Source organism: Prionailurus bengalensis, chromosome D1 (assembly GCF_016509475.1).
Source record: "Prionailurus bengalensis isolate Pbe53 chromosome D1, Fcat_Pben_1.1_paternal_pri, whole genome shotgun sequence".
NCBI classification, from domain to species: Eukaryota; Metazoa; Chordata; class Mammalia; order Carnivora; family Felidae; genus Prionailurus; species Prionailurus bengalensis.
In genome coordinates, this window is record NC_057346.1 from 16,444,463 (window position 1) to 16,567,787 (window position 123,325).

At 52.9% G+C, this 123,325-nt stretch overlaps 8 protein-coding genes across 17 annotated transcripts; 5 read left to right on the forward strand and 3 right to left on the reverse strand.

The window, feature by feature from the left end:
* Positions 1-5,937: 5,937 nt before the first annotated feature.
* CXCR5 (C-X-C motif chemokine receptor 5) lies at positions 5,938-17,245 on the forward strand. Its single transcript, XM_043579547.1, has 2 exons — positions 5,938-6,145; positions 14,479-17,245. The coding sequence occupies exons 1-2, from the start codon at positions 6,089-6,091 to the stop codon at positions 15,544-15,546; spliced, it is 1,125 nt and encodes a 374-aa protein (XP_043435482.1). The 5' UTR covers positions 5,938-6,088; the 3' UTR covers positions 15,547-17,245.
* On the reverse strand, positions 17,118-45,698 carry BCL9L (BCL9 like). Of its 6 annotated transcripts, XM_043579541.1 has the most exons (10): positions 44,885-45,680; positions 38,400-38,457; positions 29,781-29,882; positions 28,134-28,519; positions 27,306-27,425; positions 24,279-24,489; positions 24,032-24,116; positions 21,662-23,948; positions 20,923-21,204; positions 17,118-20,486 (listed from the first exon to the last, which is right to left on the reverse strand). In XM_043579541.1, the coding sequence occupies exons 3-10, from the start codon at positions 29,804-29,806 to the stop codon at positions 19,393-19,395; spliced, it is 4,491 nt and encodes a 1,496-aa protein (XP_043435476.1). In that variant the 5' UTR covers positions 29,807-29,882; positions 38,400-38,457; positions 44,885-45,680; the 3' UTR covers positions 17,118-19,392. The 6 variants fall into 6 exon arrangements, with proteins under 6 accessions (XP_043435476.1, XP_043435481.1, XP_043435477.1 ...); XM_043579546.1 differs by lacking the exon at positions 20,923-21,204 and having other exon boundaries at positions 44,885-45,698; XM_043579542.1 differs by lacking the exon at positions 38,400-38,457.
* A 21,384-nt stretch (positions 45,699-67,082) lies between these two features.
* UPK2 (uroplakin 2) lies at positions 67,083-70,448 on the forward strand. The gene is made up of 6 exons (XM_043579549.1): positions 67,083-67,251; positions 67,517-68,332; positions 68,779-68,910; positions 69,099-69,237; positions 69,499-69,569; positions 69,939-70,448. The coding sequence occupies exons 2-6, from the start codon at positions 68,257-68,259 to the stop codon at positions 70,073-70,075; spliced, it is 555 nt and encodes a 184-aa protein (XP_043435484.1). The 5' UTR covers positions 67,083-67,251; positions 67,517-68,256; the 3' UTR covers positions 70,076-70,448.
* A 6,795-nt stretch (positions 70,449-77,243) lies between these two features.
* Positions 77,244-89,278, forward strand: FOXR1 (forkhead box R1). The gene is made up of 6 exons (XM_043581215.1): positions 77,244-77,445; positions 86,310-86,384; positions 86,485-86,741; positions 86,992-87,218; positions 88,561-88,799; positions 89,250-89,278. The coding sequence occupies exons 1-6, from the start codon at positions 77,385-77,387 to the stop codon at positions 89,276-89,278; spliced, it is 888 nt and encodes a 295-aa protein (XP_043437150.1). The 5' UTR covers positions 77,244-77,384.
* A 5,712-nt stretch (positions 89,279-94,990) lies between these two features.
* Positions 94,991-101,851, forward strand: CENATAC (centrosomal AT-AC splicing factor). 3 transcript variants are annotated; one of them, XM_043579553.1, is made up of 12 exons: positions 94,992-95,181; positions 95,287-95,450; positions 95,860-95,958; positions 98,084-98,215; positions 98,342-98,408; positions 98,484-98,546; positions 98,887-98,951; positions 99,101-99,206; positions 100,156-100,186; positions 101,253-101,342; positions 101,417-101,549; positions 101,636-101,851. In XM_043579553.1, exons 1-12 carry the CDS (start codon positions 95,062-95,064, stop codon positions 101,706-101,708), a joined length of 1,143 nt encoding a protein of 380 aa, XP_043435488.1. In that variant the 5' UTR covers positions 94,992-95,061; the 3' UTR covers positions 101,709-101,851. The 3 variants fall into 3 exon arrangements, with proteins under 3 accessions (XP_043435489.1, XP_043435488.1, XP_043435490.1); XM_043579554.1 differs by lacking the exon at positions 98,084-98,215 and having other exon boundaries at positions 94,991-95,181; XM_043579555.1 differs by lacking the exons at positions 100,156-100,186; positions 101,417-101,549; positions 101,636-101,851.
* RPS25 (ribosomal protein S25) lies at positions 101,838-104,482 on the reverse strand. The gene is made up of 5 exons (XM_043579558.1): positions 104,197-104,482; positions 103,868-103,963; positions 102,873-103,056; positions 101,960-102,058; positions 101,838-101,867 (listed from the first exon to the last, which is right to left on the reverse strand). Exons 1-4 carry the CDS (start codon positions 104,197-104,199, stop codon positions 101,964-101,966), a joined length of 378 nt encoding a protein of 125 aa, XP_043435493.1. The 5' UTR covers positions 104,200-104,482; the 3' UTR covers positions 101,838-101,867; positions 101,960-101,963.
* Positions 104,483-104,625: 143 nt separating this feature from the next.
* Positions 104,626-107,670, forward strand: TRAPPC4 (trafficking protein particle complex subunit 4). Its single transcript, XM_043579556.1, has 5 exons — positions 104,626-104,858; positions 105,022-105,196; positions 106,199-106,302; positions 106,918-107,044; positions 107,326-107,670. Exons 1-5 carry the CDS (start codon positions 104,684-104,686, stop codon positions 107,402-107,404), a joined length of 660 nt encoding a protein of 219 aa, XP_043435491.1. The 5' UTR covers positions 104,626-104,683; the 3' UTR covers positions 107,405-107,670.
* On the reverse strand, positions 106,246-115,077 carry SLC37A4 (solute carrier family 37 member 4). 3 transcript variants are annotated; one of them, XM_043579552.1, is made up of 10 exons: positions 114,981-115,077; positions 113,431-113,773; positions 112,336-112,568; positions 111,780-112,023; positions 111,108-111,266; positions 110,779-110,864; positions 110,141-110,254; positions 109,858-109,923; positions 109,382-109,520; positions 106,246-106,358 (listed from the first exon to the last, which is right to left on the reverse strand). In XM_043579552.1, the coding sequence occupies exons 2-10, from the start codon at positions 113,576-113,578 to the stop codon at positions 106,273-106,275; spliced, it is 1,275 nt and encodes a 424-aa protein (XP_043435487.1). In that variant the 5' UTR covers positions 113,579-113,773; positions 114,981-115,077; the 3' UTR covers positions 106,246-106,272. The 3 variants fall into 3 exon arrangements, with proteins under 3 accessions (XP_043435487.1, XP_043435485.1, XP_043435486.1); XM_043579550.1 differs by lacking the exon at positions 106,246-106,358 and adding an exon at positions 108,527-109,259 and having other exon boundaries at positions 114,981-115,075; XM_043579551.1 differs by lacking the exons at positions 106,246-106,358; positions 109,858-109,923 and adding an exon at positions 108,527-109,259 and having other exon boundaries at positions 114,981-115,074.
* Between the last annotated feature and the right edge of the window lie 8,248 nt (positions 115,078-123,325).

Here is a 123,325-nt window from a genome sequence, read left to right on the forward strand (position 1 = left end):
CGTTCATGCTCTGTGTCTCTCTGTCCCAAAAATAAATAAAAAAAGTTGAAAAAAAAAATTTAAAAAAGAAAGAAACAGAAAAAGAAACGAGGGTGCTACATACACCTACAAGGAATAAGTATTATTTGTGAAACGTGTGTGCTAGGTACTTCTGCCAGCCAGGTTGTGAGGTAAAAGGTATTTCTTACCGGGGGCCGTGGTCAAAGTGACTGGGTCACGCGGCACGCTGCAGGTTACCTGGCGGAGCGTAAGCACCACCAGTTGGAGCAGAGGCTGAGACCAAGCAGAGAGGCGCCAGAGGTGGGGGCCAGGCGGGCAGCGTGATCTAAATCTCAGTAGTGCCATTTTGGACCCCGGGGAGGTCGGGTGCTCCAGGGGAAGCCAGCTGTGGGTTGTGGTGCCAGCTATGTGAGGGCGTGAGGTGTTAGCCGTTGTTCTAGAGAGGCCTCAGCTGTGGCAGCATCTGTGTGAAGAGGCTGAGAGCGGTGGAGGGGCGGGTTGGGAGCCCCAGGCTGGGACACCGGCTGTGTCGGGGCAAGCCATCCCGTGTGCCAACCCTGTGTAGACTAGGAAGCGGTTCTCAAAGCGTGTTCCCGGGTTGGTGACCCAGCCTCACCCGGACACTTGTTAGAACTGAGACTTCTCAGGTCCCACCCCTGACCTCTAGAAGTAGAACTCTGGCGGGGGGGGGGGGGGGGGGGGGGGCAGCAATCTGTGATTAACAAACCCTCCAGGTGATTCTGAGGCATAACATTCGAGAACTCTTTTCCCGGGGGTGCCGTTTGGCATTCTCTGCTGCGTCTGAGAACAGCGATGCAGGGTCTGGTCCAAAAGCAGCCTTGTCGGAAACCAGAAGTGCTGGGCCTCCAATGTGGGGCTTGTGATATAAAACCCAGGGTTGTTTCCACAGTTTCTGTGGCACATTCCCGTGCTGCACTTAGGTGGGTGGGAACGGTGGGTTTACCCATCTTACTCGGTCACCTTCCGCACCGCTAGCCTCGGCCCGCACTGGGTTCGTGGATACGGTACATTCATATTTACGGCTCTGCAAATGTTCTCAAGTTGCACGTGTATGTGACAGTGCAAACCTGCATAGGTGTATCTGTTCTGCCTTCTCCGTCCGACAAAGTCCTCCCAGGGCAGAGGCTGAATCCCGCCACCCTTGATCTTCACATTTCCCCTCTGGTAGGGGTTCAGCTCATAGTACACAAACACCTGACCAAGCACCTGACTCACTCTCTAACCCTGGCCACACAGCCCACCCGTAGGCCGAGGTTCCCAAGCACACTCATGGCCCCTGTAACCTTGAGATAACCTTGATGTGCCTACCAGCACCTGCAACCCATTTCCTCCCCGCAGGACACCTACCTGTTACCTAATGAGAGAGGAGCTATGCGTGGGTGCCGCCACTGAGAATCTTTACCACCCCACTTCCTGTGTTGATTTGTATTGTGCTTTTGGGTCCCTGGTGCCTGAGTGAGCTGTTAACACTCACAACTACTTCCTACTAGTGCCTGAAGTTCAATTTCCACGTGTGTGATAATGTGACAAAAATACCTTAACACCTTATGAGTCTTCAGAGGATGGAAGGAAATAATGTGTGTGAATTTAGCACAGCTCGTGGCACATAGAAAGTACCTGACGAACAGCCCATAAAGGGTGTAGGCAGAGTTTTCTCCTCGAAGAGCCAGATGAGTGCCTACCTATCCTTTGCAAAACAATCTCTGAGAGAAGGTTGTGTGGCCTGGGGAGAGATCCTCCGGTCTGGGGTCCGCAGGGTTGCTTCCGACCCTCACTCCGCCAATTACTCTCCCTGTAATCATTCATGAGCGAGGACCCGAGCCTCTGTTTCTTCGCCCCCCACCCCTGTCCCGAAATATGGTCAGGGATGATGCCAATACCTTCCACACAAGGTGTTTTGAGGATTAAATAGGATTAAATGCGAAATGAAGTGAAATATGAAGTGAAATGAAATGTCAAAATTGCAGAGCTTTGTACAACGGTAAATGCTAGGCAAATGTCATTGTTGTTCTCTTTTGGTGCCTAGAGAGATGCCCAGTGCTCCCCCAAGGTCCACTCACTGGTCGGGGGTGGGGGATGAGGGGGGCGGGGACCTGGGGAGCTCTGTTCTGAACAGCTGGGAAAAACTCGTAGAAAGAAGACAACAAGACCTCTGTCCAGATCAGAGAAGACAGCGTCTCAGGAAAAAAACCCCAACCCATTCCCTGCACCCCACCCTCTGCAGAACAGCTTAATTTTTCTGTGGAATGTGGGAAATGAACTCTAAGACAAGTGATTGTATCTGGTGTCTGAAATAAACAGAAATGTAACCTAACCCACGAACTGTGAAGTCAAATAGCGGAGAAAGACTCACCTGAGCTAACCACAGCGGTCATTTTGATGAGAAGCCTGGAAAATAATTCAGCCTTGGGTAGGCTGCCCAGGGCGTGGGGCTTGGGAGACTACATAATAGAAATACAAGCACGTTGCACGTTGAAATAAAATTTGGGCTGCATGATCTGGAAGCTTTCCTCCTACCCCCACCCAGCCATCTGATTATTACACACTGGTGGAAACCGTGCTGTCCCATCTTTAAAGTCAAGAGATCACTGGGGCGCCCGGGGGGGCTCAGTGTGTTGAGCGTCCGACTTCGGCTCAGGTCACGATCTCGCGGTCCCTGAGTTTGAGCCTCACGTCGGGCTCTGGGCTGACGGCTCGGAGCCTGGAGCCTGCTTCCGATTCTGTGTCTCCCTCTCTCTCTGCCCCTCCCCCGTTCATGCTCTGTCTCTCTCTGTCTCAAAAATAAATAAATGTTAAAAAAAAAAAAATTAAAAAAATAAATAAAGTCAAGGGATCACAGCCTAGGCATTGCCTTCTCTATTTTGGGGGGTGGGGGGTGGGGTGCTAGTCTGACTTGATGGGTTGGAAGGTCATAAGACCATCTTTTCGACCAGAGGCCGTTACTCTCTGAACCTTCTAAGGCAATGTTAGAATTCATGGTCGAGAGGTATGTATCCATTTAGGGCAAACTGAGTTGACCATCAAAGGCCAGTGGCCGGGACAAGTGGGCTCTGGGGACCTGCAGTATGTCCCAGCATCTGGAGAGACAGGAAGGAACATCTGAATGGGTCCACGGTGCAAGAAGCATCAGGAAGTCAAAGGACTAGAAGGGAGTTTGGGGGACAGTCATGGTTCCCTCTGTCCATGAAACCCAGGTCAGCCATTGAGAAGCTAGTAGATACCTCTCTGCCCCACACCATCATGGCTAGAACTACTACCATAGCTTGCTGCTGCACTTAAGAAGCAGTCCTGAGCCTCCTCACAAACTCGTCTTCTGGGCCTGCAGTGCATCATGGGAAATGGGCAACTATAGGAAGAATAGGAGAGCAGAAGGCCCCAAGAGCAATTCCTATCTTTCCCCAGGCACACTCTGACCTCGTGCCTCCTCCTGCTGTCCTTCATCATCATCATCACTACCATGACCACACCCCCACGTATTTTTTCATGCAGTCCTCATTATCTCCCATGCCCCCTAGCCATGCACCCTCCCCTCTAGTCACATCAGGTCTTTAGTCTATCCAAACCTTCAATGTCCGGCTCAGGTCCCACTTCTTCCACGAAGCCTTCCCTGGCCTTAGGGAACAATGGGCCTCTAATGCAGGAAGCAGAGCTCCGTGTTTGACGTTGTCCTGCCCATATTTTCCATCGGGACTCGGAGAGACCGAAGAACGGCATGCTTACCTATGTTGTTAACACATCATCAGATGACCGAATCAGGATTTGAAAAGTTGCCCTTCACAGGCCGAGATGATGCAGGAGAACCACCAAAATGAAGTTTGTTAGGCACGTTGGCAAGGGGAGCGGGAGCCTATAGGAAAGCCCATTTTAATCATGGTTATATACGTACGGAGTCTCGAACAAAGAAACTCTTACCTTTGTATGTTTTGTCCTAGACAGATAATATGTGGACCGACAACCAGAAATCACCCAGAGGCTGATGAGGGACTCAGAAATCACGTCCTCTGAAGAATGACTGGAGACACGCAGAATGTGTATTTTGAAGAGGAGAAGACTAATGCGGATGTGGGATCCGTCTTCAGAAGGTGCTTATTAGACAATCAGGACGAAGGCAGTGCCAGGACCTCCGGGATGAGTTACAGGGAGATACACTTTGACTCAGCATGAGGAACATGCTTGCGATGATTAAATCACCCTGCCTTAAAACACCCATCTCTTGAGAAGAACAAGTTTCTCACCCTTAGTGATGTTTGTCCAATACCGGGTGACCGTGTGATAAAGATGTAGCGACAAGAATCTTGCATTTGCTGGGGGCAAGGGAGGGGGAATGAGAAGGGACTGGCTTATCTTCCAAATTTCCTTCTGGTTCCCATATGATTCTGTATGCTGTATTCCCTCCTGATCAATGTCCTTAGAAGTGGCAAAAACTAAGTTAAATGTTATCAGTGGTTTGGAGGGGCAGAGATGTTGGGGCGTGGGGCTGGAAGAACGGGGAGCGCTTAGCAAGCATGGAACACAGGAAACATTGGGGCAGCTTCCTTCTGAGCATTTCAGGACTGGAAATACAGAAGAGGAACTCCCACCCCCTTGTCCTCGGGTTCTTCCTCCTTGAAAGCAGTTGCCGAAGGCGGTGAGCGAATGAAGAGGGAAAGACAGGCCCCAACAGCGTAAACAGAAGCCTGGGTTCCTCAAGTTGTTGAAATCCAAGAAAGCTGTGTCTGTTGGGGGTGCAGCGGGGGTTATAAACGAGGCGAATAGGAGAGAAAGAGGGGGGATGAATATGGAGGAAAAGGTGAAGGAAGGCACTAGAAACGGTGGAGTCCCAGCAAATGGTAATCTGGCTGGAAAGGAAGCTGATGACAAGAGCAAAGAAGTGGCATGTCATGTGTGGGTACCCCTGTGCGCACAGTCACTGTTTTCACGACATTGTGGCCCAAGAGAGGAAATGCCCCGCTCCTGGAAGAAAGGGCCCAGAGATGAGGTGTGGAGAGGAAATTGATCTGTGCCTACAAAGGGGCTTCTTGAAGGAAGGGGTCCTCGGACAGGACAGAGTTGAGGGAAACGAGAGGGTCACATGAGCCTGTGAGAGTGGCAGCCTGGTGTATACAGAAAACTCTGAATGTGCCGTGAGGACACCTGGGTTCGGGTCCCCGCTCTGCCACTGGTTAGTTGTGGGTCCTGGCGATGTTCCTCTCCCATTCTGAGCCTCAGGACCCTCCTGTGTAAAACTCTGCTCCAGCTGGGTAGTGGCTGCTGTTAATAATTAGGTGCCAACCAAGTTAATGTGTAGCCGGAACATCATTCTTTTGAGTCAGAAGACGACTCGGTGCCTGTTTATGTTTTTGTGCTGGTAATTCGGGTGACTTTATTTTTGTCTTCCACTAATGTTTTAATGATGTTCCCTTTGAAAGTTTCTAACGTTTCTCTCCAGGACTTGAGCTGGAAAGGGAAGAGGTTTTGCCCTTGACCAGGCAAAAGGATAGCAGCAAGTCGGATGACCAAGCGTCCCCATTGGCCTGGGAGTGAGGGGTTTCCCAGGACAAGGGACTTTCGGTTGGTGGCAAACCGGATGATTGGTCACCCTAGTGGCGAGAGAGGTGAAGGCTTGGAGGTGACTTGGAGAGGAGGTCCTGGAAGGGCTCTCCTCCTGTTCCCTTTCTATGTGGAGTTTCCCTCATCGCCCCACTGACTGGTGTGGTGGTTTTCATTATAAGGTACAACTCCCTTATTGGGAGGTACAGGGAGGAGAGGCGAGGGGCAGCCTTCGTATCTGTCACAAGCCCCATTGAGACAACTATTGCCAGGAAAGAAGCCGAAATGCTTGACTAGCACTGATGCTATGGGGATTTTCCCTTTTTCTTCAAAAAAAAAAAAGACCCAGTGGAAAAAAAAAAAAAAAAAGCGATGAGTTGTGAGGCAGACAGCGAGCGGGTCCTACGCGGCCCCAGGAGACAGTGCGCAACTCATTTGCTTAAATTTGCAGCTGACGGCTGCCACCTCTCTATAGGCACCAGGCAGAGAGCCTCTCAACATCAGACAGTGACCAGTCTGGTGACATACGGCTACAAGCATGAACTACCCCTTAACCCTGGACATGGACCTTATCAACTACAACCTGGAGGACATGGTGAGTAGAGACAGATGGTCACCCAGACCCCACTTGGAATTCTCAATTTCCTGTGCCCAGGGCTCAGGGAAGAGGGGACAGCTGTGGAGTCCCCTCCCGCTGTGGATCAGCAGAATCTAGACAGGCCCAATGGCACCTGCCTTTGAAGACTGTGTTTCCCCATTCCAAGGAGGAAGCAGATAAGTAGAGTTGTTGCTTTAAATAGACATCCTTTAGAGGGGATCAGAACTTTGGGTTCCAGTCCTGCATCCTCCCGGGCTTGCTATGTGACCTGGAACAAGTCACTTTGCCTCTCCATTCTTCAGAAGAAGGTCCTCCTCTTATCTTTTAGGGCTGGAATAAGGGTCTAGATGGGAAAGCACTTCGGAAGTGTTCTTACTGTCAGGAACCTGGTGCTGTTCCAGGGTATTTATTCATCACTTGCTATATATGATTGTATCATCCGGGCACTACATTCTGTGTTGAATGGAGAATCTGGAGCTCCTGTGTGTCGGCAGGAGAGGGCTCTTTATGAGGATCTTTGGGGAACTTCTTTCCTCCTTTCCTCCCATGGCCAATGGCACTTCTAGGGAAAGGACTTCCCTTTGTGCTACACTCTGGGCTGGATCAGAAAAGATCCAGATCCTTTCTCCCGACGCCCACTTGCTTTCCTGACCCTAAACTCACCCTGAAATGTTCTCCCACACCCTTCGGTTCCACCGGCTGGAATCCATGCCGGAACTCTACCAGCCCGGTTCCCAGCCGTGCTTGGAAAAGCCCGCCCACTTGCGCAGATCCCAGAGCTAGGAAGCCGCCGAGAATGTGAGGGGAAGAGCTACTTACCCCAAGTCTGGTCCCTCAGACCCAATCAGATAAAAGCAGAGCCAGAACCATCAGTCTAATCCGACCTGCCGCCTAGCCGGTGGGACCCAATACAAAATGAAAACGCGGGGCCCCTTGTTCAAAAATTATTAAGAATTTCAAGATAGCGATCGCAGAGCACTAAACCGAGCGTGGAGCTCTTGTAAGTACAGGGCCCGGCGTGACGGCACAGGCCACACGTCCATAAAGTTGGCCCCGAGAGAAATGACAGACTCTGGGCAGTACCCTCAACCGGGCTAAAACCCCACCGCCCTGACAAAGTGCCAACCTCCCACCCTGGCCCCCAGTCTTGGCCCCTGGCCTCACCCGAGTAGGTTAGTGGATGTTTTCCTCTGCCTACAGCTTTGAGCTGACCACGAACCCTGACCCAGTTGGACGCATAGTAACCAACCCAAGATCTGGCCACTCCTGGCTTCTGAGAAACCGCAAGAGTTTCCCCTAACTGCATGCGCCACTCCACTGCATGAGCTACTAGAGACAGGTGGTGGCAGAGGGCAGGGGACAACAGGGCGTGTCCCATATATTAAAGACCACCAGCAGCCCAGGGAGAGAGACCCGACTACTTGTTGCGAACTGAGGGCCCTTGGCCACAGCCAGGTGTTGGTCATCCTGTCTTCCCTTCCGCCTCTTGAATTCTGAGATCAACTCCAGCCACTTGAAATGTCCATTTTTAAAAGAGGAGCAGCCAATCCCCACGAGTGGCGGACCCACACAAAAACTCCAGATGGCTGACTAAGCACAAGGAGCCAGGTCCCTGGGGTGGGTGTACCAGGGACCGATCCTGCTAGGAAGGCAGACCTAGGCAGACCCAGAAAAGTCTCTGTCCACAGGAACCCTGATTTTGACAGCCCCGGGGCCTGGGCTGGGGGACCTACAGGGGCTGGGCATAAACCTCACCTCCAGCCCCACCACACCAGCCAGGAGGGGAAGCTGCTAAAAAGCAGGACGAATCTGGTCCAACCCCAGGACCTGGACTCCCCTATCCTCTCCTCAGTGATGGTCCCCCCAAAACATTTCACTGTGGGCAGAGCATCACAGGCTACAAAGCCTGTCCACGTGTATCACCTCATTTCATCAAGGTGTAAGGAAGAGGAACCAAAACCAGCCCAGGCTGTCTCGGGCCATGCGTTGGGAGAGGGGAGGATCCCCCACCCCAAATAGGTCAAAAGTCCCAGAAGAATCCCAGTGGAGAGGGCCCCAACTGGAGGTGATTTGAGGAATCAGAGATGAGGGAGGTCCAGCCTGGGGAGGGTTCAGTGTTGGGGCGAATCTGGGCTCAGACATACAGACCGCAGTCTCCACCGGGAACTCTTGTCTTCCTTAAGGACACAGATCCCACCCCTCTGACAGAACGGCATAAAAGCGGCCACGGATTAGGCCCTGAGAATCAGGAGACAAGAACGAATAGTCTTTCAGGAATGACCGGACAAAATGTTTCAAGTGGGTGCTGACCCACGAGATGGTTGCTGTACAAAACCTAGGGTACACATCTACCTGTCCCTCAGACTGGGTGACTGTCCCCAAAGTGTAAATTGACTTTGGGGTGCCACATGGGGACCCTCCCCCAAAACCTAAAGATTCCGCGCAAAGATAGAAGTAGCTTTGGAGCACCTGCATGGCTCAGTTGCTTAAGCGTCTGACTCTTGGTTTCAGCTTAGGCCATGATCTCGTGGTTCGTGGGTTCGAGCCCCGTGTCGGGCTCTGCACTGACAGCTGGGAGCCTGCTTGGTACTCTCTCCCTCTTTCTCTCTGTCTCTCCCTGCCCCTCTCCCTCTCTGCCCCCACTCGTGCTCTCTCTCTCTCTCTCTCAATCAATCAATAAACATTAAAAAAAACCCAAAAACATAGAAGTAGCTTAAAGTCTCCCCCCAGAACCACATCCGGGGCAGTACCATGTTCCTAATGGCCAAAACCCTGGGTACAGAGGAAAGAGGAGCCTGGCAGCTTCACTTCTGAAGGGGGGGAGGGGGGAGGGGGAGGGGGGCAAACCAGGCCCCACATCTCTTCTTCCTTCAAGTGGCAAGCCAGAGTCTCAGATGGTCTTTTGGGAGTGTGGACCCTCAAAAGGAAGAATGGGATCAGGGACACAGACCCCCCTTCGCACCCTTAGCCCGATCTCAATCCTCAAGCCACTGAAGGCTGGAAGGACAGATGCCCGGCTGACCCCATTCACAGCTCTTGCCTCTTGGTTGGGAATATCCAGACAAGGGCACAAAAGGAGACAGAACCTGTGGGTGCTGCCTAAGGCCAGAGCAATGACCTGCGTCTCTGTGCAGACGCATCCTGCGGCCAGTATGACTCAGGCCCCTGGGTCCCGAGGTTCTGCCCAGATGAGCCACGGCACTCAGCAGGCCGGCGCTCTCTGGGGGGCTGAACGCCAAGGCTAGTCTGGCCACAGGACAGACAGCTAGAGAAGCGAAGCTCCCCCACATGTGCCGAGCTACCTGAAGATCGTGCTCATCCTTGGGCAGAGCACGACAGCCCGAGAATCCGAGCATCTGGGAGCTGTGAGTGAGGGGCACTCGAGGGCAGAGCCCAGTCTCCCGTCCAGGGCTGGAATCCCTTCCCAAATACTTGAGCTCATTCTTCCTCCTCCCAGGGGACCCCAACCCACCGTGGGAGAGTTCTGTCTGTGAGAAGCTCCTTTCTCCTTTGACTGAAACACCCAGCCCCCAGCCTCTGCCCATCCCTCCCCATCTGCCCTCGAGAACCTCAAACAGGGAGCCCGTCCCGCCCTCTTGCCTATGGTGGTTCTTCCAGTCCTTGAAGAAGGCATCTGTCCTGGGCTCGGGTCTTCTTCTCCCAAGACTCTGCACCCCGGTACCAGAAAACTTCCTCCCAGGGTGGGGATTTCCAGACCCCTCAGCAAACCGGTCACCCTTGTCCAGACCAAACAAACTGCGATGGTGTCAGCTGCCCACCTACAGGTTTCTGTTCACCTAAGTAAGGTGACGGGAGCCTTTCTGGCAGCCGCGTCACCCTGTTGACTCATCTTAAGCTAGCAACCAGCAGACTCTCGGGCCTTTTTCTTCATCAACTGTCGGTAAGCCAGGTCTTCCCTGACTTGTCCCCCGACGGTTGAAATCTTAAACCCGAGTCTAGGTCTCTATATTTTTTCCCCTGTCAATTCCATCTGGTCAGCTTGGGCCTCTAGTTCCAGGCTGTGGAGGACGCTGCATTGCCTGGAAGGGTCCCCCAGCCGTGTCAGCTGAGACAGGGTGGAGAGTGTCAAAGGGGGGTGAGGGTCCGGGACAGACTCCGGAGGAATGCCCCGGTTAGCCCCTGCCCCACCAGCTCACACAGTCTAATCAGCAAATGTTTGCTAATCCTCACGCTGGCCAGTGCAGCGCCCCGATGCACCTGCTCCCCTCCTCCCCCCCTGCCCATCCTCTCTTCTCCTCAACACCAGAACACAGAATGTTCTAACTCCTCTCGCCCTGTCCCCGGTGCTCAGAGCAATTTCTACCTGGATTCCTGGCTCACTGCTCAGCTTTATCCTGCTCATCAGGTCTCCTTGCCTTCTCTGGGGCATGAGCCCCCGGCCTCTGTGCAGGTTCTCTGCTGGGTACCTGCCTAGGCCACATGCCCTCGTGGCCTGGCCTGGGCACGTGGCTGTGTCTCTACACGGTGCGCGCTGCTGTCAGAGTATGTGTGTGCCTGAGGGCCCCGGGTTCCTGCAGCTTTTGATGTCAAAGAATGAGTAAGCGCTAGGCCAGATTGCCTGCACTGAGCTCCCTCAGGGTGTGAGCCTTGGAGGGTTCCCTTCTGCACCCCACTCCCCAACGTATTTAGGATTCGACGTATTTAGGATTAGGTTCCTCATCTTCCCACCGGGCCAGAGTCAACCTTGCCTCACTACCTCTCTCCATGGTTCGGGGAGGGGTGGGGTGACTGATCCCCTAGGTATGGGAAGTGGCTTTCACATGTGCCACTTCTGAGCCCCCAAAATGTCTGTTTGACACCTCCTGCTGCAATGTACTAACAACTCCCAGCACCCCTCAAACCGGCTTCCTCCCATGTTGTTGCCCTCCCTGCCCGAGCACTTTTCCAAACAAATACCTCTTGGCAAGAAGGAAAAGATAGCTCCCCTCAACCCTCTTTGAAACCCAGCTTCTCAGGAGATGGGAGTTCTAGGGTCCTGGGGGCACCTCCCACTGCACGGATGTTAAATGGGCAATAAACCAATCAGCCTGGATGCTTTAGAGGGTAAGGATTTGAGTGGTTCTCATAAAGGGCCTCCGGGGTCAGGTAGGCGGGCTGTACCTACACAGGCCAGACGTTGCCCAAGGGGCAGTGGGCCGCCAGGCTCCCCCCCAAAGGTAGGCGGAGTCCAGCCCCACTGACTGCCCCAGGCCCCATATCTCTTCGCCCCCTGGTCTGAATTGCTTTGCTCACCACTCACCTCACTGTTTCCCCCGTGTACCTCCTGGTCAATTCCAATAGGAGTCAACGAGCATACTGGAAATAGCTCCCGGTATGGGGACAGAACCCAAGATGGGCTCTAGGCTCTCAAGGGTATTGGGAGGAGGCAGGAACCGAGGAAGGGTGAACAGAAGTGTTTGAGTGTCTGCAGAGGCACAGAGAGGGACTTGCCTCAAACTTTGGAATACAAGGGCCCCCGGCCCTCTCTGAGAAACTGCTCTCAGCGGTAGTAACGACACAGAGAGGGGCGCCTGGGTGGCTCAGTCAGCTAAGCGTCCGACTCTTGATTTGGCTCAGGTCACGATCTCACAGTTAGCGGGATCGTGGGATGGAGCCCTAGGTCAGGCTCTGTGCTGACAGTGCAGAGCCTGCTTGGGATTCTCTCTCTCTCTCTCTCTCTGTTCCTCCCCCTGCTCTCTCTCTCAAAGTAAATAAAGATGAAAAAAACTTGGTTAAAAAGACGCAGAGAATGTAAGAAGAGAATCTAGTTCCAAGCTAGGAAGGAGGGAGGTAGGAAGGTGGGGCTGAGTGGGACCTTGGAGGAAACGTAGGCATTAATGAGACAGGCAGTCGGGGGGAGAAAGAATTGTTCTGTAAAAGGTAGAGTTGGAGCAAAGTCTTGGAGACGGGAATGATGAACCTGGAGGACAGGGCGCCTAAGGCGATAAAGTAGAAGGCGAGGCTTGAGAAGTTGGAGGAATATACATTTTGTAGACACGTCAAGCCCCCGTAGGGGAGTTCAGACGTCACCCTGCGAGCCCATGGTTTTCAAATGAAAGTAGAGCTGGTTTTTGTTTTTTTTTTTTTAATTAAATGAGAGCTCCTGTGTGAACCACACGAGACAAGAGTGGAGAAGTTTGGTTCGAAGCGAAGGAGAGGAGCTGAGCCTCCCCCTCCCCCCCTCCCCCCCCCCCCCCCCCCGCCCCCAGCCCCAGGAAGCCCTGCAAGGACAGTCCCTGGATAGGATCACGCTGTGTGGAGTGCCCTGCAATCGGATCTGAAATGTGGCCGTGTGTGTCAAACCTCTTTCCCTAAGAGAACATGCAGTTAATCTCATTTCTTTTTGAGAACTACATCGTATTCTGTTGTGTGAATGCACGGAGAGCTGGCTTACGCCAATCTCCTGTTGAGTAAGTGCATCACAAACATGACTTCTTATAATTGGCTTTGCTATTAAATGTGAAACCGGGCGAGGGGGGTAAAGGTGAAAAGCAAACCACTGCTTACAGGTAACCGGGGACCAACGAAGGACTTTAAGCAGGACACTGACGGGATCTGCAGGTTGGAAAATTCCTCCTGTGTTTGGCGGATGGACAAGGGTGGAGAAGTTGCTGGCATGGGGCCATGGAGGCGGTAGGGTGAACAAGGGCTGGACTGAGGCTGTGGCAGAGGGATGCTGGGGTGGGGGGAGGCAGAGGGCTCTGCCATCACACCGATGTATCCCCCACCCCTTTCCCCCAGACCCACTTGCCCCGGGGACCAGAAGGAAAGACACAGGTTGGGGACCTGGGTCTGCCCACTGAGAGCGAATGTGTGACCCACAACTGGGGCCCCTGGGTGGCAGCGTAACCATCTCCTGCCTTGTGCAAGACCCTCACTCTCCTGGAAGAAGGGCAGTGTGAGACCATCTAGAGCTTCTGTGCAGAGTATCCTGTCCCATCCTCTGCCTCCCCGGGGCTCATCATTTATAGAAGTGTCTTTTTCAACCCACATAAGTTGGTTATAATTGGTTTGAAACCATGGGGAGGGGGCTGGTGGGAGGGGTGGAGAACAGGGCTGGGAAGTGAGGAGGAGCAGGTGCAGGGGGACAGCTGCGAGTGAAAGGTATGAAAACAGACACCGTGTCTTCCTTTGCGGTTAGCTGGGTAAACAACCTGAGCGCTGGTGGGGTGGGGTAAGGGGGGAGGAGGAGGGGGGGAGGAGGAGGAGGAGGTGAGGGGAGGAGGAAGGGGAGGAGGAGGAGGAGGAGCTTCCAGAGACAAAGTGGGCGGCGCATCACCCTCTCTTGGAACAGCAACACCCCTTCCTCTCTTCTGAAGCCAAGAAGGAAGCAGAGGAGGGAGCTCCCGAGTGATGGGCAGGAGCAGGGAGGGAAGCCCAGGCAGGGCTGCGTAGTGGTGGAAAAATCGGCTCTGGAGGGAGATCAGCGTGGGTTCAAACACACCTGACCTTTGTAAGATAGGAAAATCACAGGGACGCCTGGGTGGCTCAGTCGGTTAGGCGTCTGACTTCGGCTCAGGTCATGATCTCACAGCGAGTTCGAGCCCCGTGTCAGGCTCTGTGCTGTCAGCTCAGGAGCTCAGGAGACTGGAGCCTGCTTCCGATTCTGTCTCCCTCTCTCTCTGCCCCTCCCCTGCTCGCTCTCCGTCTGTCTCTCTCTCTCTCTCTCTCTCAAAAATAAACAAACAGTAAAAAAAAAAAAAAAAAAAGACAGGAATAGCACATACCTGAGCTTGTTATGCGGAGTGAACAAAGCAGGAGGCTAGCGCTACAATTTCAGCTACAGTGAAGACATTCAGGAACAGGGAGACACATCAAGAGGAAGCCCGTAGGCCACACCAGCAGCTGCCCCCTCAGCAGGATCTTAGGTTTTAGCGCCCACTGCTCTGTTGGGAATTGGAGCAGACGGCCCCTTGCCCCAACCAGACCCATTTCCAAAACTGAAGTTCCAATTCCACGCCGTGAGCCGGCGGCCTTCCCTACCCGAGGACACGTAAACTCAAAGCACCTAACAGGTGCACAGCCCTTTAGAGTCCGTGAAGCCTCTCCCTACCAAATGCACCACGCATCTCCTTCCATCTTCGTCACCACCCCGCGAGGAATCAGTCCCGTTTACAGTCGAAACCTGCAGCTGGAAAGGGCAAAGCGATTTGTTCGTGGACACACAGGGGGAGGTGGGGATTTGGTCGGTGGGATGTATCGGGAGCCCAGGGACAAAGGCAGCGTGGGGGTGGGGAGGACAGGAGAAATCTACAGGGGACTCGGGGTCCCCCTGTGAGGGGGAAGATGGGTCCTCAGTTCCCAGCCCTGCTGTCTCCTTGCCCTTGCAGTACAAGGAACTAGGCAACTACAGCGACAGCACGGAGAGCCCCGCGGTGGAGAATCACCTCTGCTCCACAGCGGAGGGGCCCCTCCTGTCCTCCTTCAAGGCCGTGTTCATGCCCGTGGCCTACGGCCTCATCTTCCTCCTGGGGATGATGGGCAACATCCTGGTGCTGGTGATCCTGGAACGCCACCGGCAAACCCGCAGCTCCACCGAGACCTTCCTGTTCCACCTGGCCGTGGCCGACCTCCTCCTGGTCTTCATCCTGCCTTTTGCCGTGATCGAGGGCTCCGTGGGCTGGCTCCTGGGCACTTTCCTCTGCAAAACTGTGATCGCCCTGCACAAGATCAACTTCTACTGCAGCAGCCTGCTCCTGGCCTGCATCGCCGTGGACCGCTACCTGGCCATCGTCCACGCCGTCCACGCCTACCGCCACCGCCGCCTCCTCTCCATCCACATCACCTGTGCCACCATCTGGCTGGCGGGCATCTTCTTCGCCTTGCCGGAAATCCTCTTCGCCAAAGTGAGCCGCCTCCATCGCAACGACTCTCTGCCGCGCTGTACCTTCTCTCAGGAGAACCGAGCTGAAACCAACGCCTGGTTCACCTCCCGCTTCCTCTACCACCTCGGGGGCTTCCTACTGCCCATGCTGGTGATGGCCTGGTGCTACGTAGGAGTGGTGCACCGGCTGTGCCAGGCCCAGCGGCGCCCGCAGAGGCAGAAGGCGGTCAGGGTGGCCATCCTGGTGACGAGTGTCTTCTTTCTCTGTTGGTCGCCCTACCACGTCGTCATCTTCCTGGACACCCTGGCGAGGCTGAAGACCGTGAGCAACAGCTGTGAGCTGAACGGCTACCTCTCCGTGGCCATCACCATGAGCGAGTTCCTGGGCGTGGCCCACTGCTGTCTCAATCCCATGCTCTACACGTTCGCGGGCGTCAAGTTCCGTAGTGACCTGTCGCGCCTCCTGACCAAGCTGGGCTGTGCCGGCCCCGCCTCCCTCTGCCAGTTCTTCCCTACCTGGCGCAAGAGCAGTCTCTCTGAGTCAGAGAATGCCACCTCCCTCACCACCTTCTAGGTCCCGGCCCCCTTCGTTTCTGCTTTCCTTGGGGGATGCGGTGTTACTGGAGCCCCTTCCACGGGACCTGGGATCCTAAGAGCTCGCCGTGGCCTGGCTGTGTCCTCACATGGGGCAGCTGGATGAACCAACCCCTCTCTCCAGGACATCCCTGCCATCGCTTCTTCCAGCCCCAGGGCTGGGCTGCAGGCCGGGGAGGGGAGGCAGCCCAAAGGCAAGAGCAGAGGATACCTGTGCCCGGCTGTATCCCCCGGGGCTGAGATGACCCCCCCACACACACACACACCTTGTTTCATCTTAACCATTGGAAGCTCAAGAAACAACTTTTACTTCTGCCCTGGCCCATTGCGGAAGTCAGTCCCCTCCCAGAATGCACTCCGTCAGCTCAGGGACCACCCACCTGCACCACTACCCACCTCTCCTCTCGCCCCACCTGCCGAAAGAAGCTAGAGGCTGAGCACCGGGGGATGGATGGAGGTCAAGGCCGAGGAAAGGCCAGCTGGCAAAAGAACGCGGCCTTAATGTCTCAGTCACTAACAAACACAGACGTTCTGCCGGGCCTCCAGCCCTGCAGCATCTTGACCAGGCAGGAAACTCAGACTGACCCAATCCCGGAAGCTGCTCCTGGCCCTGACCAAAATGGCCCCGGGCCAGCCCCGCGTCACTGGGCCCTGGGAGGTCTGCAGACTGAGGGCAGACTCCAGGCGCCCTCAGAGACCAGCCAGCCAGTGTCCTACAGAAGAAAGAAGGCCCAGCCAGCAGAGAGAAGCCACTGACAGGAAAGATTCTCCTTCCTTAGCCCCAAGGAGGCGCAAGTAAAAACCAAGGCCTGCTGTCTTCTCTGCCCAGCGTAAAGAGGGCCAGGGGCAGTAGGGTCCGGGGTCCCGGCGGGTCTGGACACTGATAAGGAAGGAGGCAGTTCGTTCCTTCCCGCCCCCCCTCTCTGCAAGCTACACAGCAAAGGGGTCGCAATCGCACGGAGGGAGCACTTCGCCGAGAGTCAGAACGGAGATGGAGACCCGGCCCCCAGAGAAGGACGACAGACTGAAAGGGGCTTCTGGGGGTCATCACATCCAGCGCCCTGCCTGCAGGCCAAACCCAGAGCTTGCCTGTCTCTCTGGGCCTCAGCAAGAGCCACGAGGCATCCCCTTCGTCTAGGCAGGGTGAAAAGCAGGCCTGGGCAGGGAAGTCCCCGAGCCTCAGGAAGCCAAGCCCTGCCCCTGAGAGGATACTACTCAGATGGAACCAGAGGATGCTGCTCCGTGCCTGCCTGCCCAGAGAGGGCTCTCCCTCCCTCCTCCGCAGCCTCTGGGCTCGCCAGGGCGGGATGTCCGGGACCCCAGCACTTGCTGAGGGCACCTCTGGGTTGCCCGGTCCCGCTCAAGGCAGCTGGCCAAGTTCCCCGGGAGGCCCCCATGGTGGAATTCAGAGCTTGTGACCCCAGGAGGGAGGGCTGTATCTTCACCGTAGGACCCTGGGAAAGCCCCCGGAGCCCCGCTTTTTCTCTCCCAGCATCCAACAGTAAGCTGGGCAGTCGAGTAGCCAGACACAGAAGCAAAAAGGCAAGAGGATGGATTTTAATTTTCTCTTTTTAATAAAAAGGCACCTATAAAACAGGTCAATACAGTACAGGCAGCACAGAGACCCCCGGAACAAGCCTAAAAATTGTTTCAAAATAAAAACCGAGAAGATGTCTTCACATATTGTATTTATATATTTATATTTATATATATATATTTATATAATGGTACAAAATGGCTGGGGGTATGGCCATGGATGGAGGGAAGTAGGCTGGCCTGTGGAGTTCACCTTGGAAAGCTAGTCTGGTGGCGGAGATGGGAGAAGAGAATGAGGAGGGCATTAGGCCCTTTGCGGTCTGACCCCTCTCTCCTCTGGGCAGGAAACACTTAGAGTCAGTTTGGGGAGTCTTGGGTCAGGGTGGGGGGGGGGTGGTTCATGGGTACAAGGCCCAGGTTGAGGCAGGGTGGGCAAAGCGCCTGGCAGGATGGAAGCTAGGTGGCCCCCAAACACAGATGTCGGGGCCCTGGCCCTGGGCCCCCGGGAAGGTGCTGGGGGAGGCAGGGGCCTGCAGCCAGCCGGCCCCAGAGGAAGCGCTTGACCTGGCTGACGGTGGACTGAGGACAGCACCAGACTGGGAAAAGTGGGGCGAATTCCCTTTGTATCACAGCTGCCAATGCTAGACCAGACCCTGCAGATCAGGAAGGCTGGGGATGGGGCCACGGCAGAAGACCCCTGGTCTAGAAATGGCCCTCGGCCCCGGAGGCGGGCCACAGAAGGCCAGGGAACTGCCCTGCCACCTCACAAGGCAGGAAAGGAAGTGAGAAAAGGAGAAGTGTTTTACTCCTGGGGCCAAGGGGGCAAAACACTGAGTCTGTATGGCTTCAGCTCTGACCAGAGGCAGGTGGGGAGTTTTGGGAACGAGCAGGGGACTGAGGGGGAGGCAGTGGCTGCGCCTGGGCGGGCACAGAGCCCTGAGCCCGGGGCAGGGGGACCTTGCCGGTGAGAAGGCAGGCAGAGAGGAGGCGACAGGAGGCCCCCTGCTTTTCCAACACTTTCTCTAATCCATGCTCAAAGGACGGAGGCTGGAGAGAGACAGATCTCCTCAGCCAAACCCTTTTCCTTCCGCCTTTGGTGATAGGAAGTAGGTGGCCGTTCCTGGAAGAGACGGGGCCTGGGGGTCACCTGGCCCAGGGCTACCGCAGCAGGCACAGGACCACGCGGACCACCGTGCCACCACCCCCTGGCTCCACTCAAGGGGGCCACACAGCCTCCACCTCTCCCTCCTTTCCTTCATCCCACACTGGGGAGGGAGGACTTCAAGTTCTGGCCAAGGTGTAGCAGCAGGGGATACCAGCCATCCATAGCTGGGAAGCCAGGGCCCCGCGTCGCCTGTGGCGGGGCGAACACACACGCCCGTGCACACAGTCTCCTGAATCATTCAGCAACAGACAGACTGCCGCTCTGGGAGGCCTCAGCCCGGATGGGGCTCTCCAGGAGGAAGCCTCGGTGGTCTGACCTCAGTGTAGGTGCCGGGCTATCTTTCATTTCACCGTTTGGGGAAGGGACCGGAATGGTATCCTTACAGACCCAGAGACAATGCAAACACTGGGTACCTGTGTCAGACTGCATGGTCCTGAGTCCAGGAGAATGGAAGGGACAAGAATTTGAAGAGGGAGGGAAGGGTTTTCTTTTATCCTTTTTTCTTTTTTGTGACTTCTATCAAAACACAGAAATACAGCACACACACAAACCGGCACAAAAGCGCAGCGCTCTATTTACAGCTGCGGCTGGCACCTGCCCACCTGGCCAGCCGCCTGCAGGGAGGGGTGGGAGAGGGGGTCAGCCACATCAGCAGGGAGAGGAAATGAGGCAGGAAGAGACAGAAGGAAAAACAGGTGGGAGCAGAGAAACCAAGAGGAGAGAGAAGCTCGCGGCAGAAAGGAAAGGGACAGAGTGGGGAGACCTCCTCCTCCCCCTCTCCCCCCACGGACGCGACACAGGACTCCGAAAGCACAGCTGCAGAGGGTGGGTGCAGAGAAAGAGGGAAGGGAGAGGCTCCATAGGACTGGGGAGGAACGGGCGAGGGGCAGTCCCGGTGGTGGCCGAAATGGAACCCCAATCCAAAACCCCCCACCCCGCTCTGTCACTTCCCCTTAAGCTGCCAGCACATCTGGTTTCCACAAAATGCCACGCCCCACACAAGCCCCTCCCACCCCCTCCACCCCACCCCTTGACCCAGGCCATCCCAACACTGGAGGGGAAGGAACTTTCTTAAGGTTATCATATTTGCAGTATCGCCCCAGCTCCGGCCCCGCACGGGGACTGCTAGAAGGGCAGGTTGGCCATGCTGCCCGGCGCCGGGAGGTAGCCCATCTGGCTGTCCAGAGACACGCTGCGCTGCCGCAGGGGATGGGACACCATGAGGTTCTGCTGGGGCGGGGGGCCCATGAGGGAGCCCTGTGGGGACAGCATGTGGGGGGGCTGGCTGTAGACCTCGCCCCCCACGCCCCGTTGCTTCATCAGCATGAAATTCTGCTGGGTCATGAGGCCTTGCGGAGGCGACATGACCCCCTGGTGCAGGCCGTGGGGCACCATGCCCTGCTGTGGGGGCACACCTGTCCTGCCCAGCAAGGACATCTGTCCGGGGTGGCACATGGACATGTTGAGCCCCCGCTGGACGCCCTGCTGGCCCGGGAGGTTGGGGGGCCGTGAGGGGGTCTGCTCCGCCATCATGTTCTGCAGGTTCATGAGATGCAGATTGGGGGGCTGGGCCTTGGGGGGCTGGTTCTCGCTCTTGGGGAAGTACTGGAGGGTGCTGCTTGGCTTCTCAGAGGGGATGATCCTCGACAAGTCGAACTCAGGGATCCCCGTCGGGGTGGGCCGGATCACCTCGCTCAGCTCGGGGTCGTTCAGCACTGATGCCACCCCGGGGAGCACGCCCGGCGGGTAGGCGTCGCCCATGCGCCCAGCCATGCCTTTGCCCATCAGGTGCTGCTGAGGGGGCATGGGGCCGGGCGGCTGGCTAGGCAGGTCCTCTGGGGGCAGGGGCATGCCTGAAGGGTAATGCTGCTGCAGGCCAGGCCCCCCACCCCCACCCCCACTGGGGGCCATGGCACCGTGGGGCTGCTGCAGCCGAGGAGGGAAGGGCATCATCTGGGAGGAGCTGGGCACAGGGCCGCAGGGGGCATTCAGGGAGTCTGGGCCCCCTGGAGGCAGCATCATCGAGTTTTGAGGGGGCCCTCCTGTCCCCTGCGCATTGGGGTGCAATGGAATGTTGGACCCCAGAGGGGTAGGGGAGGGCAACATGGTAGGTGGGGGTTCGTGGGACAGGGGCTGCTGGCCTGGCAGGTTCATGCCCATGGGGCTCTGGGCAGCAGCCGAGTTCAGGTGCATCTGGTTGGGCTGGTTATTGCTGATCCCTGTGGGGAGAGAGAAAAGAGGGTCAGAAGCTGTGTGCACCCAGCTGTGAGAGGGTGCAGAACTCAGTCCTTCCCCACTCCCCAGCCAGGCTCATGCCAGGAGGGGTAAGGGGCCTCCACCGTGGGCCTGTCCTGGCTGCAAGGGCATGGACTTGAGGCATTCAAGTTAGAAGCCAAGAGACCCAAGTTCTGGCCCAGTTTGCCATGGGGTCATCATTGGATGTTGGAAAGACCACTGGAGTACTCTGGGCTTCGTTTCGCTAAATTGACGACAAGCGGGAACTTGACCCGGGACGTCACACCCCCATACCCAGGGCCCACTGGAAGCACACGAAAGCCAGCATAACCACAGGGGTGACTGCTGGCCATGGCATCTCTTCCCGTGCCCGGTGCCCACACCAGCTCTCCTCCTTGCGGCCCCCTTCCCGCCTCGCACCTGGCCCAGAGCCCTGCGGCGGTGGCGGAGGGGGGAGCAGGGGCCGGTCGGGCAGCAGCTCGTCGTCAGAGGTGGCGATAGTCTTGATGGCATTGTGGTAGAGCGGGGTAGAGCTGGGCATGGCGTACTTGGACATCTGGGACATCATCAGTGACAGGGGGTTCTGGGAAGGCGTGGGGTCTGGGGAGGAAGTGAATGGCAGGCTGGGGTTCATGAGGCCGCTGGGAGGGTTGGCGGGAGGCGCTGAGGAGCTGCTCCGGGGGCCGCTAGGCGGGAGGGCACCTACAGAAGCGGGGAGACAGAAAGAGCGGGAGTGACTGGGGAGGGGAAGACGAATTTGGCTGCTCACGTTGTGGGTGAGGGAAAGGCCAGCTCCCGAATCTCCCGACTCCTCCAAGCGCACCTCCGTTCCAGTGTTCTGCTCAGCACCCTCAACGTGGACCCCCGCTATCACTACAGCCCACCCGTCTTCAAGCAACTCCTGCAGCCTCAGGGGTCCAGACAGTGGGGAGACCCCAAGTATGAACCCCTCAAAATGCCTGGGAGATCACCACGGCGCTCCCTGCGGAAGCTCACGCCCAGCTGGTGACATGTGCCCCTTAAGCAGAGCCATCCACCTCTGCGCCCGGATACAGACACCTTCACTCACTTGCCTGCCCCAGCCCGAACACGCCCCCCGACCCCGGGAGGTTCCCAGTGCCAGAGTCCAGTGCCTCCCTGCCTGGCCTGGCGGACTTACCCTGTTCCATGTTGCCCAGGGTGGTGGAAGAGTTCATGTTGAGAGGCGGCTGCTTGTTCTGGGGGACCCCAGGGCTGGGCATGGCTGTCTTGGGTGAGGCGACCCAGCCCGGAGAAGGCACCGCCATGGAAGGAGACTTGAGCCTGCTGGGCGAGCCAGTGGGCGAACGGACACTGAGAGAGGAGCTGAGGACCTGGGGTGACTTGAGAGGTCCCGGTGGGTTGGCCGAAGGCAAGGGCACCATCTGTGAGGGAGTCTGGGGTGATTTGAGGTTGGCAGAGGGCGATGTGACCAGGGGTGAGTGCACCTGGCTAAGGGTGGGCGACTTCAGGTGCCCCATGCCTGGTGAGCCCATCTGATTAATACTGATGGTGAGGTCTGAAGGCCGTCTGCCCAGCCCCCGACTGGGGGCCGAATGCACGGACCCGGGAGGATTGGACGCGGGGGGCAGAGGCATGTGGCTGAGCCGGGTGGTGCCCACATTGCCCATGGGCATCGAGCTCTGGTCAGGACTGAACATGTCTTGAGTATTGCCCATGTCCTGGGGCATGGCTTGGTAGGGTCCCTGGCCCCCAGAGAATCCCTGCTGGCCCTGGTTGGGAAACTGTGAGGGCATAAGCATCTTCTGCGGGCCACCCATCATGCCACTGCTGTTCTGGGCCCGCACCCGGGCCATCTCCTCAGGGCTGAGGCCCTGCGGCCCCATCATGTCCCCCGGGCCCCGCATCTTCTGCGACATCAGCATCTGCTGCTGTGGGGTCATCTGGACGTTCAGGTTCATGTTCATGTTCATGTTCACATTCATGTTCATGTTGAGGTTGCCTGGCCCCATGGGAGGGTCCACCTCTCTCAGCCCAGACTGCCCCATGGGGGGGCTCAGGAGGCCCCGGCCTCCACCAAACTCCATGCCCATGGGGGTGCCCGCCAGGCCCTCGCCACCAGCCATCTGCCCGGGGAATATGGCCGGATCCATCTGCCGATGCGCCTGCATCATCCGCTCCATCTCCATGCCCTGCCCCATGGCGCTGCCTGCCATGCCCAGGGGGCGTTGCATGCCCATCGACCGCTTCTCCAGCAGCTGGTGCCGCAGTAGCTCCTCCCGGACCCGAGGGGTCATGAATCGCTCTGCTTCGCCCTGCCCCCCTGGGTAGGGCACAGCATTCTGGGCAAAATTGCCGGGGCCCCCCATGGGGGGCAAGTCTTCGGTCCAGCCCATACCCGGCCTCACAGGCCTCTGCATGGCATTCATGGGCACCTCCATGGGCATACCCTGCATGCCCCCAAACCCAGGCACCCGTTGCATCTGGTTGCCGGGGAAACGGGGGCCTGGAAAGGGAGGTCCGCCCCGGAGCTGCATGGGATCTTGGACGTCCATGGGTCCCCGCAGCTGGGCACCCATCCCTGGTGGCCACTGATCCCCAGGCTTGCTGTGGTAGGGAGGCGGCGGCCCCCTCACCATCATGCCCCCCATGCCCATCATGTCCTGCAAAGGGCGGCCCCCGTGCAGCCCAATCTGCTCCTCCTTCCGCCGCTTCTCCTCGTAGTATTCTTCCTGCAGCTTGCGCCAGGCCACCTGCTCCGGCGTCAGGCTGTCCTGACCCAGCCTCTGCATCATCATGTTCATCTGTTGCCCCATGTCGCCGCCCGGGGGGTGCCCAGGCACTTCATGCTCCAGCGGGGGGCCCCCTAGGCTCTGCGTCTGTGAAATCATGGACTGCAAGGGCTCCTCGTACTTCTTCAGCCCGCTGGGAGGGGCCGCAGGGGGCTGCTGGGGGGCGGGAGGGGCTTGTGCTGGTGGGCCCCCCTCCACGGCTCCTCCTGGGGGCCCCTTGAGGAAGGGCTCGGTCTCCCCGCTGCGGAGCAACAGCCGCTCAATGTCTCGAAGCGTCTGGAGGGAGCGCTCCCGATGCTCCAGCTGCTCCTTGGACAGGCCTTCCGAGCCCACCAGGCTCCGCTGCCCGTTCCCGGTGGGGGCGGCCTCCCCCAGCAGGGCAGGGCCCGGGGCGCTGCCGGGGTCTCCTCCAGGAGGCAGCGGGTTATTGGCGGTGGCGGCTGTAGGGGTGTTGGGGTGGGTGCCCCCGGCGCCACCGCCCGTGCTGGCGGCTCCCACGGAGTTGGGTGTCAGGTCCTGACCGGTGTCCTCGGGAGGACCCTCCGAAGGCAGGGCGGGCGGTGCGCTGCCAGGGGCGGGGGGCGGCGGGGGCGGCGGCAGTGGCTGGGGCTGCGGCGTGCCTGCTGATGGCGTGCTTAGGGGTAGCGGTTCTGGGGTAGGTGGCACTTTCGGGGCCTGCAGGACGACAGAGGCAGAGTGTGAGACAGCTAAGGGGATGCGCCGGCCAATCCTCCTGTTCACAGAGGCGCCGCACCCACCTGGTCCAGCTTGGCCCGGGGCACGTTCTGCTGGTGGTAGGTGAGGATGGAGTCGGCCCGGCCCTGAAGCACCGCCTCAGCAGCCCTGCACGGGAGGGAGGGTCGGGCACAGAGAGCTCAGAGAGGGGGCGGGAGGGAGCCCCTGCCCTCCCCCAGCCCAACCTAAGCCTGGCTCCCTGCAGCCACACACTCAGGCTGAGGGGCACTGGGGAAAGGGAGCCGGCTCGGCCTGCCCCGAGGCACTTACGTGTTGGCCAGGTGGGTGGTGAAGACGTACACGTACTGCGAGGGAGGCTTTCCGGGGACGCCCCCACCCCCGCCCCCAGGGGCATCAGGCCGGAGGCCTGGCGGAGGCCCGTGGGGGGCGCCTGGGGCGCTGCTCTCGCTGAGGGGCAGTTGGGCGGCTTGGCCGGGACCCAGCTGTGGGGCCGCCATGGCTGGGTCTGCTACATTACAGTCTGCTCGAGAGAGGAGAGAAACAGGGTAAGCAGCCCAGATTTAGAAAGGAGAGCCAGCTGGCACTCCCCACCACCCCATCCCAGAGATGCCCAGGGACAGACGGGCTCACTGTTCTGCAGCTCGTGCCGGCAGGGGCCGTTTGTTGTCACACTCTGGCGGTGTGTGTCTGGCTTCTACGCTTACTTGCCCGATACCAGTCCTTGACCACGACGGATAAATTGTGGGGAGCATACAGAGCCGAGGGGGAGGGAAAGTATGACCCCTCGCAAACAGGCTCCTGTGTGCCTGGCATTCTGCAGGATACTTACAGATGTGATTCCATCTAACCACAACGTCCCTGGGAGGGAGGTGTCACACACCCTACGTTACAGAGGAGGAAACGACTTTGGAAGGATGACATTACTCACCCAAGGTGACACAGCCCATCAGTGCAGAGCTAAAGTTTGAACCCAGGCAGGGACTGCAAAGCCCTTCTCTGAGCCACGCACTATAGCGTGTGTGTGTGTGTGTGTGTGTGTGTGTGTGTGTGCGCGCTCCAACGGTGGGGGTGATGGTAGGAGGAGGCCAAGAGGCTGTACAGATCGATGATTCAAACGATGAATGGTTTTGCAAGCGAATCCACCATTAACGGATGTTATGACCTTATGAACATGATAGTCCGTCCCCTTAAGCCTCAGTTGTTTCGTCTACACAATGGAAATACTAACTCCCACTCTGCACAGGAGGCAGGCCAAAGAAAACTGTTTTTACGGTAACTTCAGAACTGTGTCACAAACTAAAAAAAAAAAATCACTCCAAAAACAGAGTTATGAAAGGCTGGCATAGTGGATGCACTCCCAGGGTAGACGGACCACCCTGAGTATGGACTGAAGTTTGTTCCACGGTCACAAAGTTGATTCTGAGTCCTAGCCTAAAAAAAAGATCTACATGTGGTCATTAATGGGACTAGGTAAGTCAGCCGACCCATTCCCACACCAAGAAAAACAAAAGTTAGGGGCGCCTGGGTGGCTCAGTCAGTTAAGCGTCCGACTCTTGATTTCAGCTCAGGTCATGATCTTATGGTTCGAGGGATCAAGCCCTGCATCAGGCTCTGTGCTGACAGTGGAGCCTGCTTGGGATTTTCTCTTTCCCTCTCTCTCTCTCTCTCTGCTCCTATCCCGCTCCTTCACGCTCTCTCTCAAAATAAATAAACAGACATGAAAAAAAGAAAGAAAAACAAATTTTACATAGAATGACAGAGCCAAAAGCTTGGGGGCCCAGGGAGGGCTTGAGAGCTGACCTCAATGTGCAGGGTTGCCCTGGGGAAGAGGAAAGTGCATATTTGGTATACAGAATTAGGACTCCCAGGTACAAGTTAGGGGAGGGAGGCAGGCTTTATTCCAATGAGGAATTTTCTAGTACAATAAGAACAATAGCAAAAGCTAACTGCTGTAAGTGTTACACATAACTATTCATTTTCTCTTCATACCAACCCTATGAGGTAAATACTTTTACAGATGGGACAACCGAGGCTCTTTCCCAAATGTACACAAATAACAAATGGGAGACCCGGAGTATGAACCAAAGCGGTCTGACTGCACTCTGTGCTACTCACCTCTACATTAGACTGCTCCCAACCTAAGAATTTGGGAATCTAATGACAGAACTGAAACAGCAACAGTGGTTGCCTTAGTTTGGGGTATTGGAAGCTATCAATTTCTCCTTTGTATTTCCCTGTTTCTTTCAATGTTTCTACATTCTGGCAGTCTAATGTTATAAAAGTGAACGAGGGTGGTGGGGGGGCTGAGGGTCCTGGGAGGCAGTGACCAGCCCCAGCTAACCCTCAGGGGTTCAGTGGGGCTCATGGACCACCTGGGCGGGGGTGGGGGGGAGACTTGGGACCAGATGACCTTTAAACTCCCAGACAGCTGCAGAGGCTTCTGTATTTAATCCCATCCACCGACACGGTCCATTCATTCCACAAACATCTGCTGAGTCTGTTTCCTCCTCTGCAATAGGCATCCTAAGAACACCTACTTCATGGGGCTCTTGTAGGGATTAACTAAGACAAAGTAGCAAAGTAGCCAGCACATTCTTTTTCTTCCTTCTTTGTAGGGTCCCAGCCCTTGAGAAGTTCACAGTTTAACATTTCTCTGGCTGGCTTCTTCTGCATTAAGTTGTTTCACCCCTCAAACAGGTGTAATCTTGGAGGGGGCCGACCAAATAAACGCGTATGGGCTTCCCAAGGGCAGGACAGTATCTGGTTCTCCCCATTACGTGAGCAAGGCCCAAATACACACTGATCAATACAATAATGAGAGGAAGGGGCATCCACCCACACCCACTCCTCGTCCTGGTGACGCACTCTAGGCATTTGCCAGGAGTCAATTAGAGGTTGGGGAAGGGTGCCAGAGACACAGCCACTGTCAGCTCACACCCAGGCTTAGCGAGACTTCACGAGCAGAGCCAGTGTCTGGCTCCCAGGGATGCAGGACCCTCGCCACCCTCCCTCCACTGACCAGTAGGTGGCAGCAGAGGCCAGGAATTCACGGGAGGAGGTCTAGGTGGTGTGGCCAAGAGGGGCCACCCCACCCTACCTCTGTCCCAAGGAAGAGGGGGCCACTGAGCACCTGGAAGGCAGGGGCTAAGCTGTCACATCGCGGAAGGGACAGAGTGACAGGTAGGATGGGAAACAAGTAGCCTGGGCTCCTGACCCCTGCTCCTTGCCCAGACTCAGCCGTCTAAAGCCCTAGGTGAGGAGAGGGAGGCTCCCTCAGGGCAGCCATCCCCCAGGGGCACAATGGGCCACAGCATCCTGGGATCAATGGGCACTCACTGTGGGTGGCCCCAATGGGCTTGTCGTCCTCCTCGCTGTCGGGTCCTGAACACCATTCGTCCCCACTGTACGGCTGCTTCCGCTCCAGCACACAACGCCGCTTACTCCGGGGTGCCACCTCTGCCCGGGCAGGACAGAGCAGGCAGGGGTCAGAAGGAATGCCCAGAGGCCCTGTCCTCCTACACCCAGGGTCTCCACAGGCCCATTCTCCCAGATGCCCCACCCCAAGAGGGCAATGCCCAGGACATGGTGGGCACTTTGCCAGCCCTTGGCCCCCACCACACCGCCATTTGTTTCTGATTTCTCTCTCCAGCCCCGCTGCCTGTCTCCCTTCCCCCACCCAGCACCAAGCACAGCATAATCCCCAACCACAACTGGTTCTAATTAGGGCTGGGGGGGGGGGATGGTGAGGGAGGGGGAAGGCGCTGCTACTCTTCCAGGCCCCAGAGCCTGCTCAAGCGCTCCCACCAGCTGGGATACTAGGAGGTTCCTAGGAGGTGTGTGGGTCTGCTCCTCACCCCAGAGCACCTCCCTCTCCCCCTCTGGAGGCTCTGGTGGGAAAGCAGAAGAGCAATGAGGCTGACCGGAAGCCCCATCACGCTGGGTGGCCCCTCCATGGGTGGCACCTAAGGATGAGAAATCTCCACCCTGGCCAACCCCACTCCTGAGAGAACGACCAAGTTGGTGGGTATAATGGGGGTAAGAGAAAGGCGACCCTGCATAAATGCTGGAGAGAAGCAAGTGACAGGAATCAGGCAAAGAGGGCAGCAAGCTTGGGCCTTGGACTATGGAACATGCTGGGGTCTTGGGGACCAGGAAAAGGGATACCTTTGGCCTCTGAATCCAGGGATGGGGTCCCAGCCTCTCGCTGCTCTCCAGAGTCCACAGACACGCTCCTCTCCCTCTTCACCTTGCCCTTGAGCGAGCTGAAAGGGGGCACCCCTGCCTGGGGGTTCTTCAGACTTGAGTTGCTAGGTGAGATCTGGTTGGCCTTGGCCCCATGGTTCCCCGCCCCCACGCCCTTCGAGCCCAGGTTGCAGGTGGGTCCTTGGTTCACATTCTGGTGCTGGGATTGGGCCCCGCCATTCCCTGTCTTGCCATGATTGGTCAACTTATTTTCTGGGTGCATTGGCTTGGCTGGGGCTGGGGGGCAGTGGCCGCGTGGGGAGAGCGGCGGGCTCCCTGGAGCTTCTCTCCTCCTGGGGTGGGGTAACCTGGGAGAAGGTGGGAGAGACATGAAAAGTTAATCTTGCTAGGGGCCTAGCGCACCTGATTTTGATGCCCCATCCTGCCTCACCTGGTGGTAGTGGAGGTGGGGGCTGAGTAGCATCTTAAGACCACCGGCTATTCCCTATCTCCCTCCATGGTTTCTCAGACAAGGGCTGAGGTCTTTCTCCACGTTGGGGAGTGAAGATAGGGCAACCCCCTCCACATCTCAGACCCCACGATTCAACTGGACACCAGGGCCTTGGTTGGCAGAATCCGCCCCCACCCCCAACATCCATCACACTGCAAGCCTCCATGGCAACTCCCCTCCTCTAGCACCTGACCAACACTTAAACAACCTCTTTTAGGGTTTGCTGTTTTCAGACTCCTTCCAAGTTCCTACACCTCAACTTTCATGTGCCCCTACACCAGCAGGTAAGGGAAATGGGACCTGAGGGTCATTGTTCATGCCCCAGCCCCCTGCCTCAGGGGAAGTGGGGAAAAGCACACTGGAGAGTAGTGCCCACTGATCCAGACAGCTCCCCAGAGCAGGGAGGGGGGGAGCCTGAAGGGGGTCCACCGGCAGGCCTGGCAGGCAGGCAGGCAGGAGCAGGAGGAAAGGGGGAGGGGAGTGGCGTGTTAAGCAGAATGGAGTGAAGCTGGAAGCCAAGGATTCCTGCAGCCTAGGCTGCGGGCCCTTTAAGCTCCAGCCCGCTCCCCCCACCGCCTCCCCCTCCCCGGAGACCTATTAATAGCCGCTGGAAAGATCACATCACGGGAGAGGATATTTATCCCCCCTCATTCCACACCAGCTCAGATTTATTTCAGCTCTGCTGTCCTGCTGCTGCCGCCTGGCCCTGTCTGCCGGCTTCTCCTGGGGAAGGGGAGGGAGGCAGGCACCGCCCCTCCCTCCAGCTCCCACCCCCGGCTAGACTGAGGCCAGAGGGCGCCATTGGACCCGACAGTGAGGTGGGCGGGGGTCTGCTCAAACCGTTTTTTTAGGAGGCAAGGGCTGGAAGGGACTGGAGCAGCAGTCCTAGCTGATTGCCATTCGCCTCTGTCCCCTGGGCCCAGGCACTAAGGCCGTGGGCTCCTGCCTCAGGGCAGGCCTTCCCATTCTGACCCCCCTTTAGCCCACCGGTGGCCTGGAAGCCAAGTGCCCACAGGGCTCACTTTCCAAGCCAGCACCGCTCAGCCCCGTGACCACTGGGCCCTTCCCTTCCCCGCACTCCGCACACACACTTCCCGCCCTCCACGACACCCACACACCTTGTCTTGTTAGCCAGGATCCTCATGGCTCCCACACACAGTGGGGCTACGGCCCCTGTGCGTGCCCAGGGCCCAGCCAGGTACTCGGTACTGGAGCACGGACTGCAGCAACAAGCCCCAAAGAGAAAACTTGTGACTTGGGGAGGGGGTGTGAGAAGGGGAGGGGTGACGGGAGGACCCAACAGCCCTGGGACTAGGGAACTAGAGAGGGTAAGGTGGGAATGGAAAGGGAGGACTACTAGGTGGGGTCTCTATCCTGGAGGCCGGTCCTATCCCCATCCCTCCCGCACCTTACCCTCAGGGAGCTTGCAGTCTCTGGCAAGCACACACCCCACACCCCCCGCCCCACCCCGGGCCGCTGAGGCAGAAATCACTAAAAGGATAGGTTGCAAAGGTGCCCGCGTGGGGCTGCCAGGAGGTCTGCTCTAGCCCCCTGGGGGACTCCCGCTCCCAGGCACGCCCCTCACCCGGGGTGGGGACCTCCTCACGCCCCGCCCCCAGGGCGCCCGGGGCGTGGAGGGGGCCGGGGTGGGGGCAATGCCCCGCCCCGCCCCCAGCTCGAGGCCTAGCCCGTGCCCATTCCAGCAGGCCCGGGCGGGCAGCTAGAGGCCTGGCGGGGCCCCGGGGCTGCAGCTGGGCTCTTCTGGAGACCAGTAACGCTGGCTCAGATTCCTCCCCGACCGCAAGAATGCAGGAGCCTCCCCTCCCCCCCCCCCCGCCCCTGCACCCCACCCCGCCCCCTTCGGCAGAGCCCGAGCGGAGAGGCAGAGCGAGCGAGGGAGCCAGCGAGCGAGCGAGGGAGCGGGAGACGGACAGGACTGCAGCGTGCCTCGCCAGGCCCCGCACGCGCCGCACGGACAGACACACGGCCAAGTGCGGCGATGGGCGGGGCGCGTGCGGCGGCGGGCCGAGGTTCAACCTAGCGCTGGGCGCCGCCTGGCAGGGGCTCAGAGACTCACAAGCACCCAAACTGACTCACACACACTCACAGCACACACGTGGACGGGAAGACAAAGACACGCACGGAGCCCAGGAAACTAAAGGCGCGCCCACGCCGACCCCGAGGAGGTGTGCTGGAGGGCGAGGGAGGCGCTGGCCCAAGCAAGAGCACGGAATCAGCCTGGGGCACCCGCGGACGCCCAGGCTGCCCGACAGCAGAGAGGGAGCGTGCCGACTCATTGAACAGATGAAAAGACTGAGGCCCGGCCACAAGGGAACCATGGAAAGTTGAGCCTGATAATGACAAAGAACCACGCGCGTGCGCGCACGCACACACACAGACACACACACGCACACGGGGCCACAGATCCACCAACAAACAGACTTACACAAGCACCACCGACGCCCCACCCAACCGCCCCCTACCCTGCCCTCCCCCGCCCCACCGACGGAGTGGGGGAGGGGAGGAGTCTTGGGCCTAGCTTTGCCCTCGTGATAGGCCCAGCCAGACACCGGTACGCATTCTCGCTGCTCCCTGGAAGGCTGCTGGAGGCTGGGCTGGAGCTGGAGGCGAGGCGAGGCTCCCTCCCACCCCCCCGCCCCCGTGATCCTGTGGAAGTCTAACCCTAATTTAACCCCAGGCATATTGGCCTTCCCTGCTCTAGCTCTGTCTCCGGGAAGAGAGGCTGCTCAGGGGAAGGTTCCAAAGTCCAGGGCCTGGCTGGGAAGCCGCCCGCTGCCAGTCCGCATCTCCTGCAACAGGTCAGAGCAGGAACAGTTAAAGAGTGGGGCTGGAGAAGGCACCTGGGCTTAGGGACAGGCCCGTGGCTGACAAGTCTCGAGCGCTCCCTTTCACCACCGCGCTGATCCTCAAAACTACCTACCACCCAACGGGGACAGTATCCCCATTTCACACCCTGGAAACGGAGATTCGGGAAAAGGGTCTGGGTCATGTGACCGGTATGTGGGAGCGCCGAGACCCCATTCCTGGGGTGTTTCTCCGCACTGCAGCGTCTCCCCCCCCCCCCTTTGGTGTCATGACGACGCATCAGGGCCTGCACCATATCGGTGGGCTTCTCACTGGCCACCTACTGGGCCCGCCCCCTGTGGGGCAGAGGGGCAGGGCGAGGGCCACCCACTACCTCCTGTGTTTACTTCAAATGTTGGGACCTGTAATAATTTGGGAAGGGGCTGTTAGAAAACTAGTCCTCTCCTGTGTCCCCAGTCAGGCCGGGGCCCCTCCTCAGAAGAATCTCGGAGTGACCCTCCCGACTCCCTCTCGGACTCCACCCCCTCGCTCCCACCCCGCCGCAGGGCGAGCTGAGTCAAGCACAGATGAGTCAGGACTTTCCCATCTCTCACACCTCCCCCCGTCTACCCCTCAGGAGTCTGCCCCAGCTCCCAACGACCCCTCATCCTCACACGTTCACAGGCCCAGAAGAGACCTGGAAGGCCTGGGGATGGGGGTAGAAGGGCTAATTCCTGGAGGGTGCAGTTTTTCACCACCGAGTAAAGGGACTTCCCAGCACTAGAGCAGAAGCCCCTGGGATGAGTGAAAGGAAAGGCACCACCGGGCTCTGGGAACAGCGCTGTGGCTCCCTCTTAGAGGGTAGGGTGGGGAGTGGTGACCTGTGCTCACAAACAGGCTTCAGTCACCAGAGTGAATGGCCAGGAGCACACCCTGAGAACAGAGCCCAGGAGGCAGTTGAGACAAAGAACCTCAGATCAGCTGCTTTGCTGGTTGTCTTCCTTGGGGGAGGTGGGGGCTGGGGGGGTAGCCAGCGGACCTGACCCCAGCTGGGGGAGAAGACCAGGAGGCTTCCACGGATGCTCAACACAGAACCGCCACAGGTAACAACAGGCATTCACACACCGGTTGGCAACCTGCTTGTTTCCAGCTGCCCCCACACTGGAAGCCCCTGCTTGGTTCACCAGCCAGCCCACCGGTCTCATTGCCTAGCTCAAAACCATCCAAGAGACGCAGTGAGAAAATGGCTTGGAGGCTCCATGCTCCCCCCATACAGTGGGCAGACACCTCTAGAGAGGAAATGGGCTGCCTGGGCCCTCTGTGATGGCCGAAAGGTCAGGGCCCTGCTAGAGCAACAGGGGTAGGATTATTGTCCCCTGGCGCAGGGAGACGCAGCTCCCAAGACAACAAGGTCCGGGTGCCCCTTCCTCCTGGGTGTCAGGATACCTTGGTCCCTAGAAGCTCTCCCCTACCACCCAGGTCACTTCCTCTTCCTGAGGTGGTGACTCAGCCAACAGGGGAGGTCAAGGATTCATACCCCAGCAGGAAATCTGCTCAAGGACCAAGGTATTGCTCTGGGACCCTCTATGGGGACTCGTAGACTCAGAGGCCTTCCCCTTGCCCTAGTTCCTAGCAGCTCTCCCCCTCTCCCCCCACCTCCTGCCAAAGGAGACCATGCAAATCAACAATTTTTGTCTGGTTGACAAACCACCTCACCCCACCTGCAGCCCCAGGGTGACGCCAGGCAACCTCAATTCTCCAGGGACATGGCAACTTCTGGCCCCAGACTACTGTAGTCTGGGGGCTCTGAACAGGGTGCTTCGGGCGGGGGGGGGGGGGGATGCTGCCCATTCTGGTGCCCACTGTCCCTTCTGGAGGCCGCAGAACAAGTGGCATTGCCTAGACAAGCTTGAAGTCACCTCACTTGGCTCCTTCAGCCAGTGCCAATGTGGCCAGGCCTTGGGACACAGTCATGCCCTGGCAGTGGGGTGCCCCCAAAGGCTGCTGCCCAATCCCTGGCTGCTCCCTCCCTCGGGGGGGGGAGGGGGAAGGGAGGGTGGGGGGCACAAGGAAACAAGACAGGGCAGGAAGCCCAGGCAGGCGGCGGGCACTCTGGGCCAGGCACAAACAGCCAACACAGGAAACCACAGCCCACCCCCGCCCACCCCACCCGCCCAAAGCTCTGGGAGAGAGGAGTTGCCAAGAGGCTGGTACCCCGACTGGGGCAAGGGCCTGGGGTTAGCCGGGGGCAAGGCGGGAGCAAGCAGTTCTTCAGCCTTCTCTCTGCCCCAGACCCTACCTGGGGAGGGGGAGAGGAAGCCAGGCTGGCAAGGGACGGTGCTGCCTCTTTAAATCCACCGAAATCCTGAGCTAGGCCCAACCCAGCTCTGGTTTCACAGGAAGGAAAGGAGCTCAGGAGCCAGTAGGGCAGGCGGTGGTGTCTGGAATTAGCCCCACCGGCCCAAATATATCTGGTCTCCGCCTGCCACCCCACTGGCACTTCCTGCCCCCTGGCACCTGCACCACGGTGGGGGTGGGAGAGGGTCTAGGTGCTACTCCCTACCCAGTGGGAGACCCTGGTCTCTGGAGTTGTCCTGTTGCTGGGTACACGTGGGTGGGAGGTGACCTCCCAAAGCCTTCCCAGAAGGGAGGAATGGGCAGGGTAGCTCCCTGAGGGCCCTCACCTGGCCTGTCCTCCAAGGGGTTAATCTGGCCCCTGTTGGGGGGGGGGGGTAGGGGTGGCCTAGGAACCTCCTCCAAACTGCCTGGCGGCTGGGAACAATGGGGCCATTGTGGGAGGACCGGAGTGCGGGCAGACTTGCTGGCACAGCCAGCCAGGCGGGACCTCACCCAAAGCCGGCCTGCCTGCCGCACTGCTCTCTCCCCCAGGTACTGCCAGCGGCCCAGACGTCCTCCCAACCCCCTCCCCTCGCCCGCCTGGCCCAGACCCCTGGCACCAGCAGCACCTGGAGGGCCCTCAAGCGCTGCCCACGTTGACATCCAGACTGCTCTGACCCTACAGGAAGCAGGGGCATGTGGGCCAGGGCCGGGTGGGGGTGGGGACTGACGAGACAGGATGTGTGCCTGTGATCCTCCTGCAGGGAAGACAGGAAGGCCAAACGGGGTTTCTGGTGTCAGTCCTGGCACCCTCAGGCCAGAAGGGCTTAGGGGATTGTGAGACCAGTGACCGGCAGGGTCCCCTGCCCCCGGGCCTCCTTTCCCACACTCACTCCATAAACCTGCTCCCTGAGGAGATCCTGCCCCAGCAGCCTCACCTTCTGGGGTCGGGACACTGGCAGGCAGTGAGAGTGATGCAGGGCAGTGGGAACTGGGTTTGCAGTCAGACAGACAAGGTGCCAGTGACATCCCGCCCTTTCTGAGCTATGGGACTTGTCCCTCTGAGCCCGTTTCCTCATCTGCAAAATGAGGATACATTTACAGGGTGAGATACTGGTAGTGAAATAGCTAACAGAACATGTATGACATACTCAGCCCTCAGGAAACCACCTTTGGCCCTGATATCCCCTTCTTTGCCCTCTGCATAGCACCCAGATATGTGGGCATTTGGTAAAGGTGGGCATTTGCCCTTGGAGTATCCAAGGGAATGGGGCCTGTGGACATCATATCAATGGTACCAAGTACAAACGCTTGGCTCTTCCTCTGCCCTTCTGGAAGAGGCCAGCTCCCTCAGCTAGCACTCCCCTGGGTATCAGTAGATGTACACTTGAACCCAGAGTGTGAACCCCCAAAGTGATAACGTTCTCCGCTCTCTTAGCTTCAGGTGTGTGTCTCAAAGCCTCAGGAGGCAAGTGGGAGGGGTTTTCCTTCAGTAGTGGCCTGTATCCTCCAGCCAGGCATCCCTCTCCCCGTCTGACCCCTTGGTAGTATCCTGCAGGGTTTGGGCTGCAGGAAGCTGGGGCCTCCTTTCTTGCCATGCGCATCTTTAAAGGGTGAAGGGTCCAAGAGAGCAAGAAAAGCAACTGGCACAGGCAGTTCTGGAAAGCATGGGTCCAGGGAGAAGACCTGTCCTCTTCTCAACTAGAGAGGGCTGTCCCTCTCAGGGTGGCTCCCCGAGCCCCCAAAGGGTTAACAAGGCCCTAAAAATAACCTGCTCCCAGCAGGACCCGCTGATTGGAACCCTCCAGCCATCTGTTCCCATTTTCTCCTGTTCACATTGGAACATCTGAAACCAGCCCCAGAGCCCCAGCCCGATCCCAAAAATAGCCCCAGCCTGCCCAAGGAACAGGCCCCAGGGGCTGGGCATAGGCAGCATGGCCAGCCCGGCAGTGAGGCATGGCCCAGGCCAACTCTGAGCCCTCACTTTCAGGCCCATAGAAGGGAGGCGTCCTCTCTGGTCCCAGAAGGAGGTGATGAGCAGAGCCAGGGTCTCCAGCCCACTCATCTTGGTACCAGGCCAGAGCAACAGGCCCTCATCTTGGTACCGACCAGCCAAGCCCAGGTCTCAGACCCAGGAGCCCTGGGATCCTAGCTCTGCCACATCTTAATCCTCTTTGTCCTGAGATTTGAATACTCGCTCCCCAGAAGATCCAAACCACCCGTCTGCAGAGCTCCCCCTGTTGTGGGTACCCCATGCCTGCTGCCTACTCCTGGGCTCCTCATCCAGAAGTTCCCAAGCCTCAACCCCTCCACTATCTCACTCCTACCCCAGGGCGCACAGGACCCTGCTCACCCAGGGTCACTCAGCATCCCCCCTGCCCCACGGCACACAGGGCTGAAGCAGAACTCTTTCCAGCACTGCCCACACTCAAGCAGCCCAGGAAAAGAGTCCTCTGGCCACGGTGGATGCCAATGTGACCCCAACCCACCCCCGGGGGTTCAGGATGCCTCCTCCCTGCCGGCTTGTGTACAGCAGGTGCCAGGCAGGCCCATCTGGGCTTCTATACATATCCCGGGCCTGGGCACTGCTCTGCCACACTTGGGGAAAATGTCCAGGCAGGGTACAGGGAATCTAGGGGACCCTGGACCCTGGGGCAGGCCTCACAGCTGCCATCCAAGTCACAGCTCCACACTGCCATGGCTCTCCCCAAGGAAGGTCCCTGACCTCTTAGGCCAGGAAGGAGAGGAGGCAACCAGTTAAGCCATTTAAGGACAGAATGTAGCGTTTCAGCCTGGTGAAGAACAGAGCAGCAGGGATGGGATGGTGGGAGGGGTGCTAAAGTTGATCTGAGCCAAGCAGCCCGGGGGAGGGAAAGCTCAGCCTGAGAAGTGCTGGCAGACCGGGAGGGACATGTCCTAAGTCCCCCGGGCTCCTCTCTGGGCCTCTGGCTATTTGGCAAACTTGCAACCCAGATGTTGGTGGGCTCCAACAGTGGGGAAACTGAGGCAGCAAGAAAGTGAGTCTGGAAGGGTATTAGAATCCAGGAATCTGAAGTGCTGGAAAGGTTGCCCCCCCCCCCCCCACTCCTCCCACCGGCCATCAGTTCTTCCCTGCTAGAGCACCACTGGGAGGGTCGGGAGGGGAAGGGTCGGGGGTTCCTGCAGAAAGCCGTGACTAATAATGAAGAGAAGCAACTCTAGCATTTATTGAGCACTTGCTCTGTAACATAAGACTGCCCCTAATGCTTCACATGCATGATCTGATTTAATCCTCCCCATAACGCCACAAAAAAAGTACTTTCCTGATCCCCACCTTTAAGGCACAGGGAAGCTAAGTAACTTGCCGAAGGTACACAGTCCAGAATTGGAAGAATCAGGATCTGAACCCAGACCCGCCAGCAATTGGGTTCGTCACCATTTTGCAATACAGATTCACCCTGGATCGGCTTTGACGAGAGAACGGGTGCCCCTCACTCATTCAGCACACACTCCCTCCACGCCTGATGTGCGCCAGGTCCTGGCTAGAGGCCCCCAGTTCCTGCCCAGGGAAGAGATCAAAGAGAGGGCACCAGTCCCCACCCCCTCAGCACAGGTGCCCTGAGAGCAAAGTTCTCTAGGGCCCCCAGTCCTACCCACCCCCAATCTGCTAAGTCCTCACCCATCCTGGTCCCTAATAGTGGGAAGGGAGCCAAGCAAGTTACCATGACAACAGCACAGGGCCCCAGCTGAGAGAGGCCCCTAGGCTGGCGGTGAGTCCGCCGCCCCTCTCACTCACCAGGTGGGGGTCAAAGGTCAAGTGGGACTCACTAGTGAGGGTGGAGTCTAAACCCTGCCCCCACACCTGCTCAGCCACACCTGTCACTGCTCCCCTCTTTTTTCAGGGCTCCAGTTGGAAACAGGACCACTTCCTGCCAGTCCCTGAGGGGTAGTAGCCTCCAGCAGGGAAGGAGGGTGGGGGGATTAGAAGCCCCTCCCTCCTGAGGACAGTCTGAGAGAAGGGCCTCCTCCTGGTCCTCAGCCTTCTCCAGCTTTCCCTAGTCCGTCCAGGAGCCTACAGGCGTGTTTGTTGTGAATTCAGAGAGTTGTTGCTAAGTAAGGAAGGAGGGGAGGGAGGGGAGGGAGGGAAGGAGGGGGGTGGTAGTAGGGAGAGAGCCTGTGTGTGTGTGTGTGTGTGTGTGTGTGTCTAGAGGCCAGGGCAGAAACCACATTACGGTGGCTGGTAGCCACCCTGGCTTTGACTCAGCCAGCTGAGGCCAAAGCCGGGACAGAGCAGGGCAAGTACTTGGGATGACCAGGAAACTGTACCTTGCCCTCCAGGGGTGATTGGCCAGGAGCTCCCCACCTCCCACCGGGATGGGATCCAGCTAAGAAAAGGATTGGGACTTTCACTGGAGTGGCGCTTTAACCCTTCCTGCCCCGCCCCGCCCCAAGGCTCCGCAGCTCCCCTCCAATGGGTGTAAGAGAACGAAAGGAGAAGTGGGGGCAGAAAGCCAGGAGGAGGGCGCCCAAGACAAAAAGCCAAGCGGGAGACTCAGGCAGACAAGAGAGCAGCGAGGAGGCTGCGGAGGGCACACACAAGCACACGGAGCTCTCACCTCAGGAGCAAAGTGTGACGGGCTCAGGCTCAAGGGTGTGGTCTGGGAAGGGGGCTCCCTGTGGAGAGACGGTCAGAGCTGGAAGCCCAAGCCAGCAATCTCTGCCCCTGCTCCTCCCATAACCCCAGCCCCTCCCCCAACATGCACACCACATAAACGTGTACACACAGACACACAGCCTGCAGCTCCAGGAAGTCTCTGAGCAACTCGGACACCCCCACCCCCCCCCCACCAACTCCAGAACTTCTGTGGATTGGCTGGGAGCCAGGCCTGACCCAGCTGCTGCACCACACCGCTCCCCCTCCCTATCCTGGAAGCAGGAAAGGAGAAGGCACTGGAAGATGCCTTTGAGAGAGAGAGAGAGAGAGAGAGAGAGAGAGAGGAGGGGCCGATGACTCCCATGACCTGGCCTGAGGTTCTGGGGGAAAGGATGGATGGGGAGACCTGAGGACCCTGGCTTTCAGTGCCCGCCGCCCCCAGGGCTATCCTATGTCAGAGAAAAGAAGGGTGCCTCTCCTGAGCCCCTGTGTGGTCTCTTTGGCTACACCCCTTATCCCCTGAAGACGCAAAATCCCCACCGGCCTCGGTGGGAGGACCTGGGGTGAGAGAATCAGGCTTAGCCATTCAGTCGGAGGGGGGCTGGGTGAAGCTCCCACAGGCAGGCGGGAGGGAGGCTGGTGGCTGGGCTCAGTTTGTACTGGGGGTCAAAGGGGAGTTCTTTTCCGAAGAATTCTGGGAGAGACGCCAACTAGAGCAAGCTGCTAACCACCCCTCCCTCTCTCTCTCTGCACTGGGGGCAGGGGGGTGTCCCTGCCAACCAGACTTAACCCTGTCCGGACTGTGTTGTTCCCAGGCCCAGGATGGGGGAGTTGGGTAGGAGACTTCCAGTTGAGCTCAACTTCCAGTTCAAGGGGGGCAAGTGTAGAGTTTCTGCCAGAATGAAGCTGGTTGCACATAGCCCCATCTGGTAGCACCCTGCCCTACCGCCACCTGGGTGACTTTTCTAGGCTCATCTCCTGAAGGTGTCTGCGGTGACGTGTGTGTGCGTGTCTCAGAGACAGAGATTGAGAAACAAACCGAAAATTCCTTGCCAAAGCCCTCCCCTTGCTGGGTCACTGAGCACTGTACCAACCTGTGCCTCTACCCCTCCCTTCCTCCCACTGTGTCCTGGGACCAGAGGCCATGGGGGTGGGGGGAAAGGACAGCTTATCCTTCTGCCTACCTCCTGCTGCTGTCTCCACAGGCCCTTGACTCCTACAAACAGCCCCTGCCGTGGCCCTCTTCTTCCTCACTGATTTGACCCAAGTGCTCCTGGAGGGAAGCATCCAACTGTAGCCAGAGATCCCAGGATGAGAAACTGAGTCATAGCGAGACATCAGGGTTTCCAGTGCCTGCATCCCAGGCTGACATAACAACATAACTCTGCTATCACCACCCTTGCTTTAGCCAAAAAAAACACCCCAAAAACCAAAAAACAGCCCCTCTGGCACCACCACCCCCTCCCCGCCCCACTGCAGAGCACAGTCTAACTGCAGAAGGGACGGATAAGATTCAACATCAGGAAGGACTTCCCAGGATCCGAGCTACAATGGCAGCTGGCCCCACCCCCAATGCCTCATATTTCTGGGGTGAAACATCACACCCCTAGGATTCCAGCCCCTTCTGTCTTCTGTGAAGGTGGGAAACACAAACGTCTTGTGTCATTTTACTGTCTGCCCCTAGCCAGAGAAGTCAACTTTCCTGAATCTTAAATTAGCCACCACCAAGCTCCCAGGTCTGATATGGCTGGATGTTCCTCATCCCTGCGGGAAGGAAGTGACTGGGGTAGAGGGGTAATCCCCTTTCCTAGTCCTTTCGGGCACCGGGCCTCCCTGTGACAGCCACCACCGTATCATCAGGTCAAGAAGACGGTGCACTGATAGTTTGGGGATCGCTCAAGATGCTGGGCATCTGCGAGGGGCAGAGGAAGAGAGGCCAGCCCTGGGGATAGTTTATCCCAAAGTCTCCCCACTCCACCACTTTCTCTCCAAGGACCAGAAGCCTTGGCCCCACTCCAGGAAACCTCCCTATCAAGGGACAGAGGACTCCATGTCCCAGGTCGCTGCAGGGAGACCTGTGACGACACACCCCAGACATGTTCAAAGGGAGGAGGAGAGAAGTGAGAACAGAAGCAGAGCACACACGTGCACAAACGCACACACATCCACACACGTACACTCATCAAAGAGACACAACCCCAGGCATACCCACTCCTTACAGATACTCCCCGTAGGTGCAACTGAGACACGGACACAATTCCCAAAGACACACATCCGAGATACCTCCTAAAAAGTAACCCCAAACTCCCTAAGAATGGCTCAAAACCCACAGAGGCTGCCATCCTCATAGAGAATGAGGAGATCTCAAGAATCACAAAACACATGGGCCAGTCACACAGAACTGCTGACAGAAGATACACCCACAGTGGGATACACACATACACTGGCGTGCACGCGCACGCACACACACAGAGTAGTATGCACGTGGCTGAGTGTTAGCACTCAAACTCACACACACATACCCTGGCAATGCACAGCGTGAGGTCAGATTAGAGGACTAAGTTCTGGGCTAGTGGGGAGGAGGGGAGGCAGAGGGGGGTGGAGAAGTACTCAGGGATTTCAAAACAATCTTGGTTTCGAAATGCTGGAAATGCTGGATTCAGGGCCATTCCCAGTTGAGGCTGGGGGGGGGGGGGAGTAAGGGGGAGGGGAAGACAGGCCGGTGCAGGGCCACCAGCCCTTTGGAGGAGGGGGTTGGACAGAGGGAATCCCAGCCTCCTCTGGGAGAAGGGGGCCTAGAAGAGACACCAAGGTTAGGAGGGGCAGGTGCTCCAGGACCAAGCAGGAAGGGCCTGGGGTGGAAAGGAGGCAAAAAAGGAGAGGGCTCCCCTTTGGCCACTGACTGAAAAAGTAAGAAGACAGGGAGGCCACCCCTCCCCTGAGGAGTGAGAGGAAGAGGGAAGCTGCCTGTGCCCACTTCCCCCAATTATGGGCAGTGGTAAACACCTTCTCCCCTACAGAGTAGCCCCCTGGCTGCCCTTCTCCACCAGCTAGCAGAGCCCCAAGGTGGGCCCAAAGCTAAGGGGTCCGAGAAGGTGGGGGGATAGCTAGGCCCTGCAGGGCTCAGAGATCTTTCCTGGGACCCGAGCCTCCCCATACTCAGAGCAGGGTGGGAGACAGCTGCCTGGGAACCAGGAGCTTCCCTCTTCTTCATGGGGGGGGGAGGGGAGGACGCTTTGGGGAGACTGAGGGAGTACAACACACCCCCGCACCCAGGAAGTCACCCCTTTCCTCCCAGGGCAGCAGAATGCCCTCCATGCCCCTCCCCCAACCTCTGGGGAAAGTCGGCAGTTCTCTCCCAGGGAGGGGAGGTCAGGCCAGGCTGGGGGTGGGGCTCTGGAGGCCTGGCCCTGGCACCCGGCAGAGGAAATTCCAGGCAGTAACTCCAGGCTGCCTTTAGGGCCGCCCATCCAAGTGACATGCAGCACCTCAAGAGTGCTAGTATGGGGGCGTCCTGGGGGCGTCCTCCACTGAGACCCTCAGCTCCCAGCCTCTGGCTACCTAGCCCTCCAATGGGCTCTAGCCCCAGCTCTAGTAGATAAAGGACAGGACCTGGGGAAACTTAGGACTCTCTGGGTGAGCCTCCACCAGCCCCATCCCGGCCCCTTGGCCACTCAGAGCCTCCTTTTCCCAGATCCCCGGGGGGCAGCCCCTACAGTGTGGCTAAGGGTGGGCAGCTGCCAGGGCTGGCAGGCAGGGGCAGAGATGCCAAACTACAGCAGCCGGGCGCTCAACAGGTTGAGCCAGTCCCTGGAACAGCCAGCCCCACCCCAGGGAGAGCGGGCCTGGCAGAGGCTCCCTGCCCGCGGCACCCAGCCTGTACCCGCTTGGCTCCCACGGCTGCCCACTTTCCCACGGTGCCATCCCCCTCTGCCCCCTCCCCCCCGGGTCAGCACCCGGGCAGCGCCCAGGGCTCCTGGCGCAAGGAAGGGATGCCATTTCCCCGTCACCCCTGGATGCCAGGCTCTTGGGGTGCCTCACTACCAGCAACCAAGGAGCCCTAGAAGAGCAAGCATGGCATCAGGACAACAAGAACTCCAAAGTGCCCCCCACCTCCTTGCTGGCTTTTCCCGGTCCTGGGGAGACGGGACACTCAGACACCCTGGCTCCCTGCAGCTGCCCCGTCCCCTGGGCGCTGGGGCAGAAGTTCAGCCTGTGGCGCCAAAGGCAGTGTGGGGGTGCCCCCAGCTCCTGTCTCAGACTCCCTGGAGGAGGGGCTGCAGAGCTGGGTGACCGCTGGCCCCTTCCGCTCCTGCCAGAGCTTCTGCTACCTGCAGCGCTGGTCCCTTCCTTCCACCCCACTCCTGGGCTCCACGGAGCTCCGTCCCAGCCACTCCCCCACAGGCAGGCATCCCCCCTTTGCAGGCATCTCCTTTAATCTAAAGCAGGTGCCAGGCATTCCAGCCCTGGCTGAGTCGACACTGCCACCCACTAGGCCTCTGCCCAGAAGGCTACTGCCCTGCTCATTCATGGAAGTCGAGTCCCCAGCCCAGGGCTCCCGCTTAACCCAGGTACCCAGACACTGGGGTGGGGGCGGGGGGCGGGAACTCCCCGGACAGGCACGGGTGCCCAGCACAGGTTCAATAAGCAAGTTCACTGGACCCCACGTTACCACTGCTGTGCTAGCCCCAGATTTCTGTGGACCACCAATCCCTCTCCAGGACTCTGTAATCTCTTCCCGCCTTGACCCTCAACCCCAGTAGTTAAAGACTCCTTTTGAACCTCCACATGGACCTCCACGACCCATCTCCAGCCGTAGGGCCCCTGCTATCCCAAGCATAAGAGTTACTCTGGATCTAAGATTATGCCATTCTATCCCTGACCAGCACCTTCGGAAACATTAAGCTCCCCTTCCCCTAATCAAGAACAACACAGGTAAGCAGAGAACCTCTGGAGGGAGGCGGCGAGAACCAGACCGGGTTCTCCAAGGCCAAGGAGCCTGATCTCTTAGGGGAGTGAGCACCTTCCTCCCTTACCAGACTTCCTCGGCCCCTCACCTTCCTTGCCCATTCTCACTGCCCATTCTCACTGGGTCCTGAGGCTTCTATCAGCAGACAATTCACAGATGACACCAGAAAGACAGGGCCTAATCACGCTCTTCCCCTGGGGCCACGAAAGCATGGTCTTGACCCAGAGAAGGCGAGATGGTGCTGGGGGGGTTGTGGGGGGCAGCAGAAAAGCCAGGCCCAACAGAAGTGGCTGCTTGCTGGAGAGGCTGAGGAGCAGGGAGAACCGGGGCAGTGGAAGCCCACCCACCCTGGAGGTCTCACTCAGAGAGCTGCCCAGAGGCATCAGTAGGATTCCAGCTGATACAGTGTGCAGACAGCTTTCCTAGGTAAAACAGGAAACCAAGGCCAAAGATCAAGCGGGCCTCAAGCCCCCTATCCCATGGCTCAGTCACATGCCCAGCTCACCTTTCCCAAGCAACACTTTTTCTCTCTGCAGCAGAGCACCCCCCCCCCACACCCAGACACAGACACACACCCCAAGCAGCAGACAGACTGAAGGAGGAGGGAGGAGGGGTGTCAGAAAAACCCGGAAGGAAGGAGGCTGGACAGACAGACAGAAGCAGATCCTGGCTTCACTGCTCCAGAGAGACACCCTCCAGACTCCCAGACTGTGAGGGACACTCTCTTTCTCTGCTCCCAAGAGGGAGAAGGGGAGAGTAGACTTAGTGTCTCCTGAAACCAAATTCCAGTAGCTCTGGGATAGGACATACCCCCAGACAAGTGAGAAGCCCTAAGCCTCACTTCTCTTCCCCATATTCCTCCCCCACGGTCTCCGGGGGGACCAAGGCAGAGGGAGCCTCCCCTTAGCAGAGCAGGGACACCTCCAAGGAACTGTGCGACTGCCCCACCCCCCAGCCAAGCCCACACCACTGAGAATCCTTGGCCGGGAGACTCCTCCAGTCACAGCCCCTGCTGCACCTAGGCACTGCTTGGGGGCAGAGGGTAACCCCAGCAATCCCCAATCCCAATGTACCTCTTTCTGGAGGCTCCCATTAGCCAGGGGAGGAGTGCTGGGGTGCTGAGACCCAAGGGGTTGGTGAGCCTGGGAGGGGGACTACATCTCCCAGAAGCCCCCAGGGCAGGGTTGCTGCTCCAGCTGGCCCAAGGCCGGCCTTGTTCTCTGCGCTAGGGTGGCAGGGTCCCCTTATTGCCCCTAAGCCCTCCCCCCTGAGCTCTGGGGCTGCCAACCTGATTGGGGGCCCAAGAGTAGCCACCACAAACCCTGAGGGCGTCCCCCACCCCTTAAACAGCCTAGGGGTGCGTGCCAGAGGGCAACAATCAGACTGTGTTCCCCCTTCCCAGTTCGAACTGGATCTCCCTCCTCGCGCCTCTGCCTGCCTGGCATGACTTTCGCCCTCGGCCCCAGCCCACCCCTCACCTCGCGCCGGTCGGGGGTCCTCACGCCAGGCCGGAGCTGGACACCATGACCAGGTCAGGGTCGGTGACTGGATTGGGGTGCTCCGGGTTGCCAGTTGGAGGTGCGGAGGGGGGCGGGCAGGCGGTGATCTTTTGATGCTGGATGCCTTGATCTCAATACCAGCCCGGGCCGGGAGAGGGTATCCGGGGGTCTCTGGGCGCCTGGGTTCCTGCCTCCCAACCGCCGAGCATGGTCTTGGGCGCCGGACACCGGCGGGAGAGCGTGCACACCCGCCCGGCCCGGGGCTCGGGGCTGGGGTCTCGGCCCCGAACCTCAGGGCTCCGGCTCCTGCTCCTCCTCCCTTCCTTCCTTCCTTCCTTGCTTCCTTCCTCCCTTCCTTCGCCTCCTCCTTTCACTTTCCCCGAGGCCCGCGGGGACGGCGGGCGCGGGGCGGGGAGGGGGCTGTCTGGGCGCTTATTGTTGGTCGGACGCCGAGGGTCCGGGTCGCAGCCCCCGGGCGGCGCGGCGCCGGGGGACCCAGGCGTGCGGGCGTCCGTCCGGCTGGCTCCGGGCGGCGGCGGTGGTGCAGCGGCCCCGGGTCCGGGGCATGTCCGGCCACTGGCTCCGCCGCGCGCCGCCGCCTCCCCGGGCTCCCCTGCGCTGCCGGAGCCTCGCTCGCCCCTCCACTCGGCTCCTCTCCCCAGCCTGAATAAGCATCGGGGCTCTCTGGCTGCCTCCTTCTGCCTTCATACCAGAGCCCGGAGAGGCCCCTGTCAAAATAAGAGCTCCCCCATCTCGCTCGCCTCCTCGCCCAACCCGGCTCCCCCAGCCTCCCAGTGGTCTGACTCGGTAAGGCGCCCGGCCGGCTGGCTAGCGGGAGGCAGGTTGGCCCGGGGGCGGGGAGGGGGTTTCTACCCTTCTCTCCTCCCCATTCCTGAGGACTGGGCACGAGACGCCCCAACAACATCCCAGGCAACAGAGAGATTTGACAAACCTACCCTCCAATCTACACTGATTGGAAGGAGTGGGAGTTGCCTGGACTTCCCGCAACCCCCAACACACACACACACACACACACACACACACACACACACACACACACACAAATACTGGGTCCCCTTTTCACTGTACCCACCCACATTCATTATGCACTGAGCATCTCTTTATTCATCTTTCTTTCCTAGTAGATCATGAGGTCCTTGAGGACATAGACTGAGTTTTTTCATCTCAGTCCTCAGCCCAAAGTGAATGCTAAGAAAATGTTTGTGGAAGCAAAATCTTTGTCTTCGCAAAAGAACTCTCTCCTAATCTCAAAGTGCTCCACGCGTGGGTGCACGTGCACACACACACACACACACACACACACACAAGACCCTACAGGAGGATAGATGCAATGAAAAAGAAATTGTAAAGCCCTTTTAAAAAGCATTTCACCAATGTGATTTCGGTGTTCACCACAAGCCCGTGAGAAAGATGTTATGGCCCCATTATATCGGTGAGGAAACTGAGACTTGCATTTGTTAAGGACCTCCTCAGGTTTATACGGCTAGAACGTGAGAAGCCCAGAAGTGGAATTCAGGTCTCCTTATCCCAGGACACTTCCCCTGTATCCCACTGCTCCCACCTAAAATTAATACCAACAAGTAACAAGCAGGGGCTGCTTCAGAAAGAAGACCAGCAAACCTGTTTGCTCCTGATATTCAGTTCCACTGCCCTCTCTCTTCCCCTTCGAACAGATGGTCCCCAGATAGCTCTAGTCCTTACAGACCGCCCTCTCTCCTGACTACCTCTCCTTACATCTATGCCACTCAACCGAGTGCTTACTTAACGTTTTGTTTCTCCTGTATATATGTTTGGTTGCCCCAAAAGATTGAGGGCCCAGACCATGCTTTCTATGCCTCTACATTCCCCACAGCACTCAAATGCTGGGCTCATAGCAGGGCTTTCGTAAACACTTATTTGGTGGGTTGATAGTGCCAGCAGCTGGGGCCTGGGCAAGGTCTGAGGAGGCACAGGTGGAGATGAGGGACAAACCCTCAAAAACAGATAACCCCTGTGTGAGCCTCACATCGGTTTACAAATCATTTTCATGCACATTATCTCTAGATCATGTTTTGATCCAATCAACAAAACTCCCCCAAGTGCCTACTAACTGCTGTGCCAAACACCAAGCTGGGTCAGGAGTTGAATCATCACAACCTCATGAGGTAGGTATTCCCACTTAAAGGAAAAGAAGACTGAAGCCCAGAGAAACTGGGCTCAGGTTTGAAAGATCCTAGAGCCTAGGCAGTAGGCTAATTTCCTCTCCTCTCTCCAGGGTCCTGTGGATATACGTGAGCCACCAAGGCAAAAGGGCCATTTCTCAGACAGCGTGCTGGTTAGAAGGAAGGGCCCACCCCATTTGTGTGGATCAGTCTCCCCTTACATACATGACAAACCACATGGGCTTGTTATGATCCGTTTGGCACAATGCCCGGTTCACAGGAGGTCCAGAAAACTGTTCGCAGGAGTGAGAACTGTGTTGTAAGAGGTCTGTTAAATGTGGTACACAGTAAGTTCAAGCGTATTCGGCATGTCCTGTGGAGCAGCCATGTAGAGCGCTCCCCTGGGTGGGGCTGTGACTCATTGCCCCAGCGTAGGTTCCAGGTCGGGATGCGGAGCTGAGCTCCGAGCAGCCACGAGTTCTGGGTGGAACCCTGGAGCGAGCGAGGAGAGGAGAGGGGCCGGCGGCCCACTGCCGGAATCGAGCGGCTCCCTCTACTGGCGAACTCGGGGAATCACCAGGTGTTTCCGTGTATCTGTGTGTCACCGTGTCACGAGGAGTGTCACAGGTGTGTCAGCGAGTGTCGGTGGAAGTGCCAGCACGGGTAGAGGTGAGTGAAGGTGCTTGCTCATGGAGCAGTGTGGGTGCGACAGTGCCATGCGGGCCTGTCTCTGCAACCACAGAATGTACACACACAACCGTATCATGGAATACAATTTACTTTGGGGCTGGAGGCGGAGGGGGAGTGAGGAGGGCGGCTCTAGGGCTGCATATTATCTGAGATTACCTCGTGAAGTGATTAGGACGAAAGTCGGTTCCAGCTGAGACTCCTCACCAACCTCGTACCGATGGGAGGAATTCAGGACTGAAGAACAGTTCTTGGGAAGGCACTCTATCCCCTAAAGGAACTGACGACCCAAGAAAGGGTTAACTTTGAGCCCTACAGTGGCTTCAATCATTGGCTCAGAGCACTGTCAATCAGAGTTCTGGGGCGGGGTTCTCGGGCCGCCTGCGGACTGCCCAGGGCCCCTCGCTTGCCCCTAGACCCCTACATCATTTTACTTCTGGGCTGCGCCCACACCCCTATCTTGGTGGAGACACCTTCCTGGGCCTGGAGGAAGAGCAGATCCGGGCATCCTGGCTTCCCCACTCACTCCAGCTGCCTGGCTTCCTGATAGATGGTGATTATTATATAATAGACCTGCTGGACAGAACCGTGCCAGCGCTCGGAACACTTTGCCCCCTCCTCGAAGCGTGCCCCAAGGTCTGGCACCAGCCGCACCAGAGCCCGCTGCCCAGCTCTGCCGGCTCCCCCAGCACCACCTCCACCCCCGGGCGGGAGACCCCTGGGCCACCTTCCCCGGTGGACCTGGGGCCACGTCTTGGGATGGGGCGGGCGCCAGGCTGGGAGTCGGGCGGGCGCCCAGCAGGTCTCAGTGTCGGCCTGCAGAGTTTGGCTTTACCAGCGCCTCGCCGGGATTGTGGGACCCACCTGGCCCCTCGAACCTGAACTTGGAACTTGGGAGCCAAAAGAGGTGGGGATAGGGGGCGCAGGGGCCAGGGTGGAAAGGGAAAGAAGTTTGGGAAAGGTGCGGGGGCAGGAAAAAGGAGCCTGGGTGAGGGGGCCGGCAGGGGCAGTGGGGGAGGGACTCTTATCCTGACAGGGCTCCCGCCTTCCCCGACTGGAGGGTTTGGAAAAACTGAGCAGGCAGCCAAGGCTTGGCTGGAAATCCTGCAGCCCACCCTCCTGGGGACACAAAGCTGGAGGGCGGAGGCAGGGCGGGGGAAGAGAGCACGACCCCGGGGAGGGCAGGGCCTCTTTTGGGGCTGGGGGCCCAGGGGCCAGGTCCCTGGGGAGGGGGTTCCTGGCGCTGTCTCCCTGCAGTCTGTTTCCCCCTTCTCCTCCACTCCCCCTCTCCTCGCCCCCCCTCCTCCCCCTCCCCGGCTCCAGTCTTGCAGATTGCGGGCAGACTTAACTCCTTGAGTGCCAGCCTGGTGGACTCGGAGGTGGTGACGCTGGGAGGGAGGGAGGAGGGAGGAGACTCCGGACCCCACTCCCACCACTGTTTAACACCTTGTGGCCCGGAACGCAGTCTCGGGATCTGGGCTGGTCAGAGCCCTGGAAGGTTGCCTGGTACTCGAGGAGAGATACACAAAACCCGGCACCCGAGAGCTGCGAAATCTGGCCCATTCTGCTGCCAAATCTTAACCGTCTACACTCCCGCCACCCCAGTCCTCTGTGTCTCTCCCTCCACTCTTCGGCTGCCCTCCCCCCACTACCCGACCCACCAGTCGTTACAAAGGTCCCCGGCCGACAGAAGGCTCGTGAGAACCCGGAAGTCTGGGTTCTGTGGCTGCCCCAGCATTCTCTGTATCCTCTGTGAGGCCCAGCGCGGGTGACCACAACCCGTGCCTCTTTTGCCTCCAGGGGGCTCCTTCACCTTTCTGCGGAGGTAGCTGCCCAACTGAGGCAGGGAATGGTAGCCTCCGCCAGCCCCGGCTGGAACAGGGGCCTGAGTAACTGGAAACCCTGACTTCACCTCCACCCTAGCCCCTTTCTCGGGCAACACCCCCTGCGCCATCAGATTTGCCTTCCAGTTCGGCTCTGAATGACTCTGCCCGAGCAAAGTAAACCAGGCCAGGCAGGAAGGGGTTAACGGAGCTAGCCGACTCCGTGTGGGAGCCAGGTGAGGCACCGCCCATCTTGGCCCTCAGGTGTGTGTGGGTGGGGACGTGGAGGGACACCGACCTAGGGGCCGCTTTTTTGCCCCCTGGTGGCTAGATCTGGCCTAGCAGTTGCAGGCGGAAGCTGCGCGCCGCACCGGTGGGGATGGGTGGAAAGACTTTGCAGACAGTTAGAGGACTCCTCCTGCGCGAAGAACACTTCCGGAGGGAAACAGAATCCTCTGGGAGAGCTCGTGGAAGCAGGGAACTCCCACAGGCCCTGCCATGTCCCCCTCACTCAGCGGGCTGCCTCAGCCACTTCCAGATCTTTGCCCTCGGGGACTCCACTCGCGGGTCTCAGGTGCCCAGGGACCTGGAAGAGGAAGGGGGGAGTGAAGACATAGGCTCTGTCTCAACCTAATAGAGGAGGTCAATCGTGGGGCGCTGCTCCTCACCTTCTTTTTCTTCTTGTGCCCCCAGCCTTCCCAGAACTCCCATTCCCTCTGGACCCCAGCATCATATTCAAACCTGTAGTCAGGCTTCCGAGCTCCTACCAGCTACCCTGGCACACCTCAGCTTCCCTCCCCTCCAGCCAAGTGGCCCTCTGGGTTTCTCCTCATAAAAGAATCCCTCTTGAGGGATTCTAGGTGCTCACAACCGCTTCCCCTTATCCCCCTCAGGGCTTGAGACCCTTCCTCCCCTCCACCCCAAGCCCTTCCAGGTTATTGAAGGCCTTGTTCTCGAGGGCTTCCTTCCTTCTTTTTTGCCGTTCCTTTCAATTGGCTCACTTCCCTCCCTCTCCCCATTTCCCATTATCCTCTAAGACTTTCTTTCTTTCTTTCTTTCTTTCTTTCTTTCTTTCTTTCTTTCTTTCTTTCTCTTTCTTTTTCATGTTTATTTATTTGTTTTGGAGAGAGAGAGACAGAAAGTGCATGCATGTAAGGGGCAGGAGGGGCAGAGAGAGAAAGAGAGAATCCCAAGCAGGCTCCGAGCTCACTGCCGGGAGCCCAACTCGTGACCTGAGCCGAAATGAAGAGTCAGGCCGACTGAGCCACCTGGGCGCCCCAAGAATTCCTTTTTCTATGGGCACTTCATGCACACAGGGACCCTGACTGACTCAACATTTCCCTTTTCCTCCCGGAATCCTTCCCTGACCAACCCATGGACTTATTCATTCAAAAACCATTTTTGAGGACCTACTATGCACTGGGCACTGGATGAGACGATGAGTATATGTTAGGGAACAAGACAGATGTGTCACCCTCAGAGCCTGCAGTCTAGGTGGGGATGGATGGATACGTGAACAAGTGATCTCAGTTCATTGTCACGAAGCCTTGGGGAGCATCTCGGAGAGACACCTATCCTGGACTTGGGAGTCTGGAAAGTTTCCGGCTTGGGAGCAACATCTGAGCTGAGACTTGCTCTAGCCTAAGGTGTGGTTCCGCCCATGTGAACAGCACATCTCACTGGAGGCCTAAAGATAGAACAGGATTCCAACAAGGGACCTCACCAGATGTTGGGGGGGGGGGGATCTCTAAGGCTGCACTCCCAAACAACCCATTTCTTTTTTAAGATTTTTTTTTTTTTTTTTTTTTTTTTTTGGGCGCCTGGGTGGCTCAGTCAGTTGAGCTTCCGACTTGGGCTCAGGTCACGATCTCACCGTCTGTGAGTTCGAGCCCCGCGTCGGGCTCTGTGCTGATAGAGATAGACAGCTCAGAGCCTGGAGCCTGCTTCGGATTCTGTGTCTCCCTCTCTCGCTAACCCTCCCCCACTCGTGCTCTGTCTCTCTCTGTCTCAAAAATAAAATAAAACATTAAAAAAAATTTTTTTTTAAGATTTTATTTTTTATTTTTCTGACTTTCTTTGAGATTTTATCTTTTAAGAGCCCACAACCCCAAGATCAAGAGTCGCACGCTCTACCGACCGAGCCAGCCAGCTCTCCCCCAAACAACCCATTTCTAATAAATTTTCCAAGTCCCAAAAGAAAGAGGACTAACCTGAGAATCTAGAGTATGTGACCTTGGCCTAGTCACACCCAGTCTCTGGGCCTTAGTTTTTTCAAATGGAAATCAAGAGGGTTGGAGTTTATCTTCAGGCTCTTTATCAAGAAGATAGCAATTAAATAGAAGGCTTGGTTAGTTAAGAGAGAAATACTCACTTAACTCTGGTGGGCTTGGGGAGGGATAGCAGCATTCAGAAGCCCTGGAGAGGCTACCACAAGCAGGGGCCCAGAGAAAGCCATCTCCAACCCCTCACCGTACACGTTGACTAGCAGGTTTTTTTTTTTTTCCTTCAATGTTTATTTTAATTTTTTTTATAACAACGTTTATTCATTTTTGAGAGACAGACCGCGATGGGGGAGGGGCAGAGAGGGAGGGAGACAAAGAATCCCTAGCAGGCTCCAGGCTCTGAGCTGTCAGCACAGAGCCGGACGTGGGGCTCGAACTCACAAACTGCAAGACCGTGACCTGAGCTGAAATCGGACATTTAATTGACTGAGCCACCCAGACACACCCTATTTATTTTATTTTTGAGAGAGCGAGGAGAGAGAATCCCAAGCACGCTCCACGCTATCAGCAGAGTCCGACATGGGGCTCGAACTCACAAACCTGTGGGATCATGACCTGAGCCGAAAACAAGAGCTGGCCACTTAAACGACTGAGCCACCCAGGAGCCCCATCGCCTGGCAATTCTGAGTGCTGGGAACATTTAATTTCTGCCATCAACTGAAGGCAAGAGCCTTTCTAAGACGGTGCTGGGAGGAGCCAGCATGGGGGCAGGGAGCACACATAGGATACATTTAGTTGCCGCATTAATTTGCTCTCAAGTGTAGCACTCCAGAGCTTTTGTTTTTAAGAGATAGAATGTTCGCAAGAAAGGAAACTGAGGCCCAGAGTGGGGAAAGGACTTGCCCCACACCACGTGGCTGGTGAGCAACGGCTAGAAGCGATGCCCAGGCCTCCTGATTCCCAGTCCAGACCCTTTCCACCACACCACTGTAGCATTTGCTTCCAACTTTCCATTGGACTTCTTCCTGTGTCTGGCTCATTTCCCTGGGAGGCCACGAGATCTGGGAAGGCAGGCTTGGCCTTCTTATCTGGACATCCCCCAGAGCCTGGTGCAGAGCTCTGAACACAGGGAGGGGTGCCCAGATGCCCCAGGCACCCCCATCCCCCCTTTTCTGTCTCATCATGAGTCTCTTTACAGGCACGGAACTCTCTGGCCCAAGGGAAAAATGGCACCCCCGGATTGTGGACAACCCCCTGAACGAGGCATATCCTCAGTCCCAGCAGGGCCTAAAGCCTGCTCTGTGACTTCCAGAAACCGCTCTGTGATGGACTTCCGGGGGCCTTATTTTCCCCATCTGTCAAGACCCATAACCCCTTCTAATTGCTAGGGTACTTGGAACTTGAAGTCCCAGATGAGGAAATGTTTTTACAAGACGTAACTCTGAGGTAAGGGAAGAAGCTTCACGATCCAGTCTGTTTCGCAGAATCCCGCAGCCTCGGGACCCCATCTGCTGGGACTAGGGTACCGCCTCACGGGGTGCCCACACCCTCGCACTGTGCCGGACCCCGCGGAAGTTGCAGGAAACGAAACCTGAATCTATTCTGCGATCCCGCCAACTAATTTCCCACAACCAAAAATAATTTCCACAAGGAATCCCAATTTTCGCTTGTATCTCTTCGGGCTGCTCCAGTTCATGACCTACAACGCCGCTTGCTCAAATTCCCTTCCCCGTTTTCTGCTGCACCTTGCAGCAGCTACCTGTCTCTCTGACTCTCTCTGTCCTCTGGAGTCAACAGAGCTTTGCTGCCTCTCTTTGCTCGATCTCTTCTCCTTAGCGTATGGACTGGCTTAGCCTGTCAGGCTTCCTTATTTTCCGTTTCTTTCACCCGTTACCCAGATTCTAACACACAAGGAAGCTGCTTGGTTCCTGCCTCCTGTTTCTCCCCGGCTATTCCTCCAGTTCTCTGTATCACAAAAGCCCTGGAACTGAGTGGGCCTAGACAAGATGGCCAACAACAGGTGAGGGATAAAATTATCTTGGGGTGGGGGCAGGGAGAGGGGAGGCAGAGGGAGGCTGGGAACAGTCAAAGATGGATAAGTTTTGATCCTCTAACAGGCACCTGCCCTCAAGGAGCTTATGAGGTGGAGACAGTTAAAACACAATAAACGTTGCTAAATAATTAAAAGATGTGGACCTGATGTGATCAGCGCGGCATCCTCGGGGAGACCTGTGGAGAAAGAGGAGATTGACCTCAGGTCCAGGGGAGGGCAAGGGCTTAGTAAGGGGACGGAACGAAGAAAAGCAATGGAATCACAGATCTTGGTGGGAAGGGGCCTCACCAAAGAACAACTACCTACTTCAGGTTCTTTCTGATGCTCAGCAAACAGCCCTGGCAAGCAATGGATCAGTCACCGTCTTCTTGAACACCTCCAGCCGTGGGAAACTTACTGTCTCCCAAGGAAGCCAGTTCCATTTATGAACATTTGTGGGTTTTTTTTTTTTAAGTTTATTTCTTTATTTTGAGAGAGAGAGAGAGAGAGAGAGAGAGAGAGAGAGAGAGCTTGTGCACCAATGGGGGAGGGGCAGGGAGAAAGAGAGAATCCCAAGCAGCCTTCATGCTGTCAGCACAGAGCCCCATGTGGGGCTTGATCTCCTGAACCATGAGATCATGACCTGAGCCGAAATGATGAGTCAGACATTCACTTAACCGACTGAGCCACCGAGGTGACCCTGGCTTTTGGTTTTAATTAAAGTTATTTCATGTATTTAAAGTAAGTCTAGGCCCAACCTGGGGCTTGAACTTACAACCCTGAGATCAAGAGTCATGTGCTCTACTGACTGAGGCAGCCAGGCAGCCCTATGAATGAGCATTTGTTTTTCCTTCCTTTGAGCTGAACTCTCTCCCAGGGGTCTTTCCTTATTAGTCCGCACGCGCTACCTCCTGGGGTCACAAAACGTAAGACTCGTTCTTCCTCCTCATGATAACCCTTCACTTATTTGAGCTTCAATGACTCCTGACTTTTCTCCTCCTACCCAACCTAAATATTCCCAGTTCAATAAACCCTCACTCCCATGATAACACCTGGCCAACTTAGAGTCAAGCAAGGCTGTCAATCCTCTCCTTTATTCCAAATACCGTATCTCTATTAATACGACCTAAAATTGAATTTACTTTGGCAACCATATCATGCTGATGACTCAGACTGAACTTACTAAACCCCTCATTTCTGTGATTCTGTTTCACCCGAACTGCTTTTTCTTTTTTCTTTTCTTTTTCTTTTTTCTTTCTTTCTTTTTTTTTTTTTTTTCCACGTGAACTGCTTCTAAGCCTCACCATTGTACAATGCTGAGGTCTTACACGGACCTTTGATCATTTCATCTTGTTAAGTTGGCCTGACATTCTACGCATGGAGACGATGGGGGATCCTTATCTTGTCCTTCAAGGTGTTTACCATCCTTCCAGGGCTATATGTGTGAAATGTGCTACTACGTTTTCATATCAGATAATGATAAAAATATTTAACGGGACAGAGATGAAGACAAAACTCTAAATGACACAGTTGTCCTCCTGGTTGATACCGGTCTGTGTCACACTGAGAGGATGATACATGGTTTTGTAGGTGGGATGGAGTCAGATGGTAATGAGCCTCCAACATGTAAAGAAAGAATAAGAAAATAGATTCAGAAGGTTTTTGAGCACAAGAGTCTTATGGAAACAGGTTGACGTAGCAAAAAATAAAACAAAACGCCAACTTTGGAACTCTGTGCATCTGAAGCTGAATCTCAGCTCGGTGGCTTTCTCGCTGTAGAACTTTGAGCAAATTACTCTAACCACTCAGAACATCAATTTCTTCTCTTGTAGTATGGGATAACGCCTCCTCGACTGTGGAGATGAAGTGAGATGATATATATGAAAAGCCTCATACATAAAAGGCTCTCAATAAACTAAGAAGAAAAAGCGGGAGAAGGAAGGAGGAGAGAAGAAAGTCGTGTTGAGAACAGGCTTAGTTTCGGCGGCGGTGTTGGGGGGGGGGGGGGAGGCGGGTAGGGGTGGCAAATTTATGATAGGCCCAAGTTAAAAATCCAAGTGTAAAATGAGCCTCTGGTGAGGCCCAGATTGACTGGGTGCTTGGTCTAGGGCAATATATACGAAATGGCGGAGCGCTGGAAGTGGCTGTGGGTGCCATTTCAAAAGGAGAAGCGATTCACCTTGGATTCTGGCTACGTGTGTGGAGAACGACAGAGAGGAGACACGGGAGCACAAAGAGAGGAAATGGATTAGGGAAGAAGGGTTCAGGGGCGTCTGGGTGGCTCCAAGTGTCCGACTTTGGCTCCGGTCATGAACTCACGGTCCGTGAGTTCGAGCCCCGCTTCGGGCTCTGGGCTGACGGCTGGGAGCCTGGAGCCCGCTTCGGATTCTGCGTCTCCCTCTGTCTCTGCCCCTCCCCCGCTCATGCTCCGTCTGTCTCTCAAAAATAAACATTAAAAATTAAAAAAATAAAATAAAATAAAAGGGTTCGTGTGTAGAGTGGTGGAAGTTGGCAGGATAGTAGGACATCCCAGGGGGTATGACCAACGAGCGGGTGGAGAGATTTAAGGGGAACTGCGTGCAGAAGAAGGCAGAGGGAAGGTTAGGTGTTTCGGAAGCACCCTGGTAGCTGTAGCCATTGGGTCGGGTCTCTGAGGGTGAGGTGGGAAGGTGGGAATCGAACCGACAACAATAGCCTGCAGGACACCCCAGAGCCACGCTGATTTCCCTCCCCACCCCCCCACCCCCCACCTGTCAGAGCTGAACCGGAAAAACTCGACCTTGCATTCACCTTTGCATCATGGGCCTCAGTCCAGGGCCCGCTGGGACCCGAACCCTGTCCCTCCAGGCCTCTCTGCTTCTCGGCCCTGATATCAGAACGCCAGGAGTTCTTATCTGGCCAACGGACTCTAGCTTGTTGCTACGATCATGGGCTGGAAAAGGGAGAGACGGGAGGGGACCTGCAGAGAGAGATGTGGACGCAAGCGGGTGGGGACAAATGGAGAGCGAGTGAGAAACACAGAAGCTGGGACAGGCAGGGCAAGGTGGGCACCATGAGGAGGTAGAAATGCGGGCTGATGGAGGAGAAAAAGAGAGACCGAAGGAGGGGGCAGAAAAAAAAGATTTGCCGAGAAACTGATGAAGTGCAACTGAGAAAACTGTTGCCATGGTGACGGGTCCAGAGGAGGGAGTAGGAATATCAATCGGATTATGAGTTGGGGGAACGGGGAGGGGGTCGCTCAAGACCCAGAGGCAGTGCCCCCCACCCCCGCTGGCCGGCCCCAGCAGCCCTCCCGCAGCGTGAGGACCGCCTTCCTGAGAGGCCTCCCAGAGGCCAGCCCAGGGAGGACCGTGGGGACACAAGCATGGGAGGGTGGGAGGGGCCCGGGGCTCTGGCACTTTCTCCCCTCCTCTCCAGCCTGGGCTGGCACAGATCTGTACCCCCCACCCCCCCACCCCACCCCCCACTTCAGCGTGCCTCACTGGCTCTGGGACAACCTGCTCCACCCACCCTACTTTCGGTCCTCCCCACGTCTTCCTCCTCGCAGCCCCCAAGTGAAGCTGGGGGAGGGGACTTGTGTTAAGAACCTACTGTGTGCCCCGCACGGTGTTGGGCACCTCGCGCCTTGTTTCATCCGGGGCCTCACCGCAGCCCCGTGGGCTAGGTGCGCCACCCCCGCTGGCAGACAGGAAACCCAGACCAAGGCCCCAAGCTGGAAAGTGGCCGCCGCCTAGCTGGCCCATCTGCTCCAAAGCCATTTTCTGGCCTCCGAGCCCCCTGCCTACCCTTCTCGGCCTGCTTTCCGCCCCCTCAGGCCAGGATGGGAGGTGCTGGGGGGGGGGGGGAGGCCCCGTTCAAGGCTCGAGCTCCATTCCTAGAGACAGAGAATTGGGGACACTTGAGGCAAATGTGCCACAGCCAGCGCGGCCTCCAGGCTAAGTGGGAGGCGCAGGGGAGCTCAGAGCTCAGGGCTAGGGGAGTGGGGAGGAAGGGCTGAGGGGGAGAGGACTGTGGGGCTGGGGGAAGCTCTGAGGCAGGCGTTTCCGGCAGAGCTGAGGAGAAACTTCCAGCAAGGCCCAGTGGGGAGCACTCAGGCTTGCAGCGTCTGAGCTGGTGAGTGAGTGTGACTGGGGGCTGGTGTTTGATTGCAGGTCCCTGCAAGTGGAAGTGGCTATGTGGTGGCGGCGGGGGGGGGGGGGGGGGGGGGGGGGGGGGGGGGGGGGGGGGGGGGGGGGGGGGGGGGGGGGGGGGGGGGGGGGGGGGGGGGGGGGGGGGGAGGGGGAGCGGTCTCCCTCCCCCTCCCTCGGGCGGCTGTACAAATAACAGTTTTGTAAAGGGCACCGGATCTGATGTGCATATCAAACAGGGCCTGAGGAGATGGGAGAAGGCAGAGTTCAGGGCTGTGACCCTGGGTAGCCGTGCCAAGACTACCCCTCCCTGCCAGAGGGTGGAGTGGGGTTCCAGAGGATTCTGACCCCTTCCCACACGCCTTGCTTTTCCTTCTGGGGGCCACCTTGAAACACCTCCCTGTTCTCTCTGGGGATTGGCTGGAGCCACAGCCTAACCCGGAAGTTGCTGGGGGTGGGGGGGTGGGGCAGAAATTAGCTCGACCCCAAGAGGGGCTAAAGGTCACAATTCTGTTGCCCGCCCCCCCCCCCACCGGTTCGCTGGGTTTGAGTTCCCAGGTCTCTGCCCCTCACCCCTGTAGAGGGGGATGAGGGGATCGAACCCCTTCCTCTGCAGACGTGACCCAGGGAAGACTGACCCAGACCGGCTCACCCCTTCACACTCCACCAATATCCCGGGAAGCCCTCCTGACCTCCTTCCCCTGCCCGTGTTAGGTTTCTACAGACGACTAGAAGGGGACCCGGCCTAAGGTAAAAAAAACGGGGGAGGGAGTGGAAGGGAGTCCCCCCCCCTCCTCTTTCACACCTGCCCTCCCGAGGCCAAGCCCTTCCCTGAACCCCAGACCCAGCTCCACCCAGACAGCCAGTCCTTCAACACCCTCTTGTCCAGCCCCGTTTGTCCTCATCCACACACCCTCACTCCCAGACTGAAGCAATCTCCATGACTTCTACTTGCCAAAGCCAAGGAGCCCGCTTCGAATCTCCCTGGGGCCCTATGAACCAGTTTGCTGTGGGCCACGGGTCCTGGAAGCATTCTTCTTTGGGGACCTGGGACACCACTCCCTCCTGGCTCTTTTCTTTTTTCTTCTAGGGAAGCTTCTCAGTCTCTTTGGCAGGCTCCTCTTTGCCTTTGACCCTAGACCCTGGTGTTCCCCAGGCTCTGTCCTTGCTCTTGTCCTCTCGCTGGGCCGCGCTCCTCCCCCAGGCTGCAGCTGTCACACCAGGGCCCACAGCCCTCCTGAGCTCCAGACCGGGAAGGAATCGCAGATCTCCAGCCCCTCCCAGAAAAACCTCCTCCCACCACCACCTGCACCCCAGCTGGTGAGGGTGCCGCCATCCACCCAGCTGCCCAAGCCACAGCCTGGGAGGCATCCTTCACCCTGCTCCCCACCCCGCCCCATAGCCCTCCCAGCCAAACCACCACCTTAGAATTTTCTCTTCGGTCATTTCTTGCCCAGAATTGTATCTCAACAGTGTGTCAAGAGACATCTAAAATATCTCCCAACCACTCATCCAACACAATCTCTACAGTACGACGAAAATCATGTTTATAAGATACAAATTTGATCATGACACTCTCCAGTTTTAATCCTTCAAGGGCTTCTTTGTGTCCTTAGGATAAAAATTAAAATTCTTTAAACGGGCTTACAAAGCTCTTCATCTGGTCCTGGCTGCTTCTCCAGTGACTTCCCCAAATTCCACTCTTTTTTTTTTTTTTTAATTTTTTTTTTAATGTTTATTTTTATTTTTGAGACAGAGAAAGAGCACGAGCGGGGGAGGGTCAGAGAGAGAGGGAGACACAGAATCTGAAGCAGGCTCCGGGCTCTGAGCTGTCAGCACAGAGCCCGACGCAGGGCTCGAACTCATGGAGAACTCACGGACCGTGAGATTGTGACCTGAGCTGAAGTCGGACGCTTAACTGACTGAGTCACCCAGGCGCCCCTCTTTTTTTTTTTTTTTTTTAAGTAGGCTTCATGCCCAGCGTGGTGCTCAGCGTGGGGTTTGAACTCACGACCCTGAGATCAAGACCTGAGCTGAGATCAAGAGTCAGACACTTAACTGACTGAGCCACCCAGGTGCCCTCCATCAAATTCCACTTTAAACCTCCAGTCGCTTAATGAGCATTTGCAGCTCTTTCAGCCTAGAACAATCTCCCCTCTCACTCCTTCCTCCCTCCACCTTCGCCCTGCTAATGCCTACTCAACTTTCAGATCTTCACTTATTTACTACTTCCTCCAGGAAGCCCTCCAGGACTGCCCAAGCCCATGTAAGTTACCCTTTCAGTGAGGAGCCTCTCGGGCAAGTCATTTAGTGGCTCTGACCTTAGTTTCCTCATTAATACAATGAGGAGAATAACAGTAGCCACCCACAGAGTTTGCTCTGAGGATTAAGCAAGAAAATATAGGAAGGACTTAGTGCAGTGCCTGACATGTGGTAAACACTCGATAAATAATAGCCGTTAGCGTTACTTTTTCTACTGAAATCCTGCTGCAGTGAAATAGTGGACTCTTCAGTATCTCCCATTATACCATAATTTTCCGGGAGAGCAATCGTACTCACCTCTGAATGCCCGGTACTTAGCACAGTGTCTGGTACAAAGGCATGTAAGAAACATTTATTGAATAAATTAATGCATATTCATTCGGGCCACTATTATTTCTTGGGTCGATTAGCTCTCCTTCAGGCCTAAGGAGAGGCTTAATTACCCCGCAGTCAAGCCTCCACCTTTCCTACAATACTGAATTTTGCCACTTCCCCGCTTAAACCCTGTCAGGGGCTCCTGACAGTCTGAAAAACATGGTGGGCCAGGCCTTTGCAGGGCGGTTGCCCAGAAGATCTGCTTCTTTAGATCTGCGCCTCCCCTCCCTCCCCTTCCACTGCCGTCCCTCCTTGCCAGGCTCTGCCCCACTGGCTACAGGGAACCCCTCTGCTTTGACAACCCTGCAGCCTCTATCCCTTCAGCCTCAAATATGCTTCCTCCTTGCTCACTAGCAAAACACCACTCCCCTTCCGACACCCTGTCCCAGAGGACACCATCTGGGGCACCCAGTGGCAAAGTTGGCCTCAAAGATGTATGCTGTTCAGTTTCACTGATTTGGTTACCTGCCTGGCCCCAGGGGTCCACAGCCCCTGTCCGACCTCACAATGTTGTGATCCATCCAGCTGCAGTGAGGGCCTCGACTTTCTCTCCCCAGCAGCCACCTGGATGGCCGCCACTCTCCCTCCTGTCCCCGTCCACACGCCCATGCTTCATTCGACCTTGACCTCACCCCTCAGCGCCCCACTTCCTGGCACATCCAGTCACTCCTTTCCGTAACTAGCCCCATCTTGTTCTCCAACCCTTCAGGCTCGCCAATACCCTCAACTTTCCGTGCCTTGAGTCTGGACAACCTGACAGTTGTATCATTTCTGCACTCAAGCTGTTGTGTAATTTGAAAAACCCCCAAAATGTCAAAGTTAGTGTGATGGTTAGTTTTATGTGTCAACTTGACGGGGCCACGGTGCTCAGATATTTTGTGAAACGTTATTCTGGATGGCTCTGTGAAGATGCTTTTTGGGGCAAGATTAACATTCAAATCAGTGAATTTTGAGGGAAGGCAGATTATCCTGTGGTGTGGTGGGCCTCATCCAATCAGTTGAAGGCCCTGAACAAACAAAGACTGACTTCCCCTCTCGCCTGCCCCACAAAGAAGGATTTCTGTTGGTAGATCACCTTTGGACTCCAACTGCAACTCTTTCCTGGGTCTCCAGCCTGCCTGCCTCCCCCTTTAGACTGTGGATTTGCCAAGCCTCCACGATCACATGAGCCAATTCCTTAAAATAAACCTCTCTCTATATATACACATCCTGTCGGCTCTGTTTCTCCAGAGAACCCTGACTAATGCAGCCAGTGCCCCTGAAGACCAGTGGTCCCCAAGCTCAGCTGGGCCACAGCCACCAAACAGCCTTCCTTAAGGCCCCTGGTAGCTGTGTCCTCCTCTTCCCACAAATAGCTACTCAAACTCTCACCCCTCCTCAGGCCCCAAGCCCTTCTCCCCACTGAGTTTCCTACTTCCCAGAGAAAGTGGAGCCATCAGGACAAGCTCCCTTAATTTGCTTCTTTTTTATTAAAAAAAAATTTTTTTTTCAACGTTTATTTATTTTTGGGACAGAGAGAGACAGAGCATGAACGGGGGAGGGGCAGAGAGAGAGGGAGACACAGAATCGGAAACAGGCTCCAGGCTCTGAGCCATCAGCCCAGAGCCTGACACGGGGCTCGAACTCCCGGACCGTGAGATCGTGACCTGCCTGAAGTCGGACGCTTAACCAACTGCGCCACCCAGGCGCCCCTGCTTCTTGACTCCTCCTGTGGTTCTCCCCCCACCCTCTCTCCACAAAAGTATCGCATTTCTCTCCCTTTTTGCCCCATTAGTTTCTCTCTGCTTTGAGAGTGTCACTCCCGTGGCCAGAGGCTAATGACTCCACCTCTGATCTGAACCCCATTTTCTCCCTCCTCCAGTCACACCCCTCTCTCTCCTACGTCTTTACCTTTTTTTTTTCTTCTTGATGCCTATTTATTTTTGAGAGAGAGAAAGAGAGAGAACGAGCAGGGGAGGGGCAGAGAGAAAGGGAGACAGAGGATCCCCAGCAGGCTCTGCACCGTCAGGACAGTGCCCCATGTGGGGCTTGACCCCACAAACCGCAAGATCATGACCTGAATCGAAGTTGGAGGCTTACCCACTGAGCCACCCAGGTGCCCCTTTACCTTTAAAAACACAGCAGGTGAGGGGCGCCTGGGTGGCGCAGTCGGTTAAGCGTCCGACTTCAGCCAGGTCACGATCTCGTGGTCCGTGAGTTCGAGCCCCGCATCAGGCTCTGGGCTGATGGCTCGGAGCTTGGAGCCTGTTTCCGATTCTGTGTCTCCATCTCTCTCTGCCCCTCCCCCGTTCATGCTCTGTCTCTCTCTGTTCCAAAAATAAATAAAAACGTTGAAAAAAAATTAAAAAAAAAAACACAGCAGGTGAGCTTTTTCTGAATCCCAAACTCCCCTCTCCTTCCTTGTCTCCTTGTCTTCCTTTGTTTTACCTCTGCTTCTCCCCTCCCGGTCATCTCTAGACTCTTGCAGTCTGGCTTCTGTCTTCCTCACCTACAGGAAGCTGCTCCGAAGGATGTGTGTCCTTCAAGATGCCAAGCCCAGTGGACATTTCTCAGTCCTCCCCTTTGTATTAGTTGTCTATTACTACATAACAACGTACCCCCGAACTTAGCAGCCCGTGAGAACAAATATTATTCTGAGAGTCAGGAATCAGGAAAGACTTAGCTGGGCAGTTCTGGCTGAGTATCTTACGAAGGTGCAGTGAAGATGTTGACCTGGACCACAGTCATCCGAAGGCTTGACTGGGGCTAGAGGATCTGTTTCCAAGCTTGCTTATTCTCATGGCTCTTGTCTAGAGGCTTCGGTTCCAGGCTGGATGTTGGCAGGAGGCCTCAATCCTTTGCCATAGGGACCTCCCCGTAGGGGTGCTCCTATGCCTTCCAGAGTGAACGGTCCAAGAGAGAGCAAGAGGAAGATGCAAGTCCTTTTATGATCTAGCCTCAGAAGTGACCATTGCCCCTGCTGAATTCTACTGGTCGCACAGACTAACCCTGCTACAATTTGCCAATCCATTACCTCCTGCCAATCCCTTCCCACACTGTTTCCAAAATGCTCTTTCCACAATTAGAACTCCTCAGAGGCTCTCTGTTTCCTTTAGGGTAAAAACCAAGCTCCTTAGTATAGGATCCAATGCCACCGGTGACCCAGCTGCTGGCGAGGGGTATTGTCCCACTCATCTTTGGAGACCTCTTTCTAGCCAAGGTGTATTTGTTCACGGTTCCCAGAAAGTGCCAGGATAATTCACTTCTCTGAGCCCTTTCATACGCTGTTCCCTTTTTGGAATATCCTCTTCCACTGATTTCTCTTTTTTTTATTAAAAGTGGTTTTTTTTTTTAAGTTTATTATTTATTTTTGACATAGACAGCTCAAGTGGGGAGAGGCAGAGAGAGAGAGAGAGAGAGAGAGAGAGAGAGAGAGAATCCCAAGCAGGCTCTGTGCTATCAGCACGGAGCCTGATGTGGGGCTCAAACCCATGAACTGTGAGATCATGACCTGAGCCAAAACCAAGAGTTGGATGCTTCACCGACTGAGCCACCCAGGCGCCCCATCTTCTTCCACTTACTTTAGCCAGGCTACCTCCAGTTCATTCTCCAAAACTCAGCAACTTGAGAGCAGGAATAGCTTCTCGTCCTCTCTGTGTCTCGCCTATCATGGCAACTACCACTGAGCGGTTGTTTGACAGATGTTTACTGAATGAATACACGAGTGAGCAGGCAGTTCCTGTGTGCCTGGGACCCCGGTGGCATGCTTAGCATACAAGGAACAGCTGGCTCACATCTCCGTCACCTTCCCGTTCACACTACCTTGCCTGTCCAACCATTTCCCCCTGCATCGATGCCAGAATTGGGAAAACAAATTCCTATTTCTTCCTTTTAATTACTTAATTTTAAGTAGGTTCCATACCCAACGTGGGGCTTGAACTCATGACTCTGAGATCCAGAGTCGCATGCTCTACTGATCAAATTCTATCCCACCTCATTCCCTACTAGCTCTGTGACCTCAGGAAACTCATTTATTGCCTCTGAGCCTCTAGACTTCATCTGCAGTCAGGGTTAAAGGAGAAGATAAGGTGCATTGCTTAAATTAATATTTATTGAACCAGATATCATGCTAGGCACTCTTAAATAAATTAGCTTGAGTGATGGTCATATTAGTTCAGTGAGACAGATTTTAGGCCCTTTCTGCAGAGGAGGAAACTGCAACAGGTAGGTAACATGGTCACAAAGCTGGAAGAAGATTTGGGGTAAGTGGTTGTATCGTAGGGAGCATTACAAAAAATAAAGGAGCATCCAGGTCTCTTTCAACCCTGAATGACACACAGATTTTCCTTCCCTTCCAGCCTTTTCCTCCGATCTCAAGGACTGAGGCCCTGCCGTTTCCCATCAGACCAACATTTGGTAAGCCCTGCATATTACTTCTCGATCCAAGTCCCCAGGACTCCCCCAGTCTGCTCCCACCGACTGTGACAGTGATGGCCAATATTCCTTCTGCACCTTTATTTTAAAGCGTTTTTATACCTGTCATATCTTGCTAGATGATTGAGAAGGAATGAGTCTTCCCATTTTACAGGTGAGAAAACTGAGGTTCAAAACGGTATCACCTATCATCAGGAGGACAATAGTCCCCATCAGAGGCTCACATGCCCATGGAGTCAAGTGGACATGGGTTTTTTTTTTCATTTTTATTTTTTAATGTTTATTTATTTTTGAGACAGAGACAGAGCGTGGGCAGGGGAGGGGCAGAGAGAGAGGAAGACACAGAATCCAAAGCAGGCTCCAGGCTCCGAGCTGTCAGCACAGAGCCCGATGCGGGGCTCAAACCCAAGAACCGTGAGATCCTGACCTGAGCTGAAGTGGGACGCTTAACTGATTGAGCCACCCAGGCGCCCCAAGTGGACGTGTTTTTAACTGACTGGCAAGCAGAAGAGTGGCATCCGGAGCAAGAACCATCGGTATACCAGACAGAGCTGGGTTCCCATCTGAGATCCCGTGGCTGCAAAACTACTACATTCTAGAAAAGATAGAAAGTACCATAATTCAGAAAGAGTAGGTCTGCTTTAAGAGCTAACCTTTTAGTCCAGGCAGAAGAGAGAGGTTAAGAACTCCCTGAAGGCAGAAACTTATTTTGCCTTTGCGTACCTGGTGCCTAGCACAGTTCTGGTACTTAATAAAATGTTTGTTGACTTGAGTACGGAGCTTGGCAGGAAGGAGGCAGAAGAGAAAACTTGCGTGAGTTTAGAATCAAGAATCTGAGGGGGAGACAGCCTAGGAGGTGTGGGTCCAAGAGAGAAACTCCAGACATTTGTGGCCCTGGTTCCTTTACTCCAAATCGTGAGGACATCCTCCAGAGGCACAGGGTGCTGTGGCTTTAAATGACTTCCGTGTGTCAATGAATCTGCTCTGCTAAAAGAGTTATCCTCTTGCTCCTGCGCTTGGCCTCCCCCTCCTCGCAGCTCCCCAAACCCTTCTCGGCCGCTGTGATGGGATAATTAGATGCGAGAGCTCAGCACAGATGATGCTCCAGTTGCTTAGCAACTAATGGTTTCCATGGAGACCGCAAAGCACAGCCTCCAGAGCAGCCAGTGAGCAGCTCGGCAGGGCAGGGAGAAGACGCAACTCTCAGTTCCTCCAGAAACCTGGGGAGGGCCGGGTGGGGAAGGGGGGCTGGAGGGAGAAGGGAGGGCTTAAAGGCACAGGGCCCTCTTATCCCTTTAAAATCTGGCCAGGGCTCTGCCCTGCCCTACTCCACTCTGCCCCACTCATACTTTCAGATGGGATGGGGGCTTAGATGTGGACCCACCACAACGCACCCTGCAAGAAACCCGACCTCTTCTTTCTGCTTCTTGCTTTATGAGTGACATGGGAAGACATACCTCCCAAGCCTGAGCATAAACATCCTTCCGGGTTAGTGATGGGATTTGAAGAGCGAGCATCAGGAAGATCCCCTCGCTCCTAGAATGCCACCACCTACTTCTTCCCTCTCTCCGAAGTTCTCCTCAACGTGCAAACAGTCCTCTTTCAGTTTGTAGAATGATGGTAGGATCTGATGGAAAAGAGAACAAAAGCCAAGGTGCCGGAAAAACAGAATTCAGTTCTTCACCCCAAGGCAGTCTGTTCTGGGAGACTGGGGAAACACACCTGCCCCTGATCCCCACCAGTGTGTGTGTGTGTGTGTGTGTGTGTGTGTGTGTGTGTGTACGGGGTGCAATATGGAACATCTGGCAATTCAAAGTGTGGGCCTCTCAGACTAGCATCAATTGATGTTACCTGGAAACTTGTTAGAATGTGGACTTTCAGGCTTCACCTCAGACCCACTGAATCAGAAACTGCATCTCATCAAGATCCCTGGTGATTCATAGGCACATTCAATGTGGAGAAGCACTGGTCTGAGACCCTCTGACCCTCTGCTTGGGTCTGTGAGTTCTATCTTTACCCTCACCCCCACCCCCCCACCCCGGGCTCACACTCCAGGCTTTGAACCCACCCTTCTTCCCACCATCGGAGTAAGGACACAGCCCCACCAACCCTTTGCTTCCTTACAGGACCCCGGCCCTTCTCTGGGCCTGGGGAAGACAGAATAGTTCATGACACAGAGACCTACATCAGCGCTCTCCGTACAGCTCTTGGCCTCTCCCTGTGGAGTATCCCGCTTCCCACAGGTGACTTCCTCTCTGAGTCTGTTTCCACATCTGCAAAAAGGAGCCTGTGACATCTGCAGCCCCTTGGCTGTAGGGGTAAGTATGTTGGCTCATGTCCACAGTGGGCACTTTCTCCTCGTCTCTCCTTGCTTTCTGCTTATAACTCCCCTTTCACTTCGGTCTAATCCAGCACCGGGCTGGGGGATGCGGTCAGAGGAGTTGTGTCTCTTTTTCATTTTCTCTTACCAGGTCTGTTTCTCCTCTTTATTCTCAATCGTTTCAACAGTGGTTGCTGAGCCAGGCTGACTGTGCCCACCGCTGCTGGATGGGGTTGGTGGCCACCCCTCCGGTCTCTCTGGAAGTCTTCCCTAGCGTCCCTCTGCCCAGCTCTCCGGAGGAACCTGGAGGCTCGCATACTCCCTGGCACCCACACCCCTCGGCCTCTCCCAGAGCAGCAGTACCTGGGCCTCGGTGGACACCATGAAGAGGAGCCCCTGGGTCTGCTGCCCCCGTCCCCTCCTACCAGCCTCAGTTTCCCTCCCATCCTCGCCCGGCCAAGGCCCTGGCAGAAGCCCTTCAGCGTTGCTTTCTTTTTCTTGCATGCCACGGCAATCTCATAACTCGCTGCGCTCCCGGGAAGACTCCCATACCTGAGGGGGCCAGTCCTCCACAGGCCATGCCCCAGATGCACGCACAGGCAAGAATACTCAGGCCCTAACACGCGGGAGTCCCAGAAGAAGGGGTGATTTCCGCCTCCCACTTTAGTTACTCTGCCCCTCTGCAGTTGACTAAGCCAGCAAGATCCAGCCAGGGCATCCCCACTTCTGACCTGACCGCCAGCTCCCCCATCCTGAAAAACCTGTCTGGGGGCCTGCCCTGAGGCTGTAGGACCCAAAGGGCAGGTTGGACAGGATTCCCCTCCAGCCACTCCCACCCCAAGACAAAATCAGCCACCCCAGGGGCCAGGCCTCACTTGCCTCAGGAAGCCTCAGCCTGCCAGCACCTGTCCCAGCTCCCAGCCCAGCTATGGCATCCCCGCTGCCCTTCCGGACCTTGCCCTTGAACCTGATTCTGCTGACTGTCCTGGCCCTGGGGGCTGCAGGTCTCTGCCTTCCCTGGCGGGGGTGTGGGGAGGGGAGGCACTGGGCCTTCCAGGGCTCCCAAAGCAGAGCTGGCCTGGCTGGTTGGGGGTGGGGAGCTGATGATGGCAGTGACCAGGCATCAGTCACTGAGCCCAGGGGACACTCCTGGTCCTCTTCCAAACCCAGGAGGCAGAGAGATGTGCCGAAGGGCCCAGGGCTAAGGATTGGGGTAAGGTTGACCTCTGCCCCCTACTGACACCCAGGATCTGGCCGCTTGGCGGAGGCCCCGGCTTTTGCGTCCCAAGCCTGCCACCTGGTGGTCACACAAGCAAAGGCCTGTGTTCTGCCGGCCGACTGCAGCACGGCAGGGGAGGACTCTGCATCCTCAGAAATGGCCCCCAGGGGTCAGGGCCAGGAAAGGGGATTGCGTGCCCCCACCCCGAACTCCCTCTTGGCTCCCCAGCAGACTTCAACATCTCAAGCGTTTCTGGTCTGCTGTCCCCGGCGCTGACGGAGAGCCTGCTAGTTGCTTTGCCCCCCTGTCACCTCACAGGGGGCAATGCCACGCTGATGGTCCGGAGAGCCAATGACAGCAAAGGTTTGCTACCCCCCTCCCAAAGTGGCCCCCTAATCCCCAGAGACCTCCACCCAGGCCACCACCAGCACCCTTTCTCCCACTCCTGCCTTCCTGTAGACCTTTCTCCTGAGCCATCCATACTCTGCTGCCCCTTTTCTTTGGGGCCTCCAGAAACATGATCCTGACCTCACCCCCGATTTCCTGTCCAGTGGTGAAATCCAGCTTCGTGGTGCCTCCGTGCCGTGGGCGCCGGGAGCTGGTGAGCGTGGTGGACAGTGGGGCTGGCTTCACCGTCACCCGGCTCAGTGCGTACCAGGTGACAAACCTCGCGCCGGGAACCAAATACTAGTAGGTACCAGATCCAGGCCTGGGGCACCTGTTGGCGGAGGTGGGGGGTTGATAGGAAGAGAAGCTGAGTCCTAACATTTGGTGGGAGGTGATATGGTCAGCCTGGGGGAGAAAGTGAGGGTGCAGCTGACGGCGTCTAGAAGGGGCCTCTCTTGGAGGAGGGCACAGCTACGAAGGAGGGTGCCTGGGCTCCGTCTTCTTCCAAGTCCCAGATAATCACTGAGGAGTCTCCACTCTCTCTCTCAAACCCCACTACAAAAGCGTTTCCTACCTAGTGACGAAGGGGGCATCCACTGAGTCCAGTAGAGAGATCCCGATGTCCACGCTTCCTCGTAAGTAACATCAGGGTCCCCCAAACCTCCCCTGGCCCTCCCACCCCATCCCCCGGCTGCCCCTCCCTGTGCCCCCTTAGCTTCTTTGTACCTGTGTCCTCGTACTAAGCCCTTGGCACTTTAAGTGCCTGTTGGCTCGTCTCATAAACTAAAGGTTCTGTGCGTGTAGGGATGGCGCCCGATTAATTTCTGTACCCTCAGTGACCAACATAGGAGCTGCTTCGTAAATGTTTGCGTGATGGATGTGTGGATCAGTTGGCTGGTTGGATGAATAAATGGACGAAGGATGGCTGGATGAGACGGAGAGCGTGGGGTCAGGATAGGGGCTCTTCCTGCCCATGAAGGCCTCCCCGCTCTGTCTTCTGACAGGGAGGAAGATGGAATCCATTGGGCTGGGGATGGCCCGGACGGGGGGCATGGTAGTCATCACGGTGCTGCTCTCTGTCGCCATGTTCCTTCTGGTCGTGGGCTTCATTATCGCCCTGGCACTGGGCGCCCGAAAGTGAGGAGGCCCTCTCCAGGCAGCAGGCCTCCAGAGGGTCCGCGACGCTATCCATGTCCCCAGCCCCCGGCTTTGCCCTCTGTGCCTGCCTCCTTTCCTGAAAACGCTGCCTGCTCCCAGACCTCAACCTGGAGGCTTTGGCCTTTTCAGTGCCTTCACCTCCCCTCCCTGCCCCCTCTCACTGGAGCCCTTTCCTCCCTCTGCCCCTCCCCTTGTCCCCAGTGCCTCACCTTCTCCCCACACTTCCTGTCATCCCCTCACCCCCACTCTTGTCAGAATTGGCGCTGCTTCCACTTCCCCTCTTTAATCTCCCCCTCCCTCAACAGTTCACCCCTCCCGCAGTGATGGAAGTCTCCAGAATAAAGTCTCATGCCGCCTCTGCTGTGTGTTTCCCTTTCATGTGCCCCACCTGTGTGGAACCGAATCCCCGAATCCCCGTTAGGCTCCCAGTCCGCCCTCCCTGCCCCCCTAGAACAGCCTAGTTGCTCCTCTCAGGAGGCAGGAAGGGGGGGGGGCGGGATTAGATGCCAGGAGTCAAGAGTGGGCTGTGGGTTTTGCCCCCTCCACAGCAGGCCACCCAACCGGGGCGCGGTGCACTGTGTGGGTGAGTCTAGAGGCTGAGGGTGTGTGGTGTTGGACAAAGGAGTGCAGGCTCTGACTGGGGAGAGCCAGAGAGGGCTACCAGGTTGAGACCCCAGACAGGGTGCCGGGCGGTGGAAGAAATGGAGAATTTTCTAGAGGGGACCTAGGAGGAGGGCAGAGAAATGGAAGAAGCCTGGGTACAGGAGGACAACAGTGGTACAGTCTGGTAACCTGAGGGAAAAGTAACTGGGAACTGAGGGAAAAGAGTAGGAGTGTTCTCCTTTCCAATACACAACTCTTATAAGGATCAGTGATCTTTGCATCGATCTTAGGGGAAATACCAGAACCTTTAAGGCGACCTTCAAGACCAGCCCTGGTCTCTCCCCTAACTGCCCCTCAGTTCTCACCGTGTTCCCTCCAATATCCTGTGTTCCCTCTTGCCTCAGGGCCTTTGCACCGACTATTCCACATGCCTGACTTGCCTTTATGACTCCCCCCATCCCCACTCCATTCTTATTTGCCCAGGTAACCCACCTTCTCCAAGGAAGCCCCTGACTTCTACCCCCCCGACATTGGGTTGGGTTCCCCTTTCCTGTCTTTCATAGCAATACCGTGGTTTATAATTATATGTGTATGTGATTATTCAGTTGTCTCCCCAACCAGACTGTGTGTTCCATGAGAGCAGTCATTTTGTTCCCAAAGTACCTTTCCTCCGCAATGCCTGGGGCATAGTAGGTACTCAGTAAATACTTGTTGAATCAGTGAACAGATAAAGGAATGAATAAGCCCCTGAAGAGAAGGCGGGGACTGGGCAAGTGCCAAAAATTCTGTGAAAACAAAAAAACAACAACACAGAGCTAGAAGATGCTGGAACAATGGTGTTAATGACCCCTTTATAGAGTAACATGAGAGCCTCGGAGAGGGAGGCAATGGAAGAGAAGAGCAACAATGTTTATTCATCCCACAAACATTAATTGAGCATTTATTATGTGCCAGGTGCTGCTAGAAGTGCTAAGAATAAAATGTGGAAGGACATTGTTCCTCCCTCCTGGAGTTGATGGAACTTAATGCAAGAGACAGATTCTCAAAAATGTGAACAAGTAAATAAATTAAAAATGAGATACGTGCTGGGGCGCCTGGGTGGTTCAGTCAGTTGAGTGTCTGACTCTTGATTTTGGCTCAGGTCATGATCCCAGGGTCATGGGATCGAGCCCCGTGTTGGGCTCCACACTGACCGTGGAGCTTGCTTAAGATTCTCTCTCCCTCTCCCCAGCTCCTGCATAGGCCATGAGCTCTCTCCCTCTCTCTCTCTCTCTCTCAAAAACAAACAAACAAACAAAACCAACAACAATGTGGTAAGTGCTATGAGAAATGAGAGAGGAAACAAACACTGGAACTTTGGGTGGGCCTAACAGAGCTGAGGCTTAAAGTCAGGAGACACAGGCAGAGAGGACGTGCCCAGCAGAGAGAATGGTTTGGGCTGTTTCCCTAACTTCACTGCACCAGCCAAGGGGGGGTTGGGAGCCCAACCTTCCCATGCTGGGGGAAGACCAGTTTGACTGGGAGTCAAACTGCCCACTGGAATCATCTAGGGGGTTTTAAAAACCTCAACGCCTAGGCCATACCCCATACAAGAATCAGAATGACTGGGGTAGGAGCCGGGCATCAGTATTTTTTCAAGATCCTCAGGAGATCTTTTTTTTTTTTTTTTTTTTTCCAACGTTTATTTATTTTTGGGACATTGAGAGACAGAGCATGAACGGGGGAGGGGCAGAGAGAGAGGGAGACACAGAATCGGAAACAGGCTCCAGGCTCTGAGCCGTCAGCCTAAAGCCCGACGCGGGGCTCGAACTCACGGACCGCGAGATCGTGACCTGGCTGAAGTCGGACGCTTAACCGACTGCGCCACCCAGGCGCCCCAAGATCCTCAGGAGATCTTGAAAGTTTGGAATATGCAGTAAAGTTTGAAACGTACAGATATAAACATTTTTGAAATTGTGATGAAATATACATAACATGAAATTAACTATTTTAACCATTTTTTTTAAGTGTTTATTTTGAGGGAAAGAGAGTGCAAGTCAGAGAGGGGCAGAGAGGGAGAGAATCTTAAGCAGGCTTCGAGCTGTCCGCGCAGAGTCCGATATAGGGCTCCATCCCACGAACTATGAGGTCATGACCTAAGCCAAAAGCGAGATTCAGATGTTCAACCAACTGAACCACCCAGGCACCCCTATTTTAACCATTTCTAAGTGTTCAGTTTGGCAGCATTAAATACATTCACAGTGTTGTGCAACTACCAACACTATGGGCTCCAGAACTTTTTCCTTACCCCAAAGAGAAATTCTGTATCCACTGAACAATATCCCCATTGCCTCCTCCCCCACCCTTATCAACCACCATTCTACCTTCTGTCTGTGAAATTGGCTGTTGTAGATATCTCCTAAAAGTGGAACCACGCACGATTTGTCCTTTTGTGTCTGGTTTATTTCACTTCGCATCATGTTTTCAAGGTTCACGCATGTTGCAGCCTGTGTCAGAGTTTTATTCATTTTTAAGGCTAAATAATATTCCATTGTATGTATAGACCACATTTTGTTTATCCATTCACCTGCTGATGGACATTTGGGTCGTTTCCACCTTTTCGTTCTTTCAAACAATGCTGGTACAGAGGTGCACAAATATCTGTTCAAGTCTTTGCTTTCAATTCTTTTGGAGAGATACCCAGAAGTGGGATGGCTGGATCGTATGGTGATTCTTTGTTTAATTTTTGGGGGAACCGCTATACTCTTTTTCCCTGGGGACTGTACCATTGTCCCTTCTCACCAGCAATGCACAGGTGTTCTAATTTCTCCACATCCTCATCCACACTTTTTATTTTCTCGTTTTATTTGTTTTTAAAAAAGCCTTCCCAATGGATGTGAAGTAGTATTTCATTCTGTTTTTAATTTGCATTTCCGTAACGATTAGTGACGTCGAGAATCTTCTCACGTGGCTATTGGAAATTTGTCTATCTTCTTTAGAGAAATGTCTATGCAACTTCATTGACCATTTTTAAATTGTGTGTGTGTGTGTGTGTGTGTGTGTGAGAGAGAGAGTTGTGGTTCTTTATATGTGCTGGATATTAATTCCTTATCAGATATATGATTTGTATGATATAAACATTCTTAAATGGTAGACTAATTTGAAAAGGGCTATAAAAGTGTAGATGCATTATAGTAAGTATTTTTAACAACACAAAAATGAAATACCCATATGGAAAATTTTTGGAAGTATATACATCAAAATGTGATCTATTATCTGATTGATACAAAGAATGATTTTTGCTCTATTGTTTTCCCCTTTGTGTTTTCTATACTTCTGAGTTTTCTGCATCGAATGTGTATTATTTATTTATTTATTTTTATTATTTTAAAAATTATTTATTTATTTTTAATGTTTATTTTATTTGAGAGAGAGAGAGCAGGGGAGGGGCAAAGACAGGGAGACAGAGGATCTGAAGCGGGCTCTGTACTGACAGCAGAGAGCCCAATGTGAGGCTCGAACTCACAAACTCCAAGATCGTGACCTGACCTTTATTTTTATTTTTTTAAGTAATCTCCAGGGGCACCTGGGTGGCTCAGTCAGTTAAGTGTCCAACTCTTGATTTCAGCTCAGTTCATGATCTCAGAGTTCATGAGATCAAGCCCTGAATCAGGCTCCATGCTGACAGCTCAGAGCCTGGAGCCTGCTTCTGATTCTATGTCTCCCTCTCTCTCTGCCCCTCCCCTGCTCACACTCTCTCTCTCTCTTTCTCAAAATAAAAGAAACATTTAAAAATTTAAAATAAATAAATAAAATAAACTTTAAAAATACATAAACAAAAAATAAAAAGTAATTTCCACATCCAACGTGGGGCTTGAACTCACGACCCCAAGATCAACAGTCAATGCTCTACTGACTGAGCGAGCCGGGCACCCAGAACAGGTGTTATTTTTATAATTAGGGAAATTATCATTAAAATTACTATTATTGGTATTAAAGGTAGAGTCCTAGCAAATTTTTAAAAAGGGAGCTGTTGTTTTCAATGTAGTTAAAACAACATTTATTGAGGGTCTCCTACATGCCAGGTGCTCTCAAAGTTTCTGGTCTATTAGACAAGCCACAGGCAGCACAGTAGGGGAAAGGAGGAATCCAAGGAGGCTCCCACTGGCAAAATATGGCACAATTTGAGGATTAAAATACATACCATTAATAAGTTACACTTCACTATATAGGATTACAGAATTTGATAACTATAATAAATTGCTATAATCAATAATTACAAATAATCCACTCTAAGAATCCTTTGGGTCCATACTGACAATAAACAAACAAATATGAGATAAGGGGGCACCTGGCTGGCTCAGCTGGTAGAGCATGTGACTCGATCTCAGGGTTGTAAGTTCCAGCCCCATGTTGGGTGTAGAGATTACTTAAAAAATAAAATCTTTAGGGGCACCCGGGTGGCTCAGTCGGTTGAGTATCTGACTCTTGATTTCAGCCCAGGTCATGACCCCAGGGGTTGTGGGATCACACCCCTCGTTGGGCTTGTTGATGAGCATGGAAGTCCTGCTTAATAGTCTCTCTCTCTCTCCCCGCCTCTGTTTCTCTCCCCGCTCATGCTCTCTCTCTCTTAAAAAAAAAATTAATTAAAAAAAATAAAATCTTTACCTCTTAGAGTTAAAAAAAAATCAATAAAAATAAAATAAAATATTTTTAAAAATATATGAGATATGGAAAAGCTCTTCCTTACAATAGAATGTCAACTAAATAAATGGGAAAGGAGTGATAGATTTAGAAAAATCATTTTATTTTATTTATTTATTTTTTTAAACTAAATCTTTTTTTTTTTTTTTAATGTTTATTTATTTTTGAGAGAGACAGAGACAGAATGCGAGTGGGTTAGGGGCAGAGAGAGAGGGGGGAGACACAGAATCTGAAGCAGGCTCCAGGCTCCGAGCAGTCAGCACAGAGCCCAATGCGGGGCTCGAACTCACAGAGCTGTGAGATCACGACCTGAGCTGAAGTTGGGCACTCAACCGACTGAGCCACCCAGGCGCCCCTAGAAAAATCATTTTAGAGGCACCTGGGTGGCTCAGTCAGTTAAGTGTCTGACTCTTGATTTAGGCTCAGGTCATGATCTCACAGTTCATGCATTCGAGTCCTGAGTTGGGCTCTGTGCTGCCCGTGTGAGGTCTGCTTGGGATTCTCTCTCTCCCTCTCTGCCCCTCCCCCCTCAAAATAAATAAAGCAACATTAAAAAAAAAATCATTTTATACCATCATAGTAATGATTGATTCAGGCAAGGATCATAAATAGATAGGAATTAAAAGGCCCAAACTTGATGAGGAACAGGACTTTAGTTAATTTTATTTATTTTAGATTTTTTTTTTTTTTTGAGGAGCAGGATTTCAGATCAAAGTACCTCCCCACAGATTACTTAAATTACAAAATAGAAAATAACTACCATAGGGAAACCTGGTGGAGACCACTAAACCAAGTGATTGAAGTTAACGTCAATAATAATGAGATAAACTGACACGGTGTGGCTCTTGATGTGAGGTACTGAGAAAGAAACAGCACTCAACAGCACTCGTGTGGTGTTCTTGCCAAAAATGTGTAAGTCGAATTATGAGGAAACATCAGACAAACCTAAACTGAGGGACATTCTACAAAACAAATGGCCAACACTCTTCCCAAAATGCCCATGTTATGAATGACTAAAAAGGCCGAGAAACTGTTTCACATGAAAAGAGGACTAAAGGGACAATGAAGAAGAAATGCCCTGCGTGACGCTGAACTCGATCCTAGACCAGAGAAAAAATTTATATAAAGGACATCATTGGGATGGTTAGTGAAATTTGAATGGAATCTGTATGTTACATAAAGTACTGAATCAATGTTCAATTTTCTGGTTTTGATTATGTTCTCATTTCTGGTGATATAGGCCAGTATCCCTGTTTTTAGGAAACACACGCTGAAGTATTTATGAGGAAAGGGGCATTGTCTGTAAATTGCTCTTAAATAGTTCAGAAAACAACAACAAAACAACAACGATGTCTTCAATATGGAAAGAAAAATTTTAATGTGATAAAATGTTGATAATTAGTGTCATTGGTGGATTATAGGATTTAGGCATACAGGAATTTTTTATACTATTCTTGGCATTTTTCTGTAAATTCGAAATGATTAAAAACCAAATTAAAAAACAAAACAAAACAAACCACCCTCCAATCCTATCGCCATAGGTGCTACGCATGAGATCTTCGATAAGCCATAAAATCTATCAGAAAGTAGCTATTAATACTATCACGGGATCCTTCTTAAGTGGTAGAGAAACTTACTAAACACAGGAAGAGCTTTGTGCAAATGCATAGCGGGAAGAGAGCCTGGGATCCCTCCCTTCTGGACCCCCAGGGTCCCCAAGCCCCCAAATGAAAGCGTAGGGGGTTGAGGAGAGACGTCGCATGAGTACCGGGTGGAGGCCAGAGGCGATTAAAGGCGTCAAATTGGGGACTCTCCACACCTGAGCTGGCGCCAACTAACCAGATCGAGCCCGTGGAAGTGAGGAAGTGGTGCGAGGCCTTCAGCCCCGGACTCTCCCACCCCCTGCCGGGCGACCTCTCCTCTCCCTGAAGGTGGACCTGAAACTCCAGCACCTCGACCTCTGGGCCAGCCTCCATGGCCAGGTTCCGGGCTTGCTGGACTGGGACATGGGCAACGAGTCGTTCCTGGCCTTCACCACGGCGCACCTGCCCCTGGCCGAGCAGAACCGTGAGTGCGTGGGGGGCGGGGAGGCGTGGGGGAGGGGCGTGGTGGGCGCCCGGGTGGGGTGTTCGCGGGGCTCCCGGCCCCTTGGCCCCCAGCCCCCCCACCTTCGGCCCCGCGGACTAGCTGGGCGCCCGAGTGCGGTTTCGGGATCCGCGCCCCCCCCTCCCCCCACCGCGGCCGAGCGGGAGCCCCTCCGCGCCCCACCCCCACCCCAAGCCGGGCCATGGCGACGCTGGCCTCGACCCAGAGCCCCCAGGAAGCGGGTCCCGCCACGGCACACCGCCTGCCACCTCCACCCCCACCGTCCGCTGCGTCCCAGAACCTTCTAGGCCTCACCTCGGCCCTTTTCCCACGGTGCCTACCGCCATTTGGCGCGCCACGAACATTTTACTCGTTCTGTTTTTAAAATGTTATCGGTTTTGTTCGAGGCTGTACCCCCACCCCCGCCCCCGTTAGTACATTGGCTGACACCTAGAGGTGCTCGATATTTGCCGAACGGATGGTTGACCGTTACGGTCTTTTAAAAAAATGATTTTTTTCTTTGGACCTCAAAGGCCGAGGCAAAGACCATCACCTCCTACGTTCGTGGTATATTATTGCCATCTGGTCAGGCAAGGTCCTTGGATTAACCCCTTACCCCCACTTCAGTGCACCCACCTCCGCCCCCACCCTGCCCTCCATCACCTCGCACACTCCCTTGTATCTACCCTAAGTGATTTAATGTCTTTAGATAGGTTTATCTTTGAAAACGATTTAACGTTATTTTATGTTTATGGACGACCTTCATTTACTTAATGCTCATTGCTTTTTTGTGCCTACTCGCATTGTTTTTGAGAGCTACTCAGGTTGCTGCATGAAGGTCTGCTTCATTATTTCTGATGGCTGGGTGGTGTTCTGTTATCTGCATATACTACCTTTTGCATGTACCTTGCTGATGGAGACCTGGATCGCCTCCAGCTCTCTGCCACCATAAGTAATGCTAAGGAATTCCTGTATCTTCGTTGATTAACAAATATTTATTGAGCACTTGTAATTTGCTAGGCAGTGTTCTAGACACTCGTGGTACATAATGAACAGAACAATCTATATGGAGCCTACGTTCCACTGGGGGCAGACAATCCACATAAAAATATATCTATAGTATAAGGTGATAACTGAGATGCGGGAGAAAGGATACAGTAAGAGGGCTCAGGAATGTGGGGAGGTGGCGACCACAGCCACGGTTTTAAATAGGGTCATCAGGTTGGGCTTCCTTGGGAACATAACCTTGGAGCCGAGAGTTGAAGGGTATTGAGAGGAAAAATTTCCCAGGCAGAAGAAATAGCCAGGGCAAAAGTCCTAAGGAAGGAATATGTCTGGAGTGTTGGAGGCGCAGGAAAGAGGCCAGTGAAGCTGGATGAAAGTAAATACAGAGGGAAGTTCAGAGCATGTGGAGCAGAGATCAGGACAAGCCCATCTTCCACTCTAAGGACTTTGGGGTTGACTCTGAGGTTGAAAGGTTTTGAGGAGTGGAGTGCCCTGATTCAGGCTTCCCAAGTGTCTGACCCATGTAGTTGCTTCCTCTGCTGGAGGAATAGTTTCTATCTATTACAGGATATATAGGAGGATAGTTTCTAACTTGAGATCATTTTCATTTTAGAACAAGGAACCCCTCATTTTCACTTTGCCCTGGGCTCTGCAAATTAGGTAACCCGATCCTGCGTGATCTATACTTTGAGAAGATCACTTCGGCTGCTGAGTTGAGGGTACATTGTAAACGTAGAAGAAGCCAGCAGACTAGAAGGCTACTACTGTAATCCAGACCAGAGATGGTGGTAGGCTGGACCCTTAGGGTGGTGGCAGAGAAGGCAGAACCTGCTGGGTTGGCTGATGGATCGGATGTGGAGTGTATGAACGAGAGAGGATGGCTCCTCCAAAGTTTTTGGCCGATCCAGTGAAAGGATGGAGTACTGAGATGGGGAAAGCTTCTGGTCGGACAGAGAGAAAGATCAGGAATTCTGTTCGGGACCTGCTGGGTTTGAGGATACTTTTTAGATTTCCAAGCAAAAATGTTGCGTGAGCAGGTAGACGTGTAAGTCTGGAGTACTGGAGAGAGGTTTATTTTGAGAGTCCTTGGTATGTGGGTGGCGTTTAAAGGACGAGAAGAGAGAAGAGAGAGAAGGACCAAACATGAGCCCTGGGGACGTTCCATTGTAAAGATACTGGAGAGAAGAGAGATAACCAGCCCAAACTAAGGAAATGACCATTGAGAATCAAAACCAGGAAGAAAGCATGGTTTCCTGGAAACAAGTGAAAAAAGTGTGTCCTGGAAGGACTGGTCAGATGAGAGGACTACCCCTGTGAGGTCAGGTGGGAGGTACACGGACAATTTGGTTTAGCAAAGCAGACATCATTGGTGACCATGATGATGGTGGGGTGGTGGAGACGAAAGCCTGATTGGCAAGGGCTTAAGGGTGGAAGGAGGGGAAGTGGGGTCCGAAAGAATAGGTAGTTCTTTTGAGGAGTTCTGCCTCAAAAGAAAGCAAAAACATAGGGCAGTGGCCTGGCACAGAAAACCAGGGCAAAAGGTCTTTTCAATAAGATGAGAGAATTAACATCATATTTGAATGCTAATAAGAATGATCCAGTAGGGGCGCCTGGGTGGCTCAGTCGGTTGGGCAGCCGACTTCAGCTCAGGTCATGATCTCGCGGTCCGTGAGGGCTGTGAGTTCGAGCCCCGCGTCGGGCTCTGTGCTGACAGCTTAGAGCCTGGAGCCTGTTTCAGATTCTGTGTCTCCCTCTCTCTGACCCTCCCCTGTTCATGCTCTGTCTCTCTCTGTCTCAAAAATAAATAAATGTTAAAAAAAAATTAAAAAAAAAAAAAAAAGAATGATCCAGTAGTAAACACACACACACACACAAATAACAGGAAATAGAGGAGTGGTTGGTTGGAACATTATCCCTGAGAAGGCTCAAGAGCATCTGTGCCAGGGAGGGAGGGAAACAGAGACACTATGCTCTGATCTCCCTGAGATCACCAACCTGTTGATGTCACCCTTTTTTTTCCTGCTCTCGAGCCCTGGGTGTTTTTCCTTCTTTAACCAACCTGTAATCCCGTGGTCAAACATGCTCTCCATCAATTCCTTTGACCCTCTCTGGCTTTGGAGCACTTGCTTGGCCAAACCACCACCCCGATTAAATCCAACTCTACCAAAGAGTACTCCAAAGCCATAGACCAACGGATTGGTGGTATCATGGTATCCAAGGATAGTTGGAGTGGGGAGAGAGTTAGCTGGAAAGATAGGTGAAGTATGTTTTTTAAATTTGTTTATTAAATTGGGGCACCTGGGTGGCTCAGTCTGTTAAGCGTCCGATTTTTTATTTTGGCTCGGGTCATGATCTCATAGTTTGTGAGTTCTAGCCCTGCATGAGCTCGGTGCTGACAGTGCAGAGCCTGCTTGGGATTCTCTCACTCTCCTCTCTCTCTCTCCTCCTACCCCACTTGCTCTGTCTCTCTCTCAGAATAAATAAACTTAAAATTTTTAATTTGTTTGTTAAATCAGTTAATATCTACACCCAACTGATCATACCAGAGAAGGTTAGCATGTAAGTTCCCCTACTGACTTGAATAGACACACCCAGGAGTAGACCTTGATATCTTGAATCAGCCCTTCACTGTGATAGCACCAGCTGCTGTTCAGACCTGCAGTATGAGAAAGGATTCTTTTCTAGTTCCCTGCATCTTTGCCAACACTTGGGATTATCTGTTTTCATATTTGTCAGTATGATGTAAAGTGTTATCTCATTATTTTATTGTGTTCTTGTTACTAGTAAGGCCAAGAACATCTTGTTACTAATTCAGGTATCCCTTCCTTATGAATACTGATTCATATCTCTTGCCCACTTAGAGGTTTGTGTTAGCTTCTGCAAGTCAGTATGTGAAAGATTGTCTGGTAGAGAGCTGAGAACTTTAGGAGTTGAAATTTTCTTTTCTGGCTTTTTTTGTTGTCTATTGATTTTTTTGTTGTTTGTGGTTTTACATTTTAATTTTTATGTATTATATTTACATAAAATGTATAGATTAATTTGAGGGTAATTGGTATCTTTTAATACGTATTATGTCTTCATTTATTCAAGGCTTTCATGTCCTTAAATAGTGACTGCATCTTTTTCCCATGAAAGTCTAGTTCATTCTTTGATGGGTTAACTCCTGAATACTTTATACTTTTGGTTGCTACTGCAAACAGTACCTTTTTTAAAAAACTTAATTTATTTTTTAAATTTACATCCAAGTTAGCATGTAGTGCAACGATGATTTCAGGAGTAGATTCCTTAGTGCCCCTACCCATTTAGCCCATCTCCCCTCCCACAACACCTCCAGCAACCCTCTGTTCTCCATATTTAAGAATCTCTTATGTTTTGTCCCCCTCCCTGTTTTTATATTATTTTTGCTTCCCTTCCCTTATGTTCATCTGTTTTGTCTCTTAAAGTCCTCATATGAGTAAAGCCATATGATATTTATCTTTCTCTAATTTCACTTAGCATAATACCCTCTAATTCCATCCATGTAGTTGCAAATGGCAAGATTTCATTCTTTTTGATTGCTGAGTAATACTCCATTGTATGTATGTATGTGTGTGTGTGTGTGTGTGTGTGTGTGTATATATATATATATATATATACACACATACACACCACATCTTCTTTATCCATTCATCCATTGATGGACATTTGGGCACTTTCCATACTTTGGCTATTGTTGATAGTGCTGCTATAAACATTGGGGTGCATGTGTCCCTTCGAAACAGCACACCTGTATCCCTTGGATAAATACCTAGTGGTGCAATTGCTGGGTTGTAGGGTAGTTCTATTCTTAATTTTTTGAGGAACCTCCATATTGCTTTCCAGAGTGGCTGCACCAGTCTGCATTCCCACCAGCAGTGCAAAAGGGATCCTCTTTCTCCACATCCTTGCCAACATCTGTTGTTGCCTGAGTTGTTAATGTTAGCCATTCTGACAGGTGTGAGGTGGTATCTCATTGTGGTTTTGATTTGTATTTCCCTGATGATGAGTGATGTTGAGCATTTTTTTCACGTGTTGGTTGGCCATCTGGGTGTCTTCTTTGGAGAAGTGTCTATTCATGTCTTTTGCCCATTTCTTCACTGGATGATTTGTTTTTTAGGTGTTGAGTTTGATAAGTTCTTTATAGATTTAGGATACTAACCCTTTATCTGATATGTCGTTTGCAAATACCTTCTCCCATTCTATCAGTTACCTTTTAGTTTTCCTGATGGTTTCCTTAGCTGTACAGAAGCTTTTTATTTTGATCAGGTCCCAATATTCATTTTCGCTTTTGTTTCCCTTGCCTCTGGAGATGGGTTGAATAAGAAGCTGCTGTGGCCAAGGCCAAAGAGGTTTTTACCTGCTTTCTCCTCGAGGATTTTGATGGCTTCCTGTCTTACATTTAGGTCTTTCATCCATTTTGAGTTTATTTTTGTGTATGGTGTAAGAAAGTGGTCCAGGTTCATTCTTCTGCTTGTTGCTGTCCAGTTTTCCCAGCACCACTTGCTGAAGAGACTGTCTTTATTCCATTGGATATTCTTTCCTGCTTTGTCAAAGATTAGTTGGCCATACGTTTGTGGGTCCATTTCTGGGTTCTCTATTCCATTGACCTGAGAGTCTGTTTTTGTGCTAGTACCATACTGTGTTGATGATTACAGCTTTGTAATACAGCTTGAAGTCCGGGATTGTGATGCTTCCTGCTTTGGTCTTCTTTTTCAAGATTGCTTTGACTATTTGGGGTCTTTTCTGGTCCCATACAAATTTTAGGATTGTTTGCTCTAGTTCTGTGAAGAATGCTGGTGTTATTTTGATAGGTATTGCATTCAATATATAGATTGCTGTGGGTAGTATTGACATTTTAACAATATTTATTCTTCCTATCCAGGAGTATGGGATATTTTTTCTGTGTGTGTGTGTGTGTGTCTTCTTCCATTTCTTTCATAAGCTTTCTATAGTTTTCAGTGTACAAACAGTACCTTCTTTAAAAAATTTTTTTTATATGGGAATGCAAGCTGGTGCAGCCACTCTGGAAAACAGTATGGAGGTTCCTCAAAAGACTAAAAATAGAACTACTCTACGACCCAGCAATGGCACTACTATTTATCCAAGGGATACAGGTGTGCTGTTTCGAAGGGACACATGCACCCCCATGTTTATAGCAGCACTATCAACAATAGCCAAATTATGGAAATACCCAAATGTCCATCGATAGATGAATGGATAAAGAAGATGTGGTATATATATACAATGGAGTATTACTCAGCAATCAAAAAGAATGAAATCTTGCCATTTGCAACTACCTGGATGGAACTGGAGGGTATTATGCTAAGTGAAATTAGTCAGTCAGGGAAAGACAAATATCATATGACTTTCCTCATATGAGGACTTTAAGAGACAAAACAGATGAACCTAAGGGAAAGGAAGCAAAAAGAATATAAAAACAGGGAGGGGGAACAAAACATAAGAGATTCTTAAATATGAAGAACAGAGGGTTGCTGGAGGGGTTGTGGGAGGGGGGATGGGCTAAAAGGGTAAGGGGCACTAAGGAATCTGCTCCTGAAATCATTGTTGCACTATATGCTAACTAATTTGGATGTAAATTTAAAAATAAATAAATTTAATTAAAAAAATTTTTTTTTATTTTTTCCAGTTTCTTCATGCTGCTATGGAGGAACAGTGATTAGTATTTGTTCTTATATCCAGCAAACTTTCTAGGCTCTTGTCGGTTCAGATAATTTGTCTATCGATTTTGTATGGTTTCTGTCTTAACATTTTTTTCTATAAATAATGCTAGTTTTGCCTTTTTCTTTCTCACTTTGTATCTGTTTCTTTCTTTTTTTTTTAATTTTTTTTTTCAACGTTTATTTATTTTTGGGACAGAGAGAGACAGAGCATGAACGGGGGAGGGGCAGAGAGAGAGGGAGACACAGAATCGGAAACAGGCTCCAGGCTCCGAGCCATCAGCCCAGAGCCTGACGCGGGGCTCGAACTCACGGACCGCAAGATCGTGACCTGGCTGAAGTCGGACGCTTAACCGACTGCGCCACCCAGGCGCCCCAGTATCTGTTTCTTTCTGACTTTATATCTCTTTCTACTTTTTCCTCTTTTCAATACTATGTTGGACATTATTATTAATGTAATGGGCATTCTTCCTAATTACTGAGCTCTCTAATAAGTATATCATCATTTTCCAGACAAAAACCTAGATTCAACTGCAATATGATGACACCCAACAGGTCCTTTTGGAGAGGGGGGGGTGAGGTGGAAATAGTTGCCAGTAACTCCCAAGGAGCCAGCATAGGGCCAAGCAGATAGCTCTAATATATACTCGATTTACTTTTTCTTTTTTCTTTTACTGTTCCTTTTTATTTTTTAGTATTTCATGGTACAGAGGGACCACAGTTTGTTTAAAGTTCACCCACTGGAGGACATCTGGGTCACTTCTGGTTTTTGGCTAATACGATTAAAGCTGCTCTGAACATTATCATACAGATATTTTTTTTTAATTTTTACAAATGATTTTATAATTTTTAAAATATAATTTATTTTCAAATTGGTGAACATACAGTGTGTAAAGTGTGCTCTTGGTTTTTGGGGTAGATTCCCCTGGTTTTTCACTCACATACAACACCCAGTGCTCATCCCAACAAGCGCCCTCCTCAGTGCCCATCACCCATTTTCCCGTCTCCCCCAGCCCCCCATCAACCCTCAGATTGTTCTCTGTAGTTAAGAGTCGCTTGTGGTTTGCCTCCCTCCCTCTGTTTATAACTATTTTTCCCCCTCCCCTCCCCCATGGTCTTCCATTAAGTTTCTCGAGATGAGTGAAAACATATGATTTACTCTTAGCCCACCACGTATTCATTCATCCAGTTAAGCTGAGCTCCTCCAGGTTAAGCTGAGCTCCTCCCATGTGCCAGGCAGTGAAAAAGACAGTCCTGGTGATTGGCTCTAAGCAAAGTAATTAGGATAAAATGTGTGTTAGGGAAGTGTTTGGACAGGCAGAGAAGGCCTGCTTTAGAAAGATGTTTCAACAGAGACATGATGAGTGAATAGCAATTAACTAGGGCAGCGGGAAGAGAGAAGAGTGTATCTGGCAAAGACACAATAGTTTGTGGGGAGGCCCGGGATCTAGAGTGTGGTCTGTTGGAGACCTGGAGAGCCTGGGAGGAATGACCCAACACTGATGAGGAGCCAGGGCCTTGCAGACTGTCCCAAGAAACTTCAGTTTGGTCCAAGGGTCATAGAAAGCCATCAAAAGTGTTTAAGCAGAAAGGTGACAGGATTGCATTAATATTTTAGGAAGATGCTCCAGCTGCAGGGGGACTAAGTTGGAGAAAAGCAGGTAAACAGACCATTCGGGTTATGGCTGGACTTGGGGATTGACTGGGTGTGGCTGGATGGGAAAGAGAAGGCAAGAACACTTCCCCGTTCCTGACCCAAGCCACTTCGGTTAGATGGTGGTGCCACTTGCGGAGACGAATACAGGAGTGAGAGCAGGAAGGTGGAGTTTAGTTGCAGGAATGTGGAGTCTGAAGTACCTGCGGGTTATGCTAGGAAAGATCTCCAAGGCCCAGTGGTACTTACGGGCAAGCAGAGGAGTCTGGGCCGGAGGTACGGATTTGGAAGCCCTACGTTGATAGATAGTGGCTGAGGCCACAGGCATTCATGAATGGGCTCAGGGACAGTGTATGTGGAACGAGGTCAGAGAAGTCGAATATGGTGTCATAACGCCCCAGGGAGGGCCCACAGCCACGTGGTCCAGGACCCTGGGGCCACAGTGGAAATACTAGGAAATTTTGACCCTCTTCTGTCTTTCTTTTTGCCAGTTGCCCGGTATAGACTTCGAATAGTTGAACCACCAAAAGTACCTGTGGGAAAAACGCCCAACTCTGATAAAGATGGTGAGTAGGGGGTAGTGGGTTCTCTGGCATGGTCATGCGGCCTGGGCCGGACCCCAAAGCCAGTGAGCTATGGTGCACAATCTCCTTTTTCTCTGCACAGGCCCAGCTCTTGAGCCCAACCTGTGGATGTGGGTAAACCCCAGCATCGTGTATCCCCCCGGAAAGCTGGAGGTCCCAGAACCTCATAAGGGAGAGGATCTCCCAGGCGCACTCCCCTCCCCTCAGCCAGCCCCCAAAGAGGAAGACTTTGCCAGCTGCTCAGAGGCCACGGCGGTGGAGTCACTGCCACCATCCTCGCCCTCCAGCGAGCAGTCTCCCCCTCAGAAGCGGTTTGCCTCTTCCCCCAGCACCTGGGAGGTAGGAGTTTCTGGGGTCCTGGGCTGGACTTGGGCTGGACTTGGGCTGTAGGCAGGGAGGGTGCAGGGATGATGCAATCAGAGAGGGATCCTTAGGGACCACCGAGGGTTAACGGGTTCAGAAATAGGCTGTGCCCTTGGGTTGGGGAGAAGCCCCGATGAGGGCTCCCTACCACTCCCCCTCCCTGCCACTGCACCCCTGGAGTAGAGGCGGTGGAGTTAGGACCAGTTCCTACTCTGTGCTCCTCTAGCTCACAGAAGAGGAGGAGGCTGAGGACCAGGATGACAGCTCCTCTGTGGCTCTCCCGTCCCCTCACAAAAGGGCCCCCCTCCAAAGTCGGAGGTTTCGGCAAGCCAGCAGCCAAGAGGGGAGGCTCTGGTCCCGGCCCCCTCTCAATTACTTCCACCTCATTGCACTGGCATTAAGAAACAGTGCCCCCTGTGGCCTCAACGTGCAACAGATCTACAGTTTCACTCGGTAGGTGCCCCGGGGCGGGGGCGGGGGGGCCCTGTAAGGACGGGACGGGAGGGGGTCAGGGCCCTCAGACTGACACCTTCCAAGCTGCCCCTGGCCCTGGGCTGCTGCCTCAGTTCCCCCATCTAAGTCTGAAAGGATAAGTGTGTTCCCAGGCCTCCTTCCCCAGACACTGGTACTGCGCTGTCCCCAGGTGGGTGTCCACGTACCCTGTGTTAGGGAAGACATCCACCTCCACCCCCTTTCACGTCTAGAAAACCCTAACCGTTTTACGTCTTAGTCCCTTAAAACGTAAATTCGCCTGGGTCAGAAATTCTCCCATCCTCCCTGTCAAGATTATCCAGTAGAAAATCTGGTTTCGCCAGCAGTTTCTCACATGCTTTCCCTTTGGCTAGACTGCCTGGCACAGGTCCCCGCACGCCCAGGGGAGCAGGGGGGCACCCGGCTGAGAAGGGAAGTGCATTTAGCTTCGACAGTCGCCTACACGTGAGCGTGAGGGGTTTCTCAGACCCTTTCCCTCTAGCAGGAGAGTCTCAGAATATTAGTCCACAAGCGGCATCCTTCCTTGACCAGGATTCCTCTTACAGGCATGGGTTGGCCTGATTCTGGTCCGTTCACGTCACAAGTCACAGTCATGAGCCCTCAGAGGGAAGCAGGACAAAATGAGTCTCGGAACGGGAGCAGTAAACTGGGTTTATTTTTAAAAAAATTTTTTTTTCAACGTTTTTATTTATTTTTGGGACAGAGAGAGACAGAGCATGAATGGGGGAGGGGCAGAGAGAGAGGGAGACACAGAATCGGAAACAGGCTCCAGGCTCTGAGCCATCAGCCCAGAGCCTGATGCGGGGCTCGAACTCAGGGACCGCGAGATCGTGACCTGGCTGAAGTCGGACGCTTAACCGACTGTGCCACCCAGGCGCCCCAGTAAACTGGGTTTAAAAGACATGGGTTTGGGGGGTGCCTCGGGTGGCTCAGTCAGTTGAGCGTCTGGCTCTTGATTTCAGCTCAGGTCGTGATCCCAGGGGCTTGGGGTCAAGCCCCACGTTGGGCTCCATGCTCAGCACGGAACCTGCTCGGGATTCTCTCTCTCCCTCCCTCTGCCCCTGTCCCCTGCTCGCTCTCTCGCTCTCTCTAGAATTAAAAAAAAAATGAGGGTTGGCACAAGCAACACACCGGGTCAGGCTTTGCCGCGTGCTCCGTCAGCAGAGAGCTGTTCCAGGCCAGCCTGCCACCGTCCACCTTGACAGAGGGGCCGAGGCTCCTGGCGCCTGGGGGACAACCGTCTCGAGATGGGGCGTCTCCCGAAGACAGCATATCTTTCCTCACCGTTCCCCCCTGTCCGCAGACAGCATTTCCCCTTTTTCCGGACGGCCCCGGAAGGCTGGAAGAATACCGTCCGTCACAATCTCTGTTTCCGAGACAGCTTTGAGAAAGTGCCGGCCAGCGTGCAGGGTGGCGCCGGCACACGGCCCCGCTCCTGCCTCTGGAAGTTAACTGAGGAGGGACGCCGCCGCTTTGCAGAGGAGGCCCGCGCCTTGGCCTCCAGTCGGCTGGAGAGCATCCAACGGTGCATGAGCCAGCCAGGTGTGAGGCCCTGGCACGCGTGGGGCCGAGGGGCGCCCCCCCCCCCCACCATCCTGACGCGAGGGGAAGGAGACCGGGTCCCACGGTGGGGGCGGGGGACACCTTCTGTAGGCAGGGGAGGGGATAGCGGTGGTCCGAGACCCTGGGCCTGCCCCGGGTGGGACCCCAGCCACCCAGGCATGTACTTGAGGTCCAGGGAGTTGACGGAGGAACAGCTGAGGTGCAGTTGGCCTCACGGCCCGGCAGCCTAGGGAAAGGGTGGCGGCGCAGCGAGAGACGCACGGTCTGAGCGGCGACGTGCAGAGGAGGTTTCTTTTCTTTTTCCGGAGACCGGGTGGCATTTGGGCCTTGAAGGGAAAAATAGGTCATCTGCCGCGAGGCGGGCCAGGCTGAGGGAACGGCAGCCGCAAAGGGCAGGTAGATTCTGTTGACTCTCTTCTTTTCTTACAGATGTGATGCCCTTCCTCTTTGACCTTTAAATCCAAGAAGCAGGAGTCAGCCCATCCCTTATTAAAGTTACCTGCAGCAGCCTGGTGGTGTGTGTGTGGTCTCTGAGGGTGGGGACGGGGTGGAGGTGGAGGTCAGCTCTCGGGCTGGAAATGGGATGCCGTTGGAGATGACGGATGCTCCAGAGGCAATAGGGCAGGTGCCTGGCGCGCCGCCGAGGGAGCCCCTACCCTTCTTTCCTCAAAGGAAGAAAACACTCGGCCCCGTTCAGGAGCCTGGAGCAAATCCCATTTTTCTGGATTACGAGGATAGTCTCGGGAGATGCTAGCTCGTAGCGGCCAGCCCTGCCAAAGGCCCAAAGCAGCACGACCCGCGCACAGAGGGGATGTAATCAACTGGGGACAGTGGAGAGAAGCAGAAGGAAGCGCATCACTTGTAGGGCTGTTGAAGGAAAGGCAAACCCTCCTAGGAGGCCAAGAAGGAGCAGTGAGAAGGGCGAGAGGAAAGACTTTTGGAAAAGGATGGTCAGGCTCAAGCCTCATCCCCCACCCCCATTTAATCGTTCTGAGCATGGGAGGGGTGGCAGTGAGGGGTGGGAACTTGGAGGCAAGATGGGGTACCTCCCCGTGCTGTTTGTCTCCACCATGGCTCAGCAGAGGCCACAGCACTGGTTGGATTAGGAGTCCTTAGAGACTTCGGATCCCAGCTGGGCGCTGTGGATTTCCTGGCGGCAGGGGCGGTGTCCAGGGCAGGGCCAGATGCCAGCCTTGGGTCCGAGGGGAGTACGGAGGTGCCCCGAGTGAGTGAGAGAGGAATGAGGTTTAAAGCCGCATCGGGATACCCCAGACATTCAGACAGTGCTTGAAGGCAATACTGACTTTCCCACAGGGCTGCAATGACCTTTCTCATTCCCTCTCCTGCTCTCCCCTCTCCCCCCCCAGGAGATCTGCACAGAAACAGGGCTCCACCCTCAGAACCCAGGGCTTCAGCTATCCTCCGTGCAGGAGGCAGTCTTTGACCTTGAAGAAGTGACCCTTCTACCCCAGGCCATTGGCCATGAGATCAGCCAAGAACCTGACCTGGGGTTATACCTAAGCAGAACGTATTTGTGGCACCATTTTCAGATACACTGAACTTTCCAGGAATGCAACTGTTATGTAAAATGAAGGATGATTGTGCTTTTTTTGGTTTGGAAGTTGACCAAGAGTTGTTTGCCATTTCAGAAAAGCACTTCACTGACAGCAAAGCTGCTCTGGTATTTAAGTCACCAATACCACATGCCTGTATCAGATTGTGTTTGTGTCTGCTGCACTCACGGGGATTCTGCATGTATAAACAAATCTTTATTACATCCAGGCAGCCGATATAAAGACAAAGTATTGTCAATAGTCGTATGACTGTCAGCTCTTAAATCTGAGCTCTTCACTGTAAGTATGTACAAATTTCCGACTATCTCCTTTTCAAATACAGTTTATCCATTGAAATACAATTTCCCTTTATTTTTCTGTTCTGTTGCAGTTAAAGTGTTATATTGATCTTTTCAAAATCGCATGTGTAGGTCAGTTATTTTATTAGTAAGATTCATTCCAAGGTGGTAAAGACAGTCTACAGAATGTCTGCTCTGTTCCTCGGGTGTTAAGGCCGATGCGATAGAGAACCACTGAACCAAGCAACATATAAAATAGAGTCCCTGCCCAGAGGTGCTCACCCACAGTGACACTGCTAACCAGTGAGGACAATGGAATAAATCATGTTTATGTCCACCCCCCCAAAGCCTATTGGCCTATTGGGGCCTGTTAGGCAGTAAGAATGCATTATTTGTGAGGTGCCTGGGTGGTTCAGTTGGTTAAGTGGCCAGCTTTGGCTCAGGTCATGACCTCACGGTTCATGAGTTCGAGCCCTGCATCAGGCTCTGTGCTGACAGCTCAGAGCCTGGAGCCTGTTTTGGATTCTGTGTCTCCTTCTTTCTCTGCCCCTCCCCCATTCGCACCCTGTCTCTCTCTCTCTCTCTCTCTCTCTCTCTCTCTCAAAAGTAAACATTAAAAAAAATGCATGATTTGCCACTAGTGACTTCTCTAACAGGCAGCTTCCATATTCTCTGGAAGCACACATAACAGCAATGAGCTCTGTCTAGAGCTAGGGAAGAATTCTCACAGGAGGAGTCAGCCCTGGGTCTTTCCCCAGGTCTACAAAACGATAGCTGGCACTTGTCCAGAAGCACCCAAAGCCAGCCATGCTCTGCGGGTAGCTGCTTCTGCTCCTCTGAGGCAGAGGTGGAGGCTGGGAGGTACAGAGGAGCAGCGATGGGGTGGGAAGGAAAAGTGGCCTGTTCCAAGGAAAAGACAGGACAGACACATGCAGGTGCACTGTCCGTGCAGAGCCCGATGGGGTCTTGAACCCATGAACTGTGACATCACGACCTGAGCCAAAATCAAGAGTCTGACACTTAACTCACTGAGCCACCCAGGTGCCCCTATCCAGAAAGTCATTTTAGAGACCTTCTTAAAACCAGAGTCTAGAGGATAAATGGAGCTGAAATAGACCAGACACTTGGAAACCAGCTAGAGAGATTTTACATGAATCCAAGTAAGAGAGCAAGGGAATTGAAACAAGGTATACTCTAGGAGTAAAAAAAAAAAAAAAAAAAAAAAAAATAGAGAACACGCTTTAAACATCTCAGAAATCCAGGGGCACCTGGCTGGCTCAGTCGGTTAAGCAACATGACTCTTGATTTTGGCTCAGGTCATGATCTCACAGTTCATAAGATCGAGCCCAGCATTGGGGCTATTAGCATGGACCCTGCTTGGGATTTATTCTCTCTCTCTCTCTCTCTCTCTCTCTCTCTCTCTCTTTCTCTCAAAATAAATAAATACAAGAAATCTCAGAGGCGTGCCTGGGTGGCTCAGGCAGTTAAGCATCCGACCTCGGCTCAGGTCATGATCTCATGGTTTGTGGGTTCAAACCCTGTCTTAGGCTCTGTGCTGACAGCCTGGAACCTGCTTCAGATTCTGTGTCTCCCTCTCTTACTTCCCCTCCTCCACTCATTCTCTCTCTCTCTCTCTCTCTCTCTCTCTCTAACATTAAAAAAATAATAACAGGGGCGCCTGGGTGGCGCAGTCGGTTAAGCGTCCGACTTCAGCCAGGTCACGATCTCGCGGTCCGTGAGTTCGAGCCCCGCGTCGGGCTCTGGGCTGATGGCTCAGAGCCTGGAGCCTGTTTCCGATTCTGTGTCTCCCTCTCTCTCTGCCCCTCCCCCGTTCATGCTCTGTCTCTCTCTGTCCCAAAAATAAAGTAAACGTTGAAAAAATAAATAAAAATTAAAAAAAAATAATAATAACAAAAAATAAAAAGAAATCTCAGAAATCCAAGAAGACAACTTGGGTGGGGTGGATATGGGGACTGACTAAAAGCAAGTGTCAAGATAACCCTCCCCCAAACTCCAGGCTTTAGCTTGGCTGTATTCAGTGGAAGCATGATAATAGGGGATGTTCTGAAGTGGAAGACGTTGAGTTCCATTTCACACAAGTCAAGTTCAGTGGGCAACTGAATGAACACTCGGTAGTGGAGAGCTTTAGGGAGACGGCTTCGAAAGCAAAATTGCAGAGGGCTAAGAAGGTAGAAGTCGAAGCGATGTAGACTAAGTAGCTTTGGAACAAATGAGGAAAACAGATGACTGGGTTGATCTGCATTTGGGGTTTGATGAAATGAAGTTTTGGAAGGTCAAGTAAAGTAACAGGTTGCCATAAAAGTATGGTAGAAATAGTCCTGGGATCCAGTGGGTAGAGCAAAGCCAAGGACCTAAGACCTAGACCAGTAATTTTCAAACTTGCTTGATCATCAGAATCACCTGAAGGACTCATTCAACTGAAGCTTGCTGGGCCCCACTCCAGAGTTTCTGATTCAGTACATCTGTGATGGGCCCAAGAATTTTCATTTCTAACAGGCTTACAGACTCTACTGTTGCTGACCCGGAGGCCACACTTTGAAAACCTAGACCAAAGTCGCTGGTAGATACTGAATAGTTTCCTGAGTGAATTGATTAGAGTGCTCATCTTCAAGAATGGAAGACGGTGGTCGGAATATAACTGCAGAATTTGAATTCAGAGAAGGAGCAATTTTGGGCAGACAAGATTCAGGATGGACCCTCCCAGGGAAATGATGGGAGGTCAAGGAATCGAGTGTTGTGGGGTCTTCAAAATGAGTCACATCTGTCAGAGGCCTGAATCTAAAGGGGAGCTCAAAGAGGAAGTCAAGATCTGAAGGGGAGCCTGGCTACTTTCTGGGCCTGAATTATGTATAGTTAACTGAATATCCACCTGCAGACATGGTGGCCCATCCAGGTTAATGCACCAGTGCTGGTAACAAATGTAAGGGAAATTTGGGACTCTGCTAGTTTTGTGTGGCACATTCTTTTTCTTATCTTTTTTTAAAGTTTATTTATTTTGAGAGAGAGCAAGTGGGGGAGGGGTGCATAAGGGGGGGGGGAGAGGGGGAGAGAGAGAGAGAGAGAGAGAGAGAAAGAGAGAGAGAGAATCTCAAGTAGGCTCCATGCTGCCAGTGCAGAGCCAGACACAGGGCTTGAACTCACAAACTCTGCAATCATGAGCTGAGCCAAAATCAAGAGTCAGTCACTTAAATGACTGAGCCACCCAGGTGCCCCTGTTGGGCACATTCTAAAAATTTTTTTATTTTATTTTAATGTTTATTTTGGAGACAGAGCACGCATGTGCATGCGTGCCAGCGGGGGAGGGGCAGAGAGCGTGGGGAGGGGCAGAGAGCGTGGGGAATGCAGGATCAGAAGCGGGCCTTGTGCTGACGGCAGAGAACCCCACGTGGGGCTCGAACTCACAGCTAAATCATGACCTGAGCTGAAGGTGGACCCTTAACGGACAGAGCCACCCAGGCACATTACACATTATGTAAGTAAGGTCTGCGCTGGGCCTCAGGTTTTTTGGGGGGGTGCTCTAAGGTGGAGATCACAGCCTGGGGATTCCAGCCCTGTAAGGGAGCAATTCACCTTAGACCCTCAGGCTGAGGGGAGCAGGACAGACAGGAAGGCTGTTCTTTCTGGGAAAAGCAGCTTGTAAAGAATGAAAATTCCACTAGATGAGCATGTTTACAGAATAAAAATGTCTGTTAACCCTCAGCCATGATTCTGTACCCTTTATAGCTTCCCCTTTACAGGAACAGCTGCTCAGAATACCCCGCAAGGGTACAGCTGTGATTAGGTCTTAAATTAAGGCCACCTCCAGCATGTCTTCCTTACTGCCAGCTGGTACCGATGAACACTGAAACCCAAGGTGCTGCCTTTGATGCTTAACACCTGTGCAACCTTCCACAAAGTTCCTTTCTCTCCGTGCCTGTTTTCCCATCTGTAAAATGCCGGTAATAGTGCGTCACATTGTTTGGATGAGGTTAGGCAGGTAATGTAAAGCTCTGGACATTAGTGAGCATCCTAATAATACTAGTTATGATTTGTTGCAGTGTCTGATGCGGGTCGTTGACGATGCCCCGACATGCGTGCGATTTGTGGTCCTGCGGTGTCACCTGTTGCGTGTGTCCTTTCCGTGCATCTGTACAGTGGTGCTGCCACTTTTTCTAGGTAGACGGCATCTGGGGATCTTGAGGATGGCTGGGTCTGCGCGTCTACGGGGAGCCCGGGAAAGGACTGGCGCAGCCGCAGAAGGGCCTGCAGTGGCGCCTGCCGGCCGCTGGGGGCCGCAGGGGCCGCTGGGTTCGCCCCGCCCCCGAGGGGTCAGGGGTCACCGAATGGCCGGAGATCGGCAGGTCGTCGCGGGTACGCAGTCTTGGGCCCATGGCGCCCGCGCAGCGTTGTCCTCTGTGTCGCCAGACCTTCTTCTGTGGTCGCGGACACGTGTATAGTCGCAAGCACCAGCGGCAGCTGAAGGAGGCTTTGGAGCGGCTCCTGCCCCAGGTGCGGGCGGGAGGCGGAAGGGGGATGCGGGCATTGCGGTGAGAGCGCGAGGGTGTGGGGTGCGGGGGGACCCCTGGGGTCCTACACGGCCTCTCCCCGCCGCAGGTGGAGGCCGCCCGCAAAGCCATCCGCGCCGCTCAGGTGGAGCGTTACGTGCCGGAGCACGACCGGTGCTGCTGGTGCCTGTGCTGCGGCCGTGAGGTGCGGAAACACCTGAGCCACGGAAACCTGACCGTGCTGCACGGGGGGCTGCTGGAGCATCTGGCCAGGTGAGAAGCGGCCTGGGAGCCTCATCCAGCCCACTCGCCTACCTGTGTGGGAGCGAGGGTTTAGGAGTGGGGGAGAGGAAGAACGCTGTGATGGTTTGATGAGGGTAGATGGAGTCACCTTTAGGCATTGCATTCTTTAGGGGTAGAAGGGTTTATGGCTTGCATGGCCCCAGTGGTAGTGGTGGGAAAGCCAGCTGGGTAGCTGGCTCGGCATTACCTCCCATCGTCTATCAGATGCCCCTGTTTTTCTTGGAAGAGGGAGACTGGACATCTGGAAGAGACTGATAACAGTATCGTCAGCCTTGCCCAGAGGCAGAAACCCCGATGTCAGTGTGCACTAGGCATCTGATGTCTGCATAGCTGAGTAATATTTTGTAATAGATCATTGAGATTATTCCTTCCTTCTCAGCCCGGAGCACAAGAAAGCAACCAACAGATTCTGGTGGGAGAACAAGGCAGAGTTCCAGATGAAAGAGAAGTTTCTGATCTCCTCCCAAGACTATGCACGGTAAGTCATTGGTAATGAAAGGCGAACTAACAGAATAGGGCTTCTCTGGGTCTGTGTCGGGTTCTAGAGCTTCCTCTACTAATTGGAAAATTCACTAGGGACTTCATAAGTATCTATCGTTTTCATAGCACTCATGGTGACAGGCACTATACTGGACACATAAGTATGACAGTCCTTGAAAGGTTTATGTCTACTTGGGGGGGTGGGATTTACAATGCTGTTAGCAAATGGAGAATAGTATGTAACAAAAATTGACTATAACCAACCATTTAAATGCGTGGTACAGAGAAGATAAAGTCCTTTAGAAATAGAACAGGCTTTTTATAGTGTGCAAGAAACTGGTACTCTCCCAGCGTCAATAGTTTTAGACTATTTTAACTGGCCTCTGAAGGACCCTGAGAAACTGGAGTGCAGGAAGCTGGTCAGCACGGAGTGGGGGAGTGCTGACTGCTTCAGGAAGAGGACACAGGCAGCCTCACACTACATCTATTGGGACTATATTGAGATTATGGGGTACAGAGCCCAAGGGGATCCCAGAGCCAAAGTTACAAAAAAAACTCATGTCTGTTCTTCTCAGTGTGGAGAATAAGGGGATGATAAGAAATGCCTAAAACTTACTACCTTGCCTTCAAATCTGTGGCTCATACAGGCAGGAGATGGGAAACTGAGGCCAAAAAGCACTCACTCCTTACATCCTGACCCAGCTCCAGATGGTTTTGGTGGGTGAATAAAGGATAGCTGAGCAGAAAAGGTTATAATTGAGAATTGCGAGGATGGACACTTTGAACTTTTTTTTTTTTAATGTTTATTTATTTTTGGGACAGAGAGAGACAGAGTGCAAGTGGGGGAGGGGCAGAGAGAGAGAGGGAGACACAGAATCTGAAACAGGCTCCAGGCTCTGAGCTGTCAGCACAGAGCCTGATGCGGGGCTCGAACCCACGAAGATCATGACCTGAGCTGAAGTCGGACACTTAACCGACTGAGCCACCCAGGCGCCCCTGAACTTTTTATTAGTCTTGACTTTTGAATCTTATAAATTTCAAGGTCACATGCACAAGGCAAAACCAAGCCTAATTTGACCAGTAAAGATACCACGAGCCCTCTTTAGACTGTTCATTACGTACACAGCAAAAAGAATACACCTCAAGTGCCCACTTCCCAGGTCCTTGCCCCACCCACCAGAAAGAACCACTCTGAAACAAAAAGAGCTAGCTAACAGCAGTGTGAGCATGAGACACCCTGCTGCTGGGAGCCCAGTCTGGCCTACAGCTTTAATCTGAGTGGGCAGAAAGCAGCATACTGCCATCAGAGCCCGGAGGTGATGACAGACTCTCATGACAGCCTGGGGGTGTTGGGGGAGATCGGGAGGTGAGTGGCAGATGGCCCCACAGCAGCTTTTCAGCTCTCCCATCCTCTTGTATTCCAGGGGCATCACACAAGCGTTCGGCTAAGACTCTGATGCTACAGTTCTAGGCTTCGCCCGTATGGATAGGCACAAGGCTGCCAGGGCACCGTGGTAGAGCCATTCCTTCAGCGTTTTACGTACTCAAATCAGGCCAGAAAGCAAATCCTAAGATTAATTGCAAACAGTGACAAGTTATCATAGCTGTATATAAATTGGTATCACAAAAGAATAAGAATTTAAGTAACTTGAACACAAAATTCTGACCGTATACCCTCAAGAAGGCTATTTTTTAAGGACTAAAAAACTGCAAAGAAATTGAGGCTTGCTTAGTGTTTTTGTGATAGTGGTATCAGTAGTATTGGTATTATTCTGGTACCTTTACATGTGTATGTAAGATAAAAACAACTGCAAGTATATTGGTGGTGTTGCAAATATGGACCAATTCAAAAGGATAATCGATCAAAAAGGATAATTGATTTTTTTAAAAAAATGTTTTGAGGACACATGTGCACGTTGGGGGTTGGGGAGAGGGAGAGAATCCCAAGCAGGCTCCATGCTCAGCACAGAGCCCAGTGCAGGGCTCGATCTCAAAACCACGAGGTCATGACCTGAGCTGAAGTCAAGAGTCGGACCTTTACCTGATCACCCAGGTGCTCTGATCATTGATTTTCTTACGTATGGTAATGGTTTCATGGTATCTTAGGCTCTTCCTGTTCTTAGGTGCATGCCGAAGTTTTCAGTTAAGTCTCATGATGTTCTAAAGCCCATTTTTGATTTGGAAAAAGGAAATGTTTGCATAGAAGAGAAGTGGAGCCAGTATGGCAAAATGTTAACAGTGAATCTGGTTGAAAGGTACATTGGTGTTCTTTGTTCTATTTTGATTTTGAAATTACCAAAATTTAAAGAAAAAGTGATCTGAAGGTCTTTTCATAACTGGCAGGGATTGGAGTTCTTGGCTGACTTGCCCTTTTTCTTTAGATTCAAGAAATCCATGGTGAAAGGTTTGGATTCCTATGAGGAAAAAGAGGATGAAGTAATCAAAGAGGTGAGTTAAAAGAAAGGCCTCTGGAGGACCCAACCTTACGACCTTGTACCTAGCTAAGCAGCCTCTCTCCCACAGATGGCAGCTCAGATCCGTGAGGTGGAGCACAGCCGGCAGGAGCTGGTTCGGTCTGTCTTAGAGGTTGGTTTCCCTCGGAGGAGCCAGAGCAGTATCCAAATCCATTTGATCCCTGGTTCTCCCAGGTCCAGCATTTCACCTACCAGCTCTTCTAAGAGAACTCATGGACTCCATGCTTCATCTGCTCAGCTTGAATTCCCTTAACTGTCTGCCAGGGGGGCAGGCCTTGTCAGTGGCAATGTGGGCAAGGCAGGGAAGGGGGGAGGGAATGAGGGAGGGACGGGGGGAAGTTTGCGAGGACAGTACCCTCCATATGCTAGTTCCCTTCTGAAGGGTGGGAGCATGGCCAAGACAGATTGTTAAAGGGTCCTAGACACATTTATTTTTCCTGAATCAAACTCAGCCTCAGGCAGTGCCAGACCCAGAAGAAGGCTCTTCAGCGCTTGGAAGCTGGAAAGGGACCAACAGGTAAACTTGTTAAGGACTCTTGTTGAGAGTCTGACATGTTAGAGCCTTCTGTAACTTTCTGGCTGGGAAATGGGAACAAAGTTCATCTGTGCCATCCTCATGGCTCAAGGACCTCATCTGCCAGCCCGGCTCCTGTCTGTCTTTTTCAGTCAAGTGGCCTCCTCCTCGCAGCAGCCTTCTTACTTGGACCTGCCACCAGCCCCGGAGCTTGACTGGATGGAAACAGGACAACCTTTGACATTCATTGGCCATCAGGTACAATGGATAATAAGCCAGCCAGGAAGGGCCAATGCCCCCTTAGTTCCCAGGACACCCATCTCTCCTGGGTTTTGTACCTATTCTAACCCTTCCTACCTTTTCTGTGTTGTTCCATAGTATGTTCTCAGACACATTTCCTCACCCTCCAGTGATCTCATCACACCTTTGCCCCAATGCCTAAATCTCATCCTTTGCAGAACCCCCAAGTCCCACTCAATGTAGGATATCTATAAATATCCCATAAGCACTTGAAGCTAACCTCTACCATTCTATTATTCTGTTAACTGTGGATGAGTTATTTCCTCTTCCATCTCCTACCTCCTGTCAACAAGGTCTGTTTTATTACCTGACTAGAAGATGGCCTCCAGATACATATACTTTCCCGCAAGTTTCTATTCCTCCTGCACTCCTGTCCCAGACACAGAAAGTCACTGCTTCACCTATTCTTATGTTGTATACGCCAGCCATATTGTGCTTCCTGTTTTTGCACATGTAGTTATCATTGCCTTAAATAATGTTTACCTTCCTTCAGCCTAGTTCAAATGTCACCTTTTCATGGAATGATTATCTGAACAGGTTGCCTGTTATAAATGTACTCAGTACCATGTAAAAAGCTGCAAATATAATGTGTGATTTATGCTTAATTCTCTTCCTCTATGATACATATGCCCTGTGAGTAAAGGGTTTTGCTTACCGGCATCTAGCAGGCATTCTATTTTTGGTCATCTTCGTTACAGAGACCCAGAAGTCTCTTGAGGACCAGACTGTTTCTCAGTTAGTTATCTGTGCTCTTAGGATTTAACATCAAACCAGGGCACAGAACTAGCACTTGTAGTGCTTCCACTACCCCTCCCCCCCTCCTGTGGTTTGTCATTTCTCTAGCTAGGAGTATCCACACTGTCCTGGCTTCTCATCTGGGATTTTTCCCCTCCATTTCTAACTACAGGACACGCCAGGAATTGGTAATATCCACTCAGGTAAGGCCTAAGGCAGTGTTTCTCAGATGGTAAGAAACAATTATTTTAAAGAATAAAACTGATTAAGTACTACCAGGGGCCCCTGGGTGGCTCAGTCAGTTAAGCTCAGGTCATGATCTCATTTTGTGAGTTTGAGCCCCATGTTGGGCTCTGCACTGACAGTGCAAAACCTACTTGGGTTTCTTTCTCTCCCCCTTTCTGCCCTTCCCTTACTCGCATTATCTCAAAGTAAATTTAGAAAAAATTTTAAAGTACAGTATGGAGTACTATCTTGTGGATAACAAGATAGAGTTGTATCTTGAATACATGAAGAACTCTCAAAACTCAGAAGTCCTGTAAACAGATGCTCATCAGAGTGGCTAAAATTAAAGATGCACTGTGTTAACGCTCATATACTGCTATCAGGAATGTAAAATAGCAGAACCAATTGGAAAATGGCTCAGGAGTTTAAAAAGTTAAACACATACCCACTGTTATAGGATACAGACATTACAAGATAAAAGAAAGCTTACCTGCACACAGGCTTGCAACACATGATCACAGCTTTATCTGCAGTACCTCCAAGCTGAAAACGACCCATACGCCCCTCAACAAAGCAGCCCCTCAACAAAGCAACGACAGAGTAGTGCCCAACAAGGAAGGAACTATTGTTAAGTGCAGCATAGATAAATCTCAAAACTGTTAGAAGCCAGACCAAAACCAGGTACGTCCTAGAAAATGCAAACTAGAGTAACAGAAGCAAACCCATGGTTCCCTGGGGCTGTGAACAGGGATATGGGAAGGTACAGGAAATATTTCTAAAGGTTTTTCTTTTCAGATTGTACACTTTCAATGTGTGCAGCTGTATGTCAATTATGCCTCAACAAAGGTATTAAGTATCAGCACATCATATCACATGTAAGGTGTGTTGCTTTAAATTCATCCCGGGCCCTCAACTTCCCAAGGTCCTGAGTCTTGTTTTTGAACATTTCTAGTTATCAATCAGTTAAGAGCTTTTACCTAGGACAGTTTCACAGTAGCCTAAAACTTGGAGTGCCTTAAATTCTGCTGAATGGGTCTTTTCCAGGAGCTACACCTCCCTGGATGGTCCAAGATGAGGAATACAGCTCTGGAAACCAACAAATAGGGCCCTCCTATGAAGAATTTCTTAAAGAAAGTAAGTAAAAAAAATTCCAGAGTGGGAATGGGTTAAGTTTCCCTACTCAAATAAAACTGTTTACTTCTTTGTAGAAGAAAAACAGAAATTGAAGAAACTCCCCCCAGACAGAGTTGGGGCCAACTTTGATCACAACACCAGCACCAGTGTAGGCTGGTTGCCCTCTTTCGGCCGCGTCTGGAATAATGGACGCCGCTGGCAATCTAGGTATGGGCCCAGTGCCAGGACCCCAACCCACTACCCCTTTGGAGAGATCTCAGCCTTCATCCTGTTAACCCTTCACTTTCTTTCAGACATCAATTTAAAACGGAAGCTGCGGCAAGGAGCAAACAGTCACATAAAGAAAAAAAGCCAAATGTTTCCTGATACTTTTCCAACCACCATGAGGCACAAAGCCAAGCCAACAAACCCATACCTGCTCTTCTCTCTTATCCTTTGTAACTGCTTTTCTTAGGAAAAGACACATACCCACTGATTTGATTTAATAAAGTTTTATTTTCCAAAATGTACAGTTGGTGGTGGAATCTGCAAAAGAAAAAAAAAATCACAATTACAAAGCCTTACGTAGCAGGGGGATGTATACTTTCTACACCATGAGCCCGTAGGTTCTTGCCTACCTGTTCATGCATCTTCACCAGCAGCTGGGGCATCTCCACCCTTGGTGTTTCTGGTGTAAATTACTTGAGCTCTGTGCTTTGAGACGAGTTTAATAAGTCCTGGGGAGAAAATAAGGATAAGGTTTTCACATAATCCTATGAAATAAATACTTCACAGACATGAGAAATACTGAATTTGAACATGAGAGTTTAATAACAAAGGCAAGCATGCCTATGTTTCTTGGTGATAATCTGATTTATCCTTTCTAAATGAGGGACCCACTATCTGCTCTTGGGATGGTTACCCTTATTGCACTTTAATAAAACTTAAAAGTCACACTATTTCCATACTAGACACTCCAGGGGCTTAAAATATACTCCTATTAAAGTGAGATTATGAGTAGACCCACCACTCGATTTTTAAAACACAGAAAAAATGATTTACTATCAAAGCTTTTAATATTTTAGTAACTGTATTTCACTACATTTGGGTTACTTCTGTAACTCTGTATTTTCAGAGACCAAGAGAGTGTGAACAGAGAAAGGAGAGGGAGAGAATCTCGAGCAGGCTCTGCACTGTTAGCTTAAGCCCAAAGCCTCCCATGAACTAGGAGATCACAACCTGACCCGAAATTAGGAGTTGGATGCTTAACCAACTGATGCCCCTATTCTGTAACTCTTAAAGTGGATTTACTCACTTGAGAACACAAGAAATCCCTGTGCTTCACCAAAATGACAAAGAGGTACATGACACAAAACTGGCCAAGAACCCCGCTTTGAGGTCTACCCTAGAGATAGCATGTTAGAATATTACAATCACTGGTTAGCCTGTGCCCGTTTTAATAAATTCCAGTAAAAAACACATTTAAGATGGCTAACATGGTCAGGCCAGTTTTACCTGCAAAAGCACACCAGTACGATTTATCCCTCTCACCTTTACTAAGGAGCTCCTGAAGGGCTGCCCTGGCCAGGGAACCTCGAATCTTCAGTCTCTCAGAAACGACAGCTGGAGTTATAAGCTTATAATTGGGAACTTCCTTACAGAGTTTGTCGTATGTTGCTTTATCAAACAAGACCAGGTTATTGAGCTTGTCCCGAACTTTGCCTTTGGACCACTTCTGCTCCCAAAAGAAAAAGGACAGTCAGCGTTCCCTGGCAGAAATTACTCTTTCCCTCACCAAACCATCTGTGTCACCACAACTTTTTTTCCATGGCCATAGGAATATACTGCAAAGTTGTCTGTTCTTGCCCTGCAGAAATCTACGAAATTTAGAATTTACAGGGGCGCCTGGGTGGCGCAGTCGGTTAAGCGTCCGACTTCAGCCAGGTCACGATCTCGCGGTCGTGAGTTCGAGCCCCGCATCGGGCTCTGGGCTGATGGCTCAGAGCCTGGAGCCTGTTTCCGATTCTGTGTCTCCCTCTCTCTCTGCCCCTCCCCCGTTCATGCTCTGTCTCTCTCTGTCTCAAAAATAAATAAACGTTAAAAAAAATAAATAAATAAATAAATAAATAAATAATTTACAGCAACTCTGCAAACGAAGATTCAAGTAATCTGAAACCAAGATACAAAAAAAAGACCCCATTGCCATTTACGTTATCCAAGATAAGTTAGATTAAAAAGAAAAAAAACAACCACCCCCGAACACATCTGCAAGAGTTTCGGGTGTAGGCTAAGCCCCACTAAACCAATTAGAAGAACACCACGTGACCATCAGACTACCATCAGACCATCAGACCATCAGACCATTCACACTTAGTGTGTACCACCCCATTCTTCCAAACACAAAACGGTTTGAGAGCACAATTCTAGTCCTCGGACTCTAGACGCCACAACCTTAAAAACCATTTGCTATACACGTCATTTATTACTACAGCTACACGGGCCCGGCGTCCCCAGTGTCTCCCACTCTTGGAGGACTCCACGCCTACCTTCTTTTTGGCCTTGCCCCCAGATTTGTTCACTGGGTCTTTGTCTTTTTTGGCCGATTTCCCGGCATCTTTCTTCTTCTTGTCGTCCTTGGGCGGCTGTGCGGAAAAGGGAGAACGCAGCCAGATCACACGGCAGCCCCACGCTCCCTCTGCAACGGCGCCCCCACCCCGCCCAAACCTCACTACCTGAGCACATGGGTGAAGCAATCCCCCCGCCCGCCCGAAGCAGCCCGGCAAGTCTGGGGCCCTGCGTCTGGTGCCGCCTCCACCCCGTCCCGGCGCTTCCCGGCTCTCACAGCCGCACCAGTTTCCCACTCGGAAGAGCTCACCATAGCGAAGCTCAGAGAGCAACAGCCAACACCGCAGCCTCGCTAAGATGTCGGACAAAAAAGGAAGCGGCGCTCACGCACGGGCCCAGAAACCTCCACCCTCAGCAAGCGTTTCCGGGGCAAGGGGCGGAGCCAGCGGCGGAAGGTCGTAGGTCCAGCCCCCTCGTCCAGCGGGCAGCAGGGAGGGTGGTTGTCCTTCCCCAGCCGCGCACCCCGAACACTGTCCGCGGCCTTTGGACTTTGCCGCTAGTTGTGAGGTAGTCACACGTCGCTATCCCCTGGTCCTGGAAACTAATAAAGAGAGAAAACAATCTGCCAGCCTCCGTAACTACCCCCACGATCCCGCTAAGCGTGGTGCTACAAGTGCGCAGGCGCCGGCTTTGTGAGGCTGGGAGGAGGGGGCGAGGGGCGGGTCCCGCGACTGCGGTTCCGGGGCGGGGCCGTCTGGAAGAAGCCGAATCCCCGCCTCTGAGGGGCAGCGGCCGCAATGGCGATTTTTAGCGTGTACGTGGTGAACAAAGCTGGCGGCCTCATCTACCAGTTGGACAGCTACGCGCCACGGGCCGAGGCTGAGAAAACTTTCAGTTACCCTCTTGATCTGCTGCTCAAGCTGCACGACGAGCGTGTGCTGGTTGCCTTCGGCCAGCGCGACGGCATCCGGGGTGGGCTAGGATTGCGTCCGATGGGCGGGCCCGGTGCTGCGGAGTGGGCTGGTGTCTCTACTGGGCAGTAGGGTGGGGGGAGAGGGGGTGAGGCCGGGTCGCTGGTCCCATCAGCGGAGTCCCCACGCTGGGGCTTCGTTGACCCTTAGCTTCACCTCTACAGTGGGCCACGCAGTGCTGGCCATCAATGGCGTGGACGTGAACGGCAAGTACACGGCCGATGGGAAAGAGGTGCTGGAGTACCTGGGCAACCCTGCTAATTACCCGGTGTCCATTCGGTTCGGCCGACCCCGCCTCACCTCCAATGAGAAGCTCATGCTGGCCTCCATGTTTCACTCGTAAGTCCCCCAACCCTGTCTAGTGCCTTTTGGCCTTCACTTGGCCCTTAGGCTAGCTGGATTAGTGTGGTTCTGCGGGAAGTCTCCTGAGCAGCAGTGCTTACCTTTCTTTGCCTTTTCTTTTTTTTAAGCTTATTTATTTTGAGAGAGCACGCGCAAGCAAGGGAGGGGCAGAAAGAGAGGGAAAGGGTGAATTCCAGGCAGGCTCTGCAGTGTCAGCAGGGAGCCGATGCAGAGCTCGAACCCAGGAGCCAGGAAATTGTGACCTGAGCGGAAAGCAAGAGCCGGACGCTCAACCAGCTGAGCCACCCAGGCGCCCCTCTTTGCCTCCTTTTAGGTCATCAGTTCTTGTGTTATGAAAAGAAAAAGAACGAGTCCAGTATAACTAGGCTTTAGATAATACTGGCAATGGTGTGATCTTGTGTAAGTCAACTTCCCTCAGCTTTAGTTTCTAAGTCTTTAAGGTAACTGAACTAAATGATCTTTAAGACCTTTTCCTGCTCTCAACTATAGTATGACATATGCTGGATAATGATAGTCATGGGGTAAGTAACCCTGGCGCATAGTCCCAGTGTTAATTTCACCCAAAGCTTTCAAGGTAAAATGCTTTACAGCAGAGTAGGAGTGTAAACTACATGCAAAGTTCAAATGAATTTTAAAGAAATTTTGGTGCTTCTGCTAGGCAATTGAGGAAGCTGCCTCTTCCTTTTTTTTTTTTTTTTTTTTAAATGTTTGTTTATTTTTGAGAGAGAGAGAGCTCCCAAGCAAGAGAGGGAGGGCAGAGAGAGGGGAGACACAATCTGAAGCAGGCTCCAGGCTGAGCTGTCAGCACAGAACCTGACCCGGGGCTCAAACTCACAAACCATCACACTGCCTCTTCTGACCTCTCAGAGTGTAATGTAAACTCCTCAGCAGCTAGGGTTACTTCAGTGGAAAAGTTTGATCAGCACCCCTCCCTTAAAACATGGGGTGCATTCCCAACCTTACCTCCTTTGCAAATAGGCTGTTCGCAATCGGTTCCCAGCTGTCTCCAGAACAGGGCAGCTCAGGCATTGAGATGCTGGAGACCGACACGTTCAAACTGCACTGTTTCCAGACACTGACAGGTATGCGTCTTCAGATAGGCCAAAGGGATGCACTGGGGGCTGGTTGGGGGAAGGGACTGACCAGAGACAACTTTGGTAAGCAAGGGGGTGGTGGTTAGCTTTTCCTGGGACAATTGCACAGACACGTCTGTTTTGCAACTCCAAAACCAATATTTAATCCGATGCCAGTTTTGCCCACACCACCCAGCACACTCGGCCATGGTTATCTTGTGTGCAGATAAAACCTTAATGTTGCACATGTTTTGGTAAGTGTTTCCAAATGAAACTTGAATGCCAAATGGAAATGACCTTCGGATCATGTCGTTGCCTCACTCCCTTAATGGGGATAATTGAAAACCTCCTGAATTTGTTTCCTGCCTGGCACTTGCTGCCGAGGGACCACATGACTAGGAATTAAGTGACAGAGCTAGAAATCAAAGCTTGGTCTCAATCAGTTGGGTGATATGATAAAGTCATGTTACTGCTCTGGTCTTACAGATCCACAGTCTTGGTTTTCCTGCTTTACGGAGCAATAGGATAAAAGTAAAAATGGGCTTATGAAAATGCTACACACACACAGGATGATGTTATTTGCTTTTCTCCACTCTTTGGTAACCATTCCTGGCCCTTCTCCAGGGATCAAGTTTGTGGTACTGGCAGATCCCAGGCAAGCTGGAATAGATTCTCTTCTCCGAAAGATTTATGAGATTTACTCAGACTTTGCCCTCAAGAATCCATTCTACTCCCTGGAAATGCCTATCAGGTAGGTAGTCGCCCTCCCCAGATATTGGTCAAAGCGTCCTTGCCCTTCTCTTTGTGCTCTTCCCCAAAGATATTTTTCAGAAGTGTAAGAAGAGTTATTTTTCAAATAAAACAAAAGTGACTAGTCTTTTCTTGCTATTTTGAGAGACTAAAGACTTTCCTATGGGGTTCATATCCTTCTTCATGGAAGAGTTTCCACTGGCTCTACCTCGGCACCCAAAGTGGGGAAGAGTCTGAGACTTTACACTTTGTCCTCATCTGTGCCACTTGGGTCTGGCCTAGGTGTGAGCTGTTTGACCAGAACCTGAAGTTAGCCCTGGAGGTGGCAGAGAAGGCTGGAACTTTTGGACCTGGGTCATAGGCTGAGCCTGCAATGGATCTCCCAAATTTTGAGAGATCCTGCAGCAGGAAGTCTGCTGTATCCACTCCGAAGGAGATCCTCACAGCTTCCTTAGTGCACTTGACAATGGGAGGGTGCAGAGCCTGATGACACATACTGATCCCTGAGCCTTAATACTGCTCTCTGCCCTCCCGTGTCTATCGTGGGCCTATTTCCCAACTCTGTACAGACTTATTTATGGAGGGAGTAGGTCCATAAATGCTAAATAAACATTCCTTTGATCTGTGTTTGCTATCCTAATTGATGGTTTGGGGGGAAAGGATCTGGTGGGTAGACAGGAATGAGAAAAGAATTCTGAGATGAGATATGTTCCAACAGAAAAAAATAAGTGTTCATTAAATGAATGAACTTGGGGCTTTAAGTCAGGACCTTGGTCTAGTTCCAGAATTGCTGATTTCTAGGGTGATGGTGGAATATTTATCAAATGTTTATAGCCAGCCTTTACTGCTTTATCAAACTTAAACCTCACCCTAATCTCAGGGGGTACATTCTCCTATGGACAAGAGATTTAGCAAGGTACAGACACTCTATGCCTCAGAGTCTCAAAGCTAATTACTAACTGCATGAGTTTGAACCCAGGCTTTCTGACTATGCTATCATAAGCCACTGTTCGGAGCGCCTAGGTGGCTCAGTCAGTTGAGTGGCCGACTTCAATTCAGGTCATGATCTCACAGTTTGTGAGTTCGAGCCCCGTGTCGGGCTCTGTGCTGACAGCCTGGAGCCTGCTTCCGATTCTTGTTTCCCCCTCTTTCTGGCCCTCTCCTACTCACCCTCTATCTCCTTCTCTCAAAAATAAATAAACATTAAAAAAAAAATTATAAGCCACTGTTTACTGATTCCCTCCATCAAAGTATTTAATTTGTCTGAAACCCAGTAGCTTCATCTCTAAAATGATCATTGAATTATACAGTGTAAAGTTGAAGGCAAAGGAGACATAAGCTAAAAGGAGTATACGTCAGATCTCCCATTCCAAGGAAATGAAGTCTGTCCTGTTTGGGGTGAAAGAGCAGTAGCAAGAGAATATTTTCCAAGGAAAACTGTCTCTGGTCTGTAATACCCCTTTTGAAAGAATGGCTCACTGTGTTTAGTATCAAATCTAGTTTTAATCTCTTTATCAAGTCTTCCTCCCTCCCACCCAGGCCCTGGTGTTCCCAGGGTATTGGTGAGAGTGATGGCCTCCTCTCTGCCTGGAATCTTGAGGTATTGGCAAGAACAGTCACCGTGTGCTAAGAGGCCTTAGGGCAGAAATCATGGCCCATTGGTGCCCTGCAGCTACAGGAGGAGCCTCACCTCTTTTGGGGATGGGGTGGGGTGGGGTGGGGGTGGGGCAGGGTCCAGGAGAGGAAGAGGGTATTGGAGACTCCCTCACTGTAGGGGTTTCCTGTTTGAAGGCAGGAAATTGGAGCTAATGAAGTCCAAGAACAAAAGTTGTCTTTTAAATAGAGCACAGGATGGGGAGCTGGGACCTCATTAGCCACTGATAACTTCCAGCGCCACCTGGGCGAGGGAAAAGGAGCAAAAAAGGCGATCCAAGGTTCATCGGTAGCCGGAGCAGCCCCACTTTCTTTCTCCCCGCCCCCGCACCTCCCCAGCCCTGTGCAGGGGAAGGTCCACAGGTGGGAGAGGATGCACAGGTGCCTGTACTGTCTTCACTCAGCCTTCTTGGGCACTCGGCCCATCTTGGTGCGGATGTTTCGTAGCAGAAAGAAGGCGACTGTGCTGACGGCACAGATCACTTCGGCCACCCAGAAGGCTGTGCTCCAGCTATAGTGCTTGGCAATGGTGCTGAAGGGCAGCCCAGCCAGAAAGCCGCCCACTGCCAAGGAGGAGGGGAAGAGTCTGGGTCATTTGTGAGGCTAGGGCCGGCGGGGCCTGCCCCAGACTATAGCTGGCTTAAGTGCGAGGCACAAGTAGGGGTGAGGTGGAGACTCCGCTTACCGTTGGCCATGAGTCCCACAATGGCATGGGAGGTGCCGCACAAGTTGGGAGGAGCACTCTCATTGGCTATAACTCCGAACAAGGCAATGGGACCGTAGGAGGAGAAACCGAACAGAGCTCCCAACACCAGGATCCAGAGCTGCAAGGGCAGCACAGAGTGGCATTCAGAGTTTGAGAGAGCCTACCTACCTATCTACCTCTGCCAGAGGACAGAACAAATAACTGTAGTAGGGACACAGGAAATGACCTCCCTCACCCCACTTTCTGATATAATGGACAGGGCAGAGCTAGAGGAGTGAGTGCCACACCGAGCCAACCCGAGGGCCTGTGTGGGTAGGTGAAGGAGGTACAGAAGCCATCCCTCCAAGTTAGATGCTATCTCTTCTCAGAACTCATGCTAGCTGGATTGGCTAGAGGCAAGGAAGACAGTAGGACAAGGGTAAGACAAACCAGGAGGAAAACCAGAGATAAGGCACCTCATGCTCCGTAAAGCCTGTGAGCTCAGCGAGAGGGTGAAGAGCTGGAGTCCAGAAAGCAACATCCTAGAGGAGCACAGGAAAGAAAAGGAAACCAAGTCCCGAGTCCAGGAGGGGCACCAAAGTACAAAGAGGACACGAGGTAAGACAGACCTGGAAAGGGAGATCTGAGAGGCAAAGAAAGGCCTGGGCCAGGGTGGAGCCAGGGAGAGGAAGCCTGAGAGTCGGCGGCCCTTGCTTTCTCATCCTTGTGCCTGCTGTGGGCCAGGCCCTCCTTATTTACCTTGGGGGAGTCACTGGTCACAGTGACCCGGAAGAGGTACATGGACACGGTCATGCCAGCCATCATGAGCAGCAACAGGCCATGGCGAGGGTTCCCGTAGATGGATAGGCCTGCCTGTGGATACAGTCCCAGCAATGTCAGGGCCTAAAAGCAGCAGAGAACCTCCACCCCTGGACTCTGATACAGCAGGGCCTCTGCTGACAGGTCTTTGGCAATCCCACCACAGCTCTTGGCCCCAGGCAGCTCTGGGAGGCCCCGGGACCTGCTCGTTGTGTTCAGAGGCCAAACTCCACAACATCCCTTCCTCCACCACGGGGCAGGGTCGGGACATGTGCTGGCAAGCTGCACCTGCTTCCTCCTCAATCCCAGTTTTCCTGGGGCTGTGGAGAAGCCCACTGCCAGGCTGAGAGACATTCCAGCTCTCCTTGACATCATTTAAAGCCTTTTCCCCAAGAGTCTTAACCTTCACACCCCCAGCGAATAGCGGCAGCCTGGAATCATTCCAACCTCCCCCAACCTAAACTGGCTTATGCCAGCCTGCCCGTGCCCCAGGGCTCCCGCCTCTCTGGTGCCTGTCCCAGTCACGCTGGGAAGATTTAAAGGGACCCTCCTCCTTCCTGTCCCGTCTGCCCACTCACCTTTGCCATGGCCCGGTCTGACAGGTAGCCAGCTGCGATGCTGCCTACAAGGCCCCCAACCTCCAGGGCACTCATGTAGGAGCTACCTGGAGTAGGGAGTTGTGGTGGGAAGAGGGAAAGGAAGGGTGGGTGTTACACACTGGGGTTGTCCCAGACTGGCTTAAACCCAGAGAGGTACAGGGTCCCCAAGGGTGACCGACCACAGCTGTCTGAGTAGTGCCTGGCCTCAGGGAAAGAAGGAAGGGATAAAGAGAAGCTGGGCCTGAACTTCCCATCCCCTTCATTGACTCCTGCTCCCTAGGCCCACCCCTGTTCCAAACTCATCTTACCCACGAGGACGGATTGTCCTTTCTCCTGGATGAGGAAGAACTGGCCCCAGTCAGTACAGCAGGTCTTTACTCCAAATACCACGAGGTAGCCCGTGGAGAGTACCCACAGGTAGGGGGACAGCAGCAGCTCCTGTAGAGTACTCTCCTCCTTCGAGGAGCCTGGGGGCAGGAGGAGGCCAGGCCTGAGGCTCCACTCTTGCTGCTCTGCCCCGACTGAGCCCCCACCACTCATTAACCAGCCACAGGGCCAGAGTCCATCCACACAGCCAGGGACCAGCAGGAAGGCACCCCTTCACCCACTGTTCTACCCTGTCCCCTCCACTATAGGCCTCAGCAAATGAAACAGGGACCAGGGCACATGGAGGAAGGCACCCAAGCCACTTAAGCTTAGGATGCTGTCCAGGACAGGACAGGGAAGTCTGGCTCTGCTGTGAGGAAGGACCGGGATATAACATGAGTCACACAGCATTTGTTGGCTCTGCCGCTTGTCTGGTACTTAAGTGTCTCTTGGAACGGAGTTTTATTTACTCCCCACCAACTTGCCACCACCATCCCTCCCCCTGCCTCCATCGGCTAGCACAGGGCCAGGCATACAGCCAGACCTCAATGAAAGTCTGCCAAATGAATGGTGGATGAAGGTGCCCCAGTGATTCGGCTTGGGTGCGTGCTCACCCTTCTTGTCCTTGGAGGGGGCGGGGTCCAGGTTCCGGAGCCCAACGTCAGCGGGTTCATTGTGGATGAGCAGGAGACAGAGGAAGGAGACAACTACACAGAGCGCCCCGGACAGGGCCAGCGTGCTTCGCCAGCTATAGCTCTGGGCGAGGATGGTTGCCAGGATAGGGCCCAGCCCTCCAGCCAGGTTCATGCTGGTTGACAGAATGGCCCACCAGGTGCCAAACTGAGATGGCTCAAACCACTGTGGGGCAGAGGGTTCAGAGTAGGTGCCCACGTTAAACACGTTGAAGGTGAGGGTCAAGTGGGGCAGGGGCAGACCTAGAAGCTCACATTACAGGGACGAGGAAGAGGGCGCCTCTACTTGGCAGGGCCAATTCCCTCATCTGCCACCTGATCCCACCATGTTTAGCTCCTAAAATATCTCGACGAGCAACAGGAGTTGGACTGGAACTCCCGAGGAACCCGCTCGGGGATGGGAGTGCTGGTACTCCCACATGCCCTGTAGGTATCCCCTCGGCCAGTCTCAACTGGCTTCTTGGGAGCAGACACTCACCTTCCGCAGGATCTTCCCACAGGGAGGCCAGCCCAGCCCCTGTGCCAGGCCATTGAGGAACCAAAGAGCAGCAAAGACAGGTACCATGGAGCTCCAGGAAAAGACTACGTTGACCAGGCCGACCAGAAGCAGCCCAGAAGAGAAGAGCCAGCGGGCACTCATCTGGTCAGACAGCACCCCGCTCACAAACTTGCTGATGGCGTAGGCTGCCGACTGGCTGCTGGTGATGAGCCCTGCAGGGGAGGGGAGCAGGAAGCAGCACACCTAGGGGGTTAGGGGCAAGGGCACAGGAGGGATGGAGGAAGGCATGGGGTCACGTGTGTAGAGGTGCCTGGCAGGGTGAGATAGGTTCCTTCCAAGGGGACCAGAAGCAGCCTGTGTTGGAATCCCAGCACCCTTTCAGGGGGCGCCGCTACCCCTCCTCACCGCCGGCGCTAGCCCCAGGCTGACCCTTGACTTTTCAACCTGGAGAGTTCCAGCTGCAGCTGTCAGGGGGCAAGAAGGGGAGAACAGGGCAGCCCCACCCTGGGATTTACCCATGCCTGGTTACATTTCCTCCTCACCCCGGATGCCGACCCAGGGCTTCTAGCAGTTCCGTCACCCCCACCTCTGGGCATGGGGCAAGGAGCTTAGAATTGGAATCAAGGACGTTATTCCCCCTGAAATGTAGCGTGCGGGGCCACGTGAAGTTTCTGTGCCACGTCTCCAGTTCCCATTGCTTACGACGTCAGTGGCCAGCATGCACCCTGTGGTCTTAGCACGCACCCACGAGGTGTGGAAACCATGCCCAGAAGCCCCCTAAACATAGTCGGAATAAGCCAGACCTCTGGGGGCGCGTGTGGGTCACAGGCACACAAAGACACATCACATAGGCAGCCCTCCTCAGACGCGTATCGACTACACTCCTGGTGCTTAGCCCACAGCCAGGCGTATGGTTTTCAGAGTCCGGTCGGCGTGTGCCGACTCTCCCTACCCTCCACTGCGCAGACGCTCCACGCACGCTACGTGCCTTTATGCACGACACTGCCACCAACACCAACTTGTCCTACGGGTCCTGGGTCCCAGGGCCCACCACCCTGCCCTTCCGTGGCTCACCCAAGTCGTCCTTGTCCAGAGGGATCTCCTCCACCAACGACGGCATGACGAAGGAGAAGGTCTTGCGGTTGAAGTAGTACAGGCTGTAGCCTCCAAACATGGCTGAGAAGATCACGGCGCGGTAATAGCCGTAGCCTTGGGCGGCCATGGTGGAAGGGAGCAGGCCCCAGTGGCCAAGACGCGAAGCCTCCGACCACAGCTCCTGCCTGGGGCTCTCTCAGTGACCAGATCTGCTGAGTCAGGCTTTCTCTGTTCCCTCCTCCACCCAGCCTCCCAGGCTCCCTTTATAGCCACCTTCTGGACAATCATTAAGCCTGGGGCAGCTCGTAGGGAACCCAGTGTCCTGAGGGAGACAAGAAAACAGGAGATTACTGTCGGAGAATCTGTGGGGGCTGGAGGGGGTCCCAGAGGGAGGCACTGCCCATAAGCCAGCACGCTGTGTCCCTAGAATTTCTGCCTTTCTCCGCTCTTCCTTGTCCGCCTGCCTGTGAAACCAGCTGTGATTAAAGGCTCAACCTAATTACTTTTGTCTGCCTGAGCCCAGGGGAGGCAGGGGTGGGATAAAACAGAGCTGCCCTCTCTAGCCCTGCTCCCTCAGCCACCTACCTTCTCATTCATTCAGCCAAGGTTTACTGGTTGCCAGACACTGCACTAGGTGCTCAGTTTCTACACACACACACACACACACACACACACACACACACACACACACACTCAGACACATACCCCCACTTCCAAGCCTTCTTAGGGCTGCTGACTCAAGCCCTGTAACTCCCAATGCCTAGCACACATCGGGATGTAGCTGTTTATGGATAGTTGCAGAATTGTAAGCGAGGGGAACTAACTTCCCAGAGCAAGCCCCTGTTGCACTGAAAGCCCCTGTAAAGCCTGCGGTCATGGTCACTCAGCTGCCTCTGGTCCCTTTACCCTATGACGCCAGTGTGGGGTGCCCTCTGGCTGGCTGGGGGCTGCAGGGCGAGTGACAGCACGACCCGTGGGCGGGAAGGTCCACCCGCGGACTTCAGGCTGCACTGCCGAGCCCGCTAGCCTTCTGGGGCCCCGGCAACACGCCCCCGGCTTTTCCGCTCGATTAGGAAAGCAATTGGAGCAGAAGGCGTAGGCGAGAGCTGAGCAGGCGACCGCTCATAGTCTCCCGGAGGCTCCTCGCTCCAGGCGCCTAGTGGCTCAGCCCAGCAGGACGGGGCCAGGCGCAGGCTCTCGGCACCTGCCCAGCCCCGTGTCCTCAAGCTACCCAGGACACCTGACTCGGGCTGCGAGGCCACAGACCCGGCAGCCGGAGAGGTATGGAGACACCGGACTGGTGCGACAAAAAGAAGCAGGTGCATGCTGGTCCGGAGCAGCGCCTCAGAGGCCCCCAGACTCAGGAACTGCCCCTCATCCCAGAAGGGGCAGCTGCAGGAACACCTCCGCTTTGGATCGGAAGTTACGGCAACCTTTACTGGGGCTCTAACAAAGGAGCCCCAAGACCCGAGACTCCCCCTCCAGCCCCGCCTTCAGGCGGCACCCCTCCCCAGCATTTGTCCCGCTACCTGCACGCTGGCGGGAGCCGGAATAGGACAGAGCCCGGAGGCGGGACCGCATGCGCATGCGCATGCGCTCGCTAGGGGGCGGGGCCTCCGCCTGCGCCTAGCTGGCTGAGAGCCAAGTCCACCTCCAAGGGTGTAGTCCAAAGCTGCCCGTAGTACTGGTCCTTGGGTGAGAACAGCGCCCCTTAGGGGCTGGACTCGTAGGTCCCTTCTTTAACCGATGGCATTCAACATACCAGTTTTTAGTGAGCGCCTCCCACTACCAATCACTGTTCCGCGTTAACAGTCTGGAAAAGGCCTTGTAGAGAGCACAGTCTTTTCTGTAAGAAATTAAAGCCGTCTTCAATAAATACAGTATGAACATTTGATTTGTAATCAGACTGTTGGGGACAAAGTTAAGACAAAATACACGGGGTGTTTAAAGTGCCTGGCCAGGAATAAACCTTAAATTCTAATCCTGGACCCACTACATTTTAACAATGTGACCTTGGGTAATAATTTCTATGAACCCCAGTTTCTTACCAACCTCATAGGTTCATGTGAGGACTCAATAGAAGATTTATTATTATTTTTTAAAGATTTTATTTTTCTAAATATTCTCTAAGTGGGGCCCGAACTCACAACTCCAAGATCAAGAGTCACATACTCCACCAGCTGAGCCAGCCAGGAGCCCCTCAACAGAAGATTTAGATTAGAATTTAGAAAATTTAGGTAATCGCTTTCACAGACTACTGGAGAATTGCTGAAAGAATTCTAAGTGTTCCAAAGTTGACAGCAAAGATCTTTTAGATTAGGAAGGTGATCAGGGAAGGGAGGAGAAGCCTGCCATCAGCCACCACCAGTGCCACTCCAGAATGCCTCATGAAAGCTCTTATTTTATTTTTATTGTGTTAACGTGTATTCATTTTTTGAGAGACAGAGAGAGCACAAGTGAGGGAGGGGCAGAGATAGAGGGAGACACAGAACCTGAGGCAGGCTCCAGGCTCTGAGCTGTCAGCACAGAGCCCAACACAGGGCTCAAACTCACAAACTGTGAGATCATGACCTGAGCCAAAGTCAGATGCGCAACCGACTGAGCCGCCCAGGTGCCCCTTGATTGGATTCTGATGAGAATCGTGGGTGCGTTCGGTATTTCCCCTCATTTCCCATCTGGGTACCCAGAACAATGAATGCAGCCAGGGATTCCCATGAGCAGAAAGATGAAGCATTCAGCCTCCCAGATGACAATCTTGGATCTAGCAATTGGGAGGCAGCCGATTTAGGAGAAGATAAAAGATGAAGATAAAAGATGAAGAACTGGGAGTCTTAATATCAGCAAAGTACGGATAGTAAATTATCAGAAAGATATTGAGGACATTGTAGACTTGGCTTCAGTGAGGTAGGAGGATCATGGCGCAGAAGGTAATATGGCTGGAGATGATGATGATGATGATGATGATGATGATAATGATTCACCTGATTCTGAAAGTCCAAATGACTCTGAAAGTGGCTCACAGAGAAAGAAGAATCTGCTGAAGAACTCCAAGCTAACTGAGCACCCGGATGAAGTGAAGGATCCCCAACAAAACTAAAAGATAACCTACTCAATGAGAGAAGATATTTGCAAATGACATATCCAATAAAGTGTTAGTATCCAAAATATATAAAGATACTTTATATAAACTCAACACCACAAAGCAAATAATCCAATTAACAATGGTTGGAAGAGGGATGCCTGGCTGGCTCAGTCAGTAGAGCATGCAACTCTTGATCTCAAGGTTGTGAGTTCAAGCCCCACATTGGGTACAGAGATTACTCAAAAATAATTAATTTTTAAAATAGGCAGAAGACATGAATAGACATTTCTCCAAAGACATATAGATGGCCCACAGACACATGAAAAGATGCTCAACATCACTATCAGGGAAATGCAAATCAAAACCACAATGAGATGGGCTGCCTGGGTGGCTCAGTCGGTTAAGCATCTGACTCTTGGTCTCGGCTCAGGTCATGACCTCACAGTTCATGGGTTCCAGCCCCGTGTCGGGCTCTGCTCTGACAGTGTAGAGATTGTCCCTTCTTGGGATTCTCTCTCTCTCACTCTGCCCCTCCCCCACGTGCACTCTCTCTCTCTCTCTCTCTCTCTCTAAATAAATAAATTAAAAAAAAATGAGATATCACATCACACCTGCAGAATGACTAAAATCAAAAGGACAAGAAACAAGTGTTGGAGAGGATGTGGAGAAAAAGAAACACTTATGCACTGTTGGTGGGAGTGCAAACTGGTACAGCCACTCTGGAAAACAGTATGGAGGTTCTTCAAAAAATTAAAAATGGAATTACCATATGATCTACACTACTGGATATTTACCCAAAGAACATGAAAACATTCAAAAAGATATATGTACCTCTATGTTTAGTGCAGCATTATTTACAACAGTCAAATCATGGAAATAGCCCGATTGTCCATCAATACGTGAATGGATAAAGAAGATGTGATAGAGTCACCTGGGTGGCTCAGTTGGTTGAGCGTCTGGCTCTTGATCTCTGTTCAGGTCACGGTCTCATGGTCATGGGATCAAGCCCTGTGTCGGGCTCCACGCTGATGGCTGGAGCTGCTTGGGATTCTCTTTCTCTCTGCCTCTCTCAAAATAAATAATAAACATTAAAAAAAAAGAGAGAGAGATGTGGTGTGTGTGTGTGTGTGTGTGTGTGTGTGTGTGTAACTCAGCCATAAAAAAGAGTAAAGTCTTGCCATTTGCAACACCATGGATCGCTCTAGAGAGTATAATGCTACGTGATATAAATCAGAGAAAGACAAATACCACATGATTTCATTCATATGTGGAATTTAAGAAACAAAACAAAGGAACAAAGAAAAAGGAGACAAACCCAAAAACAGGCTGTTAACCATAGAGAACAAATTGGCAGCTGCCAGAGGGGAGGTGGGTAAAGGATGAGTAAAATAAATGAAAGGGATTAAGAAGGTTCTTATGATGGGGTGCCTGGGTGGCTCAGTGGGTTAAGTGTCCAGCTCTTGAATTCGGCTCAGGTCATGATCTCATGGTTCGAGGGATCAAGCCCTGTGTTGGGCTCTGTGCTGGCAGGGAAGAGCCTGCTTGGGATTCTCTCTCTCTCTCACTCTCTCTTTCTGCCCCTCCCCCGTGCATGTGCACGCTCTCTCTCTCTCTCTCTCAAATAAACTTACCTAAAAAAAAGTATACCTATCATGATGAGCACTGAATAATGTATAGATATAGAATGGTTGAATCACTCTATTGTACACCTGAAACTAATATAACGCTGTATGTTAACTATACTGGAATCGAAATGAATATAAATAAAAGCCTTATTATAATGGACAGTGGGGGACTATACAGCACAGACTTTTACATTATAATTATTTAAAAGAGTGCCTGCAGATACTATGGGTTACACTTGTATGGGTATGACTATAACCATTTTGACAAAGAGTAAGGGTTGTAGAAGATAATAAATAAATACAGTACTCAATTTTCTTTCTTATTGGCACCATCAACCTTCTTTGTTATTAAAAAATGTCTAAGTTTATTTATTTTGAGAGAGACAGAGACAGCAAGAGTTGGTGGGGAGGGAGGGGGAGCAGAGAGAATCCCAAGCTGGCTCCGGACTATCAGTGCAGAGCCTGATGTGGGGCTCGAACCCACGAAACCGTGAGGTCATGACCTGAGATGAGACCAAGAGCCTGCTGCTTAACCCACTGAGCCACCCAGGGACCCCAGCACCGTCAAATTTCCAATCCCATCCTTTAACAACCCTTCAATTACAGTTACAGGCAGGACATTTTATAGTTCGTGGTAACTGTTTGGCCTTTTTTGTTCCTGTATATTTTTCTCTTATAAAATCTTATCTGATACTGTGATATGTTCATGAAAAATATTCTTGTATGATTCTTTGTAATAGTAGTACTATTCCTCATGGATATTCCTACTGCCAATAGCAATCTAAATTATTGTTGGCATAAGATTAGGTACTGGCCTTTGAACCAAAGCAACACGAAAGGAAATACTTTCCCATCTGTTAGGATGGGATGGCAACTGTCATACATTTGGAATGTTACGATCCCAAGCAATCTTTACATAATATGAATTACATAGTGTATTATATTTTTGATGAAACTTGGCCCGATTGGACATAAAAAAAAAAATTACTTCTCTGATCAATTGGTCTTCTATATGTAAAACTGGATTTTTTAAAAAGGGAATATGTGACCAAAGTTAATTTTCTTCCTAAGGCCTAGATAAAGAGAAAGCAGTTTCCCATTTTTAAAAAAGAAGAGAAAAAAAAATCTTTCATGGCTAATATTTTTCAGGAGTCTAGGTCAGTTGTTTTACAGGATGTCCCTCGATATTTGTCCAACTATTTTTGCGATGATTATATTAATTTTGGGAGAAGTACTGTATAGATGATGATGTGTGTACCACATCGGGAGGCTTGGGATAAGTTTGATCATTTAGTTAAAATGGTGTCCGCCCGATTTCTTTATTGTCAAGTGTATCTCTTTGTAATTAGTAATCTGTGGGTCCATACTTTGGTACTGCCTCATCAACCTTCATCTGTGGGCCTACCTGACCTCTCTCCAGGCTTCAATTTCTTCCAACATCTGATCAACGTCCATAGGCAACCTTCAGAACCATCTTCACACCACACCCTGCCTCCGGGACCAGCCAACACCTGCTTTTGAGATTAGCCTCTTGTGGTCGACCAGCTACTGAGCTCCCAGATTTGCCAGAATTATTCCACCCACGCGGCCTGCCGCCTAATCAACCTGCATCTGCGGGCCTCCTACCCTACCTCCCTCCCAGCTTCTATTTCCGCCGCGACGGTGTGGCTCTGGACGGCTGGGGCATTTCCTCCGCCAGTGGGCAGAGGACCAGCGCCAAGGCACTGGGAGCCCCTCGATGCCAACCCCGCACCGCGGCTGTGCCCTCTTCCAGGACGAGCAGAAGCCTCCCAAGACTGACAGGGCCAAACCCTGAACTCCGTGGAAGCCGCCCCAGCCCAGGAGAAAACCCCGAAGCAGGCCCTTCTGGATCTGCAAGCCCCGCCCACACACACTCTGGGTCTTGCCGGAAAACCGGATCCTAGAGGAGCAGGTGGACCTCGCCAGGAAGATGGGGTGCACCTGCCTAAGCTCCCGGGGCCGGGCTGCGCAGCGCCTCTTCCAGAGACTCACCCTCCTGCCCCCTAGCAGCCTCCGGAGCCCACGGCTTTTGAGGGACCCTTCTGCACCCCCTGGCGTGGGGGCTTCTGCCAGAGCCTCTACCCGCAGCCGCTAGGCAGCTTTTTAACCACCCTGCAGCCCTCTCCCAAGCCCTAGGCCAGATAGAAGCAATAATGCTTTTTGCAGGAAAAAAAAAAAAAAATCTTTATTGGACGGTTCCTAGTTAGTGTATAAAAAAACACAAGTGAGGGGCGCCTGGGTGGCTCAGTGAGTTCAGCGTTGGAGTCTTTAATTTCCGCTCAGGTCGTGATCTCATGGTTTATGAGATCCGTCCCCGAATCGGACTCTGCGCTCTCAGCTTGGATTCTCTCTCTCCCTCTCTCTGCCCCTCTCCCACTTGTGCTCCTCCTCCCTCTAAACAAACAAACAAACATTTAAAAAAAGGAAAACAATATGGCTTTAGAAAAACCACACCCACAAGTGATTTGGGGGTCCTTCATTTTGTATCTCGCAAGGCTACTGAATGCCTTTATCAGTTCTAACAGTTTTTTGGTGGTCTTTAGGGTTTTCTATATATAAAGTCATGTTATCTGAAAACAGTTTTAAGGGTAGAGGAAGATCATCTGAATCCGGTATTCTCAGGATAATTTTACCTTCTCAAGTATTATTGAAGACTCTAAAGAGCCATGTGGGTTATCTCTGTGGATATTTTTCACATCATTAAAACTGAGAGATTTAGGGGGTGCTTGGGTGGCTGGGTTAAGGTTTTGACTCTTGATTTCCACTCAGGTCGTGATTTCACAGTTGTTGAGTTCGAGCCTCACATTGGGCTCTGCATTAACAGTGTGGAGGCTGCTTGGGATTCTCTCTCTCTCCCTCTCTCTCTGCCCCTCCCCCACTCACTCTCTATCCCTCTCTCAAAATAAAAATAAACGGAAAAAACTGAGAGATTTAAAAAGTACTTATGAATACATTTTAAAGTAATGCTAATAAACCAAATAGGACATCAATGTAAATAGCTTTTTAAATGACAAATAATTATATTTTAAGAATTTATGAGGGGTGCCTGGGTGGCTCAGTCAGTTAAGTGTCCGACTTCAGCTCAGGTCATAATCTCGCGGTTTGTGAGTTCGAGCCCCGCGTTGGGCTCTGTGCTGACAGCTGGGAGCCTGGGGCCTGCTTCGGATTCTGTGTCTCCCTCTCTCTCTGTTCCTCCCCCGCTCGTACTCTGTGCCTTTCTCTGTCTCTCAAAATTAAATAAACATTAAAAAAAAAAAAAAACAATTATGAGAACAGTAAGATCGTTTTACATTTTTGCAAATCTCTTTAACTTCTGGTTTAAGAGAAGACAACTGTATTCTCACATCTGCTTCTGCATTCAAACTGCTGCCTGTGCTATCTTGGTTGAAGCATATGAAGATGGAGCCTCACACAGATGTGTAGCTGGAGAGGAAGTAGTTTTATAGCCTTTCCATATATTTGTGATTTAAAAAATTTTTGTGGGGGGGTGCCTGGGTGGCTCAGTTGGTTGGGCGACAACTTCGGCTCGGGTCATGATCTCACGGTTTGTGAGTTCGAGCCCCACGTCTGTCTCTGTGCTGACAGCTTGGAGCCTGGGGCCTGCTTCGGATTCTGTGTCTCCCTCTCTCTCTGCCCCTCCCCCACTCATGCTCTGTCTCAGAAATAAATACATATTAAAACGTTTTAAAAACTGGGGCACCTGGGTGGCGCAGTCGGTTAAGCGTCCGACTTCAGCCAGGTCAGGATCTCGCGGTCTGCGAGTTCGAGCCCCGTGTCAGGCTCTGGGCTGATGGCTCAGAGCCTGGAGCCTGTTTCTGATTCTGTGTCTCCTTCTCTCTCTGCCCCTCCCCCGTTCATGCTCTGTCTCTCTCTGTCCCAAAAATAAATAAACGTTGAAAAAAAAATTTTTTTTAAAAAACTTTAAAAACTTAAAAAAAATTTTTTTAAATGTTTATTTATGTTGAGAGAGAGAGCATACACACATGCACAATTGGGGGAGGGGCAGAGAGAGAGAGACTCCCAAGCAGGGTCCCCACTCAGCGTGGAGCACAACGCAGAGCTCTATCCTACAACCGTGTGATTGTGACCTGCACTGAAATCAAGAGTCAGAAGGTTAACCAACTGAGCCACCCAAGAACTCCATTCTTTTTTTTTAATTCTTCTATTTTATGAATATTCTCTTTTTGTTTAGTGTTTATTTATTTTTAAGAGACAGAGAGAGACAGAATGTGAGTGGGGGAGGGCAGAGAGAGAGGGAGACACAGAATCCGAAACAGGCTCCAGGCTCTGAGCTGTCAGCACAGAGCCTGATGCGGGGCTCGAACTCACAGACTGTGAGATGATGACCTGAGCCGAAGTCAGATGCTTAACCGACTAAGCCACCAAGGCACCACCAGAGATTTTGGATTATTGATTCAATCTCCTTACTTGTTATAGGTCTAATCTGACTTTCTGGTTTTTTTTAGTTTTGGTAGTTTGTGTGTGTCTATGAATTTGTCCATTTTATCTAGATTATCCACTTTGTTGACACATAGTTATTCGTACCATTCTCTTACAATCCTTTTTAGTTTTGTACAGTTAGGAGTGATATCCCTTCTTTCACTTCTGATTTTAGTAATTTGATTCCTCTCTGTCTTTTATTTTAGTTAATTTACCTATAGATTTATTTATTTTGTTGATCTTTCCAAAACATTAACTTTTGGTTTCAGTGATTCCCTTTTTTTTTTCTATCTTGTTCCTCTCTGCTTTCACTTTTATTATTTTCTGTTACATTTGAGTTTAGTTTACTTTTTTTTTTTTTTTTTAGTTTACTTATTTATTTCGAGGAGGCGAGGGGCAGAGAGAGAGGGAGAAAGAATCCCAAGCCGGCTCCTCACCATCATCGTGGAACTGGACGCGGGGCTCAAACCCATGAACTGCGAGACCGTGACCTGAGCTGAAACCAAGAGTCCACGCTTAACCGAATGAGCCACCCAGATACGCTGAGTTTAGTTGGCTTTTATTTTTCTAGTTCCTTAGGCAGTGGAGTGAGATTGTTCATTAAAGATGTTTATTCTTTTTATGTGTAGGCATTTACTGCTATAATTTCTCTCTGTGCATTGCTTTCAGTGATCCCCACAGGTTTTGATATGTTGTGTATATATAT

What these genes read in the sequence shown, in the direction of transcription:
- SLC37A4 (XM_043579550.1), bottom strand. Translation starts at nt 113,578, where the DNA reads ATGGCCGCCCAAGGCTACGGCTATTACCGCGCCGTGATCTTCTCAGCC. An exon ending in CCCCTCCAAGGACAAGAAGG is followed by an intron (nt 111,267 to 111,779) that starts GTGAGCACGCAC and finishes TCCTGCCCCCAG; the next exon opens with GCTCCTCGAAGGAGGAGAGT. An exon ending in TGTGGGACTCATGGCCAACG is followed by an intron (nt 109,260 to 109,381) that starts GTAAGCGGAGTC and finishes CCTCCTTGGCAG; the next exon opens with TGGGCGGCTTTCTGGCTGGG.
- FOXR1 (XM_043581215.1), top strand. Translation starts at nt 77,385, where the DNA reads ATGGGCAACGAGTCGTTCCTGGCCTTCACCACGGCGCACCTGCCCCTG. An exon ending in GCCCAACTCTGATAAAGATG is followed by an intron (nt 86,385 to 86,484) that starts GTGAGTAGGGGG and finishes TTCTCTGCACAG; the next exon opens with GCCCAGCTCTTGAGCCCAAC. An exon ending in ACGGTGCATGAGCCAGCCAG is followed by an intron (nt 88,800 to 89,249) that starts GTGTGAGGCCCT and finishes CTTTTCTTACAG; the next exon opens with ATGTGATGCCCTTCCTCTTT.
- CENATAC (XM_043579553.1), top strand. Translation starts at nt 95,062, where the DNA reads ATGGCGCCCGCGCAGCGTTGTCCTCTGTGTCGCCAGACCTTCTTCTGT. An exon ending in TGGAGCGGCTCCTGCCCCAG is followed by an intron (nt 95,182 to 95,286) that starts GTGCGGGCGGGA and finishes TCCCCGCCGCAG; the next exon opens with GTGGAGGCCGCCCGCAAAGC. An exon ending in AGGATGAAGTAATCAAAGAG is followed by an intron (nt 98,409 to 98,483) that starts GTGAGTTAAAAG and finishes TCTCTCCCACAG; the next exon opens with ATGGCAGCTCAGATCCGTGA.
- RPS25 (XM_043579558.1), bottom strand. An exon ending in GGGGCAAGGCCAAAAAGAAG is followed by an intron (nt 103,057 to 103,867) that starts GTAGGCGTGGAG and finishes TTTTGGGAGCAG; the next exon opens with AAGTGGTCCAAAGGCAAAGT. An exon ending in TCAGGAGCTCCTTAGTAAAG is followed by an intron (nt 102,059 to 102,872) that starts GTGAGAGGGATA and finishes TTTTCTCCCCAG; the next exon opens with GACTTATTAAACTCGTCTCA.
- BCL9L (XM_043579542.1), bottom strand. Translation starts at nt 29,806, where the DNA reads ATGAGGATCCTGGCTAACAAGACAAG. An exon ending in ACCACCCACCTGGCCAACAC is followed by an intron (nt 24,117 to 24,278) that starts GTAAGTGCCTCG and finishes CCTCCCGTGCAG; the next exon opens with GGCTGCTGAGGCGGTGCTTC. An exon ending in CCTGGGCAACATGGAACAGG is followed by an intron (nt 21,205 to 21,661) that starts GTAAGTCCGCCA and finishes CCGCTTCTGTAG; the next exon opens with GTGCCCTCCCGCCTAGCGGC.
- CXCR5 (XM_043579547.1), top strand. Translation starts at nt 6,089, where the DNA reads ATGAACTACCCCTTAACCCTGGACATGGACCTTATCAACTACAACCTG. An exon ending in ACTACAACCTGGAGGACATG is followed by an intron (nt 6,146 to 14,478) that starts GTGAGTAGAGAC and finishes TTGCCCTTGCAG; the next exon opens with TACAAGGAACTAGGCAACTA.
- TRAPPC4 (XM_043579556.1), top strand. Translation starts at nt 104,684, where the DNA reads ATGGCGATTTTTAGCGTGTACGTGGTGAACAAAGCTGGCGGCCTCATC. An exon ending in CTGGCCTCCATGTTTCACTC is followed by an intron (nt 105,197 to 106,198) that starts GTAAGTCCCCCA and finishes CTTTGCAAATAG; the next exon opens with GCTGTTCGCAATCGGTTCCC. An exon ending in TCCCTGGAAATGCCTATCAG is followed by an intron (nt 107,045 to 107,325) that starts GTAGGTAGTCGC and finishes GGTCTGGCCTAG; the next exon opens with GTGTGAGCTGTTTGACCAGA.
- UPK2 (XM_043579549.1), top strand. Translation starts at nt 68,257, where the DNA reads ATGGCATCCCCGCTGCCCTTCCGGACCTTGCCCTTGAACCTGATTCTG. An exon ending in CCTGGCCCTGGGGGCTGCAG is followed by an intron (nt 68,333 to 68,778) that starts GTCTCTGCCTTC and finishes GCTCCCCAGCAG; the next exon opens with ACTTCAACATCTCAAGCGTT. An exon ending in GCGCCGGGAACCAAATACTA is followed by an intron (nt 69,238 to 69,498) that starts GTAGGTACCAGA and finishes CCACTACAAAAG; the next exon opens with CGTTTCCTACCTAGTGACGA.